We start from the raw sequence: 144,179 nt of genomic DNA, 5'->3' as shown, positions 1-144,179 counted from the left end.
GGGGCAGGACATCCAGCAACTCCCTGACCTCTGTCTTCTCTGTCCCTGGGGCCCAGAACAGAGTCAGCACTTAGACAGTGCCCCCTAAGGAGCACCAGCAACTGAAAGAGCCCCCCCCCCAGCAGCCTCCCAGGCCCCCTGACCCAGGGAAGGAAGGGGTCTCTGCAGAGCCCACGGCAGCACTGACCTTATGGGCTTGGTGGGGTCGGTCCGGGCAATCTTCTGCTCAAGAGGGATCTGCTCCCACTTGAAATGCAGGCTCCAGTCAAATCCTAAGGGACAGAGTGGGGTGAGGACGGAGCTCAGGGCAGAGCTGCTGCAGCCCTCAGTCTCCCTTGATCAGAGCCCAGCTCGCAGAGGGCCCTGGGCAATTCATGCAGTCATTCCTTCACTCAGAACGAGACGGGTCCCTGCCCTCATTGATCTACTGGGTAGGACAGAGACTACAAAAATAAATCAATAAAACAATCTGCTAGTCAAAGGTGAAAAGTGTTAAAAAGAAAAATAAAGAAAAGAGAGGTGTTTGTACTATTCTAGTAAGGGTAGTCAGGAAAGGCTCTCTAAAGAGGTTACATTTGACCTGAATGAAGGACTGATCCATGCAGATATCTGGGGAAATGGAATTCCAGGCTGGGGGAACAGCAAGTGCAAAGGCCCTGAGGTGATTTCCCAAAGGAGAAATGCCTGGCTCCCTTCAGAACTCCACTCAACTCCAAGATCTAAGTAATAGCTGTTTCCATTTTTTGGAAGTCCGGGCCCCAAAAAGGAAAACCACTCTGCCCACTAGCTCCTAGCAACAGATTCTCTAGTGCAGCCTGTCCAATAGAACTTTCTGCAATGATGGAAATGTTCTATATCTGTACTGACTGTCCAATATGGTAGGCACTAGCCACATGGGGTTATTGAGCACTTGAAATGTGGCTAGTACAAGTTAGGAAGTGAATTTGAATTTTATTTAATTGTAATTTAAATATAAATAGCCAAATATGGCTATTATATTGGACAGCACGGCTAAAAAGTCTAAACCAGAGCTGTCCAAAAGAAATATGATGCAAGGCAGAAATGCAAGCTACATATGTAAATTTTTCTAGTAGCCATATCAAAAAGAACATATGAAATTAATTTGAATATATTTTAATGCAAAATACCCAAAATGTTATTATTTCAACATGTAATCAATATAAAAAACTACTGATGAGATATTTTACATTCTTTCATAATAAGACTTTGAAACCTGGTGTGTATTTTCCACCTACGGCACATCCCAATCCAGGTTGGTCACATTTTAAGAGCTCAATAGCCGTATGCGGCCCATAGTTACTGCATTAGACAGCCCGGGTCCAGACCACCTGCAGGTGTATGTATCAGGAATTCATGCATGACACTGTCCCATCATGCCTTTCTGCCAGGACTGTGGGCATGGTCCCTGGGCTGGCAGCCTTTGGGAAGGATGTGTCAGGGCTTGTGCCTCGGAGGGGAAGACACAAGACTAGCTGGGCTCTGTCACTGATTGGGCCAGAGGGCTTTGTCCCCAACCCCAGAGCTTTCCGTTTTCTGGTGGTGTGAGACGCTCTGGCACAGCTGGGCAGAAGAGCACCAAACCAAGGCTTGAGACTGCCCTCCCCTGCCCCTTTCAAGTCTACAGCCCCTCCTCTGGGAGATGGACCCACCTCCACGAAGATCAGCAGATGCAGCAAGGTAGGCAAAGTTATCCAGACTGATGACATCGATGATGGGGCTCACCACACGGGTGTGGTCCTGGAGGGGAGGGAACGAGAGATGGTGTGAGGCCAAGGACTCTGAAGAAAGGCCCAGCTGCCTGGACTGTGGGCAGAAGTTCTCTCCGAGCCACGGGGCACTCAGCCCTTTCTGCAGGATGCGGCAAGTTCTTGGGAGCTGTCCTGCAGCCCCATAGCCAGGCTCCTGGAAGGTCCCACCTGGGTCCCATGGGCACAGTGCTCTCCCAGCCTCTTCCTTTCACATCGTGCTTAGCCCTGCTGGGATCGCACCTCCTCAGTGAAGCCCTGCCGGATTGCTACAGGCTGAGGATTTCTTCCTCTTTTAAGCTGCTCTCACAGTTACAGTCCAGACAATTCCTGGGGCTCTGAATCATATGCTGTCTGAGGTGGCTCTTCTGTTGCTGGTTTGAACTGTTGTTTTATTAATCGTCATCCACCTTTGTGCATGTTCGGGCTGAGTCTTCCCAACTGGACCGCCAGCAGCGTGAGGGCAGGGACTCCGCCATCCCTTCGCAACCTGGCTGTCACTCTTTCATGCCACATCCGCTTCAAGGTCAGACGCATTGCTCCCTTCACCCTCCTAGGCACAAATCCACCTCCAAAACATTGGTGGGTAATGTCAATTTTACTAAAGATTCGGGGGTGGGGTGGCTTATGTCATCCACGCTATGCAAAACTGTCAATGGCCATCAGCCCTCTCTTTCCTCTCCCTCCACAGAGGGACCCAGACCAGAGCCTCTTCTCTCCCCACACTCTGTGCTGACCCTCAAAATCCTCTTGTCTGCAACTTGGAGCCCTGCTCTGCCCCTCGGTTCACACCCCCTCTCAGGACCAGAGCAGGGGAGACCACCCATGGTTTCCCAGAGAGCTCTGTGGGGGCCTCACCTTTGCCTTTTTATACACTTTTTTGTTCTGAGATATAATTCACATTTTTATAGCAATTTCATCAGCCGTAACTGACATGCGATAAAATTCACCATTTTAAAGTGTACAAATTTGGCTTACAATATATTCACAAGACTGTGCACCCATCACCCCTATCTAATTCCAGAACATTTTCATCACCCCAACAAGAAACCCTGTACCTGTTAGCGGCCACTCCCCATCCTCTCTCCCTCCAGGCCCTGACAACCACTCATCTCCTTTCTGTTTCTATGGCTTTGTTTTATTCTGGACATCTCGTATCAGTGGAATCATAGGACACGTGGCCTTCTGTGACCGGCTTCTTTCACTTAGGGAAACGTTTTCATCCACATCGTTGCACGTTATCAGTACTCCATTCCTTTTTATGGCTGACTAGTACTTTGTTGTATGGCTATCTTGACAGACATCTGGGCTCTTTCCACATTTTGGCTATTCTGAATGATGCTGTCCCGAAAACTGCGGTGCAAGTTTTTGTGTGGCGTGTGTTTCCATTTCTCTTGGGTATATACCCAGCAGTGGAAGGGTCATCAGGTAACTCCGTGTTTAAGCTTTTGAGGAACTGCAGGACTGTTTTCCAAAGCGGCTGCCCCATGTTACATTCTCACCAGCCATGAGTGAAAAGGCTCCCACTTCACACCCTCACCAGCCCTTGTCACTCTCCATCCTTTGGTCACAGCCATCCTGTAGGTATCAAGTGGTATCTGACTGTGGTTTTGACTTGCATTTCCCTCAAGGCTTAAAAATGTTGAGGATCTTTTCCTGTGCTTGTTGGCCATTTGTGTATTTGCCTTGAAGAAATGTTCATCCAAATCCTTTGCCCATTTTTAAGTTGGGTTATTTGTCTTTTTATGGTTGATCCGTGATTACCTCATCCTTCCCTCCACCTGTCCTACCCTCCCCCTTCTAGTGAAATGCAGGCACGTGCTAGGGACCTCCTGTCCTCATCTGTCCTTGACAAGGACACACACTCCCTTCCTCCTTCTCAGGCTTCCCAGCCTTGACCCCAAGCTGCACCCCGCCCCTGCATAGGACCCGCCTCCCCCGGGAGCAAAACCTCACCACCATTCGTAGTAGGAGCTTTACAGCTCACCCAAGCTCACATCCACATGAATTCTCACAACAACCCCGTGAGACAAATACTACAGTTACCCCATTTTCAGAGGAGAAAGCTCATTAACATGATGTCACTCAGGTGGAAGCAGACCATTTAGGCTCCCACTCTGCCTATCCAACGTCAATGACTGTTCACGCGCCCTCATGCCAAGAACATGGTGGGCACATCCCAAGGGACAGAGCTCCCCCAGGGACAGAGGGACTCACCTCCTTGACCCGCTGCAGCATGGGCTGCAGCCACTCGGTGTTCACTTCACAGTGGCTGTCCAGAAAGGTGAGCACGGCAGCTGTGGCCACATCTGCCCCGCGAACGCGGGACCGGATCAACCCTGCCATGAGAGTGGACAGGGGTTGATACTGGGATGGGGCCAGTTTGCTTCCCCGCCATCCCGCAAAAGTCTCAGGGCTCTCAAGGCTTCCTCTGAGTTACTGTGATTGAGCTTTACTTTGTATTTGATTCTTTCCTCCCTCCCTCCCTCTCTTTTCTCTCATCCACTCAGCAACCATCATTACTCCAGGCTCATTCTCTGAGTGCTCTCTGTGTACCAGATACTCTTCTGGGCTCTGGGGACACACCGATGAACAGTCAGGTGTTAGTGAATGGAATGTGCATTCGAGTGTGTTTTGGTACCAAAAGAAAACCAGAAACCAAAACCCTTTCCTCCCTACCCCCCGGGATCTCTAAGCCGCCCCCTTCAGCTGCATCGTCATGTGTGACCTCGTGAGAGGTGACCTCGTGAGAATCTTCTAGACTAAGACAGTCTGGAGTTAGTATGCCAGACCCTTCACGTACCTTAAGCATGTTATTTAACCTCTCTGAGCCTGGGTTTTCTCATCTAAAAGACTCAGAGAGAAAATAATCCCCACCTGCTGGGGAGAGTGCCCGGTGTCTAGAAGGCCGACACTTCAGCTAGATTCTGCTCTGCTTCGACCCCCACCCCAAACAGTCTTGCTGATGGCTCACCAGCTGTCAAAGAATGGCCTCGCTTTTGGCAGCTCCTGGGGAGAGAGGAGGCCCAGCTGGGACTACTGAGAGAACAGCCACTGGTGTCCTGTGAGCTGTGGAGATGGAGGGGCCTCACTCTAAGAGCTCAGCATACAGTTGCTCCTTGGAGAGATTTCCCTGGCCATACCTCTGCCTGTACTCTGCCTCCATCCATCTGACTATACACCCATCTGTGCAAAAATCCATCTGTCCCATCCTTGCACTCCACCGGTAGGTAGCAAGTACTGAAGGTTTGTACCCATGTTGGGCAAATCCCAGGAAACATTATATTCCTGGGCCTAAAGGTACCTACAACCCAGTGCTTGGGAGAAATTTCATTTCTCTCTGGCCTCTTCCATGCCAGTGAGCAGGTCTCCTTGGTCTGACTGCTCTTTCTTAATTATGCCCCTCACATCTCTCTCTCTCTCTCTCTCAAACTTTCAGTGGCTCCCTACTACCTGCCTTATCAAGTCTAAATGCCTTTCTCTGGCTTCCAAGGTCTTCTGCCATCTACCCTCACCCCACCATTTCCCCTACTGACCAGACCCAGATTCTCCCAGGCAGGGAGGAGGAGAGGGAGGTTAAGGGCGGCCTCCCTCCTCCAGGTTGGAATTCTGGCTCCTCTACTCATCACCGTGGGCAAATTACTGAACCTCCCTGGGCCTCACTTTCCTTATATGCGAAGGGGGACGATGGGCTGTTAGGAAGAAGGAATGTGAGCACACGGGCAGAGTGGACGCCTGCTACAGGTGAGCCCTCAGGGAGAGGGCTGTTGGTATGACAGGTGCGCCTGTGCCGGGCCAGCCCTCGTGCCGAGTCCGCAAGCCTGGACTGCCCTGCTTGCTCCCTTCACCTGTTTCGCTGCGCCCTCGCCCAGGCAAGGCCTAGTCCCCCATCACGTCCCTCTCCTGGGGTCTGCCCCCACATCACCATGACCAGTCTGTGCCTGCGGTTGGTCCTGACTCCTTGGCCTTACAATAAGCTCTCCGAGGGCAGGGACCAAGTTTCATACTTGTTTTGTGCTTCCTAGAGTGCCATGTACAATCCTAGCTGCGTGGCTGATGCTCCGAAACACCTCTCGATTGGAAGTGAGGTGACATCTGCTTTATAATGCCCCAGGGCGCCTGGGTGGCTCGGTCAGTTAAGCATCTGCCTTCGGCTCAGGTCGTGATCCCAGCATCCTGGGATCGAGCCCTGCATCGGGCTCCCTGCTTGGCAGGGAGCCTGCTTCTCCCTCTCCCTCTGCCTCTGCCTGTCACTCCCCCTGCTTGCTCTTTCTCTCTCTCTCTGTCAAATAAATAACTCCACTTCTCAGAAGAGACAGCCCAGGCAGCCAGAAGTACAGCGACTTGCCTACAGTCATGCCGTGGCAGAGGCTGACCCGGGATAGCAGAAGGGTCTTTCCACACCCCTTGGTCCTGGCCACCAGGAATGCAGTAGGCGCATGCTGGCTTAGTGTGACATGGTGCCAAAAGGGAATGGGGAGGTGCAGAGGTCTAGACCAAAATAGGTCTGCAGTGGCACCCAGGATCCAAGAACTTACCTTCCCGCCGATCATTGCGCAGGCACTTGACCTTGGGGATCCTGGTCAGGAGCAGACAGTCTTCAGCTGAAGGTGAAGGAAAGGAAGCAAGCTCATTCAGATATGGGCGTCAGACCACAAGGGGTTTGGTCGCCCCTGGAACCGCCCAGAAGATGTCTCACAGTAGGTCCAGGGAAAGGGATGGGGGTGGGGAGGTACACAGGAGCATGGTCATCTCTAATGGCCAAAGGATTGCCCTGTGCCTCACTCCCAGGCCAGACTGAGGAATACTTATGGCATTGCCCCCAGGGGGCGCCAGAGAGCACCAGCAGGTCACACCGGGTAGCCAGGTCAACACCAGCGCGGCCACACTGAAGGGACAATCCTCAGCATTCGGCACTTGTAAGAACAAAGGATGCTGCTGATGTTGCTTCTGTTTTTAAAAAATGTCATCTCACTGGTGTCCCATCAAAACAACACCACTCTTCCCCCTTCCTTGGCACCTGGGAACAGAGTCAGGGAGGGCACCTAGAAGACTAAAGATCCGGTTGGGGCACCTGGGTGGCTCAGACGGTTGAGCGTCTGCCTTCGGCTCAGGTCATGATCCCGGGGTCCTGGGATCAGCCCCGCATCGGGCTCCCTGCTCCGCAGGGAACCTGCTTCTCCCTCTCCCTCAACTGTTCCCCCTGCTTGTGCTCTCTCACAGTCTCTCTGTCAAATAAATAAAATCTTAAAAAAAAAAAAAAAAGAAAAGATCCCAATTGAGGGGGAGGGGTCAGCCCGTGATATCCAGCACGGCCCTGGGAGCGCTTGCCTCCACGCTCTGGGGAAATGAGAGTTTGGAAGGGTGCGAATAACAAACAGGAGGTAGAAACTTACGATCTGAACTGAAGTCATCCACTAAGATGATCTCCTGGATCAGGCTGGCTGGAGTTCGGTTCAGGACACTGGAGTGATGGGGACATAGTGATGGAGACAGAGGAGCCTGGATTTAGGGGTCACCGTCCATTTACCTCTCCCTGCCCCAGGACTCCCCCACCACCCAGCTCAGGGGCCAGCACACTAGCCACGAGCAGCTCCTTGCAAAACTCCCGGGCCCTGATGAGTGGCTGAGGAGCAGTATCGTCCTCAGGCTCTTCCGAGGACCTGGCTGACCCTGCTGCCTGGACCTGCAGGCACCCGGGATCTGGGCCAGATGGGTTGTGGGAACTGCCCCAGTTTTGTTGTCAAGACAGGACCTGTAGCTGCTCTGACTGCTTAGGCTTAACAAGTTCTGCCAGGGCTGGGAGCGGTGGGTGGGTGGGTGGGGGTGCGGGGGGGAACGGGACACCACCCAGCTAGGCCCGGAACTGCCGGCCTGCTTTCCTTCCCACCATCCTTCCTCTTCCTCTGCTCCCTGGGAAAGGAACCCCAAGTTTCTTTAATCCCTGGAATACTCCAAATCCTATCCTCGTTAAAGAAATGGGGCAAGTAGGAGTTAAACTTGACCGCAGGGCCAAGTTAAGGAGGACAGAGGGGCATCTCCCTATGAATTGTTGGATGGCACCTACTGGGCTAACGGCCATCCACCTGAGGTTTCATGTCCATCCCTGACTCCCTTGGCTCCTGACCCTTGAATATCTGCCTTTGTCCTGGGGACTGGACCTTGTGTTTGTGCATCCCAATAACTAGATTGCTGGGGTCTCTCTGACCCTGATTCACCAGCTCCAGCTTCTCGGAAGGACAGGACTCCACCTCCCAGTGCCTGACCTCTTCACACCATCTGGCCCCGCACCCTGTCTCAATGTGCACTCCTGCCGGGGGCTTGGCAGATCTTCCCGAGGCCTCGGGGAGCAGCACCATTGAGGCGAGGGTCCTGAGATGGGGCTCACCTCTTCACAGTGCGCAGGAGGGTGGAGCGGGCCTCATTGTGGAAGGTAATGATGACGCTGGTGGCCGGCAGGTCCGCAGAGTAGGAAAGAGACGGGCAACTGCGAATGGAGCACAGGGGTCAGAGGGCAGCGTGGGAGCATCCTTAGGACAGGCTTGAGGCTTCTCTCTGTCCAGCCTGCTGCCCCCAGGAATACCTCTGTGGGACAGGGAAGGCAAGCCTGAAGCCAGGGGGCGGGGCTGCCCTCCAAGCCCGCACTCCACCCCACTCAGCCCATCCGGCCTGGAGCCCTAAGAGGGAAGCCACAGGTTGGGGCACTTTCCCCGGCCTGGTCATCTTTACTGAAGACCTAGAGCCCTCAGAACCCCCATCACTGAAGTGTTCAGAAGGGTTCTGACCATTGTGCCTGTGTGGGCACCGCTCCAGGCCCCGGGGACCCAGCCCTGGGCCAACAGACGGAGCTCCCTGCCTGCTGGAGAGACAAAATGGGGGAGACGGGGAGACCAGCCTCTGTTCAGCTACAGCTACAGCACCCTGTAGTTTCTTTCTCTTCTCCCGGCTCGCGACGTTTGGAGGATCTGGAGAGGAATCGCCCCTCTGCTATCGTCCTGTGACTCCCTCCCTCTCGCTGCCCAGCCTGGACAGCTGGCTGGTGGCCCGGGGCGGGGGAGCAGCCTGTCTCCTCTGGGGGCCCTGGCCTCCCCCTGGAGCACACAGAAGCCCCGAGAAGACCACGAGCAGTGCCTGCCACCCCGCTCCCTCCCCCTTCTCCGGCTCACACCACATTTTCAGCCATTGGCTTCCCCCTCCTCAGGAAAGGGAATTAAAACAATCCATTCCTGCCAGCCTCCATCCCTGTCGCTTCTGCTGGTGCTTTTATTCGTGCTCCTGGGGCCGGCGGGAAGGCAGCTGGTTTTCATGGCAATCTTCTTTATTACAATTGCTCTCTGACTATTCCAGCAGGGTCTGTTTTCTCATTCCAGCACTCACGCCCAGACAGCGTCTTACAGCCGGATTCCCAGGCCCATTTCCTGCCCTGCAGAGCAGATGGGGTCAGAAAGGCAGGAGTCCCACCAGCCTGGGACCCCCATGGGAGGAATCCTGAGAGGCTTTAGAATCATTCTCCCTGACAGGCGATGTAGGGAGTAGGAGGGGTGGAGGGGTAGGGAAATTCACCTTTGCCCCCCCCAAAAGCCAGGCTTCCCAAGTGCATCCTCCCAGAGGCATGCAGATTTGGGGGTGGGAGTGGGCTTGGCCTGCTGGGATGGGGGGGAGTGCTGGGAGAAGCAGCTGCCTCCTGGGTTCCCGGCCCCCCAGCACTGACCTCCAGGGACCCACGTCCTGACAGGGAACCCCAACCATCTGGTGCCCAGGAAGGAGAGAATCTGGATAGTGATGCCCATTCTCCACCTGAAAGTGGCCTACCTACCCATACCCCATCTGGAGGGTAGACTTGACCTCCCCCCAACCCGCCCCCTCCAACTCTCTCCACTCTGCATTTCTCTGGGATTTACAACCATGATGATGGCGATTTATCCGGCTCTCAGGAGCCAAGAGCCTTTGAAGAGGTTTGACCCAGGCCTGTGTTTCAGGTTTGGGGCTGGTGGGGTTTTCTTTGTGTTGCTAGTAGGTCTGTCTTGCCTGGTCTCTCTGTTCCCCTTGAGGGGGCTCCCCAGATTGAGGGCTGGACGAGGAGGTTCCAATCTACACACGCGCGCACACACACACACCCCGATCCACCTCAGGCTTCTGGGGGGGCTGGTAGCAACACGGGGGCAGGAAGGGAGGCTGGCCTCACCAAACCAGCCCTGCCTCACACTCGAAGAGTCTTGTTTTAAGACCTGTGTCTCCCCAAGAGAAACTCCTCCTTTAAGTTCTTCAGTGAGCACCTGAGAAGCTAGGAGGGGGGCTTAGTGGGAGTGAGGGCAGAGGTGATCCAGGCTAACCCCGGATCAGTTCAGAGATTTGGATCCATAGGACCTCTACGCCTTGGGGTCAAGGTTGGCCGTAGCCGGGGTTGCCAGGAAAGGTCTCCAAACAGAGTTGTGTGGACATAGCCTTGTAGGCCCCACAGTGCAGGTGGACTCCGCACCAGCATTGACTGAGAAAGAACTTGTGAGATCTGAGCTGGCCAGTGGACCTGTGGGGAGGCCTTTCCGAGTAGCAGGGTTATCGTCGTACTAGCAGTGCTGGGGTTCCAAGACAGTGAGGACAGTCTGGGGCTCCCCCGACTCCATGTCCATCTCCTCTTGACAGGCGGCCAAGCCCACCGGATTTCAGGCTCACCTCCATGAGTGACATGGAAAGTGCTAGAAGCATGTCCCTTTCTGCACCCTTATCTCGCACATACCTTTTGTGCTGTGGAGTAGCTGCTTCAGAAGGAAAAGCAATCTTGACCTGCATCATCCCCACCTACCCTTAGACCAGGACCAGCCTGGTGCTAGGAACACAGCTGGTCCAACACAGCCCATGTGGGTCCCTCAGAAACGCAAGCACATGGGTGAGTCTGCTCCAAGAGCCCCTCCTGCCCTGTCAGCACGGAGCACAGATGAAGCCCCCAGACCAGCCTGGGTTGGCAAGGAACCTTCCCTGGAGGAGAGGACATTGAGCGGAGTTGTGAAGGTACAGGTGGGGGGTGGGGTTCAGGAGGGGGAAACAGTGTGTGCATAGACAAGGGCGGGGGGACAGAAGGGCATAGGACTGCGGGAGCATTAAGTGCTAGGCAAAAAGGAACATTGGTTCAGGGCCAGGAGGGGTGGCTTGCACTTCAGGGTAAGGACCTCAGACTATTCCCATAGGTGAGGGCAGGAAGGGGGGACTGGAGGTGGCAACTATAATCCAGACAGGACACATCAAGGGCCTGAACCAAGGAGGGGGCATTGATGGCTTGCCCAAGGTCGGTCACTTATACCGAGTGCAGTCGGAGTGGGGATCATCATGGAAGGTGTCCTTGGTCCTGCTCTGGGGCCTCTCCCACCTAGCTCACTGGGAGAGCCAAGAGCAAGGCTGGGGAGCATTTCTGGGAACTGCTGAGGAAGCGGGGGCAGCGGGGCAGGAAGACGAGAATCCCTTGCACAGTGCGGGCAGGGTTGGTGGCCCCTCTTCACCTTAGCCACCATCAGCAGGCTCGCCCACCCCCTCTGGCCTCCCTGTGGTCCCCTGGCAGCCCCCTCTCACTGGGACTCCAGACTGAGGTGCTGAGGGGCCTCCCCGGCGCCCACTGAGTCTCCTTGGCCGTCTCAGGCCCTCCGGAGGTCAATGAAACAGAGGAGGCGAGAGAACAACTGAGGGTGAGGGTGTGAGGCTCTCAACAACCAGATGGAGTCTGAGGCGATCTTTCTCATTCCTTCCGTCCCGGGGACTGCTGACGGGGGCCGGCCCTGCCCTCCCCGGCGCCATGGATGCTGTACCTGTAATGGCGTGTGTCCCGGATGGCTCGGTCTGGGCTCAGCTTGTCACTCTCCAGCTGGTTGAAGGCATGCTGCCTGTAAGGGTCCTCTCCGGCCTTCAGCTGCTTGGCTGCCAGGTACGCCTTCTCATCGAAGCCTCTGGAGGGTGTTCCTGTCACCTGAGCCAAAGGTCAGCATCAGAGGGGTCGCAGGCGGGAGGATAAAGCCGCCACTGTGGGGTGAGCCCTGATCCCGCCGGCAGGAGCCAGCTGCCTCACCTCGTCCGTACTTCACCCCAACTCTGTGAGCAGGAGATCAGTACTTCCCCCCTTGTACAGATAAGGAAACCGAGGCTCAAGAAGTTAAAAAAACAGTACCCAAACTGCTCTTAAAAGATGAAGGCTTTTTTTTTTTTAAAGCCCAAGGTCAGAGCTAATGAGTCACAGTTTCTGGATTCAAACTGGTTGTTCTGACCCGGAAAGTCATTCTCTTGCCCAGTGCTCTTTGCTGGATTTGGAGAAGGTGACCCCCGAGATGAGGTGCCCTGAGGGGACCACCAGCCAAGCTGGAGGTCGCCAAGCAAGCTACAGTGTCCTAGGGATAAACTTGGGCCTGACCCTGGACTAGGCATGCAGTAAAACAGCCGGGGCTTGGATGAGCTGCTGTCCAGAGAACTACCTGTGAGGACAAGTAGGCCCTTCCAGGCTCGTGCCAGAGCTGCCAGAACACCCAAATGCAGACAACGGTGCCTCTTCTCGGGGACTGGCACTTGCTGCCGAGATAGCCCCACGTCAGAGCTCCTGGCTCACCGGAGGAGTGATGGATCACACAGGCCATGGCCCAGCCTCTCTCCTCTTAGCCACACCCCACTCTGTACTCCCAAAGTCCCCCCATGAAAGACCCTGGGGAAGGACACATCTGAGATGAATGGAGAGATAGATGGATCCTGACATCTCATTATTTGAACCAAACTGCTGGCTGGATGTTCCCCCAGAGTGCCTTGAGATATCATCAACGGTGAGCGCATCCTGACTGCAGCCCTCCCACCTGCCCAGCAGCCTGGGCTGGAGCTGTGGGCCCCCAGAGGCAGCGGGAAGGTGGGCGAGGATTATCCAGACACAGAACTCTGCATGAGGACTCCATCAAAGGCCTAGCCCCAGAGGGATGGTCCCTGGAAGGTAGTTGGACGTGGGGGAGAGGAGACCAAGGTGTTGGGTGATGCTGGGGGACATCCACAGTGGCCCGGGGCCTCCATGAAAGCCTAGCCCCGGACCTCGCCAGCAGGAATGCGGAAGGCTCCAGGGGGTGAGTATCTCCTTCAGGGATGCCACTCTGTCGGGTTCCAGCCTCCGGGTGCATCCTGTCCTAGGAGCCAGCCCCTGAGCTCCCTGAGGTCAGAGCTGGTGAGGGAGGTCTCCTCGTGTCCACCGGGCCCAGCTACACACAGATGCTCAGGATGGTGGCCACGGCTGCGGCGGCCACACTGTGATTGATATTCGGAGTTGGTGCCATGACAAGGGCTGGACAGATGTGGCAGAGCCCCCATGGGCTGGAAATACATTTCAGGAAAGACAGAAGGAGGGAAGGAAGGAGAGAGGGAGAGGGAGAGGAAGGCTGTTTTGACCTGAACCCTGGATTGCTAGAAGGACCCAAGCTGTCCATCTTGGAGAGTGAGCAGGAGAAGTTCTCTGTGTCCTTCCCACCTGGGAGAAGGACGGGCGCCAACTCTTCCCCCCCAATTCCTCCCAGCCCAGGTCAGAGAAATGGGAAGCAGCTTCTATTGATATCTGAGATAAAAGAAAAGAAAAACTGCAGAAGCTCCCAAAGGGAGAGTATGCCACTTAATTATCCTGCAAGCCAACTGTGGGAAATAACCGTGTTTATTTATTTAGGGCTTCTGGCCACTCTGTGGGCTCAGGAAACCTCTGAGTCCTCATCCCACACTCACCCATCACCCAAGAAACATGCATTGAGAGCAGTGCATCTACCAGGCACTGGGACACCCCTCTGCCAAGTTCCAAGGCCTATCTGATCATTCATTCAGTTGTTCAAGAATGCTTGAGTTCACTCACTCTTTCATCCAGTCACCCAGTCATTCCGCAGAGCTCCACAGAGCACTCCCTAGTGCCAGAGGGAAGGAATGCTCAGGAGACTCTTCCCCCATCTCCAGCCTGCAGGCTTCCTGCGCCTCAGGCAAAGCTTCCTCAGGGCTCTAGAGAATGTTGTGGAAGACCAAGGGCTCAGGCCAAGGTTCACTAGAGGAGTTCTGTTCACTAGCGAAGCTCACTAGGATGAGCTAGACATCCTCAAAGATGCTGTTCAGAAGCGTCTGCTGCTCCCTCCCGCAGACCATAGCCTCCGAGGGTGCTCCAGCTGTCCTCCAAGGCTAGACCCTTCACTTGTGAGCCACCTCGTGAAGAAGGGTGCTGTGGAGTCCCAGTCCCTGTTCCCTCCCTGGGGTCTTAGCCCTGCTTCCACGTTGACCCAGCATATCTGGGGCCTGGAGCCGAAACATCAGTTGGCCCCAAGTCAGCCAAGTGGAGGGGACACTAAGGAAGGGTAGGATGTGATCTCTGTAGGGCTTTAACTTCCTCTCTGCCCAGCGCCTCCCTGGCCTCACCCCGTCCCGACCCAGACATCTTCTACCTGGTATCTCACTAGTTCATATGCCTGCACCGCAGCTCATATTTCCTCACGGCTCTCGACCCCTCCTTTCCCGTTGGCCCTGTTCTTTGATCTTGAGACTTTCAGGCCTTCGAATGGCCCATCGGTACCGCTAACTCAACACCTCAAAACGAATTTGTCCCTGAAGACCACCACATGCTTCTCCTGCATGGCTGGTTGCAGAGGTGGGCAGTGCTGACCTCCTGGTCCTCCCAATAACACATGCAGGGGTCATCCGTGATGTCTTCCCCGATGCTCCTCAGCCTGACCGAGACCACGGCCCTGCATATCCACAGCGGTGTCCTACGGGCTCACCACTAGTGCTACATCAACAAATATTTCCTGCAAGTCTCGTACATGCAGGCACTGTGCAAGAGGCTGGGAAGATGGAAATAAGCAAAAGCAGTATGGACCCCAGAAGAGAAATCTAGGAACCCAGATCACCCCTCGCGGCTCCCCCATCCTATGCCAGACCTGGCCACGGAAGTTCAAGAAGAAACCCTCACCCTCAACCTCAGATCATGGGTAGCTGGAGACCTGGCCGTGGAAGCCCATCCCACCCCAAGCCTAGCTGGAACCGGAGTCCAGACAGGGTGCATGCGCCACAGACTGGGGACCAGTGAATGCTCTTCCCCTTCTGCCCTGTTTTCCCACCCACACCGCTTACTAAGCACACTGGCGAGGGGTAAATGCATCCTTTGGCTCGAGGCTGTAGGACCATGAGGAGCTATATCTGGATCAGCCTGGGAGATCTGAGATCCTGGGCTTGGAGCAGTAGGAGCCACACATGGGACTCGTACCGCTGCCCTTTCTGGAGGGGATGCGGGCACTTAGCTGCTTGTGGAATTCACAGATCACACGGCACCGACGTCTGTGCCTTACTTCTCTTTCTTTTCCACTAGATGGTGAGATCCCCACCTTCAGGCTCCCAGCACCCAGCACGTAGTAGGTACTGAGTGGATGTCTGCTGAATAAAGGAAGGAATGAATGGATGTCTGCTGAATAAAGGAATGAATGAGTGAATGAACGAATGAATGAATACCTAAATAATGTCCCTGCTCTCAACTTACCTATAATCAACAGGGGAGAAAACCACAGCTAACAAAAGGGAATGCTCTGACATATCACATGACCTTCTGTGGCTTTTGCTCTCCTGACAGAGCTCACAGTGGCCCAGGGCACTCTATGGGTGGGGGCCCAGTTACCTCATGGGCTCGGGTTCTGCTGTTGCCCCCTCCCTGGCTCTGTTCTGGCCACACTAGCCTCCTAGTGTTCCTTGAGCCTGCCGGCACCCTTCCCCTCAACCCCTCTGTTCCTTCTCCTTCCTGGAAGGCTCTTCCAGATGTCTGCATGGGTCCCTCCCTCACCCCTCTGCAAGGCTCTGCTCAAACCTCACTTGTGTGAGCCTTCTCTAACCGCACCCCCACCCCCCGCACCTATAACCCTATGACCCCACCCCCTCATTCCCTATCCTCCTGCCTTGTTCTAAATTTCCTTCTAGCTGATGGAAGTGTCATCTGATGTTCTTTCTATGTGTATTTTGCTTAGTTATTTTATCTTTCTGACTGCTTCTCCCCACAAGAATATAAGGGTCACTAGGGAAGGGATGGTCTGTTTTGTTTAATGCTGGATCCCAAAACCCGGAACAGTGCCTGTTGGTAGGATTCAAAATCAATGGCTAATGAATATGCGAGTGATGAGCTGTCATGACCCCACTCATCCCCTTCCCCTCCCACATATGCGTACTTGGCTAACACATTACTTGGAACTGAGGTGGACCAAGTTGGTGGCAGGGTAGTTTCTGCTTACCTTGGGGATTTCCTTCCCACTCATATCTCTTGGCAGGACTGTTAAACACTGTCCTCCTGTCCCATCAACGCCTTGATCACCTCCACAGGGGTGGGCACAAGGCCCAGGCTAGGCTGATCTATCATAGAGATTGGTGAAGCAATCATCATTTGACTCAATCTGGGCCAATCAGAATCCACTCTGAGAACTTTCTATAAGATGAGCTCTTTTTGTCATGTCCCATAAACCTGGGAGGCAAGTCCTCTTGCCTATTACATGGAGAAATTTTGTCTGGAGAATGAAGAAGAAACAATCAGAGCCAAGAGACAGAAAGAAAGAGCTATAGTGATATTATCTGGGGATCCCTGGAGCTAGTCATATCTGATCCCAATTCATCTTGGGTTTTTTTTGTATCTGTCTATCTATCTGCCTATCTACCTTCCTACCTACCTACCTGTCTTATCTACTACCTATCTGTCCTCTTTTTTTTTTTTGCTTAAACTAGTTTGAGTTGACTATCCTCTCTAATAACCCAAAATTCAGAGATGTCAGTCCTTCAGTCATTCCAGTGAATAGAAAACCACTCTCCAAAAGTAAGAAACAGAGGTGCCTGGGTGGCTCAGTCGGTTAAGAATCTGCCTTCGGCTCAGGTCATGATCCCAGGGTCCTAGGGTTGAGCCCCGCGTCGGGCTCCCTGCTCCGTGGAGTCTGCTTCTCCCTCTGCCTCTGCTGCTCCCCCTGCTTGTGCTCTCTCGCTCAAGTGCACGTGCTCTCTCTCAAATAAATAAATAAAAATCTTTTTAAAAAAGTAAGAAACAAAATCAAAAACAAACACCAAAAAACGAGCCACGAATGGAAATGACAGAGTTTGGTGGCAGTGGACCAGGCTGGTCCCTGGCATCTGGCCCAGTGACTTGAGCCTACAGTCAGGTAGGGCATTCGCTGCCTTCCCAGCAGGCAGGGCTGTGGTCAGGCTTGGGGATCGGGGCAGGGGTCCATCTGGACCACAACATAAGAGTCCCTTGAGTTGCCCTGACAAGGAAGGAGGGCCGGGAGATGGTGAGTGACAGCCTGCTGGGCCTCCCACAGCCCTCCAGCCTCCTCCAAGAGCTCTTGGCTGAGGGTTAGATGGTTAGAGGATGGTCTCCTCCCCGGTCTGTCCTTTGGGGAAATGCCCAATCCACCACTTCCACATCCAACAAGGTCAATCACATCTGAAATTGTTTAAACTGAAATAATGACTCTGCTCTATAAAACGGGAAGAATTATTTCTCATCTTAGAGAGTTGTATTTTCAGTCCATCACTTCAGTTAAACTTTGAATCTTGCCTGCCTGGCTTCAATTTTTTTTTTTTTCCTGCTAGATTTGCTTACTTCTCCCTGACTGCTAAATTTAGGAAGCAAACAGCAAAGGGGAAGGTTTGAAACAAGAAAGGAAAATATTTTCCACATCATTTTTTATCAAAAACAGTTCAACCCAAGTCCCCAAGCCCTGTAAACTTTCCTTTAAAACATACATGCACCTCTAAATTGTAGATTTAAACAACTCAAACTCCTTTTAAATAACTGCTGCCTAATTTCCTTTTACTGCCAGTAAAACAGGTACCTGCTGCGCTGGCCTTTCACTCAAGTTCAATGAAACTGCAAATTAAAAGGCCCTGGTCCTATTTTATGGATGGCTCCTGACTTTTTTCCTGAGTCTGCTCTAAACCCCAACCACCTGGTGAACAAAATGTGCTTCCCAACCACTCCCCACTCCCCTGGGAACAAAGTCTCATCTTATGCGGCATCCAAAGTTGAAAGACTGCCATTCTTCAGGAAGGCTGGGAAACAGAGCACATGATTCACCAGCTCTGAGTGCAAGGTGTCAGGTTCCACCTCTCCCGAATGAAAAGGCGGGTCCCACTGGGCCTCCCCGCAAGCCACTGGGTTCTGGGGAAGCAGCCAACCACGCCTGGCCTACCCGCGCTCCTATCCAACCAGACGAGACGCCGGGGGTGGCACAGGGCTGGGGACCTCAGCTTGGGTACAGGAAACCTCGCCTAGGGTATCAAGGGTCCCTCAGGGGCCTGCCCCAGACATGTCCCCAGTTCCCCTTTCACATGGCCTCCAAAACAGTTATGTAAGGGTTACCAGCCCGGCCTTTGAAATCTGGGGGGATAGAATGCAGGTGTTTACTGCTCTCTGGCCTTGGGAAGTCACTTACCCTTTCTGAGCATGCTTCTTCAGCTAGAAAATGGGGATTGTTGTGAGGATTAAAGGACACGATGTAAATAACATGCTTAGCACACTATCTGGCACATGAATTATTAATTATTAATTATTATTAGCTCGCCTGCCTTTTTACCAGTCGTTCTCCACCTTGGCTGCACATTAGAATCCGAAGAATTGGAATACTTTAAAAATCCTGATGTCCAGGCCCTACCCAAGACCGATTCAATCAGAATCTCTGGAGGTGGGAGACTAGTATCAGGAGTTCTTAAAGCTCTCCAGGTGTTCCAGTGCGCTAGCAAGGCTGAGCTGCCACTTTATATAGATGCAGGACAGTGAGCTGGGGAAATCACAGGACCAAGGACTAGAAGGGACCTTGGAGGCCATCTCCCCTGACCCCCTTCCCAAGGAGCCTCAGGGTGAGTCTGGGTTTTGGCCTCTGTACGGCTTCACCATCAGCAGAGCCAACTGGAACTCAGCTGGAGCCTTCGTTGTTACTATAGAAACCACCACCTTGCAACACATGCCCGCATGCCCTGGATGCTCTAGTTCAATTACATACCAAGGAGCACAGGGTAAGGGCCACCTGGGAAGCCCACCTTGGGCTTCTGGTTAGATTTGCCACCACAACCTGGTTTCCCCAGGGGCGCTGATGACCACACAGCTTTATGACACCAGTGGTCTCATCAAGAAAGAGGGGGAGTGCGTTCCCCAGATGGTCTCTGTTCAGGTTCAGGGAGATTTCAGGTCCAATCAAGCTCCCCAGGTCCCATTTTCCACACTTTGCTTGGCCCAGAGGTCATCCAGGGGCGGAGGGATTCTGAAGGCGGGCAAAGCTAGGGACGTGCGGTGGGATAGCTCAGTTTCCACCTGCGTATCAGCTTGAGCAGAGCATTCCTGGGTTTGCGAAGAGTACCAAACCCTGCCGTCCCCCCCGCCCCCGTCATAGCTGCTGCAGAGCGTAAGGAACAAGGAGGCCTCTCTTGCAGTAATGAGTGGATGCTGACTGCTCCCTGAGGGCCTGCTATGAGCTGGGTGCTATGCAAGCTGCTTATTTCCAGCTTCAAGTAGTCCTGCCACATGGGTGCTCCTCTGAGCCTGCTTTTACAGAGGTGGAAACTGAGGCCCAGGGAGACAAAATAACACGCCAAGGTCACAGAGCTGCTGAGTGGCTGGGCTGGGCCTGGAATTGAGGCTGTCTGGCTACAGGGCTTAAGCACAAAGCTTTCTCTGCATGTCTTCAGACTCCTCCTAGGCACAGATGGGCTTGGCCCTGCCTTCCAGTTCTGCGTCCCTCAGCTCCAAAACAAGCTGCCCTCTGGTGCCCAGAACACACCCAGGCCCTGACAAGTGCAGGCTGGAGGCTGCCTCCCCACTAGGCTCAGGGTTCAGAGCATCAGCTCATGGTTCAGAGGCAGACTTGCCCAGTGCTGTCATCTCTTGGCTTGGCATGGGCATGGAAACGCTTCTCTGTTTTGGTGAGAAAGGACGTGGAAAAAATGAAAAGAATAAGAGTTTGTATTAGACGAAAACAGCACATAACCAAACTTCCTTGGGTCAGTCCGGGCCCTCCTCGTTCTTCCCAGCCTGGCACGTCCTCAGGGTCCCGACGACCTGCAGCTGCAGTCACAGAAAAGGGGGACAAAGCCAATTCCTGTTCAGGTTCTTGTCTGCTTGAAGGTTCCAACCCCCCCAACAACATTGCCACGCTCTGCGGCCGAGAGAAAGGAAGTGAGCAGAAAGAACAGCCGAGACAGGGCCACCTCAGGGCTCCCCAGGCCCCCACGAACACCCTCCCAGCCCACATACGGTGCAGATCACACAGGTGTAATGTGTCAGTGTCATTCCCGGTGCTTCGTATTCAGTCTATTGAACTCGATATTAACTGGAAAAATAAAAGCAATTATGGGCCATGTACTACATAGAACACCTCCAGTACGACTATTTCAAGAGTGTCAGCAGCCTGGTAAGCGCTGTGAATTGTGCAAGACTGTTGACTCTCAGATCTGTACCTCTGAAACAAATAATGCAATATATGTTAAGAAAAAAAAAAAGAAGAAGAAGAAGAAGGTAGCGGGAGGGGAAGAATGAAGGGGGGGAAATCGGAGGGGTAGACGAACCATGAGAGACGATGGACTCTGAAAAACAAACAGGGTTCTAGAGGGGAGGGGGGTGGGAGGATGGGTTAGCCTGGTGGTGGGTATTGAGGAGGGCACGTTCTGCATGGAGTACTGGGTGTTATGCACAAACAATGAATCATGGAACACTTCATCTAAAACTAATGATGTAATGTATGGGGATTAACATAAGAATAAAAAAAAAGATAAAAGGAAAAAGATCAGGCTTGCCAGGGGTTAGACGCAAGGGAGGGATGAATAGGCAGAGCACAGAGGATTCTAGGACGGTGAAAATACTCTGCATAGTACTACAATGGTGGGTACCTGTCATTATAAATTAGTCAAAACCCATAGAATGTATAACACCAAGAGTGAACTCTAATTAATAAAAACTATGAACTTTGGATGATAAAAAAAAAGAGTGTCAGCAGCCTCCTGCCTCACCCACTGAGGATCCCAGCTGGGCCAGGACCAAATCCCAGCCGTTAGTACTCAGCAGGGGCTGACTGTGGCCTGGTGCCTCAGTTCATATCACTTTTTGCAACAAAGAGCCCAATTAATGTAGTGATCTGGCGCAGTACATTATTGGCACGGTAGGTCAAGTTTAGAAGTACATTACCTGTGCTTCATATATAATTAATATAATTAAACAATGAGGTTATACCCTCCAATAGAGACAGCATTCATTACAAAGGCAGACTTTTAAAATCAAATTAAGCAAAAAGAAAGAGGAGGGGAAGGGGAACAGGAAAAAAGGAGCCTGGTTCATGTGACTTTCTCCAAGGGGCACTGCAGCCCCGAGTACAACTTGTGTCCCCAGATTGGCACCTCCCCTGACAGCCCAGCATTTTACCTAGGTGCAATATGCAAAATGGCCATAAAAATCTGGAAATGGGGCTAATACTAAGATTTTCTTTTTAATGAACAGAGCCCTTTCGATTAATTCTTCTAGGGTATGCTAAAGATGCAGGGTTTTTTAAAAAAACTTTTTAAAGATTTTATTGATTTATTTGTCAGAGAGAGAGCACAAACAGGGGGAATTGCAGGCAGGGGAGAAGGAGGCTCCCCGCTGAGCAGGGAGCCCGATGATGCGGGACTCAATCCCAGGACCCTGGGATCATGACTTGAGCGGAAGGCAGGGGCTTAACCGACTGAGCCACCCAGGTGTCCCAGGATACAGTTTTATTCAAGCAGAAATCAGAGACACAAATCATCTGATCACGGCTGGGATCAATGGAAATATAGTGTCATGCATCTCATTCATTACAATTTTGCACCGTGCACCAAACCATACATTGTTAGTAAGTCACAATACAATGCCTATGTCATGCATTGCAATGTAACCTAAATAATAATATATATGTTTGTCCATGTTTTCCTTGATGACCACCCTGTAGTTAAACAGAACCTTAACAGGAAGTGCAGCTCATTCTTGAAAAAGACTCAGTGATACACAGATGTAAATCCTCCTTGACTTAATCTATAAATTTAGTGCAATACTGATCAAATAACAACTGTATTGGGAATGGTGGGGAGAGAGGAGGATTCAGCTGGAAGAATTTAAGCATGAGTGAACAATCAGGAAAAATCTGAAAAAAATTGAAGATAGGGAAATAAACCTACCAGATATTAAGACATATGAAGGACTGCAGACTTTATATAGCAAGATACTATTGGTATAAAGCCAAACAAATCAATAAAAGAAAACAGAGAGGTTAGAAATAGAACCAAGTACATATGGAGGGTTGGCACAAGATATAGTTGCATTTCAAATGGCAGGAGGAAGGGAGAGACATGCTATTCAGTGATTGATGTTAGGGAAAGTGACCAGACAATATGGAAACAAGTAAAGCTGAATTTATTTTTTAAACCAAAATCAATTTTAGGTGGCTCAAAATTTAAAATTAAAAAAGAAACTAGGGGTGCCTGGCTGGCTCAGTCAGTGGAACATGTGACTCTTGATCTCAGGGTTGTGAGTTTCAGTCCCACGGTGAGTGTAGAGATTACTTAAAAATAAAACATCTTTAAAAAAAAAAGTAAAATAAAATAAAAAAGAAACTAAAAAGTATACAGAAAAAATTACTTTTTGTTCTTGTTTTTTGCAATCTCAGATGTAAAATCCAAATGTCACCAAAAAATGTACATAAAGATTTAAAAATTTTATAAGGCTAAAAAAACCACAAAGTCAAGCTACAAACATTATGCTGGGAAAAAAATATTAGCCAAATATAGGCCAAAGAATTAATTCCTTCAATATGCAAAGAACTTTTATAAATCAATAAAAAAGAACCAATAATTCAAAAGAAATGTAGACAAAAAGGATATGAACAAGTAGTTCATAGAAATGTGAAATACAAATGACCAATAAGAAATGAAAGGGGTTGATGCCTGGGTGGCTCATTTGGTTGAGCCTCTGCCTTCAGCTCAGGTCATGATCCCAGGGTCCTGGGATCGAGTATCTCGTTGGACTCCCTGCTCAGTGGGAACGTGCTTCTCCCTCTGCCTGCTGCTCCCCCTGCTTGTACTCTCTCTCTCTTTGACAAATGAATAAATAAAATCTTAAAAAAAAAAAAAAAGAAAGAAAAGAGGGGCGTCTGAGTGGCTCAGTCGGTTGGGCATGGACTCTTGGTTTTGGCTCGGGTCATGATCTCATGGGTTATGGGACGGAGCCCGTCAGGCTCCCCACTTGGTGGGGAGTTGGCTTAAAGGATTCTCTCCCTTGGCCCCTCCCCTGCTGCATGTGCATGCCTACACGCTCACGCTCTCTCTCTCAATTTAAATGAATGAGTCTTTATTCTTGGATTTGCCAAATTAGTAAGAAATTGTATGTTATTTTAGTTTGCATTTAATAATCAATGAGGTTGAATATCTTTGATTTCTTCTTTTTAAAAGACTATTATATATAATGCTCAGTATTTTGAAAGTTTGAAGAAATAGAAGCCCTTATATGTTGATAGATTAGAAATTGGCATGACCAAACTGTCTGACAACATCATTTTATTCTTTTTTTTTTAAGATTTTATTTATTTATTTATTTATTTATTTATTTATTTATTTATTTATTTGAGAGAGAGAGAGAACATGGGCATGGGGAGGTGCAGAGCGGGAGGGAGAGACAGAATCTCTCAAGCAAACCCCACATGGAGCCCAAAGCGGGGGTGTGGAGCCCCACTCAGGCTCTATCTCATAACCCTGAGATCATGACCTGAGCTGAAACCAAGAGTCAGATACTCAACCAACTAAGCCACCCAGGCACTCTTGACAACATCATTTTAAATTCTACTTTTTGACTCAGTAGAAGTTCCATTTTTAGGTAAACATAAACTTGGTTTTCCTGAGACAGTCCCAGTATACACCTGTGTTCTCAGGAGCCCCTGTGAATTAGAATTTGTCTTAGTTCAGGTAAAAGACTATATGATCCCTAAATTATAGTTTATCCTTAGAGTAGAATTCTAAATAAATGTTAGAAAGAATAAGTTATGTATGTACATTGTGATTGATTTTGTATAAAGAGTTCATAAATGCATGCGTATGTAAATGTATAGATATATCTGGAAAAATACATGGCAAACTGGTATACAGTGGTCACCTCCAGAAAGTGGCACAGGAGTGGGCTGGAAGACTGAAGAATTTTACCTTTTCCTTTATACAAGCTTGGTTTTTTTTATAAATAAGTACTCTTTTACAATAAAATTCTTTTTTTAAAGATTTTATTTATTTGAGAGAGAGTACGCGCAAGAGTGGTGGGGAGGGACAGAGGAAGAAGGAGAAGCAGACACCCCCTGGGCAGGGAGCCTGACGTGGGACTCGATCCCAGGACCCTGGGATCATGACCTGAGCTGAAGGCAGTTGCTTAACCAACTGAGCCACTCAGGCACCCTACAATAAAATTCTTTACAAAAACCAGATTAACCGGAAGCACCTGGGTGACTCAGTCGTTGGGCGTCTGCCTTCAGCTCAGGTCATGATCTTAGGGTCCTGGAATCGAGTCCCACATCGGGATCCCTGCTCGGCGGGAAGCCTGCTTCTCCCTCTCCCACTCCCCCTGCTTGTGTTCCCTCTCTCTGTCAAAATAAATAAAATCTTTAAAAAAAAACAACAACCAGATGAACCTTAATTCTTCTCTACCTAAGATAAAAGAACTGAGTTAATTATTGTCATCATCAACATCATCATCTTCAGAATGTATTACAGATATAAATAAATAGATGAAAAGTAAGCCCTTCTTCACCTGAAACATTTGGGGGCAGAAGTACCAGCCAGGAACAGGTTAGTCCTGATGAAGAGGAGGGGAAGGGAAGTTGCAAGGGAAAAAGAATAATTTTCCCTCTACCTTTCTTAGGTCTTATCTGAGACTCCTATAATAAAAGACAGATAAAGTGTTCTGGGACCCAGTTTCAACGTGGCAGGGTTTTCCCCACACCACTAACAAGCAATTCTCAGACAGCAACTGGATGACCTACAGTTCAGCCCAATTCTGACACTGTCTACCTGGAGACGGCCTCAGATCCCACAGGTGGAGGACCCAGTCCCACAAGAGGTCCACCTCCTCACATGCCAGTCACAAGCCCAGGCTGTTACTTGTGCTTCTAACGAACTGGCTACAAAATCACGACCCCCTCCTGGGGTTCCATTACTCGGCTAGAGCCACCCAGAGCTTACTTACGGCTTATTACAAAGGCTACTGAAGGATACAAATCAACAACCAGATGAAGAGATACATAGGGCAAAATCCAAAACAAAGGAGTTTCTGTTCTGGTGGAGCTTGGGTGGCACGTGAAAGTGTTCTGGTTCCCCAACCAGGCAGCTCTCCAGCCTCCCTCCTTTTTGGCTTTTATGGAGGTGTCATATTACATAGACATGATTGATTAAATCATTGGCCATTGGCATTTGATTCAACCTTCAGCCTCTTCTCCCCTCCCCTCCCCGGAAATCAGGGCATGGGACTAAAAGGTCCTCTCCTCTATTCACAGTTCAAGGTATTCATTCCCCTGGCAACCAGTCCCCATCCAAAAGTCACCTCATTAACATAACTGAGGACACGAGACCCAACATTATAATAAAACATGCTCCCATTGCTCTTATCTCTCAGGAAATTCCAAGGGTTTAGGACCAAGAACAAAGATATATTTCTTATAAATCACAACAGATTGGGGCGCCTGGGTGGCTCAATCGTTAAGCGTCTGCCTTCGGCTCAGGTCATGATCCCAGGGTCCTGGGATCAAGCCCTACGTCAGGCTCCCTGCTCTGTGGGAAGCCTGCTTCTCCCTCTCCCTCTGCTTCTCCCCCTGCCTCTCCCACTACGTGTGCTCTCTTTCTGTATCTCAAATGAATAAATAAAATCTTCTAAAAAAAAATAAAATAAATCACAACAGTTTAACAAGAGAAAAAACAAACAGAAGTCTATTAACATGTATACAAGGAAGATACCCAGAGAAAAATGAATAACTCCCCAAGGAACTCAGAATTCAGGATTACACCATCTTAATAGGGAAAGAGGAGGAGGATGTAGACCTCTTAAGGGTGAGTAAATGGGTTTTAGGAAGATGAATTGGCCTTTAGAAGACTAGATGGGAGGTATGATGGTTTGTGACAGTTTGTCTGGGTGTGGTATTGACTTTTAGTCTTCTCTCCCGTGATAAGAGTCAACTTCCTTGGCCGCTGAAACTCACGGGAAGGGGATTTATGACCAGTGAGTTCCTTTTGGAGGATCTGTGTTTAGGCAGATGATGGGAGTTCAGAGAAAGCATCTCCCTGCATTTGCTGGTTTTCAAATGCCCACAGCTCAAAATAATCAATATACCAAAGTGGTATCTTTTGGGTGGCGTTTTCTGCTACCTTTCAAAGTGGAGGCTGGAGGGGAGCAGTATACGGTGGCTGAGCCCTCGAGTGTGTGTGTGGGTGTTATAGCAGGTGAATCCAACATCCAGGTAATGCTTGGAGGCCCAGATTGACGTCTCCTGATTTCTCCCCAAAGCGCAAGCCTAACAACCGAAAGTGGGGCTTAGGGGGAAGGCTAAGAAGGCGAGCCCAGGTCCAGGGCCATGACCTCATCTGGGCTCTAGGCACCGACCACAGAACACTCTGAAGGGGATGGTACTCAGACTTTCCCTTTACCATTTGTCCATTTTTAGCTTTTTTTTAAAAAAAACCTCTTGTAAAATGCCTTGTATGGAGTGTTTAGCTTAGTAACTTGGTTGAAAGGGGCGGGCGGGCCAAGGGGAGCTGAAAAGGGCTGTCAGTCAAGTCCCTCAGGCTAGCCCACAAGCCATTCTGCAGGCCTGAGGTACCCTCTGGGAACAGCATTTCCACAGCTGCAGAAAGGAGGTAATGATGCTTACCGCCCAGGGGTTTTGAGCGCATTAAATAAAATCATTGCACCCTGTCCACATCCACGGGAGGCCCTCTCTCAATGACTGCATAAAAGGAGGGGGTTTGAAACAGATGAGCAAAGGAGAAAAAAAGAGAGAGAGAGGCAAACCAAGAAACAGATTCTTAACTATAGAGAACAAAAAAACCCCGAGGGTTACCAGAGGGGAGGGGGTGGGGGATGGGGGAAATAGGGGGTGGGGATTAAGGAGTGCACTTGTCGTGATGAGCACTGGGTATTGTATGGAAATATTGGATCACTATATCGAAAACCAGAAACTAGTATAACCCTGTATGTTAACTAACTGGAATTTACTTAAAAACAAAGATTCAACAATTAAAAAACAAAAGGAGGGGGTTTGAGCAAGATGCTCTCTGAGGCCTCTCCATCTTGAACATGAAATGATCTGTAACAACATCCATTCACCCTATCGTTCTTCAATACGTATTTATTACACATCCTGGAACCCCTCTGAAGAACCAAGAGCTGCTTTCTTAATGACCTACTGCTGTTCTTGACACACAGTAGGTGCTCAGGGGATGTTTGTCCCATCAAGAGGGTGTGTACACGGTGCCCCAAAGATCCCAGCTACATGGGAACTGGAAGAGCGGTCAGCAGCTCTGGTCAAGTGTCATCAAAAGAGCACCTGCTTTCTCCTTGAGCTTTGGACAGGAGGTAAGAATACATAGGATCTCTAGAGTGGGGAAGCTGCAGGAAATGGGAGCCCCACCAGTGGCTCCCGCCAAGTGCATGAGCTGGGCAGATGGGCAGTCCAGGAGGGACAGAAATGTGTGGTTTAATTGCAGTTGAAGAGTCCTTTGTGGGGAATGACATTGTTGTGGGTTAATGGTGGATAATGCTTTTCTTCCTTGACTAATATCTTTGAATATTACATTAAATTGTTTTTAAGCCATCAGAATGGTTATTAAATTAGTACCCTTTTGGAAAACAGTCTGGCAGTACATTGCTAGTGCTATATCCTTTGGCACAAAGCCTTTTCTATTTTATTCTATCCATTATCTTCCACTAGCCATGGCAGGGTGCCAGGTGGGCCCCAAATCTCCCATATAACCAGAAGATTTAAATTTAACCTTTGGAAGGAGGGAGTAACTGGAGTAAATATGCCCTCTCATCTAGGATTCCTGTTTTAATCACACAATTAGTCATAGACAAATATTAGGCACAAAGATGTTCACAATGGTCTTATTTATAAGAATGAAAATTTGAAAACAATCTAAATGTCAACACTGGGGAAAAGAGTAAGTAAATTATGTTCCATCAATTGAAAAGAATATTTAGTAGTCATTTACAATAATTGTTATAGGCTGTGGGAAAATAAGTATGCTCTCATGCTTTATTAGAGGGAGTATAAACTGGTATAAATCTTCTAGAGGTAGGGGCCCCTGGGTGGCTCAGTTGTTAAGCGTCTGCCTTCGGCTCAGGTCGTGATCCCAGGATCCCAGGATCCTGGGCTCCCTGCTCAGCAGGAAGCCTGCTTCTCCCTCTCCCACTCCCCCTGCTTGTGTTCCCTCTCTTGCTGTGTCTCTCTCTGTCAAATAAATAAATAAAATCTTTAAATAAATCAAAAAAAAAATCTTCTAGAGGTAAACTTATCAGTACATATCAAGGGTCTGAAAATGATGTATACATAGGACTCAATTTTAGGAATCCCTCCTAAGGAAATTATTAAAGTGGGTTCCATTTATAATAGCAAAATATTGTAGAGGAAAAACCCCCTAGATTTCCAGTAGTAGGGAATTGGTTCAGTAAGTTATGGTATGGCCTTCAATAGAATACATTGCAATCACTTAAAAAGATGTAGAAATGGGGCGCCTGGGTGGCTCAGTTGGTTAAGCGACTGCCTTCGACTCAGGTCATGATCCTGGAGTCCCAGGATTGAGTCCCGCATCCGGCTCCCTGCTCGGCGAGGAGCCTGCTTCTCCCTCTAACCCTCCCCCCTCTCATGTACTCTCTCTCTCTCTCATTCTCGCTCTCTCAAATAAATAAATAAATCTTTAAAAAAAAATGTAGAAATGTATTTTTTTTTTAACATGGAAAGCTGTTCACCATACAAAGCAAAGTGAAGAAAAGCAGGCTACAAATTAATATGGGCGTCGCGACTCCATTTTGTTTATCTGGACGTTCTAATCTGTCTTAACGAATAATTATGACCTGTGAAATCAAGAAAAAATAGCGTTAACAATATTAGGTCTGAAAGCTCTGGAGCGGCCCAGAAAAATGCTGGCTCGGTAATGGGAGAAGAGGGGCAGGGTATAAATCCCACGTGCCAGGTGACTGCAGCTTTCTGAAAATGATGGAGCTTGACCAGAAAGGCATACTGAAAAATAGAAACAGTGGTTTGTTAGGAGGGGGAGATTATGGATGATTTTCTATCCTTTTGGTTATTACTATGTTTATGTAATGTTTATTTTTAAGTGGAAAAAACCTCCTTTGAGACTTTTTCCTCTGTGGCCTCTCCCCTCCTTAGAATAGTTGTCTTTATGGAATGCAAGGCTGCTTACTAAAAATAATGCCTTACAATGGGCCTAGTTCTGTACAGCTTACTTTTATTTCTCCCGGGCCAAGTCTGTCCTGGTGACCCCTTCCCCTTTTAGGGCCGGCACATCTCTACCCTATTTCTTATCAGCCCTGACCCCTGACTCGAAGCACCCAGATGTTGTTGGACTAACCAGCCCTTTCTAGCTATCCTGGACCCCAAGGATCAAACTTGCCAGCCTTGAAGCTGACTGTCTCAGGGTCTTGCCAGGGCAGAGCGACCACCTAACATGAATCATTAATAATGGACTGTTGCACATTTAACTCTTCCAGAAACAGGCGCTTGCATGCACAGCTCTTGAGGGTACCGTTTCCTTGGTGGAAAACAACATGGCACTGTATCAAAAGCCTTTAAAGTGTTTACCACCTTTTGGTCTAGCAATTCTGATTCTAGGGTGTTATAAAATAAGAAGTCTATGAAAATGTGGGTACAAAGATATACCACTCAGTATTTTTTATACTAGTACAACACTGGAAATAATCTAAATGTCCAACAACGGGAGCTTGGTTAGACAAACTATGGCACATCATAAGGTTGCCATGTAAAATACAGGATGCCCAGTTAAATGAGAATTTCAGATAAACAATGAATATTTTTTTTTAGTGTAAGTATGTCCCAAATATCGCATGGGATATGCTTATTCCAAAAAAGTACTCATTGTTTCTCTGAAATTGAAATTGGAATATGGTTATACTAAAAAATTATTCAGGGATGCCTGGGTGGCTTAGTTGGTTGGGCATCTGCCTTCGGCTCAGGTCATGATCCCAGGGCCCTGCTCTGGGATCCCACATGGGGCTTCCTGCTCGGCGGGGAGCCTGCTTCTCCCTCTGCCTGTTGTTCCCCCTGCTTGTGCTCTCTCTCTCTGACAAGTAAATAAATGAAATAAAAAAAAATTCAATGTTTATCTGAAATTCTAATTTACCTAGATGTCTTATATCTTTATTTGCTAAATCTGGCCAGGCTACACATCCATATGATAGACTACTACGTAGCCATTAAAACTCATTTTCAGACCAGTGGCTTTCAAACTGTTTCTTCTCTCCCTGTGCTTTAGCTAGAACCTCACATCTTTTATTTCATATTTTAGACTTCTGCGTAAGATTTGGTTTGAAAATAAGGGTTCCATTCCTTAAGAGAAGTTTGAAAAACATTGTTTTAGAAAACCAAGAACAGGTGACAGTGCTCACAAAATAATAAGTAGAAAAAGTCTTTTTAAAAAACAGTATGATTCTCCTTTTGCCTCGTTGCATCCGAGAGAGCAAGATGGGTCACCAGCCCTGTACCGGAGCCATCCGAGGAAATCTGGCCAGGTTCTCGTTGCTGCGGCGTCTGCTCAAACCGGCACGGTCTGATCCGGAAATACGGCCTCAATATGTGCCGCCAGTGTTCCCGTCAGTACGTGAAGGATATAGGCTTCATTAAGTTGGATTAAGTGAACTTCCTTGAATTGGTCATCCAAGATAACCTACCTTAACGGCAGATATCCAAGATACCTACTTTAATGCCAACTCATTGTACATAAAATAAAAATACTCCAATTATGAGTGCTTTAATGTGAAAAAAAAAAAACCCAGTATGATTCTAATTTTGCATATACACACGCGCATAATGGAGAGGGAGAGAAAGAGAATGAGAGACAGCGGACATTCTGGAATAATCCTTAAAAAAAAAAAAAGTGGGCGTCAGGATTGTAAGTGAATTTTAGAAGATTTCCAGAAGATTTTTTCAGATTTTCTACAATGAATTAAATGTATTTACATTTTGAAAAAAATTTTCTATTAGAAATATCTATCTTCTCAGATGACATTAATACTTTAATGTCGTTGAGCTTCTGTATTTGTGATTCTTAAATTTGGGAGTTATGAACCCTTTGGGGATCTAACGAAAGCTCTCTAATCCATTCTCAGAAGGCATATTCACACAAAATTTTGCATACAGTTTCCCCTCCCATCCCTTCTTGATAAGGCCCTTCCCTAGAGTTCTAGAATGCCGTTCCTTTACTCTGCTTGTTTATAAAGCTACTTACCCTGTCCTCATGGCAGGGGTTCTTTTGGGGGGGGGGAATCAGAGTGGTCACACATCTGTTCTGAGACCCCCTTAAAAGCTAAGGACTCTCCTCAGGGAAAAAAAGCCCACATGGTCCCACATGCTGCCGCAGGCGGCTTCAGATGTTCACAAACCCCCTGAGGTCCGTTCTCGGACTCTGGGTTCAGAACTCCTGGCGCAATCCCAAGCCTGTGGCACTCGCTCGAGCCCTGACTTGGCTAATTCCCTTTGGGGCCAAACTGGTTAAATATAGATTTTGGAAAAAAAAAAAGGGAGAGACAAAGCCAAGGATAGAATCTAGCCCAGCCCTCCCAGGGCACTGTCCCAAAGTGAGTACTTCCAGAGCAGTGAGGCAGGAGGGGCTGGGGCGGGGGGGGGGGGGGGGGGGGGGCTGCGATGCAGAGAAGAACTGCTGCTGGAAAGCACTGGAGTCAGCAGGGGATCCACAGACGGGAAGAAGAACCAGAAGGGAAAGGCAAAGTTGGCGCCTCTTCCTTGCGTGGCCTGTGCCTTTGGGGTGGCTGAAGGGGCAGGGAGGAGAGGGGTGTCAGCTCCACGTCTGCTGCCCACGCTCTTCAGTAGCTCTCTTAAGCAGCTGTATAGCGAACCAACCCGGATTCCACCCCAAGAACCAAGCAGAGGCCATGGACAAGGTGGGGAGACTGCTGGGAGCCTAGGAGGGCAGCCCCTGGCGGGCCGGGCAATCTGGCCCAAGCTCTTGAAATGATAAATACGCACGCGCTCCCATCTAGCAAACATGCCTTTGGCATCTCTTAAAAATGAAAAAACAGAACTTACCTACATACCTGAAAAGACAGGTACGGGGTACTTTTTGCAGTCTGTCAAGCAGCACAAAGTTCTCTCCAATCCATGATTGGTTTTAAACCAAAACATACTGACCAAACCCAAACCCGATGACCATAATGTGAATTTGTGTCTCTTTTCCAGGGGAAAACACAATACTCTGTAGAGGGGAAGTTCCAAGCTCAGGCTAAAGCTGCCTTTATCTTTTTCACTGTGCTCCTATGCGATCCAGGGATCTCAAGGCCAGGAAGGCCGGGGACAGCCCTGTCCAGTGGCGGGAGCGTGGGCTTCCCCACTCGTGCAAGACCCAGCGGACACCCTTCCAGTGGGAATACCCATCATCTTCTCTCTCTTTACTTTCATCTTGACAAAAAGATTTGCAAATTCCTCTGGAAGAACAAACATCTGAAAAGAGCCCTGACCTCTCCAATCCACCCCCTCCTCCCCAAAAAGAAAGCCAAAAACAATGGGAGAGACTTGCCTTGCCAGTTAGTAAATCTAATCGAAAACCTCTCTAATCAAAATGATATGGTGCTGGCTGAGGAAAAGACAAACAGGTCAGTGGAACAGAATATAATCTAGAAATAATATATACAAGAACTCAGTATATGACAAATCGGCATTCTAATTCAGTGAGGAAAAGATAGTCTGGCATAAATAGTGCTGGCATAACTGGCTATTCATATGGAAGAAAACAAAATTAGGCCCTCACGTCACAACAGATACGGAAACAAATTCCAGATGAATTTAAAATATACATATGATAAGAGACTCTTTATATAGAGAACAAACTGAAGGCTGATGAATGGGAGGTGGGCCAGGGAGTGGCAAGATGGGTGATGGGCATTAAGGAGGGAACTTGTTGGGGCTCCTGGGTGGCTCAGTCGGTGAAGCATCTGCCTTCCGCTCAGGTCATGATCTCAAGGTCCTGGGATCGAGCCCCTCCTCGGGCTCCCTGCTCGGTGGGGAGCCGTCTTCTCCCTCTGCCTCTGCCCCTTCCCCCTGCTTGTGCTCGCAGGTGCGTGCTCTCTCTCTCTCAAATAAATAAAATGTTAAAAAAAAGAAAAGGAGGACACTTGTTATGATGAGCACTGGGTGTTGTATGTAAGTGATGATTCACTAAATTCTACTCCTGAATCCAATTTTACCATATATGTTAACTAACTAGAATTTAAATAAAAACTTGAAGAAAAAGAATAAAATAAAATATACACATAAAAAATATATTGTAATAAAATTTAGTAGAATAACCGAACAGTGAGGAAGATCCTTAAGGAGGGCAGGAAGCCCATAAACAATTAAGGATAAAGTAGCTAGGCTGGGTTACACAAAAATCAAGAATTTTCCCATGGCAGGAGTACTATTAACAAATTCAACAGACAAATAATATCCTATTATATAATAAGTCAATATTTATACATTTGACAGATAAAAGGTTAATGCCTGAAATATGTTAAGAGCTCTGCCAAACTGATATGAAAAAGACAAACAGGGGCGCCTGGCTGGCTCAGTCAGTAGAGTGTGAGACTTCGCTCTCGCTCTCGGGTTCTTGAGTTTGAGCCCCATGCTGGGCCTAAGAGCTTATTCAAAAGAAAAAAAAAAAAGACAACCCAAATAATACATCGGCAAAGGACACGGACAATGCCTCAAGGAAGAAATGCAAATGAACATATGAAACTACTGAGAGGTAGAAAATCAAGGCAATAGAAGATGCCATCTTCATCTATCAGACGGGCAGACGAAAAGGAAGAGTACTGTCCAAGGTGATGAGACTGCAGGCAGGACAGACAGCAGAGATATTCCGTTCTATCACTCTGGGGAAAATAATTTGGCAACGTGTGTTTACATTTAAAACATACAGAGCTTTGGGACTGGGTGGCTCAGTCGGTTGAGCATCTGCCTTCAGCTCAGGTTATGATCCCAGGGTTCTGGAATCGAGTCCCGCATCGGGCTCCTTGCTCAGTGGGGAGCCTGCTTCTCCCTCTGTCTGCCTCTCTCTCTAAAATATAAATTAATTAAAAAAAAAACTTTAAAACATACAAATTTTTAATTAAAAAATTTTTTTTAATTTAATTAAAATTTTTGATTAAAAAAATAAAACACACCGAGCGGTAATCCCAGTTTGGGAGCTTTACACAACAGAAAGAAAAGCACGAGTGTGTAAAGGCCCACGTATGCATGTTTCTTCTAGCATTTTTATACTGGCAAAGGCTTGAAACACCTGAATGTCCATTAGCCGGGACCCATTATACAAACTGTTGTAAGGCCATTCTACAGAATGAGGTAGATCTAAGCACACTGTCCTGAGAGATGTCCCCAGTATTTTAAGGGGGAAAGCACACTGGCTGGATCATTTGTAAGGGTAAGATTCCATCTTCTGTGTAAAGAAAGAGCAGGGGAGAGAGCTAGCTATGTGTGTGTGTGTGCATTTCTGTGATCATAGGGAAAAGAAAATTACGTGGCAGGCTGTGAATGTTTAGCTCAGGTTGATGGTATTGGAGTGGGGTGGCCAGAAGGGGCAAGAGGAGAGTAAATGTCTCCTTTAAATAGCTCTGTATTAATGCATTTGCTAAAACAGGCATGTGTAGCTTTTGTGATTTATTCTTTATTTTTTTTTAAGATTTTATCTTATTTATTTGAGAGAGAGTGCATGAGAGAGCACGGGGTGGCGGGGGGAGGGAGAAGCAGACACCCTGCTGAGCAGGGAGCCCAGACGAAGGGTTCCAAACCAGGCTCCTGGGACCATGACCTGAGGCGAAGGCAGACGCTTAACTGACTGAATCACCCAGGCGCCCCATGCTTTTGTGATTTTTAAAAAATCTAATCATCTTTTTTAAAGAAAGAACATGGGCTTTTATTCCTGGTTCTGCCACTCATGAGTTGTCTGACCTGATGTCCTCTCTGTAAAATGGGGCCCATGCCTGCCCTGTGGCTCTTGATCCACTGAAGGGATCTGCCAAGCTCCAGTCCTTCCTGCGTTGTCTGGCTAGGCCAAGGTTAGGGGCACAGGCTGCAGCCCTAAAACCCAGCACTGCTAGCCGGCCTTCTCAGATACCGGCCAACCGATGTCCTTGGCCTCTGCCACTGGGCAGTCATTCCTTTCCTCCCCTGTCTGGGCAGGACCCCACTCTAGGGACTCCACACTGGGCCAGTGCCCCTCCTCCACCTCCAACTCCCACCATCCACTAAGAACCCAGTCTTCAGCCCTCCTTGTGGGGGCCCCACCCTGATGCCTAGCACTCCCACAGTCAGAAAGACCCAGGCTACCACATCTAAAGCCAGCCTACCCCATTCTCCCTCCAGCCTCAGGAAGGATGCTGTGAAAGTTCTGCAGATGCTTCATTGGCCATCTCCCAAACCTACATTCAAAGCCTCTCCAGCACACTTCGAACATCACCCCAGCTCTGAGTGGGCAAAAGCAAGAACGGTTTTCAGAGAGATCAGACTGTCGCCAAGCCACAACCGCGGCACCGACAGCAACGGTGAGGACAGCTTCCAGCCAGTCCTGACTCTGGCCAGGGCCTCTAGTTCTGGGTCTGCGTGCTTGTATGAGTGTGGGCACACTTGTGTGTATGCACGGGCCTACCTGTGGGTAGCATGGGGCTGCTTATGCATATGCATTGGGTACAAGCTTTCCTGCGGACATGGGCATGTTTGTGAGTATGGGGCTTCTGTATGTGTGGACACACACAGATATTTTAAAGATTACTTATTTATTTATTTGAGAGCAAGCAAGAGCGGAGGGAAGGGCAGAGGGAGAGGGAGAAGCAGACTCCCCACTAAGCGGGGACCGGATGCAGGGCTCCATCCCAGGACCTGAGCCAAAGGCAGATGCTTAACCGACTGAGCCACCCAGGCACCCCATGTATTTTAAATATAAAAGCTCTAGGGCGCCTGGGTGGCTCAGTTGGTTAAGCGACTGCCTTCGGCTCAGGTCATGATCCTGGAGTCCTGGGATCAAGTCCCACATCCGGCTCCCTGCCCAGCGGGGAGTCTGCTTCTCCCTCTGACCCTCCCCCCTCTCATGCTCTCTCTATCTCATTCTCTCTCTCAAATAAATAAATAAAATCTTAAAAAATAATAATAATAAAATAAATAAATATAAAAGCTCTTCAGAAAGGCAGAGGGGTTCATCCCCAAAGGTTAGAGATTTGCTTATTTGGGCATTGAACTTTTCTTTCATCCAGTTTCCGAACCATTTGTGACATATGGCAGTAAGATAGGAAATGTCCCTCCCTGAAGTCTGCACACTACATGCTGAAAGCAGCCACTAGGGGACTTGGGAAAAGAGGGGTCTGGCTCTCGGGGTGCTCATTCCTTCATCTTGCCTCTGGGGCTGCTTAAATTCTTTCATCAGCAGAGAATAGCTCTGTCAGATCCCAAAACACAGCAGCCTTGGTGTATTAGGAGCAGGTCGGGACAGAATCTGAGGGAGGCCCCTCTAGCAGCACCTTCCGCCACCCCCACCCCCAGCCAGCCCAGGGGGGTGTGAGTCATAGCACCTGGAGAAAAGGCAGGAAAGGAAGGAAGGATGGTGGGGGGTGAGAGGGAAGCAGAATCTGCTCACCTGCCCTCATTTCAGTCCCCACATCTACTAGATAAAGGGGTCAAGGATACGAGGTAATCCATCCAGGGAAGCACAAAGACATGGATAATCACAGTGCTTCTTCCTTTTATTCAAGTGTTTGGAAGATGGGACATTACTTTTCTATTAACCATGAAGCAGGTACAAACTTCTCATACATCTTTGAATGAAACAAGAGACTCCTGGCTCTGAGGCCCTGGCCCAGACCTCCGGAGGGACAAGTGTCCTCTCCTTGGCAGGGTGAAGGGCTCTGGGGACAGGCCTGAGGAGCCCTGCAGGGTGCATTCTGGGGTGCTGGTGGGGAGGGGAGTGCAGGGCCTCCGAGGAACCTGGCCCAAGAGTTTACTCCGCATGCTCTTTTGAGGCTCTTTTGAGTGCAACAGGAGGCCAGGGTTCTGGGAGGCGGCCAGACTGGGTCTGAGTCCCAGCTCCTCGTGGTGGGCGGCTGGATAACCTCACAAGCCTCAACCTCTGCACCTGTGAAATGGAGACAATGACAGAACCCCCCTCACAGAGGATCTACGCGAATTCAGTGAGCGAATTCCTGCAAAGCACAGTGCCCGGTGCTCCCCCGATCCCAGTGCTGTGGGCTAAAGCCTTTGCTATGACAGTCACAGGTCAGCTTGTCCCTCAGGACCAGAGTCCCTCACGCCCTTACAGGTACTCATCCCAAGGCACTCCCAATGAAGCCCGCAGGCAAGTCTCTGGCTCAGAGCCTGTTTCCCAGGAACCTGAGTCTGGGTGAGATCCCTCAGGGAGCATGTAAAGACTGAATGAACCAGAGGACCAAGCCCCGCGCCTGGGGCCCTCCAAAGCTTAAGGGTCAGGGAGGAGGAAGCCCCAGCACACAGAAGGGGAAGGACCCGCTGGGGAGTGTGGTCTCCCTGAAGCAGGAGAAGAGAGAGTGACTGACAGTGTCAAAGGCAGCTGATAGAAAAGAAAGAGGAGGACCAAGAATTAAGAACGGGATCTAGGGCGCCTGGGTGGCTCAGTCGGTTAAGCGACTGCCTTCGGCTCAGGTCATGATCCTGGAGTCCCGGGATCGAGTCCCGCATCGGGCTCCCTGCTCGGCGGGGAGTCTGCTTCTCCCTCTCCCACTCCCTGTTTGTGTTCCCTCTCTCGCTGTGTCTTTCTCTGTCAAATAAATAAAACCTTTAAAAAAAAAAAAAAAGAATGGGATCTAGTCACTTGGAGGTCATTGGTGACCTTGACAAGAGCATTTTAGAGGAATGGTGGGGACAAAAACCTGGCTGGAGTGGATCAGAAAGGAACGGAAGGAGAGAAGCCAGGCAGCAAGCGTGGACAAGTTTTTGCAAGAGTTTTGCTATTTGCACAGCAGCTCAGACCGAGAAACAGCTCACGGCTCCCCCCGGACCACGGGTCCCTAGGGGTGGACATCTGCCACCTCATTCTCAACCTCCCGCAGACTTTTTAATGCTTTGTCCAGATTTCCCAGCGGTTCTCAGGGGGAGGGTGCTCCCACACACCATAGCTAGAAGCAGAAGTGCAAGGCCTTGGCCTTGGGTGATGACTAGAGCTGAGTCTCAGGAACTCTGAGGACACAGGATGCACCACTGGGCTGGCACCTCCTCAGTCACATCCTGCGCACGGCCCAGTGCCACAGAAGACACCCAATAAGGTCTCTAGTAGATGCCCACTGGGCTCCCAAATTTGTAATGTTGTTGTTGGTTTTTTTTTTTCCAAATTTGGTTTATTAAATTGTCTTCTGCCACAAGGCCCACTTACGCACGACAGCTGTTGCCACGGCAACCAAGCAGCCAACCTGCTGTTCTAGTTAACAGCCAGGAGCCTCCCGCTGGCTCTGTGGCTTAGCAAACTCAGGGCAAGGTAGCCCCAAAGGTAGCCACAAAGAAAAGTGGTGGAAAGGCTGGAACACGGTGGGGGCACGTGGGAAATGAGAGAAGGGAACATGAAGTGCAGAGTTCAGTGCTTTTCCGATTGTTCCATAATTCTGCACCGACAGATTGGGGCTGGGGGAGCCATGCACTGGGACTGGTGCGGAGGGGTCTCCACATCTTGTGATGTAGGCTGCTTCTCCAGCAACCCATCCCCTGACCCTCCATTCCCTTCCTGCAAGCTAAAGGAGCAGAGAGGGGCAGAGACGTCCACGCCCCACCCAGCCGGGAGATCGGGTTCTGCCGAGACTCTTCCTGAGAGAGAAGCTGGTTTCTTTGAACCAGGTCTGAATGTCTTTCATCGGACGTATAGGTTAAGTCACCAGGGCTTTTGAAGTCACACAGATAAGAGTTCAAGCCGTGAAGTTCCTTCACTTGCTACCTGTTTAACGTTAGGGCAGTTTACTTAACCTCTCTGAGTCCCAGTTTCGGTAGCTGTAAAATGGGATGAGCATAGTACCAATGTCACCAAATTACTTCAAGGGTCAGTTGAGATTGAGTACATAGAGTGTGCAACAGCCAGCATGAGGCACCCAGCAAGCTCAGCGTGAGTGGGGAACATTAGCTTTGGTATTGCCATTGTTGTCCTAATGATGGTGATGATGTCAATTAGCAGCCCTAGAGGTTGAAGACCTGAGTGACAGACTTCAAGGGACTGAGAATGACAAAAGCAAACTTCAGCATAGTATATACATCAGGTACCATTTTTGTTTAAAAACAAATGTTAACCAAAATAAAATAAAATAAAAAGAAATGTTAACAATGATGGCACTATGTTATTTTTCTTGGTGGCTTTTATTTTTTCCAAGTTTTCTGAACTGAACAGGTATTACTTCCATAATTAGAAAAAACACTTTTTTAAAAGGTTAGAGATGAGCATTAAAAATGGGCTACAGACTAAAACCATCGAAGGGTGTACTTTAAGCAGGGAAATTATGTGGTATGTGAATTACACCACAACAGAGCTATTAACAAAAATGCTTTAAAAAATGACTCAAGATGGGGCACCTGGGTGGCTCAGTTGTTAAGCGTCTGCCTTCGGCTCAGGTCATGATCTCAGGGTCCTGGGATCGAGCCCCACATCGGGCTCCTTGCTCAGCGGGGAGTCTGCTTCTCCCTCTCCCTCTGCCTGCCACTCTGCCTACCTGTGCTCTCTCTGTCTCTGTCAAATAAATAAATAAAATCTTTAAAAAAAATAAAAAATAAAAAATGACTCAAGTTGTGCAGGTAATAACCCATTCAAAACTTCTGAACATAAAAATGTATAAAATAAAGCGAAATACTGAGAGAGAGAGAGAGAGAGAGAGAGAGAAAGAAAGAAAAAAGAAAGGAAGAAAGAAAGAAAGGGAAGAAAATGAGGCAAGAACTGAACTATTATGCAAAAGTTAAAATACAGGGAATCAAGTACTTGCATATATTGCTGGGGCGGCGGGGGGCGGTCAATTGGTACAACTGTCAACGGAGGACAAATCAATGAAAATCACAAATGCTACGAATGCGTATACTCTGACCCAGCAATTCCTTTTTAGGAAATTTATCCTACAGATATTCTGGGATAAGTGAGAAGTATGTACAAGTTTCTGAACCATGGCATTGCCTATAGAAGACTGGAAACAGCCCCGATGTCCATCAGTAGGTGACTGACTGAATAAGTTAAGGTACCTCCATACAATGGAATAATATGAAGCTGTAAAAATAAAAATAAAAGAATAAGGAAATTATCTTCTGATCTGAAAAGATTTCTAAGCTATGTTATTAAGTGAAAAAAAAATCAAGGTACAAAACAGTATAATGATATATGCTACCTTTTGTGTAAAAAGTGGGTAAAGACTGTATATTTATATTTTCTTATATATGCATTTTGGAAGAATACATGAAAATAACAGTCGTTGGAAGGCACTAGAGTGAAAACAGAGCAGATGGGGGATAGAAGTTTCCAGAGTGAAACTTTTCACTGTATGTCTTTTATACTCTTTGATCTTAGAATCTTATGAATATATTACCTATTCAAAAGTAAATGCGAATTCATATGCTTGAAGGGAGAAGTTAAAGAGTGAAATGATAGGATTTCTGGGTGGGGGTCTACATAAAACCACCGTGGCCGGTGCTGGTCTTGTGTTGAAGTTGGTTGACGGGTCTGTGTGCATCTCACTGCATGTTTGAAATTTTTCATAATAAATTAATAAAATTTAAAAGGTTTTCATACTAGTTAAAAGGTGGAAATAACCTAAATGTCCATCAACTAGTGAATGAGTAAACAAAATGTGGTCTATCCATATAATGGAATACTACTCATCAATAAAAAGGAACAAACTACTGATACAAACTGCAAAAGCATCACAGGAAGTGAAAGAAACCAGACACGTGACCCCTCATTGTATGATTCCATTTACATGCAATGCCGCAAAGAGGCAAATCCGCAGAGGCAAAGAGTAGATTAGTGGTTGCCTAGGTCCTTGTGTGGGGCTGGAAAGTGACTGCAAATAGGCAGGAGAGATTTTGGGGGGATCATAGAAATGTTCTAAACTTGATTATGGTAATGGCTGTACAACTATAAATTTAGTAAAAGTCATTGAAATATACACTTAAAATGAGTGCATTTTATGGTATGTAAATTACACCTCAGTACCTCAGTAAAGTGGGTTTTGGGGTTTGTTGTTTTTTCTTTTTTTTTAAGATTTTATTTTTAAGCAGTCTCTACACCCACTGTGGGGCTCAAACTCACAAGCCCAAGATCAAGAGTCACACGCTCCAATGACTGAGCCAGCCAGACGCCCCAGTAAAGTGATTTTTTTTTTTTAAGGAAAGGAACTGGGGCCACTAAGAGGTGGTAGTAGTTAAGAGCATGGGTCCTGGCATTAGACTCATTGGATTAAAATGTCCACTGTCCCAGTGTAGCTGGGCAAGCTACTTGCCTTCCCCTGTTCTCATCTGTAAAATGGTCTGCAGTAACTAAGGCTTAATAGAATGCCAGGCACTAGTGGTTCCAAGTACTTTACATTTTTTTTAAAGATTTTATTCATTTATTTGTCAGAGAGAGAGAGAACACAAGCATCAGGCAGAGGGAGAAGCAGGCTCCCCACTGAGCAAGGAGCCCGATGCAGGACTCGATCCCAGGACCCCAGGATCATGACCTGAGCCAAAGGCAGACGCTTAACCCACTGAGCCACCCAGGCATCCCAGTACTTTACATCATTAACCCGTTTAAGCCTCACAACTCTCCTGTGGGGGTCATTTTACAAATGAGGAAATGGGGCACAGAGTGGTCAAGTGACTTGCCCATGGTTGCACAGGTCAGATGACTAGCAAGCAGCAGAGCAGGTAGCCTGATTTTAAGGAACAAGTGCTTAACCACGTACTGCACTCACAATAACACCACCTAACTCAGATTAGTATGAGAACAAAATAAAAATAATTAACACAAAATGCTTGATATACATTAAGTACTCAATAACTGCTAGCCAAGGAAGAAACCACTATCTAACTGACTCAAATAGGCTTGGGGTTTTCCAGTTATATTCTGAAATGTTTATGGAGTAAACAGACAAACCTGTTTAAGAAATAGTCTGTCTGGGGACGCCTGGGTGGCTCAGTCGTTAAGCATCTATCTGCCTTCCGCTCAGGTCATGATCCCAGGGTCCTGGGATCGAGCCCCGCATCGGGCTCCCTGCTCAGCAGGAAGCCTGCTTCTCCCTCTCCCACTCCCCCTGCTTGTGTTCCTTCTCTCTCTGTGTCTCTCTCTCTGTCAAATAAATAAATAAAATCTTTAAAAAAAAAGAAAGAAAGAAATTGTCTGGGGACATGTGGGTGGCTAAGTCGGTTAAGCATCTGCCTTCGGCTCAGGTCAGGGTCCTGGGATCGAGTCCCGCGTTGGGTTCCCTGCTCAGCGGCAAGTCTGCTTCTTCCTCTCTCTGCCTCTCTCCCTGCTCATACTCTCTCTCTTCTCTCAAATAAGCAACATAAATTAAAAAAGAAAACACAAAAAACCTTAAAAATAAAAAAGAAATAGTCTGTCTGAAAGGAAGAAGCTAAACCCTACAGAGCAGCCATGAAGAAATCCTTTCTCTACCTGGTTTAGACATGGAGCGAGGAGTCAGTGCAATCCCTAATGCGTACTTCAGTGCCTGTGTTTCTTCGCAAGACAGTATGCTGGCAAGTTCAGAGCCAAGACTTTGGGGCAAGACAGAACGGGGTGGTTTGACCCTGCCTCCTCTACTGATTTGGCCATCCGACCAGTGACAAGATACTTAACTTCTGTTAAGTCTCAGTTTCCTCATCTGTAGAATGGGTTAGAAAAGAAAAGTACCAGCTTGGAGGTTGTGAGGACTACAATATGTGTAGAGTGGGCAGCACAGGTTCCCAGCATGGACATAAGGCTTAACGAATGGAGGCGATGTCTTCTATTTAAATTTCTTGTCACCTACAGATCTACTTCTCATTGCAGATTGTTAAGAAAGCATTGCTCTTTGCAGCGGAAGATGAACCAAGCACTTAGGCAAACATTGCTCCCAGCGCTGTGATCCGACTCTCCAGATTGGGTCAAGGCCGCCCAGTGGGCCAACCCTGTCTTCACGCCGGAGGAAGGAAGAGAACTGCCCCCACTGTCCCCAGGGCCATCTGCCAGCTTCCCCTCAGGGTGCCTGCCCACCGAACGGGGGAGGGGAAGCCAGCGTCACTAGAGTAAAGAGCAAAGGATGAGGGACTTGAAGTAGCTCTGTGAGTTTGGGAAAGGAATGTTGTATGGGTAGGATGGAATCATTCTCCACCTCCCAGAGAGGAGAGAGAGCGTGGCTGGGTCGAGACGGGGGAAGGAGAGTGGCAGGGTTGGGGCCACGAGACATCGAAGGGTGTGGAGGGAGCCCCACCTTGGTGTCTTCGGGGATAAAGGAGGAGCCGTCAGATATGCTCCCCCGGGCTCTGGGATGGTGCTCCCACTCCCTACCCTGCCTGCCTTGGCTTCCGTCTCCTCTCCCAGAGGAGCAGGGCCCAGCACAGGCGATGCCATTATGCAGCTGATCTGATTCACCGTTTCTTGTCTGTTCCAGCACAGAGGTCATGACGGAAAATGAAGAGGTGATCAGGCACACAGGCGAAGAGCACTAACTTAAGAAGGGGACAACCTGGTGGGGAGCCCCAGCTCTGTCACTTACTAGCCGTGTAGCCTTGGGCGATTTACTTCACCTCTCTGTTCCCCAGTACCTACCCCACAGGGATGCTGGGAGAAGAAAATGAAATGGTGGGTGTAAAATGCTCAGCACGGTGCCCGGCACTGAGTTAATGCTCCACAAACAGCAGGTGTTATAAAGCTAGTGATGAGGCTGAGAGCACGCCATCCACAGGTCCCCTTTCCCGTCCCAGGTTCCTGTCTGAAAGAGGGACCCAGCAGGACGCCTCCCGGTCTATGCCTAGGTGGGACACCCACATCGCTCCCTAGATAGCCATGCCTGCGGCATCACATCTATTAGGGGACTTGGGGCACCCACTACAGTAACGACTGCCGGTTCCTTATGCTTTTATGACACTCGACAGTTTGTAAAGCAATGTCAAGTGCACGATCTCATTTGATAAGCCTCTGTATTACCATGATAGCCATTTTACACATTGGAAAATGGAGAAATTCAAGAGGGGCTCCACAGCTGGTGAAGAGAGCCTGAAACCCAGTGCATCAAGCTCCTGTTCCACATCCTTCTGGGCCTTCCTGGCAGACGGGAGGGTTTGACTTGGCCTGTCACCCTCGCTCTCCTGCCTAAGCTTCTGGGCCCAGCAGTCAGCAAACACAGGCCTGGTGGGCCAGAGTCAAGGTCTGGGCCTGGTGTATGTCTGTGGAAGGAGTGGCCCCTCCCACTGCCTTGGCCATAAAGAACAGGACAAGTGGGACAGACCCTAGTCCCACCAGGCTGTCTCTGCACCAACCCAGCTGTCTGTGCTACCTGGTCTACCTGGACCCCCCAGTGTCCTGATGTGAGAAGTCAGAGTTGAGTCCCCCCCAAGAGACTATGGACAAACCTCAAACATTTCTATGTAAAATTTGAAGATATTAAGTATAACCAAAAAAAAAGACCAGCCCTTGCAAAAAGAATCTCCTTTATCCCTTAACCTTAAGATAAAGACCACTGAAGCTGAGAATTTAAACATGAAAAGAGGGTTAGTGAGCCCCCGGTGGGTCTGGAAGACCTCCAACCCCCTCTCCTGCCCTTGGGCCACAGTCCCCACCTCCTCTGAGAATCACAGGTGTCCAGGGAGCTCCATGTGTCCTGAAAGCTCTGGGGAGGCTTTCCAGGTGACGTTTGCTTCCTCTGGCACCATTTATCTGTCATTGATAGTGGAACTGGAATGGAGGGTCTGGGCATTTCATTCTTTCCAGAGAGGGCTGAAATCGCATTTTCATCCTCCACCGTCATTTTCAAGGGCTGGTGATTTTCTGAGACCATTACCGTTTGGGCTGTGATTTTGTTCCCAGCACAGAGGTGGAACGTACAGGGAATTTTCCTCAGCAGGTCTGAGTGCTGGAAGGTGCTCTCAGGAGTCATATTCTTAATGTGAATCTTTTAATCACTTTCCACCATAGCATCTTGTGGTCAATAAGAACCTCACCATGTTTATAACCTTCTTATTTGCTTCTGTCCGTTTTAAAATCATCAACAGTAAAACCAAAGGGCAAAGCCCACGCCGATGTTTTTGTCTTAACTCCTCTGGGGAGGCACCAAAGCCAGATGATTGTGGATGGAGTCCGTGCCTGGAGAGCGGTTCCCAGCTCAGGCAGCTGGGGTTCCTTGCTGATGTCCTGGGACAGTTTTCTCTTCCCCCGCCTTCCTGTTTGCCTGTAAGACCATCGAGATGTTGGTTTCCAGAAGCAAAGTGTCCTTCTCCTGGGAGGACTGAATGCAGTACACCAACCGCCTCCCAGGAACCTTGCAAAGATCAAACGAGATGGTGTGGACCAAAGTGCAAACCTGAGAGCACCTACAAGCAGGGGTTCTGATGACAGAGATGCACATATGGGTGCGCAACAGTAATTAGCACTGTGGCACTGTCTTTCGCTTTTAAGAATCGTACATATTAGATCATTGACGCTGACCAACAAAGCATATGGTCATATTAAGTTAATTAAAGAAAATAGCTCAGAACAATTTCTACACTAGGCATGGAAGGCAGTCTTTGTTTTGGGAAGCCAGATCCCATTTCACCTTTTGAAGAACACCCTGGTTTCCTTTTCTTTTTTTAAAAGATTTTTTTATTTATTCATTTGAGAGAGACAGAGAGAGCAAGCAAGAGCATGGAGGGGTGGGTGGAGGGAGAGGGAGAAGCAGATTCTCCACTGAGCAGGGAGCCCAATGTGGGGCTCAGTCCGAGGACCCCGGATTAAAACCTGAGCCGAAGGCAGATGCCTAACCGACTGAGCCACCCTGGCACCCCTTAAAGTGCACCCTGGTTTCCTTTTAAGGAATTGCCTCTTGTCTCTGAGGGCAACCTCACTGGAAGGGCAAATCCAAGGGTCTTCTCCCCCACCCCCTCCAACATGACCATGGAAGCCAAAGGGGTCCTTGTTGGCTCCTTTGGAGGCAACCCACTTCTTCCTGCCAAAGGGTAAACACAGGACAGAAGCTGGGCAGCAAGAACTTGTAGTCAGCCTTCCAGCAAAGTGAAGCCTTCAGGGGTTTGGACCACCTGACGTGGCTGGTTCCCAACCTTCCAGATATCCTAGCAATACATGCCCCATGACTCGTTTTCATGCTAACTTACCACCAGAGACTCCAAAATGGCACTCCCATCAAAGCGATGACTTACACACAGGCTCAGCCACTTTCAGCCTCTCCAAGGCCTCCGCCCCTTGGCATCCCTCAGAGGCCCCAAAGGAAAAGCAACTAATGATCTCTGTCCACTGGCCAGGAAAAAAGTCCATGTCAACATCAGACCCAAACAGGAGCCTGGGCCACACATGCACTCTCTCATTCTCTAGCTGCTGACTTTTCCAGACCCTGGGTTGAGTTTTTAAGTTTCTGATGCTTTAGAGACTATTTTCCAATCCATAGCGTTCTGGGTTGATGGAAACCTAGTGGAAACTTCTGGTCCTCGAGGATGTACCCTGTGAAAGGCCCATGAATCTCATCATGTCCGAGTGAGTCCTAGTAAGGTCTGGATCCACAAGGCCCTGGGCCAGCCTAGGAGTTCCCTCAAAGCAGGAGTAATGGAGGCAGGGCCACTGGCCCTGCAGGGCCTTGGGGACACTCTGGTGCTGGGGTTTTTGGCAGGAGGGCTGCGGTCCCGAGGGCCTGACACGTCGGTGCGGGGCAGGTTTGGTAGCATCTCTGCTGAATTCATTCACCAGCAATTGCATCAGAGGTTTCTTCACAGCGGGCTGTCAACCCGTTCCAGCTGCCTTCTGGTTTGCCCTAATGCAGAGCAACTGTCCTGTGGCTTTCTAGAGAGGCAGCATGGTGTCATGGGAAGAGCTGTGGCCAGAGGCCGGGACGCCTGGAGGCCTGGAGGCCTGGATCCCAGCCCTCGGCTCCCCGTCTACTGGAACAAACTGTGTGACTTTCAACAAGGGACCCTCTCTCCTCCTGTAAATCGGACCACTAGGTGGCCCTCCCGGTCATTTCCTCAGGCCCTCCTGGCTCTTCTTCCAGTCCCTGCTGGAAAGCTGGGCACCCGGACTTGAGAGAGGCGGTGACAGATAGTTTTGCTAGTTTGCTTTGGACTTGCGAGGCCATTGATTCCAAGGAACATTTTGGTTTCTTAGCACCACGGTCTTTCAGGACTGGAGATTTCAGGGACCATTCAGAGCTCCGGGTACCATAGAGGGCTCTCTCTGAATCCTCAGAATTAATCACTCACTACCCAGACGAGGACCAAGTGGAGAATTTTCCACTGGATTGGGGCCCCACAGTCAGGACTTTTGGGTAGCACATCTCACTCAGAGGTACTTGCATCGTTTCTACACTGTGGCTTTGCCTCAGATCTGAGCACAGGAGGCCGTGTGATCCAGGAGAAAGAACTGTGGAGGCAGGAGAGGGGGGATCTGGGTTGGCTCAGCTGCCCAGCAGACTGCTGTTTGCCTTTCGGCAAGTCATTAAACCTCTCTGCATCATTTTCTTAACAGCAAAAATGAAAGAATTGGACTTGACTTTGTTTATTTATTATGTATTCCCTGTAGCATTAGAATTGGGAAGGCAAAAACCCCAGAGTCGCTGAAGGGAGGGAGTGTGGAGCCCTCCCCCTCCCAGTGAGGGACCCCAGGCCACCAGAGCAGCTGTAATTGCTATACTGAATTTCTACCCACACCGAAAAGGAAGCACCATGTGCTGCTTCGTCCTCACTGTTTGCTAAAAGAAAGCGTACCCATCAGTCAGGAGAGAGATGCTTCTTTCCTGCACTGAATTCTACGATGCACGCATCCCTACATGTAGCCAGTAAACATTTACAGAGCATCTGGGAGAGGCCCACCGTGCTGAGCCTGCAAAAGCAACCAGACCCGAGGCCCTGGTGACAGGGGTTTTATCTCAGGGCCTCTCACGCCGTGGAAATACACCAATGATGCCAATAGCGACTACAAGAGTCGCTCACTGTAGAAGTCAGAGTGTGGCGCAGGGCTGCAATTCCACAGAGACCATCCAACCGCGAGCAAGGTCCCAAATCGCCTCCACGTGTGCCCCTTTCCAATGACCTGGCTGGATGCGGGCCTGGTCTGGAAAACCAGGAGCGGTGGGTGACTCACACATATCCTAGAGACTCTCTCAATTATTCATCAACTCATCTCAGCTTTTGATGCGAGTGAGATACTGCTCAAGCAATGCTGGGCCTTCTGTAGCTGGCCTGGGGCACTGGTGTCCTGGAGGAGGGGCACACTGTGTTGGGATGACAGACAGAGCCTGCCTGCTCACACGCCTTTTCTTTTTCTATTAAACCTTTCACGTTGTCTCATAAACATTTTTGAATGTACTGAAAAGCTTAAAGAATTATAGAGTGAACACCCATGTACCCACCACCTGGATTCTACCATTAGCATTTTGCTGCATTTGCCTCATCATAGATCCATCCTCCTAGCCATCCTTTCATCTGTCAATCGGCCCATCTTCATGGTTTGGTGTATTCAGAGGAAGCTGCAGACCTCAGTGTATTTCACCCCTAAATACTCCCAGCATGCACGTCATTAACTAGAGGTCAAAATTCGTTTAACGCTGGGTGTGAGTGGACGTAAATTGCACAGATCTTAAGAATATCTTCAAATGAATTTCGATAAATGCATACACCTGTGTAATCCAAATCTCTACCAAGAAATAGAATATCAATATCGCTCCAGAGAGTTCCCTCGTCCACCCCTTTTTAAAGGACTCTGCTCTTCTCTCCACCCCATCCCCAGACCCCCTCCTGCCTTAGTCTGTGACTCTGAACACTCTGATGCAGCCATTTGCCCAGGGTGGGCACTTGACCCAAAGGCAGCCCATCTATCGGTTCACTAGTGACTTTTAACCTCTGTGGCCTAGCTTAGCAGGACGAGCTGGGCCAATGAGAGTCTGTCTCAGGAAGCCTGAAAGTGAGGCTGCCCTGGCTGGGCCAAGACACTGAGCTAGGGGCAGATGTGGGGCTGGAGTCACCGGGGTCACGAGCCACATGCCAGCAGAAGTACATAGAAGCAAGGGCTAGTGAGGAACGCAGGGTGTGTACCCAGGAGAGACAGCGGCCCTGTGTGAGGGACGACATGGTCCCTAAGGGAGGGACAAGAGGGAGAACCCCAGTGTCCTTCAGGTGTCCGGAGTCTGAGGGAACCTGGAGGGGTCTTTCCATGCAAGGACAGCAGCACCCCCGAAAGAGAAATACACCCGATGGTACCTACGACAGTTTGTTTTGGAAAAGAGGGATTTTTCTTACATGACAGCCATCCTATTTCTGTGTGGGATGGGCTCTAGATATGACCTAATGTCCCTGGAAAATGAGAGCCACAATAAAGGACATCAGCATAACAAATGGTAATAAGGCCAAGTTCAGTACTACACGTCTCAATGCATGATCTCGGCTGATCCTCACAGCAGTCTTCTCCAGAGAGAGGCAATTTGCTTTCATTGTTCCCATTTTGCAGCTGGAGAAACAGACACAGCACGGAGACAGAATTTGCCCAAGCTCGCCACGCTCAGGAATCGCCAGTGCCCACGTCTGGCTGGAAGAGCAGCTCTGAGCAGGGAGGCGCCAGCGTCCGGTGCGGGCGGGGGCAAGCTTAATGCTCTGGAACACTGGTCACGAGGGAGCAGCCCACTGGAAAGTTAACGACACACATTTACAGGCACCTACACGGCAGGCCCTGCTCAGTGGTACAGACGTGCAGGCCACACCGCCTCTCCTCGGGCGGGCGGCGCAGTCCAGGGGAGCTGTGCGATGGAGAGCGGTCAAGTGCACACGAGCAGGATCGCTTCCAGGAATGGAAGTGTGGAAGGCAGGAAAATGGGTCAAGGGCTGCAGACGGCTGGAGAGAGGAGCCTGCCACGGTCAGCTTGGGAGCGAGGGCTGGCCCAAGGCAGGACAGCTTGAGGCGACCGTGGAAAGACAGGGGGGCAGCATGGCTGGGGCACAGTGAGCAGAGGCAACGAAAGGGATCAGTAAAGTGGGGGTCTCGAACCAGGCCTGCCTGACCGTGTGCTCCCATGCACAGTGCTGTGTCCAGTGGGCAGTGTGCCGGGAACCACACAGAATTCATCTCTGGAAGACAAGGGCGGTCTTGGGTTCCAAGCCCCTCTGAAGGATGTAAAACCTCACCGCGCAGCTTGAGCCGTCTACACGTAAAGAAAGAAGAATCAGCTCGTGCAGACATAATCTTTGTCAATTCCAACATCTCTCAGGGGTCCTTTGGGGCAAATCCCAACACCTAACCTATGCAAAGTAAGAGTGCTAGCACTTGGTCCTTGAAGAGCCCTGTGCATGCCAGCACTCAGCAGCAGGAAGTCATTTCAGAAGGAGTATTCTTTTTCTAATGACCATCCTAGTGGCTTGGGGTGTAGATAGGCTCGGCTCCTACCCAGCACCCCTACACCTGGGCAGAGCACTGTGTCTGGAGTGAAGGGGGACTGTATTGGGGTCCCCAGGCCTGAGAAATATCAGGTCTCAGAAACACCACAGGCCAGTGTCCTGGGAGAAGAGAGAGTGATGTCATTGTTCTTAAGCAAGCCCCAGCTCCCTCGGGGTCACGAGAACATTCGGAGCCCGGGAGGCTGGAGCGCTGGTCTGGCGTCTTGACCACACAGCCAGAGGAGAGGGATTTCCACCGCCGGAGCTCACAGAACTCTGGGGAGCCAGGAGGGCAGACAAGCAGGGCGCTGGGGTCCACTGGCTTGGGAACTGCCCGTTTCCTCACGTCCTTTTCCCCACCCCGCTCCCGCTCCAGGGATCCAAGCGGGCGCCTCCCGTGCAGCCTCCCAAACCTGACCAGGTCTGGAGCTGAGATGGGTTTCCTTCTCCTTCGATACGTGTGTGGTCAGGAGCCCAGACGCCTGCTTCTTACCCTAGCACCGTGACTGATCGGCTGAACACATCAAGCAAGTCACTCCCTCTCAGGGCCTCAGTTGCTCCCTCTGGGCCGGTGGAGATGGGGACAGTCCCTGGCTCGCAGAGTTAAATCTGAGAACGTGGGTCCAGGTCTTCCAGGCCTGGTGCACCGTAGGCGCCCTGTAGGCTCACTCATCAGCAGACTCCGTGAGTGCTCCCCCTATACCCCGTGTACCAGGCACTGCAGAGGTCACGTACAAATGCTGACCCTGTTCCTGGTGTGCCAGGAACAGCTAAAGAAAAGCAATCCATGGCATGCAGCAGCCCTGGCGCTCGCGGAGTGCTGTGGGCATGTTGCCAACACTCCCCGTTTTTATTTGTCACGAGCTGCCCAAGCGGAGATTCCCTCCTCAACTCGGGGTGACCGAAATTGGACCTGACTGCCCCTTTCTTTTCCTAAGAATCACGACTGTCACTGGCAACTTTTGCAACTGATTGCTCTGAAGCTTGGGGGCTCCCTAAGGGCTGTGTCCTCAGCTTCTGTCCCCAGGGGAGGGAAGCGGGGAGTAGGGAGGATGAGGCTTCTCCCAGGACTGACGAGAGCCAGACCTTCTCACACAGTAGGTGCAGCCTGGAGATAAAGAGTCTTTGGCCCTGGGGTTCCAGTGTGTTCTGGCCCCTCTCCCCCACCTCCAGCTGTGGGGCCTTGGGCGAGTAACTCAACCTCTAGCAGCCTCATCCAGGCAACCAGTGTTCAGTGACCACTCACGAGGGGCAGGCACTGTGCTGGGTGCCTCAGCAGACTTACCGGGTAAAAATGATAAGAATAGGAAAACAGTATGGTAGTTCCTCAAAATATTAAAAATGGAATTACCATATGATCTAGTAATGCCATTTCAGGGAATATACCCCCCAAGAATTGAAAGCAGGGTCTCAGACCTTTATACACCCATGTTCATAGCTGCATTATTCACAACAGTCAAAAGGTAGAAATAACCCAAGTGTCTATCCATGAATGAACGGATAAGCAAAATGTGGTATATGCATATGATGAAATATTATTCAGCCTCAAAAGGGCAGGAAATTCGGACACGGGCTACAACACGGATGACCCTTGAGGACAGGATGCTCAGTGAAATACGCCAGTCACGAAAAGACAAGTACTGTATGATTCCACTTACACGAGGCACCTAAAATCGGCACATTCATAGAGAAGAAGGTAGAATGGTAGGGAAGGAGAAGTCAGGGAGTTTGTGTTTCATGCGGACAGAGTTTGAGTTCGGGATGATGGAAAAGTTCTGGAGAGGGACGGTGGTGATTGTTGCACAACCATGTGGGTGTTACTGCTACTTAATGACACCATAGACCCTTAAAAATAGTTAATACGGTAAAGTTCATGTTATGTATATTATGCCACGATTAAAAATAAGAAAATAGGAAGAAAAAGAAGATATCAACAGTAGGCATCCATGTCACCATTATCTGTTACACAGGGAAGGAGGCGCCCCTGGGAGTGTGAGCAGACCGCTGCAGGCTGGCCTTCCTGTGGTCAGTGTGACTTCAGAACAAACAGATATGGGGCTCAGGGCAGAATCCCAGTATCCCAGTGTCTCTCCGCCGTCACCCAGGCTCATTCTTGGCCCGGTCCTCCTCCCATTCCAGACTACGACCTTACTAACAGAATGACTTGGAACTGGGCTTCCCACGCTGCGTGCTGGCTCAGGCCGCACCTGATGTCCCTTTCGCTTCGTGTGTAACCAGCATGTGCCCAGATAAAAGACTCAGCCCACATTATCACCCCTCGGTGTACGAGGCAAAGATTTCACTGAACCCAGCACATGCCCTGCAGTTGCACCACCTTCCCCACCCCGGTGGGCTCCCTGACACTCCCAAGCAGCTTGAGGGCAGGAACTTACTCACCCTGGCATCCTCGCTTCTAGTTTAGCGCTTGTCACATGCTGGACGACAAATGTTTTCTGAGAGGAGATATGTACATGATGCTTATTGCGCACACCAACCCTGGATGCTGTTCTGAGAGGTTTATAAGCCTCACTTACCATGATGACTCCAGAAGGGAAACACTATTGCTATCCGGGGCCAGAGCAGGGGAAGGCAGCGAGGCACTCACGTGGGGTGCGAAATGTAAGGGGACACCAAACAAACTCAGGAAGCAAGATAGATATATTTTTTTAAAGATTTTATTGGGGGGGGCGCCTGGATGGCTCAGTTGGTTAAACACCCTACTCTTGATCTCAGCTCAGATCTTGCCATCAGGGTTGTGAGTTCAAGTCCCACATTGGGGGACTAGTCCCACCCAGTGTGGAGCCTATTAAAAAAAAAAATTGTAAAGACTTTTTTTCTTTTAAGTAAGCTCTACACCCAATGTGGAGCTCGAACTCACAACCCCGAGATCAAGAGTCACATGCTCTACTAACTGAGCCAGCCAGGTGCCCCAAGATAGATATTTTATTTTATTTATTTATTTTTTTTTTTAAAGATTTTATTTATTTATTTGAGAGAGAGAATGAGAGAGCACATGAGAGGGGGGAGGGTCAGAGGGAGAAGCAGACCCCCTGCTGAGCAAGGAGCCCAATATGGGACTCGATCCCGGGACTCTAGGATCATGACCTGAGCCAAAGGCAGTCGCTTAACCAACTGAGCCACCCAGGCGCCCCCAAGATAGATATTTTAAAGAAATATTTTTAAAAATCAAAATTATAGCAAAATATCCAGAGTGAGCAAAAACTAACATTTGAAATACAGACAGATCTGGCCCTGACTTACACCACACACCCCACTCACCTCTCCCTAATCCCAGCCCTATCCGATTCTGTCTTTGGTAGAATGTTTGATATTTTGTTCAACAATTCTATTGCCAGGATTTTATCTAAGGAATTAATTGAGGTGATGTGTAAAGGTGCACCTACAAAGATGTTCATTGTTGTGTTATTTATAAAAATGAAAAACTGGAAAACATATTTGGTTGAACCATTTGAAACTGCCAATAGTTGACCATTTTTGACCTAAAAACAACAATTTCATATTATCCAATCTAACCTAATCTCCAGTGTCCATGAACTGTGATTATATAATCTATGGAATATTCACCCAATGAAAATCTAGGCAGCCATTAAAAAATATCTGGAAGAAGACTATGACAGAGAAAGCATTCATGATAGAGTGTTAAATGAAAAAAAAAAAAAACTAGTTACAAAACAGTATAAAATATATGGTTTCATTTTTTTTAAAGATTTAATTTATTTATTTGGGAGAGAGAGACAGAGAGCGACAGAGAGCACAAGCGGGGGAGAAGGAGGGAGAAGCAGGCTGAGGACGTGGGGCTCGATCCCAGGATCCCGAGACCATGATCTGAACGGAAGGTACATGCTTAACCGACTGAGCCACCCCAGCGCCCCATACAATTTCATTTTCAAAAATCCACCAAAAAGTATCTGGATTGATTATTCAACAAAATGTTAATAATGGTAAACCCAATGGTGGGATTTAGTGTGATTTTCATCTCCTTCTCAATTTCCTGTCTTTTGTGTATTAAACATGTACTATGTCTAAACGGAGAAAAAAGAACAATAAAGAAAAACCTCATACCTTTGATCTATCGCAAGACTTTGTCATCCCCTCACCCCTGACAGAAGTGAAGAGACACCCATTTTTACTATTCGTGTCCTTTCACAGATGGAACTCCCTGGCTCTCAGTTTTCCTTGCCTGGGCTCCTGGCACCCTTCTGCCTGACTCTTCTTTTCCTCCAGCCCCTGCACCCCCAACACTTGGGACTTTGTTGGAGGGAGGGCTCTCTCTACCACCACTACCTTCAATGTCAGCGCCTCCTTGGCCAATCTTCAGGTACAGAAGACGCGCCTGAGCACCGAGAACTGAGAATCCAGAACGGCTTTGCTGTCCTCCAGGCAAGTGAAAACAGTGTTGCGTGGGTGACAGGCTCTCTGGGGGGCTGGGGGGCAGGAATCTTGCCTCAATCCTCCACTAGCCTCCTTCTCCATCTTAATGCAGCTGAGACCCAGCAACCTTGGGGCACCAGCCCTTTCTTTCCTTTCCTTTTAAAATGTTTTTAGACTTAAGGGTTTTTGGTTTTTTTTTAATTCCAAAAAGTACAAAGACTAGGAATCACCTGCACAACTACCAGAATTAACAACTTATTAACCTTTTGTCAGATTGGCTTCAAGTCTCTCTTTTCAAAAAAACAACCGAAATAAAATGTTGCAAATAAAATCTAACTCCCTGTTGGTCCCGACCTCCTCCGTCTCTCTCCAGGAACACTCACTGCTCTTAGTGCGCTGTTTCTCCTCTTTGGTCCATTGTTACACTTTGAGATATATATGCACACATACACACCTACATGCGGGAACAACAGCACAACTGTATTAGTCGAATTTGCATAGAAGTATCAAAGAAAATCATCTGCAATCCCCCCTCTAATATCGTGTGGGGTTTTTGGTTTTGTTTTGTTTTTTAGAGGGAGAGAGAGTGCATGCCCCGGGTGGGAAGGGCAGAGGGAGAGGGAGAATCTTAAGCAGGTTCCGACACGGGGCTCGATCCCACCACCCCAAGATCATGACCTGAGCCGAAATCAAGAATCAGACGCTTAACGAACTGAGCCACCCAGGCGCCCTTAACATCATGTTTTTAAGCTCCATTTGTGCAGATATATATTAATCTAGTTCATTTATTTTACTGCTGCCAGCTATTCCCTCCCAGGTGGGTGGGCCTGATCCCTCTGCATGCAAATCTCTAGGGCTCAGGTAATGCCAAGGCTTCCTTGACCTCAGAATTCTGTTAATTTGGAGAGTCTAAGCCAAGTGCGGGGACTCTCCCCAGCTCATCCCTTTTGATCCATACAATCCTCCAAACCTTGCCCCAGCCCCTTGATATTCCCCCACACACACACCACCCCCAGCTCTGGCAGGTGCCGAGATCACCAGGGCCTGTTCCCCTCCCTAGTCTGGCCTGTGAATATCTCTTGGCTTCTCAGGTTCCTCATCCTGACTTTGAGAAATAGGAATTAAGATCCTTCACAAAGTCTATTTTCCCTAGTAAGCCGTACCATCATGAGGGAGGCATCCCAGGGATGTTGTGCGTCTCCCCAGGCTTTGGTGCCAGGCAACCCCGGGGGAATCCAGGCTCTGTTGGCAGGTAACCAGCCCTGTCTGTAAAATGGAGGTAGTGATACTCAGGCCACAAGCCTGCTATCATGGATGAAGGGAAAAGTATATGAAACCCAGCTGGTAGGCTTCTGGCACATACCAGGCAGTCAGAAAGTGCTTCTGCCCTCACCCTTCCCCTGTCTCTTCTCCAACCAGCAGCCACAGAGCTCTCTCAAAATGGGAGTCAGGTCACATCACGCCTTTGCTTACGTGACTTCCCAGGTTAGGTCAAGAAGTCTTTGCAGTATCCACCTTGGTCTCCTGGATTGCTTGCTACGGGGGCAGCCAGCCACCCCACCATGGAAACACTCAAGCAGCCATGTGGAGAGACCCACGTGGAGAAGGACCGAGGCCCCCAGCCAACAGCCAGCACCAGCTGGCCAGCCACGCGAGAGAGCCACCCTCGGCTCCTTCGGATGACTGCAGCCCCAGCTGACATCTAGCTACGAACGACCTCACGAGAAACCCGGGGCCAAGCCACTCCCAGATACCTGACCCACAAAGACAATACGAGAGAATAAATGATTAGCGTTGCTTTCAGCCATTCAGTTTTAGGGTGATTTGTTACACAGCATTAAATAAGTCAAACGAGTTAACAGACGATGACAATTTATATTGTCGTTACTAACTTGTATGCCAACGGTGTAGCGTGGCACTCACTGTGCCCGAGGCATGATTCCAAACACCTCACGGGGATTAACTCATTTAATCTTCACGGCGAGCATCTGCAATGGGGACTGCTGGGATCTCCATTCTACATATAGGGAAACTGAGGCACAGCATGTTTAAATAAGTTGCAGTAAGTGGCAGAGCTGGAACACGGCTCCAGGGGCTGTGCCCCTGGCCACTCTCGTTCTTCCTCCTGAACCAAGCCATAACCAGAAATGTAGCACCAAGAAGCAGGAAATGCTCTAAAGTTCACAGAGCCTACTTTTAAGGGACGGAAGATGGGGAGAAAAAGGAAAAGAACCAAGCCTCTTCTCTTCTCCCAGCCCCTCCAGGTGTCTACCTTTGTCCTTGGGTTTCAGCTCTGTCTCTATGCTGCCGGTAGACTGGGCCCAGACCAGAGCCAACTCGCCTCTCCCAAGTCAGTGAATAAGGTCGCTAAAAGTCCGCACAGTGTTTTAAAGCTCTCGTCACCTCTCCTTGGATAGGGTTCTGATCCGTTGAGATGACCAACTTCCCCTCTGCACATCTAACTCAGTGCAAGCCTCATCCCTGCTTCTTCAGAGTGGCCAACTTCTTTTTTTTTTTTTTTTAAGATTTATTTATTTATTTATTCACGAGAGACAGAGAGAGAGAGAGAGGCAGAGGGAGAAGCAGGCTCCCAAGGAGCAGGGAGCCCGATGCGGGACTCGATCCCAGGACCCTGGGATCATGACCTGAGCCGAAGGCAGACGCTTAACCATCTGAGCCACCCAGGCGCCCCAGAGTGGCCAACTTCTAAAAACATGTCAGGTCTTTAGAGTGGGGGGGAAAGTCTCAAAGAAGACAACTGCATCAGGGCAGGATCAGGATACACAAAGCACGTGTTCTACGGTCCCAGTCCATGCCCTTTACAGACATGGCTAATCAATTGCCTCTTTCCCACGCAGTCCGGATGCAGCCTCAGCAGCCTTCTCCCCACGGGGCGGCAGGCGGCCACTTCCATAGGTTCTGGGCTGGTAGTAGACCCAAGACCTATTTACCATTCCGGCTCTAACAGGATAAAGACGAAACACCAAAAGCAACAGACTGGAACTAATCCCTCTACTTTCCAAGGAAGTAAAAGGCTCCCTGCCTCCACAGCTCCGACCCCTCCTACCCAAAACCCATTTTCAGCACAGCAAGAGCTTAGAAGAGATTTTGAAAAGAGAAGAGGCTGCAAGAAAACATTGACCTTGGTTTTAATGACGGTATGAGGACGAAGGCCCATGCTGGGAGGTGTCCCGGGGCCCATAGATGATGGTGCCTTAGGAACCAATGACTCCGCAGCGGCTGGACCGGAAAGGACTTACCCCGAAGTCAAGGTAAACTGGGAATGCAGTCACATTCTTTACTTTACATAAAACCTGCTGACAACCTCCTAGCACATTAGAGGGGGCTCATGAACACATGTAAGGACCAGCGCAGCCCAAAGAAACAGAATGCTAGCCCCACAGAGAATTTACAAATTTCTAGTAGCCACATTAAAAAAGTAAAAAGAACCAGGTAAAAATAATGTTAATAATATATTTTATTTAGCCCAATACATCCAAATATTATCATTTCAAAATGTAGTCAGTATTTTAAAAATCTTTTCTTGTACTAAGTCTTTGAAATCAGTGTATGTTACATTTACAGTGCATTTCTTTTCTTTCTTTTTTTTAAGAGTTTATTTATTTATTTGACAGAGATAGAGAGCACAAGTAGGCAGAACGGCAGGCAGAGGGAGAGGGAGAAGCAGGCTCTCTGCTGAGTGGGGAGCCCGACATGGGGCTCGATCCCAGGACCCTGGGTTCATGTCCTGAGCCAAAGGCAGACGCTTAACCGACTGAGCCACCCAGGTGCCCCACATTTACGGCACATTTCAACTGAGACACTAAATTTTCACCAGAAATACTTGATCCATATTGAGATTTCATAAAATTTACAGTTGAAAATGTAGATTCCACATACTTCACTTCTTCTAAACACTCCTAAAAGTTGACCAATAATTGAAATGAGTGTCTCCTTTTCAATTTAAATTAAATAAAATTAAAAGCTCAGTTCCCCCTGTCACACTAGCCACACATCAAGCACTCAGTAGCCACACGTGGCTGGCGGCCACATAGTGGTCAGTGCACATCTGGACCACGCAGGGCTCTGGCTACCCAGGGGCAGGTGCCGTCCTCCACCAGAGCCCCTGTGACCATGCTCAGGGCACCTATGGCCTGGCTCTGCAGAACATTCTTGTTCAGGCCTGTCACCTCATAACCAGTGTCACTGTCTGACCGGGCCCAGGCCCTTTCTAACTCTCTCTGTGTGGCTTGCCCTCAGTTTTGCCCCCGCTCAGCCCTTCAGATCTCCCAGGCTCCAAGCACTGCAGTCCTCCTGCAAGCCCACGCCCACCTGGCTCCCAACCCCCCCCCCCACCCCCAGGTGTGGTTCAGAGACCCTGCTTGCCTGGAAGGGCTGAGCAGGTGATGCTGCATTCGGTGCTGCACAAAAAAACAGGGGTTGGCTATCTTGGGGTGCACCAGGGACAAGCCACTTTCTTCCCATGTTTTGGGAGAAGACCCTTGCCATTTTCATGCCCCCACAAGGGGGCCCCAAGGCTGTAACAGAACATTACCCTGGGCAGTCTCTGCTTTCTACCTGGCAAATTCCTTTTGGCTTATGGCTCCGAACAGCCCTCCATCACCTTTCCTGGTCCCTGCAGTGTGTGAGCTCTGTCCCTCGGTTCCCTTGCTCCCTCTGGCCTCGGGGCTCTGGCTCAATCCTACCACTTGACTCCTTCAAGGCATCACCACCACCTCAGACATCACTTATCGATCCCATGTTCTTTCTTCCTGAGCCTCAGGCAGGGCTCCACCCCAAACCCTGGGATAATGCCCCCAACCTCTCCTACTCCCCTCAGTCTCTTCCCGTCCCAGCCCCCCAGGGAGGAATTTCACATGGAGGGGAAAAGATGGCTTCTAAGCAAAGAATCCGGTCACAGACGCGTGAGGCACCAGAAGCTATCCCCCCACCAAAACCGACTGCAGCCTTGGCAACTTGTCAACAGGGGTCCCCTCTGGCTATGGCCTCCCCAGGCCAGACCCCCTTGAAATGAAAGACCTTGGAATGTCAGAAGTACTCCCCAACAGTTGGTTGAAAGAAGCTAAAAGCCAGCGCGGCTGGGAGAAGATAAAGGGATGAAAATCTGAACTCTGACGATCAGCCTCGAAAAGGGCATGACTGACGGCGGTCTGGAATTGAGTGTGTGTGACCTGAAGCACAAAGTGAGAGCGCTGGCTGCTTCCAGGGGACACATGAAGCCTTATCATACCAGTCACCGGGCCCTGGGAAAGCCACCTGAACATCAGTGGACACAGTCTCAGACAGGGCCCGGGCAGAGCCATCTGGCTCCTGAAAGTAGCCCCTTTCTTCCACTGCCTGCCTGATAAAAAACTGTGTGGGTTCCTTGATCCTGCCAGGCCTCAGGTGTCCACCTCCACGTCTGAGGGAAGGCCCCGGATGCTTCCGCCTTTGGGGGAAGGTACAGAGGGGGTACAGAGGGGGAACCTGCTTGTACAGAAGGACAAGACTTCCAAGTTTCTGCATTGCCAGAAAGCATCCTTTCCAGAGTCCCAAATGCACCTGAGGAGAACGCAATGAACCGGACGGACGAGGAAACAAAGGAGGACTTGATCAGGTACCACCATATGGAGGAATTCTCCTTCCCACACAGAACTCTCCCTCCTGAGACAGAGCCCTCCCCCACCCTGCGTCACTCCAGCATTTCAACAAGGGCCCCATTATCTTTTGTTTTTTAAATCTCTTCAGGCACCAGCACCCTCCATTCCCCCTCACCAGCAGAGAGAGAGAGAGAGAGAGAGGCAACACACACAAGTACCTCATTGATCTCACATTAAAAGGAAATGAAGTGTTCTAGCCATAGAATATTTTTCAAATAACTTAGGTTTACCTCTTTAAGAATCAACACTCCCCATTATATTTGATCATATTTCTGGAAAATTTTCTCAATGGAATGAGAGTCCACTGACGTACCCAGCCCGTACACTTTGTGTAATTTATCACTTCCTGATGACTCAGGGACATGTTTCTGAGCCTCTTTACCACAGCCTATGGGCCTAACGATCCAGACTTCCACCTTGGGCCACTTTTACCCTTGCTGAGCTACCCTGGCCAAGCGCGCCGGGCACACACCCTGCAGAGATTGTGCCCTGGGCCTGGGTCGTCTGGAACACTCTCCCGCTAGATGCATGTATGGTTCTCTCTTTCCATTCATGACACAGCTCAAACACCATCTTGTCTGGGAGGCCTCTCCTGGCCATCTTTCTCTCATCTCTCTGTCCCCTTTTGTGACTTTATTTTATTTCCATGATATCTGCCAGCACCCCCCCCCCCTTATGCATTGTATATTTATCTGTTTATGGTCTGTCTCTCCCACTAGGATGCAAGCTCCTCAAGAGCAGGGCTTTTTACCCATTCTGTTATCTCCAGAGCCTGGAGCAGTCATGACACATAGTAAGTGCTCAGTAAATAATTGTCAAGAGAAGGAATCAATGATGCCACTCACTTCTGACCAGTGTGGGCTTGTTCGGGAAGAGGGGGCTTGCTCCAACCTCCTATGGCCTTTCCTGGTTGGTCCTCTGCTGTCAACTGATGCTTCTCAGGAGACCAGCAGCTCCTAGCAATTCTCTCATCTCGCTTCTCCTAATCGGCTGGATTCATAGCCCAGGAAAAGCTAAAGGTTGCCGGGAGACGGCCAACCTCCTGATCTCCTTAAACTGATTTTTACGATGTTCATTTCCAGGCTGTGGCCTAAGGACAATTGCACACCTGTCTTCTGAGTCAAGTCCAAGGGTGCAGGACTATTAATTCTCTACTCAGGGGTCTTTGTAGTTCTCAGCTTGTTGAGATGTCTGCAGTTCACCCATAGACACTCCTACATGTGAGTGTGTGAGCATTCCCCAGACACACAAACACCCTAGGCTTCTAGTTCAGCAGAGGGGAGCTGCAGAGCTCCATCAGACAGGAAGAGAATGGGGAGGGAGTAGGTCCAGTTTTGTTTTTCGTTTTTTTAAAGATTTTATTATTTATTTGACAGAGAGAGACACAGCGAGAGAGGGGACACAAGCAGGGGCAGAGGGAGAGGGAGAAGCAGGCTTCCCGCTGAGCAGGGAGCCCGATGCGGGGCTCGATCCCAGGACCCTGGGATCATGACCTGAGCCGAAGGCAGACGCTTAACAACTGAGCCACCCAGGCGCCCGGGAGTAGGTCCAGTTTATTCCTTATGAGAATTTGAAGGTTTCACGCTCTTCTGCACACGAATGGTCTGGCTCTTTGTACACCTCACCCTCTGGCCTTATTCTCCTTCATCTAGGCACTATCAGACCTTGAGCCTTGGCTTGGGGCCACCTCACTTCTGCAGATGCATGTCAACAAAATCAAAGATGGTTTGAGTTGGGAGGCGCCTCGGAGATCCTACAGTTCAACCCTCATCTGACAGATGAGGAGACTAAGGCTCAGAGAGGGGAGGTGACTCACCTAAGAAAACGTCGCCCCTTGGGGGCAAGGCTGAGCCTAGAAGTGGGTCACTTGGTTTTCATTCCACATCATCTCTCCATCCCCTCACACCTTCATCCCCAGAGGCCACCATCTGTTTCCATCCCAGGCCACACTGTTCTGCCTGGTCCTGGCCCTGCGAGGGCCCATAATGGCAGGTCTGACACTCTGAGCGTGTCGAGAGATGTCACCCACCTCTGAGCCCTGAGACAATGTTGTTCCTGATGTACACCAAGCCACACCTCACTTCTTGGAATGGCAGGAAAGAGGCACTGGGGCCCTCAAGCTACACTTGAAGCTCTTCCTAATGGGTCCAGAAGAGTAGAAAGGCTCTACCTGGGGCAGACTTGCCTCCATGTCTCCCCAAATGTGGCCTTGTCTTGTCTAGGGAGTATAATCGAAAAGGGTTCTTCCATTTGCCACCTCAGTTTAAAATACTCCAGCCTGCCACTCCTGCCTATTCTGATATGTTCACAAAAGTCCTCCAGGTGGTCACGCTGTCTCCAGCCAGATACTCTTCTAGGGTGTAGCTGAAATGCAGGGTGTGGAGGAGACAGGCAGGCCTGGGCTTCAGTCGGGCAGGAAAGCTTTGTGGGCCTCGTTCTGAGGAGCAGGAAAGACACTCAAGACGTTTGCTATTTTGTGGCCTTGCCTCGGACCAGCCTTGGCCCCCACTGCCTCCCTGCTCCTGGCTCCAAAGGAACAGGGAGGGGACAGCACAGCAGCCGTATGGGTCTTTCAGTCATCCTCCTCCCTGGCCTGGCCTCCATGTGCTCAGCCAGCCTTGCTCCCCAGGGCACCAGGTCTCTTGTGGTGCAAGAATTGGGCCCTATTTCAAACCCCATTACAGAGCTGCCTGACGTCTTAGGAGACATGTGGGACAAAAAGCCTTTCCTCACCCCCTCGCAAGTGCTGCTGGAAGGAAGCGCTGACCTACTGACAGGGGTGTGAAGAGAAACCCTCGTCAGCCATTGGCCTATTCCAATGACGGACGGTTCAGTGACCAAGTTTTCCTTCTCTCTCCCTGCAACTTCTACCATCTGGCCCCAGTTCTATTCTTTCACGCCCTATGGAATAAGTCACATAAATAAGTCTCTTGCCTTTTCTGTTGGCTCAATGCTAATAAGCACTGATGGGAGATTCAGAAGTGTGAGACGTGGTTAAGAAGTTTACTTTCATTGAGGAGTCAAGAGTGATTTTATTCAGTCACTGAATACTTTTTAAAATAATTATCCCAATGGGCCTTATCATTATAATGTTAATAGACGTTTATTATAAAAAAGGTTGAGGAGCACCTGGGTGGTACAGTCAGTTAAAGCACCCGACTCTTGGTTTTGGCTCAGGTCTGATCTTAGGGTCGTAGGATCGAGCCTCACATCGGGGTCTGCGTTCAGTGTGGAGTCTGCTTGAGTTTCTCTCTCCCTCTCCCTTTGCTCCCTACAGTGCTCTCTCTCTCTCTCTCAAATAAATAAATAAATCTTAAAAAAAAAATGTTGAGGGGTACCTGGGTGGCTCAGTCAGTTAAGACTCTTGATCTTGGCTCAGTCTCGATCTCATGGTCTTGAGTTCGAGCCCCACCCTGGGCGTGGAGCCTACTTAAAAAAAAAAATGTTTTAAAAGCCAAAAGATGGAAAGGGGGACTATTCATAATCCTACTTTCCTACTGCTAACATTTTGTTCTAAATGTTTTTGCATTTCTTCCCCCACCAAATGTTTATGGAGTAAACACAAAGCAAGGTGCTGATCTAGGTGCTCCAGGAAAGACAAACTGGTGCATCAGACTTGGGTCTTGCCCTAAAGATGCTTCAGGGGACAGAAGACATAGCATGGGCCTCAGAGGCAGAAATATCTCGTTTTAAAGGCACTTCCTACTTGCCTGATCATGGATAAGTAAGCCTCAGTTTACTCATATGTTAACTGGACCTGATGATGACACCTACCTTGCTAGGTTGTTGAGGGGAATCAGAGAGGTTAAAGTTTGTGAGACATCTACCATCAAAGTTGCCAATGAATGTAGCCTCCATAAATATCTGACAGGGGTAATGGCCATTACAGAGGCCAGACAAGCACAGATCAAAGAGCACAAATGTCCGTGTACAGAAGACACACGAAGGCCCTGCAGACCGTTTCCAGAGCCATTGCACCGTTGGCAAGTGCACCCAGCAAACTGTCTGATTCAGCTGCGCGGGTGTGATCATCACTGACTCCGGTCTGAGATGCTCCTCTCCGAAACCCTGGGTTTCCGGTCTAGTTAGCCTCCTTGTGTCTTTGCCCCCAGGTCCCAGGGAAGGTGTTTCGGGTCTCCTCCAGAAGCAGCCAGGGGCTAAATCTTCAATCTGCTAACTGTAATGAACTGCTCAGATACACGCTCCCCTCTGACCCCAGGGCGGTTCCCTCCGCTGCGGCAAGACGGCTTCCTGGGCAGTTCAGCCGGCCTCTCCTGCGCCCCTCCACGTCTCCTGAAATGGCATTTCCAGGCCCGAGGGCTTCCTCTGCTCGCAGAGCTGATAAACTCGACTTCCAGAGATGCAAGCAGCCAGTGGCGGGAACTGCTGCTCCTACACCGAAGTATGGGGCCCATCGGAAGAGTGAGCTGCACCCTAGAATCCTGGGACCTCGGGCCTCAGGCTCCCAGGGAGGTGACTTTTGGGCTCTCAGGCCCTTACCAGTCTTGGTGCCTCTGTGCTGTCCCCAAGTCCTCCGGTCAAGTCGCAACATGACCCAGGCTGGGACGCCAGTGACGGGAGACCAGGCGCTTCCCAATCTGAGCATCTTGGCAAGGGGAACTGCGGGTGTTCGCGAATCCTCCCCATGCTCGCTCTTGTGTGTGGCGCCAAGACAAATGAACTATAAAATCATTTTCTGTCCTTTAGGCAAACTCTATTCCCACAGTTCCTAAATGCACACATTATAAATAAAATATAAACCCATCCCGATCTGACTGAAGCCTCTGCTCTCAGGGAACGGCACAGAAAAGCCGTCAGTCACCTGTGTCCCCCTGCTGCTAGGTAAACAGGGATCCCTTAGAGGCCTCGGGGGTCACTGCAGGACCTTCTCCTGACAGAGGCCTGCCCCTCCACAAGCAATAAACCTCACAACACCCTTCAGGAAAATTCCCTTAAAGCCATTTATTTGCTTCTAGAAATGAAGTTCTCATCAGCTTGTCTAAGGATCAACAAACCTTACAAATCATTTAATCCCAATTTGACATAAAATAACCAAGGTCCAGAGATATAAATATTTTGTCCATGGTCATCACCAGTATTCCAATTGGAGGATAAGAAAACTCCAGTTCAGGGCGCCTGGGTGGCTCAGTCGTTAAGCGTCTGCCTTCGGCTCAGGTCATGATCCCGGGGTCCTGGGATTGAGCCCCATGTCGGGTTCCCTGCCTGACGGGGAGTCTGCTTCTCCCTCTCCCCCTGCTTGAACTTGCCTGCTCTCTCTCCCTCTCTCTCTCAAATAAATACATGAAATCTTGAAAAAAAAAAGAAAAGAAAAAAGAAAACTCCAGTTTAAGAAAACTCATGCCTAAGACTTTCACGGTTCCAAACAGGAAATGTTGCAAATGAGTACCCCTATCCTGAAAATATTCATAATGGACAGTCTTTTAAAAATATGTCTGCAAAGTGAAATTCCGTGTAACACCTTAGCATCCCACCCATGCCTCTTAGAGAACTAGCATATGGAGAACCTGGGTGCCAAACCAATCACAAATGTTCTTCCCTACTGCGAGGTCTGAAGACTGAAGGCCGGCCGTGTCTGCGCGGCCGCCTGCTTCAGCTGCTGACCGGACCCAGCATGCGTCAATGTAGATTCAAGTGGATTTCCCCAAATCCACTGCCTTGCCCCAAAAATACAGCATGGAAAAATCACAAACCCTGCCACATCATAAGCAGCCGTTTAGGGATGGAGTCAGTATCTCCCTATAGTTTTACACATTCCGTAACCAATTTTTCACATCAAAATTTGTGACACATGGGCTGACAGCAGGACAGAATATTAAAAATCAGGACCTCCCTGAGAAATCCGGGCCATACGGTTGCTATGCCGACACCCCACAATGCCAAACAGCGCCTCCAAGGTCTAGAAGCAACTTGGCTGGCTTCGAACAGCCCAGACATTGTGAAGGCAGAGCTGCCCCCCTGGCCCAGGCTGTTAGGCAGACCCTCCCTTTCCCAGCTCTGTTCTCTGATTCCCCAGGGGAGTGATGATGACGCCTGTCTGAATTTTCTCAGCCTCTGTCAGCAGGGCTGGCCACATCATTCCCTAAGAATTTGAAAACCCACATGCAGTGTCCTGGCCCAACTAGACAGAGACATGTTTTGGAATGGCAAGACCAGTGAGAGGTTCACCACAGCGTTCTGGGAGAAAGCAATCCTCAGCTGCACCTGCCCCTTTTAGGCTGGACATAGGGTCCGACTCTCGGAGAAGATGAACATGCATTCCCCTATCTCTTTGGTTACAGTCAGGTTGGAGGCAGGAACAAAGTACTGGGGGGAGGGGGGTATGAAGCTTGTCTGCTCCCAGAGCCAGGCAGAAGTCCTACTTCATTCGCCTAACAAGTACTTATTAAGTCTTGCTGTGTGCATCAATATGGAGATGTAAGAAGCTTCCAGCATAGTTCCTGCGTGACAGCGTGTATGACTAAGAATCCTCCTGAAGTGAAATACCTTGGAAGGTAGGAAGACAATGCAAGCCTGTGTCCAGGGAGGTGTGTGACTGGGGACCAATGCCTATGGAACAGACACCCAGGGCTAAAACTGAAGAACAGAGAGGGAGCTGGCCGTGCCCCTAGGTGGCCAGAGAACAGTCTGCGGCTCACTCCCCGGAACTCCCACTCTCCCTCTCTTCCTGCACCTCCACTCCCTGGCTCCCGGGATCTTCCTGATATTCCTGCACACTTTAAACTTAGCTTCCAGTTCACAGCCCTGCTCCAATCTGCAGCAAGTCGAACCCCATGGGAACAAGGAGAGGGCCAGAGGATGTTCACTGGCACCCCCTCATGATCTCCAATTTCCACCCCTCAAAACAAGTGCCACGTGCCTCCCCCAGAGCCCACCCCACCATTCCAGGGCTCTCGGTCTGAGCTGCCTTCCCAGCAGATCTCAGAGGGCAAGGAGAAGTGAGGATAGGTTCAAGAGCAAGGTCAGGATTGGGAAGGACAGACAACTGTGAGGAGACCCAACCTGGGCTCTGCTCCAATCGGCAGTTTCCCTGAGCTCTCTTCCTTTCCATTCCTCTCTCCCCTCCATCCTCCCCTCCTCCTCCCCTTCCAGCTCAGACCCTCCACCCCGCACGTCACCAGAGCAAAGGACAGAATATCTGGCCAGCCTGCCTCTCCCGGCACTCCAAGCCCACCTACCCTGAGACCAGGGCTGGCCCTCGCAGGATGTAAGAACGGGCTGCTCTCAGATGGGCCCACGCCTGCGCAAGCTCCCTGCCGGTCTGGGGCCACTACTGACTGGTTCGGCCAGTTCCCACTCCAATCTGTCAGTCTGCCCAGATCCCAATACCCTGGGGTCTTTACACTGGAGGCTTTATCCTCATCAGCCTTTCCATCCAAACATCCTCAAGTGCTTTGGGAACAGTTCCTAGTGGCAGGGACCCTCAGCTCAGAAGGGAACACTCCACCTAATGAGGCTCACCCACAGAGTTCAACCAGACAGGAATCTGGGAATTGGGAGAGGGAGGCTGGGGAAAACCCATAAACCCCAAGGTCTCCTCAGGCAAGGCTAGGAAATATGGTTCCTCTGCAGGGGTTTTTTACCTTCTTGGGCGGGGCAGGGCGGGGGGGGGGGGGGGGGGATTGACAAGACACGGCATCTGGGGCAGGTTGGGAATCTGAGAACACTTCCACACCGACAGCCGCCTCCTCCATATTCCTGGGGCTCAGTTGCCTTTGCAGAAATACCCCAGATTCTACTCCACACAAGCCTTCGCCCTCCTGAACCCGCACCTCCCTCCCGGAGGAGCTCCACACTCTTCCCTCCCCAGGCCCAGATCTTTCCCATCGGAATGGCCACCCTGCTCTACTCTCCCACCCTCAGCCCCCACACTTTGCTCTCCCTCCTCCTGGTCCTCTTCTGGTCAAGCCGCCCCAGCCCAGCAGCTTGTCCCGAGGGTCGCCCAAGGCTCTCGCCCGCCACCGGCCCCGCCCGACCGCGCCTCTCCGCCGGTCCCAGAGCCGCCCGCCTCAACAGGTGCCCCTGCCACACAGGGCTGTCACACGGGGCCCGGGCGGAGGCGGCGACAGCAACGCCCCCTGCAGGGCGGCGGGGGCTCCGCACGCCCAAGCCCAAGTCCCCGGAGAGCCTAGGGCCCCGGCAGCGCCGCGGAGGCCCCCGCCGTGCTCCGCCACCTTTGTCTCCCCGCGGAGCTGACCTCGAGAGAGGGAATCTCCCAGCCCTAGCGCACACACTGCCAGCTCGCCCGTCATGAGGGACCCTCGTGTTGGGGTGAAGGGCGCATACGGGAAGAGACCTTTCCCGGACCCAGAGAATGCCGCGGGTGTTAGTGGGGGAGTCCTCCGTGCCAGAGAAGCAAGTTCAAGTTGATCCGGGCCGAAAAGGGGGCGCAAAGCCGGGCGCAGCCCCGAGCGACCCTGCCTTACCCAGCGCCCCCACCCCACGTCCTTTGCCCCCCGGAGACTAGAGAAGGGGTGCGCACCGCCACCTACGCGCTCAGCCGCGCGAGGTTCCCACTGCCGGCACGCTGCGCGCACGGTGCAGCCTCCTTCCTGGGGCGGGCGAGGTGCGGGCAGCCCCCGGCCCCCGACCCCCGGCCCCCGGCTCCGGCGGCGCAGTGCTGAGAGAGCCACGTTCCCAGTCGCGCGCGCACGCCGGGCCCACCAAACTTGCAGCACTTTCTCCCAGCCCCCACCCTCTGTCACCCTCCCTCCATCCTTGCGCCCTGGCCCTGCTGGCCCGACAGAGGTTGCCATAACAACGGACAGGAATGCTCCAACATATACAAAGCCGGAAGGGCGCGGCGGGCACGCAGCCCCCGGCCCCGCGCCCTCTGCAGCCGCGCGGGGCGAAGGACGCGCGCCGCGGCTCCCCGGCCGGCCGCCCGGCGCGCAGGGCGTACTCACAATGAGCGGGATGGTGCGGTCCTCGCGGAGCTGCTCTGGCCTCCCGCCGGCCCTCTGCGCGCCCCGGCCGCCGGAGGATGCTGCGTGGGCTCGGTTGTCCTGCCATAAGTAGTAGAAAGTGCCCAGGATCCAGGCAACGGTCAGGATGGCGATGGCATTGGCGCGGATCCTCCTCATGGTGGGCGGGCGGGCGCCCCGAGTGGGGGCCCGGGCCGGCTTGCTCTCGGGGCCGGGGTGGGGGCGCTCGCAGCCCCAGCTGTTTGTTTTCGCTCGCGCCTGGCTGCTCAGTCCTGCAGAGCAGAAAAGGGAGAGAGGTGGGGGGTGGGGGGTGATAGGGAGAGACAGGAGCGCGGAGCGATCCTCACGGTCCTAATGCCCTTCAGCCCCGAGCGCGCGCGTCCCCCGGGCGCCCATTCATTCGCGCGCAGAGCCTGCCCCGCGCTCCGGCCACCGCCGGCCGCCTGGGCCGCTGCGCACCGGGAGAGGAGCACGGCCGGTGCGAAGCGGCGCGGGAGCAAGGCCCCGCGAGCCAGACGCCCGCGGTGGAATGGCGACGGGCCAGAGCCAGCCTCCGCTCCCACCGCTCAGCGCCCGAACGCCCGGTGGCTGCCCCCGCGCGGCCCTGGTCGGTCCCGCCTACTTCCACACCCCCCCACCGCTCCCGGCCCGAGCGGCCCTGAGTCACCGGCTGGAGATGCGCGACCCCGACCCGGGCCCGCGCCGCGAAGCTGCAGTTCTGGGCTGCGCTCGGAACTGCGCTCTGGCGCGGGGTTTAAGGTGTGTTCTGCGAGGCCTCGGGAAGGGACGGCTGGGCGAGAGGAGAGTCTGGAGTTTGCACGGGAATCCTCCGCAGCCTAGGATTCCGAGCCGCCCGAGGGCCCGCCCGGAGGAGGGATTGGAAGCTGGTGCACTTGACATTTGAAGAGAGCGGAGTGGGTGCGACTCTGCTTCACCGCCAGGGAAAGAATGGGGATACAACTACCCCACATCTTCCATTGGCCTGGGGCTCCCAGCTTTCAGGAGGCTTCCCTCCAGACCTTTCATTTCCCCTGAACAACCATGAGGTATTATCACCGCTATTTGTCAGGGAGAAAGGAGACCAGAGAGGCTGGAAGATTGGCCCGAGGCCACACGACTAATTAGTGGGCAGAGCCCAGTCTAGAAGCCATCTCTCCGTTTGCCCTTTCCACAAAGTGCAAAACACGGTGGTGTGAGACACGGACGCAGAAATCACTGCCCCAGCCCCGGAGGCATTGAGACTTCTGTGTGAACTGCTCGTGTTCAGAGCAGAAGGCAAGGTGGGCTAAATGAGTTCTAGAAGAGCAGCAGTGTCGGGCCCAGAGCAGACTCACAGCGAGTAGATGTTACATAAACTAAGCTGGGATCACAGAGGAAGAAATAATGTATTGCAAGGTAGTCTTAGAGAAGACTTCTCACAGAAGGTGGATAAACCTTTGAATAAATTCTTAAGAGGCAGGACAGGGCAAGGTATTAGATGCATGAATAACCAGAGCAAAGGTCCAGAGGATGGCAGTGCTTGATGTGTTCCAGAAAAGAGAGCTGCCTGGTATTGCTGGGGCCCAGGATGCTGGAAAGGACTTGGGAGTTGACTTTGGGCAGGCTGGGCCCTGGAATGCCAGGGGCAGAGTTGGCGGGGAGTTTGCTTCTTGCTGGTGCTGGTGCTCCTGGACCCTGGCTCTCACGGAGGGTCCCGGCCCACATAATGTCCCCGACTCCAAATGAAGCTGCCTCAGGAATCAGGCAAAGGTGAGGTCACAGCTCATGCCTTCCCCAGCCACCCCCATCAGTGACCCCCATCAGCACCCTGTTTCTCCAACATGCAGGACTGAACCATGCGTGTAATAGATGCTCATTCCGTTTCTGTTGGAATGAGGTAAAATGAAGAAAGAAAAGCCTAACGAGTTTTTGCTGCAGAAAGATCATCGTTGCCACTGCAGTACCCTCTTCCTCACTCAGAACACAAACCGCGAGGACATGTCGGCAAGTCCAGAAATGGCCCCACCGAGAATAGGACCCTGGAAAGAGAGTGTACAAAGAGGGTCTCACAGAGGGTAGCAGGGAATCCACGGCCTAAGCCAGGTGGCAGTCAGGAACAACAGGAGATGGGTGTGGAGATGCCACTGGCCCAGGAGCCGTGGGCCAGCCTTGCTCTCCTGGGGTCTCTTGCCTGGGGGGTTTAATTAGACTGCCATAGAGGCCAGGATTCATTTCCAGAGATAGAGAAAACCACTGTCAAGCCATAGCCTGGTTTCCGCAGGAATCATGGCACTGACCAGCGGTCATGTCCTCTGGGGGAAGCCAGGAAAACCTTGCTGCTTAAGAGTCAGGCCCCACAGGCATTTCCAAACAACAAGAAAATGTGATGGGGGGCGCCTGGGTTGGCTCAGTCGTTAAGCGTCTGCCTTCGGCTCAGGTCATGATCCCGGGGCTCTGGGGTCGAGCCCCGCATCGGGCTCCCTCTTCAGCGGGAAGCCTGCTTCTCCCTCTCCCACTCCACCTGCTTGTGTTCCCTCTCTTGCTGTGTCTCTCTCTCAAATAAATAAATGGAATCTTTAAAAAAAAATGTAAAGGAACTGCCCTCCTGTGCCCCACTTTCACATAGGCTCTCAGGTCAGCGAAGTGGAAAGACTTGGGGAATGGCCCTCTGTTGCCACGGGCTCCTTCCGTCAGCCCACCCTGGCCTATGCATGTCTAGCTGCCTCTGGTCTTGAGAAAACCAGGTAAGAGGACATGGGATCCAAAGACATTACATCAACCCCCTAGTGAGAAGCTTCAAACTCACCCTAGGCATGGGGAATGAAGCTGGAAATCAAAATCAGGCTGATGGGGTCTCTGATGGCTCGAGAAGGAGAGCTGTACGAGGAGAGGGAGGGAAGGAGGAGCTGGAATTTGGCAGGATTTTTGCATGTCTCACCTCTTACTCCCCAGGGGTCAGTGGTGAAGATGCTATGCCTCTGTACCAATTGTCACTCCCTGGTAGCTCTGTCTGGAACAGAAGGCTGTCTGCCCCCACCCATGCACCCCCATGCCACCACCACGAGAAAAACCCATAGGGACATAGCCTCTCTGGGTGATGTTTGACTTCACAGCCAGCCCTCCCTTAGATGGACACAGTAAAATTCCCCCCACTCCCCCGAGAGCAGGGGTGGAGGGGTGCAGGTAAGGAGGCCGGTTATTACCATGCTCATTTGGCCGACGGAAATTTGACGTAGGCAGAGGTTAAGTGATGGGCCTCAAGTAACAGGCACGTTGGAAGAGCCAGGAACTTGGGGCTGCCGCCTCAGCTACAGCCCATGGGCTTTCTTCCAGATTTGAATCCTGAATAGGTGTAGGGCTGAGGCTCAGCCCTCCCTGAGATGGATTTCAGTGTTCAGAGATGACAGTGAGCATTGTATCCTCTCTGGTCCTAGGAATGGAGTCCAGCGGAACCAGAGAATCAAAGCGACACCTAAGAGACTTGGTGTTGCCCAGCATTCACTGAACACGAGCAGTAATAATAGCTGTAGTTCACTGGGTACCCAGCAGGTGCCAGCAGCCGAGCCGGCTCCTCACATCTGTGATCTCTGAAGCACCACAGCCCCCGCAGACCCGGACCTGGGGAAACTGGGTGGGCGGGCGACGAGAGCCATACAGCAGGGAAGAGGTGGGGCTGGATTTGAGTCTGTTCCCCACGCCAGTGTCTGGGTGCCAGGACAGGGCTTCTGAGCACACTGGGCGGTCTGCAGGGTGGTCAGAAGTTCTGTGTGCAGGGACCTCAGCTCCCCACTGGGGCCTCCATTTTCTCCTCTGGAAGAGGAGGGATTCAGGGAGATGACCTCCAAGGTCCCTCCAACTGTGCCCTTTTGGACTGCTGGTTCCTTGGGCATTTTCTTCCAAAATGTGGCATTGCTCTCCGCATGGGCCTTCTCTATTAAAGCTGTCGAAGCCAGCACTCAGGTCAGCTGGGCAAAGCCATGTGCCCTGGGTGCTCCCAGAGGCCCCAGGGAACTCTCTGCCCCTGTGCATTTGATGTGGGGGTGGATAACAGAAGGGAGGAAGGCTGTATAGTTCGGGTGAGACCCTGGCTCTGGAGTGGGACCACCTGTATTCAAATGCTGGTTCTGTCCCGTATTAGGAGAGTGGCTTGGGCAAACTCTTACCCTCAGTTGCCTCAACTGTAAGGGGTATTGACAGCCCTTAACTTGCAGCACTGTTGGGAAAGGTAGGAAATAAAGCATGTAAACCCCGGGGCTGGTAAGCCGCCCAGGCCCCCACCCCATGTCGCCCCTCGTACAGGTATTGCCGCTGGCTTCCGGGGGAGGGGCTTTCAAAAGGCCTGCCCCGGGCACATGTGGGGGATTGCTCACCAGGGCTGCGAAGGAGGACAGAGCTCGGACCGGCCCAACAAGGATGACTGTCCTGCCCCACCGGGGGATGGCTGCCTGTCTCTTTAGAGCCTGTGCTCAGCAGCCTGGAGGGGGCAGAGGCAGCGTGCGGGGCCCCAGCTGCTGCTGGGTGTCCATTCTTGCCAGCATACCCATCACCCTTGAGACTACGTCAGCTTAGACGCCTCTTGCCCAGCCTGCAGCTGCAGCAGGGACCCGGACGGTGGGTGAGGGGGACTGGTTAGACCGCCGTGTCGGCTCTAAGCAGAAAAGGAGGCAGACATGGTGAACAGAACGTATGTTACCAGGCAACAGGCACTGTGCCAAAGCAAGATCTCCGAATACTCACCATGACCCTGTGAGGAAGGGGGTGACCCTCTCCCTTGCCCAGACGAAGAGACTGGTGCCCGCAGAGGTCCTCCAGCCATCAGTGGCACGTACCATCCCCACTGCCAGCACTGAAGGCACCACGGTACCTAAGGGAACGTTATTTCTAAGCCAAGTTTCTTATAAACCATCAAGGAGAGGACCTGGCTCTTTGAAAGGAGCTCCAAGAGTCTTATCAGTCCTAGATCTCCTATTTGGCTTTTCAGATTGGTTTCTGCCACTGGGGTGTAAACCCCATGAGGCCAGGAGCTCCCCGTGGTCTCCCCAGCACTTAGAACAGCGCTTGGCATGTAGCCGCACATAGTACGTGCTCAGTAAGCACTTGTTGCTGGCAGGAAGGGAAGGAAGAGGAGTGGGTAGCTGTGTGGAACATTGGTGCAGGACTGGAGCCCAGAGAAAGCGAGTGCCTCGTCTGGGGTCAGTGTGGGCCAGTGGGTGGGGAGCAACTCAGGTTCCCCAACAGTGCTTCCTCAGGAGCACTGCCTCCCTCCCTGCAACCCCAGGACCAGGGGCCAAATGCTGCTGCCCCAGGATGGCAGGGTGGAGGGTGGGGGGCGGAAAGGTCCTCTGTGGTCCCACCAGAATCTGGGAGGAGTGACCCTGGTTCTGGAGGATAACTGCAGGAACTACGAATATTATTACTGGTCATGAGATGAGTCAGCTGTTGCATTTGGGAATAAGAAGATTGCAGAGGCTGAGGGTTAATTAGAAATGTGTCAAATGCTTTTTCTTAACAGTAAGGAATTTCTACAAAGGACAAATGCATAAACGAAGCCAGCTGGTCAGCAGAATTGGTCCCAGAGGCAGAGCCCTCCGCGAGGCCTCCCTGACCTCCCCATCTCTCGGGTGCTCTCCTTCATCCCTTCCCCCACTCCACAGCCTCTGTGGAGATGAGTGGCAAAGGTCCTCAGAGCCGGACAGATGGCCCAAAAGGCCAGGGCAGGGCTTGCCACATGCCCGTCTCTCACCCTTGAATGGGAGTTCCTCTGAGCAGGGCCTGGCCGCTTTCTTTTGTCACCGGTTCTAGCACAGTCTCTGGCCATTGAGGGAGCACTCCCTGGATGTTTGTGCGATGGGTGAATGAGTAGATAAATACCTAGGGGGGGGCGCCTGGGTGGCTCAGTTGGTTGAGCGACTGCCTTTGGCTCAGGTCATGATCCTGGAGTCCCGGGATCGAGTCCCGCATCGGGCTCCCTGCTCGGCAGGGGGTCTGCTTCTCCCTCTGACCCTCCCCCCTCTCATGTGCTCTCTCTCTAATAAATAAATAAAATCTTTAAAAAAAAAAAATACCTAGGGGGGAGGGCTGTTGCTACTCCCCATTCTGTCCCATGAAAATACCACAGGCCTGCTTACCCGTGGGGTGGTATGCCCATCCCTTTCTTTCCTTCTCGAGTGTCTACCACACCAGGCAATTCCAGGTTCCAGGGACACGAAAGTGAACAAAACCTGATCACAGCTTCTGAGGAGCCCAGTAACTGATCATGGGGAAATACACATCAATTGTCACAAGAGGATATAATGGAACTCTCTAGAAGCACAAAGGGTGCTTCTTCAAGTAAGAAGTCACCTGAGAGCTGAATCTTAAAGGGCAGGCAAGTAGGCAAGAGTGGAAGGGTGTTCTGGGAAGAGGAGGAGGCAAACAGAGGACACTAGGATGTGGAAGTGTGTGGGAACACAGGAAATGGTGAGGGGCTTGGGGGTAGGGGGTGCTGATGGCAACAGGGTAGAGACGTAGGCACTGACCGGTTAACAGATGTCTTCTCTGCCTTTCTAGGACGTTTGGACTTACTCTGGTAAGCCATGGAGAACCATCTAAGATTTTAAACCAGGGAGTGACATGATTAGTTATAAATTTTAGTGAGGCGGGGATCACAAGGATACCGCGATCATCCAAGCAAGCAGTACTGTGGGCCTGGGTTAGGGCAGAAACTCTGGAGGAGAGAGAGAGGGCAGACTCAAAGGATTTGGTGATCAGTTGGAAGTGGGGTTAGAGAAAGGAATGAAGAATAGCATGCAAATTTCTTGTGTAGGAGACAAGTGCTTTGGTGTAAGGTAATCAACTATTAACGGGAAACGCAGATGGAGGAACAGATTTGGGAGGCATGTTCAACCGAACTGGAGCTCTCTGTGGTCTGTCCCGAAAGGCGGCTGTAAATCCAGGTCTGGTGCTTAGAAAGAGGAGTGGAAGGAACCGGTCAGGTAGACATGAGAAAACCAGAAGCACAATTGGGGCAAATGTGTTGCTGGATGGCTGCCCATGCGCCCAGCACCTAGGCATAGGAGAGAACCACGTGCATCAGAGATTAGGACTTCTGGATCCCTTGAGTGAAAACGAAGCCACAGAGAACTGGTGGTTTTTTCCGCCTCCATCAGATGCCCTGTCTCAAGGCCCCGGACCCAAGCTCTTGGGAAATCTCATTTCTTTATCAAGGACCTTGTCACCTGGTACATATTAGGATGGACCCCTAGACTTAGGGCTGGAGCAAAATTTGGCTGAGAAAGAGATTACACAGTAAGACCGGAGAGAATCTGAAATGCAAAGAGACCGCTGGCCCTGGTCCTGCCTCTCCTTTTGTCTAACTGGGCCTGTAGTTGATACCTCCATTTTCCCTGACAAACTTGGAGGTGGAAATTAAGGGAATGTTCCTCGGATTGGTACATATTTTGAAGCTCTCAGCAAGGCTGAAAATATCCATCGATATATTTTGAAGTGTAATTTCCACTCCCTTACCAGCCAAAATAATTGAACAGGAAGAAAAAGCTGTTAATGCAGGGAGGCGTGTAACATCAGATCCACATTGCCTGGAAATTTACCAGTTCAAAGCAATTGAGGGTTTTTACTGCCAGTGTTTACAGTCATACATGTGCCCTCTCACTGAAGCCATCAAAAGGCCCATCAATCTGGCTTGGACACTGAAATCGTTCACAGTGTGTGGAGCGAACGTCAAAGCAGAGAGAATTTTTCAAAATTATCCTGCCGGTTTGTCAGCATATAAATCGTGGGGTGTTACCTCCCGGGAGGCGGTGTAAAGAGCTGGGGTCGTTGGTGCTCCTGGATCCCGTGGTGGCAGAGCTCCACGGTGGCATGGCCAGGCACTCCCTCCTTGCACCCTTGGCATCTCTGACCTGGGGTCCATGCACAGGTTGTCCTCCTACTCAAGTCTGGGCGGGCATTTCTCCCTCTGGCCCAACAAAAACGCCTGCGTCTGCCTCCAGTCCAGGAACCCCAGGTCCAAGGGGTGCGGGTTCCTCAGTAGAGGAGTGACGTCATGCTGCCTCTTACAGCCTCTGCCCAGCTCAGCAGGAGAGACAGACAGTAGACTTTGCCGACTTTCATCTTCTGTCGCGGCCAGTGCCTGTGTGTGTGTGTGTGTGTGCACGCGCATGTGTGCTATTTTTCAATTAGAATGTGACTTCAGGTTTTTCCTGGAAATTACCGATTTCCTTCCCCATGTTTGTATCCAATGGAGGAAATTTTTAAACCCGTGCCAATCATCTGTCTTTCATTCCAGGATCCCTATCTTTCCAAAGGCCACTACCTAAAAAGTGCCATTACCTCACGTGGGGACCCTGGAAAAGTCACTTTCTGGGCCTCTTTCTTGTGTTTGAAATGAAGGCTTTGTTACAAGGGACTCGGAAGGTCCTTTCCAGTGCTAGCATTTTAAGACTCTAGTTAGTTATTTTAAACCGTTCCTGCCCCAGCAAGAATTATTGGCAATAAACCGAGATACAGTTTTCTTTATTATCATTTAGTCCCTCCACACACATTACATACATACATATATATTCGAACAATTTAAAATATTCCATTGGGTCAAGAATCTAAAAACTTCTGGATTACAGCAGACCTAAAAAGGAGAAGTAAGAATGTACAAGAAATTGGTACATCCAGGATGCCTGAGGAAGGGAACTTGAGAACAGAAGTGGGAGACTTTTCATCATACATTCTTTTGTATCTTTTGATTTCTTTGCCATATGCATTTATTACCTCTTCAGTTTAAACATTTTTTAAACAAGAGAAGAGTTTTCCTTTCTCTTTCTTCAACCACGAGCCTCTCTGCAGCTCACTTCCTGGGGGCAGAGGAGACCACGATAGGGCTGGCGTCATGGCTGGAAGCCACCCCTCAGCCCAGGCCCTGCCCAAGACCAGTCCCAGCCCTCCAGCCGGCGTGGCCAACAGCCCTGCTCCCCCCGTGTACGTGGAGGGTTCTGTGGGTGGGCACCACTGCGGGCTGCCTTTGCCACGGGCACTCTGGCTGAGCTGTCGAACTGCTATAGGGACTCCATTCTAGGCGTTCCAAAAAGGGGCTAGCTCTCCCGGCTCCAGCAGCCTGTGGGCAAAGGGGCCCAAGAGTCCAGGAAATGGGGAAGTACACGCATCTAGCTTTAAACTCTCCAGATCTTGCCATTCCCTTTCAAAGACAGACTGCTTTTTGTTTTGTTTTCTGTTGCTAATATAACATGAGGGCAGGAACATGAAAGGAAAAAGAACAAAAGGACCAGAGATGCATGGGGAGAAGGGGTCTTTAAGGCTCCCTTTTCTCTCCCCCTGGCCCACTGGCCTCTGCTTGGCAGAGCTGGGCTGCGGTATCTCTGGCAGGCCCTGCTGCCCCGTTTTTCTCCCCTAGTGTGGCTCCTGCTCAGCTTTCCCTTGTGACATCTAGCTGCCACCCGGCCTTCTTCTACCTCCTTTTCTGATTATCCCCTTCGATGGGTGCTGGCCGTCCCTTCTGTGTCCCCTACTTCCTTCCACCCCCCCACCCCCGACTTACCTACTTCACTGCCACACTGCCCAGCGACAGCCGCATCTCTGAGGCCCCCACCCAGACTGGCGCGGTCACATGCCCCACAACTGGGATAGGCTCCTCCGCCATCCGCTCGAAATCCCTGTACCCGACTTCTTTCCAGGGCCAACAAAGCCCAGGTGAGGGCGGGTCGTCCCCCAGCAGGCTACGGGAAGGTGCGGGCGAGAGGACAATTTGAGAAGCCGTGGCAGTCAGACAAGGAGCAGCAGATGGAGACACGCACTTGACAGAGTGGACACGAGAGATGGAAAGATACACAGTATGAGGAAAAACAGCTTCAGGGCAAGAAAGAGCAGAGAGCGAAAACCCATGAAAGTGTAGTAAGTACTAAAACCAGAAAGGCCCGAAGAGAAACCGTCCGGGGAGCAGCAAGCAGACGCCTGACACCAGCACAGTCGGGTCAGGGAACAGGAGCAGGAAGCCATGGCGCAACAGAAACCTCTCAGGAAGGGTCATTCACCTCCCAAGCTGTGGGCTTCTTGGCTGCGGCGAGCAGAGTCTATCTAAAACACAAGCAAGCATTTTACCTCCGTCTGTTTTCTGTCTAGAAAAGCCTGGAGCCAAAGGCTTAGGGAACCATGCCAGCATTAGGACCCTGCGCAGACGACAGAGCTGAGACCACGAGATCCTTGCCCCCTCTGGGAATCAGCCTCCCCTCCCCTGGTACAAGCTGCCCGGCCACTAACCTCACAGCGTATTGATCCAAGTCCCAAAGGCTGCTTGTGTTATCCACTTCCACTGGGAAAGTCTCGACGACTTCCTTCACTCTGTCTTCAAGCTTGTCAGAAAGCAGATGCTGCTCAAATGTGACGGCAGTGCTAAAAGGGATGCTCACAGGGAGCTCCCTGACCAGGGGGAGTATTCTCAGTGATGACTGAAGAGGCCTTGGGTGATCGGATAACAGCAAGACAAAGAGGAGAGCACCAAAGGACAGGAGAGATAAAATGGCCCCAGGGAAACCATATGGGACTTGAATTGGAAAACACAAACAGCCTCCCTCCTTTCCCTGGACTGTGTATCTTTGGGAAACTCTAATCTGGGGAAGACCTGACTCCTCATCCACCTGCCACAAAGGAGTACAAAATAAGGCTGGGAGCTAAAAGTGGCTGAGGACAGCCATCCATCCATCACGCTTTGGTTTCTGACTGAGAGGGCTGGGAATGAGAGGGCTTCCTTCCCTGGCTCTGGAGCCTGTAAATTGTGTAAAATACTGTGCCAGGCTGAATATAAGTCCTCTGCGCTGCATGACATTTATATTCTTGAAAAACATAGTGTATAAATCAAATCAAATTTTGCCTGCCAGAGAAGTTGGCCTTTCAAAATAAATTTGAGGTCAATCCTATGTTTAAAGAGAAGAATGGCTTGTGAAGGTGAAAATTCATCCCAGTTCATGTCTGTAACTTTGGAGTTCTGAATGTCTGATTTGGGTGGCTGTGGGGGTGGGGGTGGGACTGTCTAGAGATCCATCTATGGTTTACTTGTGGATTGCAATTCAGCATCACTTTAAAACAAAAAATTTAGTCAGATAGGTATGTTGCAGAAGCCCCTGCTAAAGAAATATGAATTTTTAAAAATTGATTATGGAAAATTTCAAATATGTATTTTAAAAGTAGCAAGCCTAATATAAAAAACCCAACTCCAGCTATCATCAACTCCTGGCCAATCCTGTGAGAAACATGGACTTTTGAACCAGATGACAGATACAGAGAATGAACTTCATAGGACAGGACAAACAGGATTAGTGGTACTGAGGCTGTAAGTCCAAGTTTCTGCATAAATGCCTTAGACCAGAGCCTGGAGTATAAAGAGAAAGGCTGAGAAACATTCTTTTTTTTTTTTTTTTTAAGATTTTATTTATTTGACCTAGAGAGACACAGCGAGAAAGGGAAGACAGCAGGGGGAGTGGGAGAGGGAGAAGCAGGCTTCCTGCGGAGCAGGGAGCCCGATGCGGGGCTCGATCCCAGGACCCCGGGATCATGACCTGAGCCGAAGGCAGACGCTTAACGACCGAGCCACCCAGGCGCCCCTGAGAAACATATTCTTGGTTAACAACCAAAGAAAGCTGGGACTTAAAAACAAAACCCCTCTTCCCCCCAGCTCCAGGCTGAATAACGCCCAAGTAACAGTAACAGTGTTACCTTCAAGGAGGGAAAGGACTGGGGAGGGATGGGGGCGGGGGGAGGGATTCCCTTTTCATTACACATTAAAAATTTTTTTTTGGGAATTTGTGCACACATTACCTATTTTCAAAAGTAACTTGTAAGAAACAAATATCATGAAGTTTTGCAGTAACCACATCTACTAGATACGACAAAAGAGCAAACTGGATTTGCTGTCTTATAGTAATCTGCTCAGGTAGATGAATGTACAACCTTCTGATCCAAAGCCGTACATCATCAGATGTTTCATGTAATATAAGAAACCCCAGCCCCAACTGGACTCAGAGCCGTGGGTCGCAGCAGTCCTAGAACCTGAGGGGCTGGTGTCCACACTGAGCCCAAAGCCCTAGGTAGGAGCCTGATCGGGACTCACACATCATGCCCTACCTGCTCATCAGCACCCAGGTCCACATAGAAGTGGGCCCCACCCCAGTGGGTGATGAGCACTCAGCTCCAGAGCTGATAGAGTATCTGGGGGCCTCAAAGAGAAGTGTCTTGGGAAACAAAACTTTTTTGAGTACTTCATCAGTGGCCCTCCCCGTATGGTCCTGGACAAGATGGAACATGTGCTGAGCATGACAGAGGTGGGCCAGATGCTGGTGTGGTGCTTGCACAACGACTGACTCTCTCACACTTAGGAGCAGACGGGGCACCCCTTTTTTGTATGATTCCCAATCCTGAGCATCTGTTCACTCACTGTCCAGCCTCTCTCTTCCCAAATCGTCATTTTCCTTTGCCCAACACCACTGGGCAGTGAATGGCCTTTTCTGAAACCTGCCTCAGCCAGTGGGAGAGGGCAGGGCCCTTGCCTTGGGGCTTCTAGTTGCCCCTCCAGTTTCAGGCCTGGCAAAGGGCCTTAGAGGAGGTCATGATCTGTGGGCAGGCTGAGGGGCCCACAAGAGCTAGGCTGTCCTTGGCCAGGAGCTGGGAGACCCCAAGGAGCACAGTCCCAGGATTGGGTGGGAGGGTCCTGCATAGCTAGTCCAAGCCAATAAAGGGCTGTGATGAGTGGTTGCTCAAAAAAAAAAAAAGAAAGAAAGAAAGAAAGAAACCCCAGCCCTGAATGGCTACATGGGGCATACAATTTGTCAAAATTCACACGCAGTACTCTTAAGATTTGTACTTTATTGTATGTTCATTTTGCTGTTCTTCAATAAAGTATTATTAACAACAACAAAAATCCTAGCCCTTGTAAACAAATGAGTCAAAGAATCGCCACTTGGGGGTTTATTGGGTTGGTAGTTCAGAGAAAACTGTTGTTTTGAGAAGACAACACAATGTAGACTTTCTGCAAAAATTTGCTCTTTGGAAACCATCACTACAGCATGTGTTTTTGGTTAAGCATTCCACGGCTGAAACGCAACTCTATGCTGAGATGCCGAGAGGATGAGGCAAAATCTTGGCCAAGGTCAAGCTCTGCTGATGGTCTGAGACGGGGACGGCAGCCAACTGCTCTGCATTTGTATGACATTTAAAAAAGAAAAACTAACCCCAAGCCATCTCTGTCCCTTTTTGGAGCCAACATTAGTCCTGCTCATTGTATCCAAGAACTCAGAGGAAGCCGCATGTATGTGGCTACATCTCAGGCCTACCAAACCTCCAGGGCCCATACATACATCCTTTGATTAAAAAAAAATAAGCTAGCTTGCTGGGACTCTAGTTGGCTCTATGGGATATGATGAAAGATGTCAGAATTTTAGATGAAGTTAGGGTTCATCTATCAGAGGGCAGAGAAATACACTTAGCCTCCCTTTTGGCTATCCGGTTACTTTTTTTTGAACTACAGCAACAAAATGACCCTGATTTGGCAGAAAATGGGGGCTCGTGTCTACATCTGGGTGATTATTATAAAAAGTGCTGCAAGTTTAGTATATTGGGTCTAAATCTGTGCTAAACAAAGAAAAGCCAATATACCAACACCCTCTTTGGGACTGAAACTAAGCACAAGGATGAACTGGGAAATGTATTTTCTGTCAGGTCATAGGGAACAGATATATAAACAGAGCAATGCCTTTTGGCAGCTTATAAAATATAAACTACATTTTGCACATGTCTGTCTTACTGATGGCCAAAGGTAAAAGGGACAAAGTCCAAGGCCAGTCAGGGTTATACAAGATGCAGGCCCCAGAAACTTCCCAGTCTCCCTGTGAGTTGATCATGTCTTAGGACTTATGGATGGATAACAACATGCTAACACTGGATCCCTCAAAAAGGCAGTCATGACAACATAAAAAAAGAGAATATTTTTAACTTACTGGTTTAGTGTTTTCCTTGTAAAGTACCTAATTCTATTCAGTCCTCTATAGTATAGTCTTAATTTCTCCTATCCTTAAAATGAGAAACACTCACTCCTTTTTTCTCAAAATCTTCCCATCTATAATACTTGGCAAACTTGCCTCATTTCCATTCTGTGCTTATCCCTTATTAAACCTTACAGAACTAGCAATGCGGTTGAAGATAAACATTTCTCTTCTTTCTTTGTTGTTAAGTAGTGAACTAAGTAGGAATGTGAGTTCCCTAAGGCCACACACAGCACACCTCTGGTGAGAACTGTATTTTGACCCCAGGTGGAACACCAGGTGGAGGAAGCAGGCTTCTCTCTCTAGTCAGTGAGGCCAGGAGGACATAGTATGGCATCCTGCTTCCCTCATTTCCCCCCTTTCCGTGCACAGTCTCCATTCCCAGAGCCGGGGGCAGGATGAGGGTGTTCAGCGAAGCAGAAGGTACACAACTCCCAAGGGAAAGCGCCACATAAGAAACAGTGGGATGTATTGCAGAATGCTACAGCTAGGAGGGTCCTTACAGCACATCTAATCTCGACTTCTAACTTTATTGGTAAAGAAAGCAGCCCAGAAAAGTTAAGTGATTAGTCCAAAGATACACAGCTAATGGCCAGAACCAAAACCTAGGTCACCAGCCTGTTTCTCTGACCCTCCAACACACGACAGAACTGAGTACAGGGAAAAGCAAAATAGAAAGCGAAGTCCATGGGCTACCCCCATCAACCCATGAACCAAATAAACATACCTCTTTTAAAACTACCCATGTCTTAATCTCCCATTTCTTTTCAGCTGTTAGCTTACTAAGCTCAAATGTTTGGTTCTTATACAGGACTTAATGGATACCCTGGTGGCCTGAACAGTCAGAATCCCAACTCTGCCCCAGCATGTTGAAGCCTGAAAAGGGAGATCTTTGGGAAGCAGGAGTAGAATATAAGTAGGCTCTCCAACTCAGGAATATTCTGGACCACACATCATGCTTATAATAATGCTGACTCCAAACTCAGCAGCTTTTGGAGCTTATGCAGGCAGAAAGGCAACAGACTACCCACTTAGCGAGAGGAAAATGCAAGAATTAATAACAAGTAAGGAAGCTAAAAGGAGGGCAAATGCTTTGGGTTCAGTCTGGAAGGTAGGAAATTATCTCCATTCAGAGCAGAAAATGACCTTTTAAGGCAGTGTATACTATATTTGAAGAGGATACCACCCAGGATTCTTGAACTAGGTCCTTGGACATTCCCTATTCCTATGCAAAGGAAGTTAGTTCCTGATTATCCCCCAAATGATTACCCATTTGGTTCAGTTACCCACAGTGTCTAGGGACCTCCAACAAGGTGGGCCACAGACAGACCTGGTTAGATGGAAATAATAGTCTAATGTACTTCCCACCTTCCCAAATCACATGCCGGCACTAGGGCAAGGGCCTCGGTGCCTCAAGCAAAGGGGGGTGACTAACGCATCTCCTAGCAGGTTGGTAGGCTAGGTCATTTGAACAAGTAAGCTACCTGGCTGCCTGTAAGCCCTGCACCATCACCTGACGCGAAACTGCTCCAGGGCTGGGGACAGGCAGAAGGTATAAGACTTCAGCATGAGGAGGTAACTTGGTGAATAGCTAATGTATATCGCTGAATTCCAAAGCAAATGTATTCTGGGGACCATGTATTACATTTACGTTATTCAGATCAAGAGTTCATTGTAACAAGGTCATTCTTACACCCTCTTTCAGCTTATCTCACCCAAGAAAATGGATTCCCACTGAATTCCTGAAGGATCAGGTACTCCAAAAATGGCCACTGAGCAACAGAAAAGACAAAAGATCAGAAAGAAGGACCCTTTTAAAATATGTAATAATTAGTAAACTAGCAAACCAAGAAACTGTCTTCTTTAAAAGTAAAAAGTGATACCTCTCATGACGATGAGACATGATGAAGAAAAAAAAAGGAGGAAAGGATAAATGAATGAATGAAAAACTCAAGAGAGGTAAGGTAAACTGAGAATTTAGATTATAGTCAAAAGTTAGGGCCCCACACTAACAGGTAGAAGAGGAAGCTGAACAAAAGCTCTTTCTGCCTGCTGGGTTCTTAAGAGTCTAAAATGAGGGATTAAAATGGCTTTATTTCAACAGAACACATTTGTCATCTGATCTCCATCCGTGACATGGATAAGAATAAGTAACTTACGGCTGCACTCTTAAAGAGCAACAAATCCCTGAATAGTGTGCCTTGTTCACTTTAGGATAGCAAATCACTGATTGCTTGTGTATCGTACACACAAAAAAGATCTGTCTGTAACTTTTATTTCACGTTTTTATTTTAAAATAAACAGTGTTTCCAAAAAACATTGACTACAAGGGGAAATGAGTCAATAAAGGATGGGAGACAAAGGGGAAGCAGAGAGAAGACTCTACTCCTAGAAACACAATGACGTGGGCACATTCAGCGAGGCCCTTGCCATGACCCTGTCCTCTCACTACTGCTCACATGGAGGCTCAGCAAATGTACTGGGATACGAGCTTAAGGGTTAGAGAGAACCGTTGCCTTGAAATAAAAGGTGGTATCAATTGATACTCACTCCAGCAATGTGAGACCCCTCCGCCCCATCCAACTTCTAGGATTCTATCCTAAGTAAATTATCAAAGATACAGTCAAAGATTTATATAAAAGACAGTTCATCACAGCACCACTGACATTAACAAAGGATCTGAAACAACCAGAATTTTCAACAGTGTGGGAATGGACACCTAAAATATGGCAGAGCCACTAGAAATCTACTTTCAAAGATTAGGGGCACAGGAAATTAATTACTTGTGGTGTGGTACCATGTTAAGTGAGGAGGAAAAAATAGGATGCCAACCTGTATTTATATATGACTCTGAATTTTATTTGTATTTTATGCATTTTTAAATAGTGAAAGGAAATTCATGGACATACCAGCAAAGTTAGCTCTTTTCTAAACAGAGGGAAGATGGATGGTTTTTATTCCTTCTTTAGACTCGTTTCTAATGAACATACATTGCTTTTCTTTTTTTTTTTCCTATCGGCAAAACACAATAATTAGCTCTTTTATAATATGCCTTCCCTAAAATATCTCATTTGAGGTCACCATTGTCAGTCTTGAGGAAAGGGTGCTAAAGGCTGACTCAGAGAAAGTCAAATCTACACAGTAACTTCTGAGAAGGGTGAGAAATCTCATGTGCCAGTCTAGCTTCTTTCTCTACGGTGGCTGCTGGCTCTGTTACTGGGCCTTGCAGGAAGCTCTGTTGGGGAATCCATTCCTTCTTCCCACAGTAACCCACTGCACCTTTACATAAGCTCGTACGTGCTTCTCCCCTCTTAGCATGAGGATCACGGGGAAAGAGAATGAAAGCACCCTACTCCCTGTTTCAGAGGAAGTTTTCTTGTAACCCTATCCAAATGACCCAAAATCAGCTACACAGATTTGGAAATATAAGTCACCAGTTATGTTCAGGAACCATATATAAAAGCCCTATTTCTCAAGAATGAATATAAAACAAAATCTGTGAGTGCCACCTTGTGGCAAGCCTGACTACTCTAACGACCACCCTTCAGTCTCCAAGGTTCACCCCTGGACTCCAGAGCATGGGGTCCAGTCACTGAGGCACACGCCCACAATAACCTACCCCACTGAACATATGGTCCCTAAGGCGGCTGGTACTATTCATTTTCAAGGATCTCTAAGTTTAGGGCCCAGAAATGCCTGTTTGAGGACAAGAGGGAATGAAGGGGCGTAAGAACAAAATGCACCTTCGTTTCCGGACCATTCGCTGATGGGCTGAAGCTGCGCTGTGCATGGTATGTCTGCACGCACGTCACGCCACTGCCACACGGCAGGGACCTGAGGGATGACTATCTCCTCCCCCAAGAACAGTTACTGATTTTATAAAGCTGTGAAGAAAAAAGTGTTACATTTACAATCAGTGAACTTTGTGCTTAGAAGAAGTTTTATTTATCAGTGTTAGAGCAAACCATCACCAACTTGGGCACAATTTCAAAACAGCTCCTGTTGGATTCTGGCCATAAAATTGTTTGTTAGCCATCTTGTAAAAAAGCTCTCCTCATACTTGAGAAAAAATACTAATCACTAATAACTTGCTTTCATGCTCAAAGTGGTGGCTTCACATAAAGAGATGAAACATCACCGTTTTGAACATCTAAATATATGAATTAATCTCAGAGTCCCAGGCATGAGAGCAGGTGGAGAAATCCTCACAATGCAATCTAACCAAAGGACTCCAAGAGACAATGAAGTGTTGAAACCAGGTCAGTATTACAAATCTGAAGGAACACAGAACCCGGAAGGGACCTGACACTGATTCTGAAAGAAGAGAATCTTCCTCTCAGAAAGGGATTCAGCTAAAAACCCTGCACTTCTGGACAGGAGGATTGCAACGAACAGACAATGAAAGGGAACGCGGAGCAAATATCAAAGTTTTCTTGAGAGATGGTGCTTGTACTTCTCTCGGCCCCACCCAGTTAGAAGGCCTATTTCCAGAAAAGGATTTCCTCCAGTGTTAGGGTGGAAGCATATGGCAGGAAGTCGCTGCTTTGGTCCTGGACGTGTAAAGGGGGACATTCTCAAGTATGGAAATAAACTGAAGTGACCTAGATGGGATGGATCTCAACCAGGTGAGTTGTGGGAGAGCATGAAGCCAAGGAATTTACAATTATGAGCTTGAACCGGGAAAATGAATCTGACTCCTTGTTCACCTCTCCAACCTCTGCAAGTAAGTTTTCTCCCGTCCTCACCCAATGGGATTAAAATACTTGGCTGCCCCTGTTTGAGAAAAACCAACATACTGGGCAGGGAAGAAATGTATTAAAAACCTGAGCACCTTGACAAGTCACCTCAGGGGAGAATCCTTCATTTGCTGTCTGCACAGGGAAAGCAAAAGAAGGAAAGCAAAATAAAGGCCAAGGCCCTTTTGTCCACGAAAATAAAATAAGAGGGAGGCAAAAAGAATTCTCACCCTGCCCAACTAAAATCCACAACCATACGCTCCCCTTGGAGCAACAGCCTGGCTCCACCAGAAGCATCCTGGGATCTGCGTGGGTTAGCATTCCACGCTGTGACACTGGGCTCTGACAATCAATGACACGGGAAGAGGTGACTTTCCCGCCTTGGCTCAGCTTCCTGGCCGTCCTCACCTGGGAAGAGAGCGGCTGTCACGACAGCTTGATGGGAAGGTCTTCCCCGTATCTCCGCAGCAGCTTCTGATGGTTGTGGTCCACGGACCACTGCTGGGGCAGGTGCCTGGGCTGCATGGAGTCCAGGAAGTGCTGACGCCAGCGGCTCTCCAGCTGCATGAGGGAGCGCAGCCCGCCCCGGCTGTGGCACCGCACCACCCTCAGCCCGTGGGGGACGTAGTTTTCGTTGGAAATCCTGGCAAGACACAAAGTACAGGGGTCTGAGGGGGGCAAGCACGGCATGGTGGCACAGATGGCTCTAAATGCTACGGGCCACGGGGCTTCCACAGGGCAGATGAGGAGGTGGCTAGACTTCTAAAGGGTTGATTACATTAATGCTTAAAAAATATATATATTTTATTTATTTACTTGAGAGAGAGAGAGAGAGCACGGGCAGGAGGGGGGAGGGGCAGAGGGAGAAGCGGACTCCCCGCTGAGCAGGGGCTCGCTCCCAGGACCCTGAGACTATGACCTGAGCCGAAGGCAGACGCTTAACGGACTGAGCCACCCAGGCGCCCCCTACTTTGTTTTTAAAGCATCTTTCCTACATCTGCCTTTTTAAAGAAGTAGTTTGGACATACTGCACACAGTCCAACAGAAAGGTGTTTGGGGATTCTGAGCTGTATTTGTGGGAAGGCCGCTGCAGGCTGCTCAGCCCCCACTCCAGGGGCCATACTGTCTGGCTGACAATGAGTGAAGAATGTCATTGGTCTTTTATTTCCTCCAGGGTTACTCAGGTTCCAGCCCGCCCTTCTTTTAAGGTATTCATTCTCAACCATACTTAGTACCTATATGGGGCTGTTACATCACCCCACATGTTCCAATGTCTCAAACACTGGAACACTTACACGTAAAATGCAAGGTGGGACATTTCTTTAGTGCCTCCTTCCTCCCAGAAAGAATGCCAAGCCGGCCGGCACAGGCAGTCCAGTCAGTGGTATGGTGATAGCATTCTGTGGTGACAGACGGGAGCTCCACCCGTGGTGAGCACAGCACATCACGTGGACTTGGTGGATCCCTGTTGTACACCTGAAACTAATGTAACATTCTGTGACTGTGTCAACGACGCTTCAATTTAAAAAAAATATAAATAAAAAAAGATGGGGGCGCCTGGCTGGCTCAGTCAGTAGAACATGCGACTCTTCATCATACAGTCATGAGTTCGAGCCCCACGTTGGGCCTCGAGATTACTTAAAAAAAAAAATTCAACAAATAAAAATCTTGGGGCGCCTGGCTGGCTCAGTCAGTGGAGCATGCAGCTCTTGATCTTGGGGTTGTGAGTTCAAGCCCCATGTTGGGTGCAGAGATTACTCAAAATTACAGTCTTTAAAAAAAAATAAAAAAGAATGCCAAACCACATCCATGAGAGACATGTTTTGGTCCTATGAAATAGTCAGTTGTGCAGCCGGTGCTGTTCAATGGAAGATGAATCCCTGCCTTCTTCCTAACTAAGCAGAGAGACCTTAAAAAGTGCTCTGATGCCCTGCCAACAGTGTTTTCACCTCCTGTGAGTAACGACTACTTTTCTTGAGGAAGCCCCTACCCTATGGACTCAGTTCCCCTCCTTGCATCCATACCCCACTCTCAGTTCCTCCCTCTCAATACCCTCTCCCCATTCTAGCAGTGCTAGTGCCCTCTCGGGATCTGCAGCCACTTCACTGCTTAGCTCCCAAGTGTGCCACTAATGTGCCTAGCTCCCCCCAAACAGCTACTCTTCTCGGCCCCAGACATCCAAGTCCAGCATCCCTCTATCCAAGTCAGCAAGGCGATTGGTTAGAAAGGCCTGTGGCTGAAAGGGGAAAGTTTAGTTGTTTTAGCAAATACATCTGGGAATTGGCCAAAGGAACCAGTCTCATTAATTTTTCATCAGACCTTCGCAAGTTACTTAACTTTAACCTCAGGGTAGCGAACATAAAACTTGGAAAATAACATCTATTCTACAACCTCGTAAAATAGTTATAAGGATAAAACTCATTGATGATGTTTTTTTAACTTCAAAATATTTAAAAAATGCAAGACATAATGCTAGCAGTTACCAGTAAGAAATCTAAATCCTATTTCATAGGGTTGTTAGAAGAACCAGTTAAGGTAATTTATAGAAAGTTTATTAGCTTGGTTAAGTAGATGAGGATATCTATAACTATTTGTTTGATAAATGTTTGCCGCTACCTTTAAGGTTTTTGGGTCTTGAAACTGTACAGGCCACCAGCATCACTCTCACAGTTTTGTGAACTTATCAGGCCCTAGTACTACTGGAAAAGTGATCATGGGAAGTGAAACTAGAGCAGGTGGCCCAGTCTCTTTCACTCAGCCGTGTACCCATTCATTTCTCAGGACCATCGGCTTCTCATTGAGGAACACTGAATTAAGTCACGAGTTCAACTCTGTGCTCATGGGGAAGGAGAGAAAGCAAAGAAGGAAGGAAAAAGGAGAAAAATCATATGAACGGTAAGAGCAATTCTGGCCAATATTCTATTCGGTGGGCCAGGACCCTGAGTGCAGGTGAGACAGCGAACATGAATCCAATCATTGGTCTCAGTTCCCACAGACCTGGGTAAGATAAGACACAAAGCCACATATGTCATACTCATGAGCAACTTCAGAGACTCGAGGGTATTTTTTGAGTATTATTTTCATCTCCTGTGCTGACTTTAGGATTTACTTCTGCATAGAATGTCTAAGGCACAGCTCCACTGCATTTGAACTCATCTGCTAATCATGAAAACGACTGGACGTAGATGTCCCTAAAGGGTCAAGGACAGAAGGCAAGTCTCCTATGGAAAGGAAATTCTCAAACAGATTCTTCTCTCCCAGCCCTATGGTATTTTAAGGTCTTTTAAGACACTCAATGGGAGAAGAGAGGCTATGCTCTGCACCTAAATGGCTAATGCCCTACCCCCTTCCTGGCAAGCACCCTCACTAAGTAGTCAGGGTTAATGCCACTGCGTTATTCCTCAATCCTTTCTCAGACCAGAACTGTCCACTGTACCTTGTCTCCAGGCTGGCAGCCTCCTGAAGCATCTCATCCGTGACTGTGTCTGTGTTGTAAAACTCTCTGAGTGCTTGCAAAAGCTCCTCCTTTCGATGAGCAGGCAGGCTCTCTGCGTTGAGCAGGGCCCTGGCCCCAGAGCGTACCTGCCGGCGCTCGGGGTCTTCCAGCAGGCGCAGACCCTCCTCGGAGCCAATGGGGGCCTGGAACTCCCTGGCCAGCTGCTGCTTCAGGTGGTTGTCATAGTAGTTAGAGATGGCGTGGCAGGAGGTGCAGAGCAGAAGCACATCGTGCGAGTTGTGGTCCTTCATCTCAATGGGGAAGTGCTTCCGGTACTCATGCGGAATCACGTTCTTCCTGCCAAGCCCACCCAGAAGGCAGTGCTCGTTAGCAAAGGACACAGAACACAGGTGGAGCTAGAAGGCAGGCCACTGGGATTCTCATCTGGGCCTACACAGGACTGAGAAGCCTTGGGCACCACAACCCAAGAGAGATTACATAAAGGCAATACTGCCTCTTCCACTCTCGGCCTACCTACCTAGCTGTGCCTTAGTTTCCCCTCTCCGAGGAGCCAGTTCATACCACCTGCTAGCAAGAGTCAGCGGAGGGCCAAGGCAGGGGAAGGCTAATAACAACTGTGCTCCCAGAAGGAAAAGTATCAGAGAATTAAAAAAAAATTCTAATGACCTTTAACATCTGGAAGATAACTCTCTCAAAGCATGTAGCGGGTCCCTCTACTCCTGAAATTTTGGAAGCCTGGTGACCTAAAAAAAGCAAATTTCCTCATCTGAGGAACCCCTTACTCAGACTATGTCCGTGGCTCATCAAGGCCCATCGTTCTTTTCTAAGGAGAACTGAGCTCTCAGGAAAAACTCTTGGCATTCACAACTATTTGTTTCACTTTGTAAGAGGAGAGCAGGAAAGTGAGTTACTCCACTGAAGCCAGGGAGTAGAGCCAAAGTGTGCCTTCAGGTCTCCGAATACAGGCATACCTCATTTTACCGCACTTTGCAGATATTGCATTTTTTACAAATTGAAAGTCTGTGGCAACTCTGCATCAAGCAAGTCTATTGGCCCCGTTTTTTTTTCCAACAGCATTTGTTCACTTTGTGTCTCTGTGTCACATTTTGATAATTCTCCCAACATTTCAAACTTTTTCATTATTACTATATTTGTTATGCTGATCTGTGATCACTATCCTAGGTGTCACTATAGTAATTGTTTTGGGAGGCCATGAACCACGCCCACATAAGACCGCGCACTCAATAGATAAATGTGTGTGTTCTGACTGCCTCACCAACCGGCCATTCCTGTGTCGCTCTCCCTTTCCTCGGGCCTCCTTACTCCTTGAGATGCAATGATATTGATATCAGGCCAGTTAATAACCTACTACAATGACCTCTAAGTGTTCAGGTGAAAAGAAGAGAGGCATGTCTCCCACTTTAAATCAAAAGCTAGAAATGATTACATTTAGTGAGGAAGGCAGGTCGAAAGCCAAGACAGACCAAAAGCTAGGCCTCCTGCTGCAGTTAGCTAAGTTGTGACTGCACAGGAGAAGTCCTTGAAGGCAATTAAAAGTGCTGCTCCAGTGAACACATAAATGCTATGCAAACCAAACAGTCTTACTGCTGACATGGAGAAAGGTTAGTGGTCTGGACAGAAGACCAAACCAGCCATTCGGTTATCTTAAGCCAAAGCCTAATCCAGAGCAAGGCCCTAACTCTCTTCAATTCTGTGAAGGCTGAAACAGGTGAGGAAGCTGCAGAAGAAAAGTCTGAAGCTAGCTGAGTTGGTTCATGAAGTTTAAGGGAAGAAACCATCTCCCTAAACATCAAAGTACAAGATGAAGCCCCAAGGGCTGATGTAGAAGCTGCAGTGAGTTATGCAGAAGATCTAGCTAAGATCATTAACGAAGGTGGCTACACTTAACAGCAGATTTTCACTGTGGATGAAACAGCCTTCGACTGCAAGAAGATGCCATCTAGGATTTTCATAGCTAAAGAGGAGAAGTCAATGCCTGGCTTCAAAACTTCAAAAGCCAGGCTGACTCTCTTATTTGGGACTAATGCAGCTGGTGACTTTCAGTGGAAGCCAATGCTCATGGACCATTCCAAAAATCCCAGAGCCCTTCAGAATTATGCTAAATCTACTCTGCCTGTGCTCTCTAAATGGAACGACAAAGCCTGGATGAGAGCATATCTGTTTACCACATGGTTTACTGAATATTTTAATCCCACTGTTGGGACTACTAGGCAGGAAAAAAAACACACAAAATTCCTTTTAAAATATTACTGCTGGGGGTGCCTGGGTGGCTCAGTCAGCTGAGGGTCTACCTTTGGCTCAGGTCATGATCCCAGGGTCCTGGGACTGAGCCCCACATCAGGCTCCCTCCTCAGTGGAGAGTCTGCTTGTCCCTCTCCCTGTGTCCCTCAGCCCCCGCTCATGCTTCTGTGCTCTTTCTCAAATAAATAAAAATAAAATCTTTAAAAAATAAAATATTACTGCTCATTGATAGTGTAACTGGTCACCCAAGAACTCTGATAGATATACGAGATTAATGTTCTTTTCAGGTCTGCTAACACGACATCTATTCTGCAGCCTGTGGATCAAGCAGTAATTTTGATTTTTAAGTCTTATTATTTAAGAAATACATTTCATAAGGCTATAGCTACCATAAATAGAGATTCCTCTAATGGATCTGGGCAAAGTAAACTGAAAACCTTCCGGAAAGGATTCACCATTCTAGACGCCATGAAGAACATTCATGATTCATGGGAAGAGGTCAAAATACCAACATTAATTAACAGGAGTCTCTAGCCCTCATGGATGACTTTGAGGGGTTTAAGACTTTGGTGGAGGAAGTAACTGCAGATGTGGTGGGAAACAGCAAGAGAATCGGAATTAGAAGTGGAGCCTGAAGATGGGACTGAATTGCAGCCATTGTTTTATCTCATGATAAAACTTAAAAGGATGAGGAGTTGCTTCTTGTTGAATGAGCAAAGAAAGAGGTTTCTTGAGATGGGATCTACTCCTGGTGAAGAGGCTGTGAAGCTTGTTGAAATGACAACAATGGATTTAAAATACTACATAAACTTAGTTGACTAGGCCATGGTAAAATTTGAGAGGACTAACTCCATTTTGGAAGAAGTTCTGCTATGGGTGAAATGCTATCAAACAACATCACATGCTACAGAGTAATCATTCATGAAGAGTTAATCGACTGCAGCAAACTTCACTGTTGTCTTATTTTAAGAAACTGCCACAGCCACCACCCTGATCAGTCAGCAACTGTCAACATCATGGCAATAACCTCCCCCAGAAAAAAGATTACGGCTCACTAAAAGCTCAGATGTGGTGAGCATTTTTTAGCAATAGAGTATTTTTATTCATTAATTATTTATTTTTAAAGTAATCTCTACACCCAACATGTGGCTCGAATTCATGACCCCAAGAATCAAGAGTCACATCCTCTACTGGCTGAGCCAGACAGGTGCTCCAGCAATAAAGGTTTTTGTTTTGTGTTTTATATAGAGAGAGTGAGCAGGGGGGGAGGGGCAGAAGGAGATGGAGAGAGAGAAGCTCAAGCAGGCTCCACACTCAGCACAGAACCTGACGCAGGGCTGGATCTCACGACCTTGAGATCATGACTTGAGCCAAAATCAAGAGTCGGATGCTTAACCAATTGAGCCAGCCAGGCACCCCAGCAATAAAGTATTTTTAAATGAAAGTATATACATTGCGGGGCGCCTGGGTGGCTCAGTCGTTAAGCGTCTGCCTTCGGCTCAGGTCATGATCCCAGGGTCCTGGGATCGAGCCCCGCATCGGGCTCCCTGCTCAGCGGGAAGCCTGCTTCTCCCTCTCCCACACCCCCTGCTTGTGTTCCCTCTCTCGCCATGTCTCTGTCAAATAAATAAATAAAATCTTAAAAAAAAAAAAAAAAGAAAGTATATACATTTGTTTTTTTAGATATAACATTACTGCATAACTAACAATCTACAGTATAGTGTAAACGTAATTTTTAAATGACTGGGAAAACCAGAAAATTCATTTGACTCACATTGGTTTTTTTAAGATTTTATTTATTTATTTATTTATTCAGAAAGAGACAGGGTGTGAGTGGGGGTGGGTAGGAGCAGAGGGAGAGAGAGAATCTTAAGCAGGCTCCATGCCCAGCATGGACCCCAATGTGGCTTGATCTCATGACCCTAAGATCATGTCCTGAGCTGAAATCAAGAGTTGGCCATTTAACTGACTGAGCCACCCAGGCACCCCTAAAGATTTTATTTTTAAGTAATCTCAACATCCAACGTGGGCCTCGAACTTACAACCCCAAGATCAAGAATCGCACGCCCCACCAACTAAGCCGGCCAGGCACCCCTGACTCACTCACTTTATTGCGGTATTTGCTTTATGATGGTGTGCTGGGAACAGACCTGCAATACCTCTGAGATATGCCTAGGTATGCCTGCACTCCATGAACAGTATCAAGGCTCAGAAAGTTGTGAGCCACTCATGGGAAGATTATAAGGACACAAAGAGAAAGGCAGCTTCTGAAGGAAATGGGTCCCCAGTCTTTTATGAGCAAAGGGGAACCACTCTCTTTATGGCAAACTTACTAAGAAGAGTACTGCATTCTTAAAACCAAGAACAGGGCTCAGGATAGGCAGGAGAGCACGACAGCAGGACCACACAGAGGGGAGAAGTTCTCAGGAAAACTGGGATGACCCCTACAGACAAGTCTCAGCCAAAGTTGGCAGATTCAACCAAGACCTGAGAGCTCCACATGTGGCTACAAAGGCAGTTTCCATCAGAGGCAGAGTCTGGGCGGCCCAACCCCACACTCACCGAATGTATGAGTCTTTCTTGCCACAGACTACACACAGGTTCTCTTTAACCATCAAGTAATAGTCTCCTGGAGATTCGGGTCTTCCTGCAGGTTCAAACTGTAGCTTGACCACAAAAGGCTCCTCACTCACCAGCTCTTAGAGAAAAGATAAGAGGTCAGTGTTTGCCCACCTGTCCCTCAGGAAAGAAGCCCCACCTGAAATGTTCTCTGCAGTGTCCTGGCAGAGATCATGATTTCTTGCTTCTGAATAGCCACGTCCCACTTGTGTCAAGGTCGTTCTGCCTTCTTCTATCCCTCCCTGTCCCTTGTCTCTCTCTCCACTCCTGCCAGTACCCACGTGCACCTAAATGTAGATGAAACAGGACAGGTAAGTCTCACACCTCCAATGCCTTTGTCCAGGTACCACTGAGCTTTCCTTCGGTCACAAGTGCAGAGGGGCTGTCCATCAGGAGCATGGAGGAAGCAGTTATCATAAAGGGGTGATTTTCTGCAGGGAAAGGAGAGATTAATCTAAAACTGGAAGCTAGCTCTGGGCCAAGGTATCCGTTGCCTCCCATGTTGTCTTTTTTTTTTTTTTAAGATTTTATTTATTTATTTGGCAGAGAGAGATTGAGAAAGAGCACACAAGCAGGGAGAGTAGCAGAGGGAGACGGAGAAGTAGGCTCTCTGCTGAGCAGGGAGCCCAATGCGGGGCTCGATCCCACATGACGTGAGCCGAAGGCAGACGCTTAACTGACAGCCACCCAGTCGCCCCTCCCATGTTGTCTTCTGAGTGACTCCAGCTATTCTCAACACTAGGGTCAAACATTATATTTATGGGAAAAAACAAATAGGGCAAAAAAAAAAATCATGTCTGTTTCTCCAACTGCATGGGCTAGGAACTAAAAATGAATTCATGTATCTAGTTCTTGTATTTATGGAACAAGGAGTGAGTTGGGTAGTATATACACACAGCTCTGATGTGAAAGCGAACAGGAGCAAAGCACTAAGAAAACTGCTCTACAGAGTAATCATTGGGTTAAACAAAGTCAATCAAAATTAAAGAACTTCAAGCTAAAGTAATGAGGGCCACATGGGTTTATTTCTGGCTCATACGCAATACTTGCTTCAATTTAATCATCCAATTCCTAAAGGCACTCTGCTACGGGGACCAAACTTCCACTCCAAAGTACTTATTAGTCATCTTTTTGCAACAGAGGCATAAGTCGTACAGAAAAACTCTCACTGGTTAGAGAATGATACTGGCTTAGAGCTGGATGCCTTTCTAAATAATCAAATACCAAATGAGCAGGAAATCAGATGATGCATTTCTCCTGAAATGTATGAGGAAAATTCATGTTATTCATTTTCGCAGCTATCCTGAGCAAGCAAGGAGTAATAATTATACCCTCATTTATAACTAGAGAAGTTACAAGGCTCAGGTCATATCAGGATCAGTGACAAAGCTAGGGTAAGCTCTCCTTATATCCACTCAATTCTAAAAATTACAAAGTAAAAGAAGGGGAAAAGGAGGAAAATACACAAATAGATCAAAGGATAGCTCCAAATGTCCTTGAAGGAAAGGAAAAAATAAAATTAACCTCTGGGGGAAAAAAATTTAACCCCTGGAGCACCTGCTACCCTACCACACAACCTTCTCCCCAGACCCAAGATGAAGCATCATGCCTTTTGCTGGAGGCTGGGCCTCTGAGCCTCTCTACCAGACAGAGAACAACTCAGTTACCTGGCCGAATAGCCCACCCCCAGGGGCTTTCTTTTATGCTTTCTGGGATCTCTCCCTTGGTGGTTGCCTGCCATCATTCCATCTGTCTTAGACTTCTTATGTCTTGGCTTCTGCTGAGCTTCTGCTGCTTCCCCATTAACCTCTTCCCCAAGTCGGCTGAATCCTTTGCTTCGGAATGGGATGTCTACCACATCCTGGCAATTTTCCAAGACTTTTCTCCAGCCCATGTGGTCATCGTTTTCATCTAGAGTTGAATTCCTAGAGAAAGGGTATCCAAGAAGACGGAGAAAGAGAGCCACTGAAATCTGGGCATCCCTGGCAGCATAAATCACCTGAAGAGAAAAGTCAGAGATCAGTGGAATCTGGAAGGCAAACCAGAAAGTGCAATTTCCAAGTCAATCACAAAGATGCAGACAACTTTCAGGATTCTAATTCAAGATGTACAATACCCTAAGCACCATGTACTTCTTTTTTTTTTTTTTTTAAAGATTTTATTTATTCATTTGACAGAGAGAGACACAGCAAGAGAGGGAACACAAGCAGGGAGAGTGGGAGGGGGAGAAGCAGGCCTCCCGCGGAGCAGGGAGCCCCATGCAGGGCTCGATCCCAGGACCCCGGGATCACGACCCGAGCCGAAGGCAGACGCTCAACGACTGAGCCACCAAGGTGCCCCGTGCACCATGTACTTCTTAAAAGCCTTTTATGATGAACTATTTCACACTATACAAAAGTAAACTGAATAGTATAATCAATCTTCATGTTTCTTGTCTATGTTAAAATAATGACTTACTCTGAATACTCAAAAATCCTAACCTATATAAACCCAGTGAAGTTTCTTTCTATCTGTTACCAAACCTGATAGACAGATTTTTCTCAAGTTTGGGTGAGTGTAGTCACCACAAGTTTGACAACTAGTACATGAAATTCACTTTGGAGGTGGCCATGATCTAGAACACCTGAAAACAAGATTTACTGAGAGGGCTGTGTGACTTTCAATCAGAAACAACCTGCCATTAAGATGTGGAAAACAAGCATGGGTTTCAAGCATGGGCCTCAAATCAAAAGTCACAAGGGCTCATTTCTGGAATTTATTTATTTAATAATGGTAAGCCACCCTCCCAAGCCACTGGTGATGGAAAAGCTGGTCATAAATAAAAGTAGCCAAAACTATCATTAATAGCTTTTCCCAACAAAGGAAGTAAAGACTTTAAAATTCCTTTAATTTATCTGTAGTAACCAAGCCTGGTAAGTAATACTATTAGGAAGGATTTTTTATGCTTTTTAGAATAGAATAGGTTTGGATAAAATCTTCCTAGACTCAACAATCTATACATCTACCAGCAGGTTGTCTCCCACAGGAAAAGTGTGCTTGAATGTTAAGAGTTTAAAGTGCTTTTTAGGGGCGCCTGGGTGGTTCAGTTGGTTAAATGTCTGCCTTCAGCTCAGGTCGTGATCCCCGGGTCCTGGGATCGAGCCCTGTGTCAGGCTCCCTGCTCAGTGGGGAGTCTGCTTCTCCTTCTCCCTCTGCCCCTCCTCCCACTCATTCTCTCTCTCACTCTCTCTCAAATAAATAAATAAAATCTTTAAAAAAAAATAAAGTGCTTTTTAACAAACTGTTAAGGAAACCAAGGCACTTTCAACAGATACTGTTGAGACAACTGGATGACCACATGTAAAAGAATAAAATTGGACCCCTACCTCACATCACACACAAAAATTAACTCAAAATGGATCATAAACATAAATGTAAGAGCTAAAACCTAAGACTTGTAAAGGAAAACATCGCAGTAAATGTTCATGACCTTGGAGTAGGCAATGATTTCTTGGATACAACACCAAAAGCATAAGTGATAAGCAAAAAAATATATTAACTGGGCATCATCAAAATTAAAACCCTTTTTGCTTCAAATGGTGACCTCAACCAAGTAAGTGAAAAGACCACCTGAAGAATGGGAGGAAATATTTACACATTATATATCTAATAAGGGACTAGTATCCAAAATATATAAAGAACTCTTAAAAGTCAACAATATAAAAACAACTCAATTAAAATACGAGCAAAGGATTTGAATAGATGCCTCTCCAAAGAAAATATACAAATAGCCAACAAGCACATGAAAAGATGTTCAGCATCATTAGCCACCAGGGAAATGTAAATCAAAACCACAATGAAATACCATTTCATACCTACTGGTATGGCTCTAATCAAAAAGATAGACAGTAACAAGTGTTGGTGAGGATGTGGAAAATTGGAACCTTCATACTTTGCCGGTAAGAATATAAAATGGTACAGCTACTCTGCAAACAGTCTGGCAGTTCCTTAAACAATTAAACATAAAGTTTATGACCCAGCAATTCCACTCCTAGGTATATACCCAAGATAAGTAAAAACATATGACATATGTCCACACAAAATTTTATACACAAATATTCATAGTGGCATTCTTCATAACAGCCAAAAAATGAAAGCCATCCAAATCTCTACCAACTGATGAATGGATAAACAAAATGTAGTATAACCATATAATGGAGTATTGCATAGCAATAAGAAGAAATTAAGTCCCAATAAATGTTATAACATGAATGAACCACAAAAACATGCAAAATTAAGAAGCCAATCACAAAAGACCATATATTGTATGATTCCATTTATATGAAATGTCCAAAATAGACAAATGTATAAAGACAAAAAGGTAGATTAGTGGTTGCCTAGTGTTAGGGTGTTGTGGGGGGGATGGAATGTGACTGTAGGATGGGAAGTGACTGCTAATCAGTATGGAGTTTCTTTTTGGGGTAATAAAAATGTTCTAAAATTAGATAGTGGTGATGGTTGCACAACTCTATAAAAATACTAAAATCCACTGATTTTTACACTTTATTATTTTTTTTAAGTAGGCTCCATGTCCAACATGGGGCTTGAACTCACAACCCTGAGATTATGAGTCACATGCTCTACAGAATGGGCCAGCCAGGTGCCCCAATTTGTATACTTTAAATGCCTGAATTATATTGTATGTAAGTGATACTGCAATAAAACTGTTAAAAAAAGAAAGAAAGGAACCAAGGCACAAAGTGACTTACTTAGGGTCACAGAAAGTCAGAAATAGCTGCAGAAAACAAATTCAGATAATTTGACTCCCAAACTCTCTCACAGGATAATGTTAACCTGAAGATATCAGCTAAATCTTTCCAATAACAACATTTTGGAAGGAAGAACAAGAGAAGGCTAAAATCTAGGCCTACGGGGGCGGTAAGCCAAAAATCCAAGAATCAAGTTAATTTGAGCCACAGAGAATGGCAAAGCATTAGGAATGGGAAGCACCAGGTATCTGTGAAAGTAAGTACAAGTAGGGGTGAAAACAAGAAGATAAGGTGAAAGCCTTCATAAAGAACACTTAGAACCCTAGACCTTCTCCTTTATACCACAGGGCTGGCAATAACTCCTTCTCTAACCCCCCAAAAAGTAAAAGTTTAAGTCATATAATGGCTAACTCACAGAGGATCTGGATCTAATAACACCAGGCCTGGCATGGCGGGGCAAAGTGTCACCTGAGAAAGGGACTATGGGAAAGTGTACATATGGATTGGTGAAACTACCAATACCTTTCCCCACTCAGCAACCAGAATATAAGCAAAGGGGCTTATACCTCTTAGGCAGAAAACTAGAAGATTCATCTCTGGAGAAACTGAGTAGCCTGAGAAAAAAGAGTTTCAGTTACTGACATGTGACTATGATCTATAGGTACTGATAATAAAGCCCACTGGTCCAAAAGCCCTGGCTATATTTGCTATGTTCTCAATCCATTTCTTAAAATTCAAATTTAAATATCATTTTCTGTATCTTCTAAAATCTCATTAAGCTTTATGTTTATAATTAGAACAAAATATTGAAATAAAGAATGAACAGGGGCGCCTAGATGGCTCAGTAGGAAGAGCGTGCAACCCTTGATCTTGGGATTGCGAGTTCGAGTCGCATGTGGGTGTAGAGGTTACTAAAGAAAATAAATAAACTTAAAAAATTTTTAAAAAAAGAATGAATAAGAGTCTTTGGAAATTCTGAATTCTCACAATAATAAGGATCACAAATTTGGCTTCAAATTTGGTAGCAATTAACTTCTCCTCCCCAACTTTTTATTTTAAAAGTTTTCAAACCTACAGAAAAGTTAAAAGAATAATAATGCCAACTGACATTCACAACTGTCAATACTTGCTTTATCTCTTTATAATATGGACACCACACACTTTTTTGTACCTGAACACATTTCAAAATTAAGTTGCAGCTATTATGATACTTCATCTCTAAATGCATCAGCATGTACTTCTTAAGAACAAGGACATTCTTCTACATGACCTCACCATTACCACACCCAAGAACTTTAAAAGTGACAAAGTACAATAATACACAGTTCTACTGGAATGTCTTCAATTGTTCCAAACATGTCTTTTCAGATGGTGCAAGATTCTGGATTTTTAGTAAGCTTATAGAATTGCATAGCCCATCACCACAATCAATATTAAAACACTTCCACCACCTCAAAAAGAAACCTTATTCCCTTTAGCAGTCATCCTCTACTTCTTTCAGCCCTAGGCAACCATTAATTTCTGTTGTCTCTACAGATTTATATATTCTGAACATTTCATAAAAATAGAATCTGATATGATATTTTACAACTAGCTTCTTTCACTTAGCATAATGTTTTCAAGATGCATCCATGTTGTACCATGTGTCCTTTTTATTTCTGAATAATATTCCATTATAAGGCTATACCACATTTTACTTATTCATTCAACAGTTGATGGACCCAATCAACAAATAAGGAACTCAGAGGAAAATGAAGCAATACAGGAAGAAGAAAACCTCAGAAATCTTTAATACTCTAAGATAACAGAAGATACTGTATCTATTACACAAAAACAAAGTAATTTTAAAAGTGAATATTCAGAGGAGACCAAGAATCTCTTGTCACTTAAAATTATGACAGGAATAATTAAAAATTCAATAGAAATGTTAGAAGATAAACTTAAGGAAATTTCCCAGAAGGTAAAACAAAACATATAGAGATAGAAAAATCAGGGAGAAAATATTTTTCCTAGGAAATCAGAGGATCAATTCAAGGGGGTCCAATATCCAAATAATATGAGTTCTAGAGAAAAAAGGGAGGGAAATTTTCAAAGAAATATTATGAGAATAATAATCTGAACTAAAAGACATGAGCTTCCAGATTGAAAGGGCCCACTGGCTTCTAATACTAAAATGAAAAATAGCCCACACTAACGTATATCATCTTGAATTTTAGGAACTAAGAATAGGGGCGCCTGGGTGGCTCAGTCGTTAAGTGTCTGCCTTCAGCTCAGGTCATGATCCCAGGGTCCTGGGATTGAGCCCTGCATCGGGCTCCCTGCTCGGTGGGGAGCCTGCTTCTCCCTCTCCCACTCCCCCTACTTGTGTTCCCTCTCTTGCTGTGTCTCTCTCTGTCAAATAAATAAATAAAATCTTTAAAAAAAGAAAGAACTAAGAATAAAATGAAGATTCTCCAGAAAGGAAAACAAGTGACATGCTCAGTATCAATACTGGAAGCTCTAAGACAGGGAACATTACCTTTGAAATTCTGAAGGAAAATGATTTTCACCCTAAACTGCTGTACTCAGTGAAAGTATCAGTTCATAGACAGTGAAGCCAATATCTTTTCAGACATGTAGGGTATCATAAATTAATTTCCTATGCTCCCTTTCTGAATGTACTCCAAGAAAAGGAAGGGAAAAGACATGGAATTTGAAAGACAGAGGATCTACTCCAGAAGAAAGGTGAAGGGACTCCCTAGGCTGAGGGTAAATGCAGATTCCAGGGTCAGAGATGGGCAGCAGGGCTCTTGGAAAGAAGCAGGATGACAAAGGGTTCTGTCTGGAAGGGACAGCTCCAAGGGAAAACAAAAGGCGTAAGTCACCTCATGTGTCAGAACCGGCCAAGAAAAGATGTAGGGTTCCATTAAAGAGTCCAGGCTTGAAACAGTTAATAGGTATATAGAAAACAAAGCAAACAAAAGTACAAATTATTACTCCTAGGAAAACAAAAAGTTGTATAAAAAAAAAACTTAACTGTAGCTTACTATGTGGCTCAGCTAAAATAATATCAATATAAGTAGATATTAATCTGATAAAAATGATGATTTAGCTATACTGGGAAGATGGGGAAGGGAAAAAGTATTTGGGGACAGAGGAGTTACAAGAATATTAAATCATGTCTTCCACTGTAAGAAGTCGAAAGATAATTTAAAAAATAAGAAAGAGTAATATATGCATGTAATTTAAATATATAATGGTAATTACCAGGAAGAAATGAAATTGGTTGCCACTGAGTGGGAGGAAGACACTGTTTCTTACAATGTCTTATAACACTTTGGTTTTCTAATTATGCATTTGTATTCATAATTAAACAATTACATTTTCTGAAATACCTGGCATATAGTAAATGCTCAAAATATAAAACACAGTAGGGACTCTTACTGTTACTTAAGTACCATTTACAAACCAGTTATCTTCAGTGAGTCTCTTTTCAAGTATTTCCCCCCAATACTTATATTTGAAGATTACAATTACAAGAACTATACTTCATAAGCAATGGCTCTTCCATTCTTCAACTACTCTGATAAGAAGTACCTGGTCCTCAGTAAGATTCTCAGCATCCCAGTTGCTACAACGAAGCAGAAGGGACTTGTCAAGTGGAAAGTTCAAAACCGTCTCAGCAAGTGATTTCAGGCTGAGCCCATTACAGAGCAAATTGTTTCTATAAGAAATAAGTAAGTGATGTATCAAAAATGGGCAAAAGAAGAACAGGCAAATCAAAAAAGACATTTAAACGGCCAATACACAGATGGCAGACACTTAAACTCACTAGACATCAAACGAAATAAAATGAAAATTATAAATAATTTATCTATAAGATTGCAAAGATTTAAAAAAAATAACTATCTACTATTGGTGGAGCATGAAGAATCAGTCTAATCTAAAATTCGTGAACAGGGCGCCTGGGTGGCTCAGTTGGTTAAGCGACTGTCTTCGGCTCAGGTCATGATCCTGGAGTCCCGGGATCGAGTCCCGCATCGGGCTCCCTGCTCGGCGGGGAGCCTGCTTCTCCCTCTGACCCTCCCCCCTCTCATGTGCTCTCTGTCTCTCTCATTCTCTCTGTCTCAAATAAATAAATAAATAAATAATCTTAAAATTCGTGAACAGTCCATTTTTATAAGCTTTATTGAAAATAGTTTAACAATAAAGAGCTTTCAAAATTTTGAACATGAAAATTCTCTGATTCAAGAATTCCACTTCTAGGAATTTATCCTAAGGACAAATGCACATAAAATGATCTTCACTGCAGTACCATTTATAGGAGCAAAGAATTAGAAACAACCTAAATGCCCATCAACAAAAGGCTGGTTAAATATTTATGCAATTAAATTCCATACAGCTATTAAAAATAAGGATGTGGATGGGGCACCTGGGTGGCTGAGTCGGTTAAGCATCTGACTCTTGGTTTTGGCTCAGGTCATGATCTCCTGGGTCCTGGGATGGAGTCCCACACCTCTGCTGCCCTGCTGGGCTCCATGTTCAGCCAGCAGTCCACTTAATGATTCTCTCCCTCTGCCCCTGCCCCCTACTCATATGAATGCTCCCTCTTTTGCTCTCTAAAATAAATAAATAAATCTTAAAAAAAAAATAAGGATGTGGATCTATATTGATGTGAAAAGATGTCCATGACATATTAGTTAAGTAAAAAGAGACTGTGGGAGAAAACATATGTTGTGGTCCCTTTATGTTAATATATATACCACATTCCAGATGTATGTGTATGAGTCTAGTTATGAGAGAGACAAAGCACAAAGAGATAACTAGAAAGATATCAATCACATGTTAGTGATATTATCTCTGGGTATGGGATTTGTGGTGATTATCTATCTTTATATGTTTCTACATTTGCATTGGCTAGTATTCATGTAATTACTTTTCAAATTTGAAAACTGAAGGTACAAAAGACAACAACCTTTCTGCCCTTCAAACACTTTCTGATTAAAATACCTGCAGGGTGGCGGAAAAAATTAATTTGTCCAAGGTTCAGAGATTCCAAACAAGAAATAAATGTGAAATTAAGAACACATTGGTCTACACAAGTGGAGCTGACTTCCTGGCTACCAAGTGAGAGACTAGAAGTTTTAGAACAGGAAGCTTAGAGGTGGGGGTTCACATCAGGGTTACTGCAAGCAGGACTCCCTCAGGTACTGTAGGAAATGAAATCATTATAATGATGAAGAAAAGGAAGTCTTTCCCTACAAAAACCAGCAGTAATTGATGGATTTCATTACCCCCAAAAGGCAGTACTGACTAAAAAGTAAAAACAGGTCCAGACATACTGAGGGAAAAATACATAATGTCTTGGTTCAATTAATGAAAATTAAGGCTTTGGGAGACAAAAAACTCTCTTCTGTTTTGTTGGAAATTATAAAAGTAATGAATGCTTATTATTAAAAGTTCAGACAACAGGAAAGCATCACAGGTGAAAAGTAAATGTCTATCGCCCCATACTTCCACTCCTAAGGAATAATGACTCCTAACAGTAGGCTGTGGCCCCTCCAGACCTTTTCTTTTTTTTTTTTTTAATTTAATTTAATTTTATTGTGTTATGTTAGTCACCATACAGTACATCATTTGCTTTTTGTTTTTTGTTTTTGAAGATTTTATTTATTTATTTGACAGAGAGAGACACAGCGAGAGAGGGAACACAAGCAGGGGGAGCAGGAGAGGGAGAAGCAGGCCTCCCGCCAAGCAGGGAACCCGATGCGGGGCTGGAGCCCGATGCGGGGCTGGAGCCCGATGCGGGGCTCAATCCCAGGACACTGGGATCACGGCCTGAGCCGAAGGCAGACGCTTAACGACTGAGCCACCCAGGCGCCCCAACATCATTGGTTTTTGATGTAGTGTTCCATGATTCACTGTCTTCGTATAACACCCAGTGCTCCATGCAGTACATGCCCTCCTTAATACCCATCACCGGGCTAACCCATCCCCCCACCCCCCTCTCCAGACCTTTTCTATGCACAAATAGATAAACTAATGGTTAAGCGGAGGAGGAGATTACATGTTTTTGGTATCTGTTCTGGTTTTTGCTCTGCAATGTGCTGTATTACTTAATAGATCAGATACTTCCATTCATGATAAGTATAAATGTACTTATTTCATTCTTTTTTTTTTTTTTTAAGATTTTATTTATTTATTTGACAGAGACAGACACAGCGAGAGAAGGAACACAAGTAGGGGAAGTGGGAGAGGGAGAAACAGGCTTCCCGCCGAGCAGGGAGCCCAATGTGGGGCTCAATCCCAGGACCCCAGGATCATGACCTGAGCCAAAGGCAGACGCTTAATGACTGAGCCACCCAGGCACCCCTATTTCATTCTTTTTAATAGCTGTATAATTTTTCAAGCACGGCTATTCTTTAATTCTTGAAATCATTACCCCCGTTGAAGGACAGTACTTAATTTTTAAGCTACTTGATTCCATTTAGGTCACTAGTCTTTTTTTAAATGTCATATTTGGAAAGGTTGCACGTTTCTTGAGAATTAATTAAAAACAAGATGCCATCTTTGCCGTTTCAATTCAACAGGAAAGATTCCAAAGTCATATACAACAATCTCTATAATAAATTACCTCTGGTTAACATATAACACAAAATATAAAGAGTAAGAAGAAAAGCATTACCAAAAAATGTGCTCCTCCCAACGTCAACTGAAAGTAACAACTACTTATGGCAAACGTCAGGAGCAACCTACAGCTAATAGAGCGAAGTATAATCTTTGCACTATAATGTCAAATCTCTTAAACTATAATGGCTAAAGCTTCTAATTTTACTACTAAAGTGTTCAACAATAAAATAATAATAATTTTTAAAATGTTTTTAAAAATCTCATTAAACACGGAAAGGCCGAATAAATACTTCATTCTTATTTCTAGAGAAGTTCATGGTAATATTCAGCTTTGGCCAAATTCTTATTTTGATGCGTGGTCATTCTGCACTTAGTGAAATGGAGAATTCATGCACCTCTCATTTCTATCTATTCATGGAGAGGACTGTAATTGCACAGAAGAGATTTGGAAGGACGCACTGATCGATGAGGGCTCTGAGGGAGGTAGTGACAATGACAACAATGACGAGGACATTAATAAGAGCCAAACACAGCAGTATACCGCACTGTCTCTGGGTGACACACTCTTTCCAAGTTCTTCACGCAGTTTAACTCTTGCAATCCTCACACCAATCCTGGGAGGCGGGAACCTAATTATTGCTGCAGATTAGGGAAGTGAGGGACAGCCACCGCACAGCCCACTCCAGGGTCAACTCTTAGCTCCTACACCCACCGCCTCTAACAGAGGAGAGTGACAGCGGACACCTCTGGGGAGGTGGTGCCCAGTGGGGGAGTGGGGGGGGAGGCCTGGTGAGAGGTGCCTGTTGGGGTGACACTCCAAATACTTTCACAGATTTAAATTTTTCTTACAGTAAATATGTCAATGTATTTCTTGAATACGCTTGATAATTTACAAGCGTTGTATTTACATAAGACAAACTACTAAGCTAAAATAAAATTCCATTTTATACTAAAAAATGGTAAGAAGAGATTTTTTTTAAGTTTTTTGTGGTTTTTTTTTTAAAGATTTTATTTATTTATCTGACAGCGAGAGAGAGCAAGTAGGCAGAGAGACAGGCAGAGGGAGAGGGAGAAGCAGGCTGACCGCTGAGCAGGGAGCCCGATGCGGGGCTCGATCCCAGGACCTTGGGATCACGACCTGAGCCGAAGGCAGACGCTTAACCGGCGGAGCCACCCAGGCGCCCCAGGATCATGACCTGAGCCGAAGGCAGACACTTAACCGGCTGAGCTACCCAGGCGCCCTGGTAAGAAGAGATTTTAATCAGGCCTTCTCTTAGTTTATCAAATCCTCTGAACTTTTAATGTCAGTGTCATTTGAGGTAGGGAGAGAGGCTACCTCACTCCACATTATTAAGATGAGGACACACACACACACACACACACACAGGCACACATGACAAGGTCATTGCCACTCCCTGAAAAACAAGTTAGAATAGAATTTCCGTAAGAATAGAATTCCAAGGAAAAGGGAAATCTCTCTTTCTCCCAGTAACTTTCTCCCACTACTTTTGGCCTAAAGCAGGGTTTGCAGACTCAAATGTTTATCAGGAGGAGTTGGGGTTACAGTGGATGGGAGAGGTGGGGACTCTGGCGATTGAACAGAGCATGGGCATCTAAAGACACATACCTCTCCCCAGCAATTGTTACCATCTAGAACCCCTGACTTTGCTTAGTCAAATCATCTGATTTTTCAGATGCCCCAAATACAGACTTTTACATCAAATCTTCTGGATTTAAACTAAAAATTCCCAAAAATATCATATGGGGAGCGGTGCCTGGGTGAAGCGTCTGCCTTCAGCTCAGGTCATGATCCCAGAGTCCTGGGATGGAGCCCCACCTCGGGCTCCCTGCTCCGCGGGAAGCCTGCTTCTCCCTCTCCCACTCCCCCTGCTTGTGTTCCCTTTCTCACTACCTCTCTGTCAAATAAATAAAAATAAAATCTTTAAAAATATATATATATCATATGGGGAAAAAATAAATAAAAGCAAAAGCAAAATGTGAAGCCCTAATTTAGCCAGTGGTGCCATCAGTTTACAACCTGTAGCTTATGGAGACACCTTATCGATGTTTCATCTAAGAAGACCAATCCTAGGTAACTAAAGTTTTCTCAGAAGCTGGAATATTTCCTCACAAATTTATATGCATCTCAGAAGCCTCTAGGCTTCTAAAAAATTTTGGATGCTTCCTTACTGTTCTCAGTACTCCACAAATCTTGCTAAGATATTTGCCCCACAGCTCCAGGAACCCCAGCATTCATACAACCCTACCTCTGCCTCATGGCTAGGTACCGGAGGTCCAGGCACCCCTTAACCACGAGGCCGTAGTCCTGCAGAAGCTTGCTGGCATCTTCTGAACATCCTACTCCAACTTTTAAAATAGTGCCATCTGCCAGAATGTCCAACAAAGTTTTTGGTAGTGTTTTTCCTCCACAGATCAGCTTTGGCAAGCGAACTAAGACACAGAAGCCACTTGGGGAGGCCATTTGAAGGAGTGACAGAGGGCTGGCTTTGCCTTCCGAATTCACCTGCAACAGAGGAAAATAGGGAAACAGGTCATGCCCTACCACAGCACCAAGTACAACATGAAACTGGCAAAAAAGTCTAAGAGGGACATCCTTAACTTCCCAAAGGAAGCGGCTGACCAAATTTTGGTTCAAATAGAAGGATGAGCCTATGCTAACAAATGCAATGGACTCTGAAGCAGCAACCTAAACAAATGTGAGCCTGAAATGTGAGCAGTCCAGAAAGAGTGACACAGAGGAGAGCTGGCTGAGTCATGTGAAATGTGCTGGTTTTAAAAGTCTAAGTGAAGGGGCGCCTGGGTGGCTCAGTCGTTAAGCGTCTGCCTTCGGCTCAGGTCACGATCCCAGGGTCCTGGGATCGAGCCCCGCATCGGGCTCCCTGCTCGGCAGGAAGCCTGCTTCTCCCTCTCCCACTCCCCCTGCTGTGTTCCTTCTCTCGCTTTGTCTCTCTCTGTCAAATAAATAAATAAAATTCTTTTAAAAAATTTAAAAAATTTAAAAATAAAAGTCTAAGTGAAAAAAGGCTAAGGAGTAGAGTGCCAAATGATAAATACACACTTTTCATTATCCAGACTCTCAAACATGCGCGCTAGGAATGCTACTCATTTACCATGTCGTTACTGCCTCAAGATCCAATATTTGACAACAGGTAGAAAATACAGTACTATAAGTAAGTGGTACCTGCCAATAAAATAAATCCTGGTAGCACAAAATGCTTTCTCAGCATTTTATGATCACAAATGGTGTTCACTAAGGAAAAAAAAGGTATATTGAGCATAAGCTAGGATCCTTATATCTTGAGAAGAAAATCACTTCATATATTAACTGATTTAGTTTTAGGGCGCTTGGGTGGCTCAGTTGGTTAAGCATCTTCAGCTCAGGTCATGATGCCAGGGTCCTGAGATCAAGTCCCACATGGGGCTCCCTGCTCAGTGGGGAGCCTGCTTCTCCCTCTCCTCCCTGATCGTGCTCTCTCTCGCTATCTCTGTCGCTATCTCTCTCTCAAACTGACTTAATCTTTTTGAGGTAACAGGTAAGTTGGAGAAAAAAGCTGAAAGCTAAGAAATTATTCCCAGAAAAATTTACTTGCAAAGTTCACATTAATGAAAGATCCTCTAAAGCTATCCCACGGAACCCAAGTTAAACATCCAAGAAATCCCAATCCTCATTTTTCGGGAGAAGAAATTTAGGACCTACATGTGAAGCAGTTTGCCTACACATGCAGGCATAATGACAAAGTGAGGACTAGGACCAAAATTCCCTGATCTAGGGCGCCTGGGTGGCTCAGTTGGTTGAGCAGCTGCCTTCGGCTCAGGTCATGATCCCGGAGTCCTGGGATTGAGTCCCACATTGGGTTCCTGGCTCAGCGGGGAGCCTGCTTCTCCCTCTGACCCTCTCCCCTCTCATGCTGTTTCTCTGTCTCTCTCTCTTTCTCTCAAATAAATAAATAAATAAAATCTTTAAAAAAAAAAAAAATCCCTGATCTAGAAGGGCAGTTCTCAACCGAGATTCATTTGCACCCCTTCCACTACCCCAGGGAATATGGCAACATCTATAGAAATTTTTGGTTGTCACAAGTTGGGGGATGGGGTGCACAAGTATCTAACTGGTAGAGGTCAGACTGCCAATAAACATCCTACAACGTACGGGATAGCCGCTCACAACGAATCACCTGCCCCAGCTATTTACAGTGGGGAACCCCACTCTGGGCAGTGTGGTGCTCTCACTACCACGGATCATCATGCCAGGCCCTGTGCCACGCGCCACTGTGGCTATAAACTTACGCAAGAGATGGAATGTGACTCAGGGATTACGGCCTTATTGGTAGAGTACAATACACACAAGCTCACACCATCAGAAATGACACGGTAAATACCAAAGGAGTGGTTCAAACAAAGTGTTACAAGTAACCTGAGGTAGGATATTTCATAGCTGAGATGACCAAAACCACAGAGAGGAGATAGTCACAGAGCTGCTGTTAGAAACAAAACTCAGAGAGCCCTCGTCTTTGACTTCTACTTTACGAACTCATAAAAAAATGTCTGGGACATACATATATATATAAATATGTATTTATATATTATAAACATGTAGTACTATTTGTAGTACTATGTTAACATGTTAGAGACATTATTAAACATACACAAAAGTAAAAACTTTTAATGAATGATGCCATCAAAAATCATAGACAAAATTTCTAACACTTTTTCCGTATTTCAGTGATTCACTTAGACAGCGATGATTTAGAATCTCCTTTCTGAGGGCCAGTGGATCATCCATTTTGGCTTCAGGAAGTCTAGAGCTGATAAAACTTTCTGGAAAAGACCACAATTCTTTAAATGACCCCACGATGGCAGCAGAGAGTAAAGAATGATTTGGGACCATCTTCTGGGCTTTGAACAGATTAATGAGCAACCTTAGTCTATAGAGTTTATGGTATCAGTTAAATTTAGACCATGTCTTTGAGATACAAATGAGCTTGTCCTTTTCAAGTGACAGAATAAAGGCTTAATAAGCCTGGCAAGTAATAATAAGAGGATGAGAAAAAAAAAATAGGAGGATGGAAAGAGAACAGGAGACAAATCAGAGATGCTGAGAGAAGCCAGAGCACCTAAGTCCTTAAGTACAGATAAGTAATTAAGACACGTCGGTTTTATGCAAAGCAATGAAAGGGTTTTAAGCAGAGGACTGACATGGTCTGACTTTCATTTTTAAAAGTTCACTCTGGTTACTAAATGGAGGAGGGATTGTAGGTGCACAGGGGTCCAAGCAGGGAGGACAGTCAGGAAGGTTCTACACAGGTCCAGATGAGAGTCACGTGAGGCTTGGGCTAGGGAGGAAGCAGAGAAGATGTAGAGAACTAGATGGAAGCTATGTCTGTTTTGGAGATAGCACTAGGTACTATTACTAGAAAGGGGTTAATGGTAAGGAAATGGAAATAGACCTCCAGTAGGCCTGAAGCCTGGGCCTGCAGAACAATGCTCTTCGGAAAATAACCTTCACTTCATTCAATCTTTGTTGCACCAGTTATTTGCACCTGTTGATCAAGGATATCTGTAGCCAGAGACTCTAGAAAATATCAGGCAGGAGACAGGGGCCAGAAAGATATTTAACACCTCCATCCCCACCTTCCCAAGAGAAAGGCATGTTTTACCTTCTAAACACAGCAGAAACCTCATTTTGTACAAGTGATTTATGCATAATTGTACATTACCATGGGTAATTCAGCGGGGTCTGGAAACCCATACCTCTACCTCTATCTGGTAGCATGCTGTGTTATTTCCTGTTTCTGCAACTACTTCTCTGAATTTCTATATATTTTGCCATTGAAGAAACCCAGCATTCCATAACCGCCTGTTGGTGTCTTTTTTTTTTCCTTTTTCTTTTTTTCTTTTAAGATTTTGTTTAGTTATTTGAGAGAGAGAGGGAGAGAGAGAGTACCAGCGGGTAGGGACAGAGAGAGAGGGAGAAGTAGGCTCCCCGCCGAGCAGGGAGCCCCACATGGGGCTCAATCCCAGGATCCTGGAATCATGACCTGAGCCGAAGGCAGACGCTTAACTGAGGCACCCAGGTGCCCATGTGTCTGACTTTAAATCTTATCATTTCTGTTAGTTAGCCCTTTGGGGGTTGGATGTTTCCCTGATGTTCATCTTAAAGGTGGAGAAGACTAAGGATAATACAGATTTAGGAAGAAAACTCAAGAGTTCTTTTAGGAACGTGTTAAGTTTGAGATGACTATTAGACACTGAAGGGAAGACATCAAGTAGGTAGGTGGATCTAAAAGGCTGGAGTTCTAATTTTGAGAGTCATCAGCGTATCAATGATATTTAAAGCTATAAAACAGATGAGCTCACTTAAGAGAAGAATGTAGATAGAGAACATAAATTCGTGGTCCATGGACACATCTGCTGATCCACAGACACATTTAATATTATTGTTTTAGTCTCCACGTATTTAAAAACCTGCACCAAAATTTAAAAATGAGTGAAGTTCACATGTTTAAAAAATTTATATTCCAAGTTTCTCTGAAAGAACTGGACAACCTGGCAACACTGGGCTTGACCTATATGGCAGCTTCCTCATTTTTTTAAGGCATGAATTCTTTAATTCACCATAATGTCTTCTCAACACTGAAGCCTGCCACCCTCCCCACCACCCCAACCACCACCACCCCTCCCCACCCCTGCTTGAGATCATGACCTGAGCCAAAGTGGGACCCTTAAACTAACTGAGCCTCCCAGGCACCCCACCACTGTTTTTCTAATAGAAAGAAATATTTCTCAGGATCCATGTCTCTATTAAAGCTAGGAAAATAAAAGATCATAGAGGCCTTGTATTTAAAGAAAAAAGGGAGGGAGCATATTTCTTTATGAAGTTTAAGAATATCTCTATATGCTCAAAAAATGCAAACAATCACTCCACATCTTCATTTACATTTCCCATCTGGAACTTGTAGGCATGAGTTTGCAATCCCTGGGGTAGACAGAGAAGAGACCAAGCCTGAGCCACCTCAGTATTTAGATGTGAAGTAAAAGAGAGATCAGAAGACAAAAAAGAGTAAAGAACAGTATGATAGAAGGCAGGAGAGTGTGAAGACATGAAAACCAAGAAGAATGTCTTATGTAGGAACTATGCAGATGCTTTTGAGAGCTAGAATAGCACGAGTCCACATAAGTGTCTGCTGGATTGAAAACAAGAAAGCCATCAACTTGATCAATTCCAGTAGGGTAGTCTAGTAGGTCAGATTAAAGTAGTTTGAAGAACTAATAGAGAATAGCAAATTATACCCAATCAAGTAGAAGAAAAAAATGAGAGAGCAGATACCAGTGAAATAGAACACACACATACAATAACGAAGATCAACAAAGTGAGTAGTTGGTTTTCTGAAAAGACTAATAAAATTGATAAGCCCATAGAAGGAGTAATCCAGAAAAAGAGAGAAGCACAAATAAGTGATGTCAAGAATGAAAAGGGAGGACGCCTGGGTGGCTCGGTCAGTTAAGCGCCTGCCTTCAGCTCAGGTCATGATCTCAGGATCCTGGGATCAAGTCCTGCATCAGGCTCCCTGCTCAGCGGGGAGCCTGCTTCTCCCTCCACTCATGTGCTCTCTCTCTCTCATATTAAAAAAAAAAAAGGGTGGTGCCTGGGTGGCTCAGTCGTTAAGCATCTGCCTTCGGCTCAGGTCATGTTCCCAGGGTCCTGGGATCGAGCCCCATGTCCGGTTCCCTGCTCCACAGGGAGCCTGCTTCCCCCTCTCCCTTTGCCTCTCCCCCTGCTTGTGCTCTTTCTTGCTATCTCTGTCACTATCTGTCTCTAGCAAATAAATAAATAAAATCTTTAAAAAAAAAAAAAAACAAGTATATGCCCATAATTTTAAAATTTGAAAGCAGCTTTCGATGAAAAATATAATTTACCAAAACAGACATGAAGATGGGGTGCCTGGCTGGTTCAGTCAGAATAGCATGCCACTCGTGATCTCAGGGTCAGGAGTTCAAGCTCCATGCTGGGTGTAGAGATTACTTACTTATAACTAAATAAAAAAAAAATTTTTTTTTAAAAGGCATGAAGAAATAGAAAATCTGACTAACTCCAAAACTATTAAAGAAATGATATCCATAATTCAAATACTTCCCTAAAAAACCAAAAACAAAAAAACTCCAGATGGCTTCCCCAGCAGATTCTAGTCAAATATTTAAGAAAAAAAGAATGGCAATCTTATACAAACTCTTCCAGAGAATGCAAAAATAAGGAAAGCCTTAACTTTTTCTATGAGACCAGCATGACTTCTTATCAAAATCAGACAGGGTCATTTCTAGAAAAAAAAAATTACAAGCCAGTATCACTCATGAACATAGTTGTAAAACAAAAAATCCGGAACGCCTGGGTGGCTCAGTCGTTAAGTGTCTGCCTTCGGCTCAGGTCATGATCCCAGGGTCCTGGGATCAAGCCCCGCATCGGGCTCCCTGCTCCGCGGGAAGCCTGATTCTCCCTCTCCCATTCCCCCTGCTTGTGTTCCCTCTCTCGCTGTATCTCTGTCAAATAAATATATATAAAAAAATAAATAAAACAAAAAATCCTCTAAAAAGCATTAGCAAAATGAATTCAACAATGTATAAAAAGAATAAGACATCATGACCAAGTTGAATTTACTCCAGAAATTAAAAAGTCAATGTATTTCACCATTACCACAGAATAAAGAAGAAAAACTTCATAGTCAGCTCAAGACACAGAAAAGGGCGCCTGGGTAGCTCAGTTGGTTATGCATCAGACTCTTGATTTCAGCTCAGGTCACGATCTCAGGGTTGTGAAATCGAGCCCTGCATCAGGCTCTGCACTGAGCAGGTAGCCTGCTTGAGGATTCTCTCTCTCCCTCTGCCCCTTCCCCCTTAAAAAATTGTTTAAAAAAAATAATAAAAAAAAGAAATGCAGAAAAAGCACTTGATAAAATTCAACAATTATTCATAATAATAATAATTTTAAAAACCCTCCTAACAAACAAAGAATAGAATGCAATGTATTTAGGGGCCCCTGGGTGGCTCAGTTGTTAAGCGTCTGCCTTCGGCTCAGGTCATGATCCCAGGGTCCTGGGATCGAGCCCCACATTGGGCTCCCTGCTCAGCAGGGAACCTGCTTCTCCCTCTCTCACTCCCCTTGCTTGTGTTCCTTCTCTCACTTTGTCTCTCTGTCAAATAAATAAATAAAATCTTTAACAACAACAACAACAAATCTTTAACAACAACAAAAAAAGAATGCGATGTATTTAATCTGGTAAAGAGATCTATAAACAAACCTATGGCAGATATCATATTCAATATGAAAATGTTGAAAGCTGTCATTGTGAGATAGGCAATGAGTCAAGGATACCTACTATCACCACTTCTACTAAGCACGACACTGTGATCCTAGTCACTATGGTAAGATAGGAAAAGAAACAAAAAGTGTAAGGACTGGAAAGAAATAAAATCATCATTTCTCAAATGATGTAACAGTGTACACAGAAATCCAAAGAATCTACAAGTGAGTAATTTGAATTAATGAGTTTAGTAAGGTTCCTTAACAAAAGAGAAATATATAAAAATCAACTGCATTTCTTTATACCAGAAACACAAAAAATTTTAAAGATTTCATTTATAATAGAATTTTTTTTTTAAAGATTTTATTTATTTATTTGACAGAGAGAGACACAATGAGAGAGGGAACACAAACAGGGGGAGTGGGAGAAGGAGAAGCAGGCTTCCCTCTGAGCAGGGAGCCCGATGCAGGGCTCGATCCCAGGACCCTGGGATCATGACCTGAGCCGAAGGCAGACACTTAACGACTGAGCCACCCAGGTGCCCCTACAATAGAATTTTTTAAATCACAGAAAACTATAAATAGATTTTTAGGAGAAATTAAAGATCTAAATAAATATTCTTAGATTAGAAAACTCAATATTATAAAAAGTTACTCCCCACAAACTGATCTATTGATGCAATACAATTTCAATCAAAATATAAAAAAAAAAATTCTGTAGAACCTGAAAAGCAAAAATAAATAAATAAGGAAATGTAAAGGACCAAGACTAAGATATTCTGGAAAAAGAACAAGATGGCAAGAACTGCTGTCCCAGATATCAAGAGTCATCATAAAACAATAGTAACTAAGATAGTTTGTAATCATAGGTGCAAGAATAGAAAAACAGACTACTAGAGAGCCCAGAAACGGATTTTATATACAGACACTTGTTTTGTGGTAAAGTGGCATTGCTGAGCAGTGAAGAAAGGTTTATCTTCTCAATTCATGGTACTAGAACAACTGGATATCCATATGGGGAAAAAATGAAACTTGACTCTAACACACACACACACACACACACACACACACACACGCATGCACGGACACACATCAATTTCAGGTGAACTGTAAATCTAAATGTGCAAGGTTAAAACCACAAAACTCCAAGAAAATAATACAGAAGAATATCTTTATGACTAAGAGTAGGACAAGACTTCTTATATACCATATAGAGCTTCTGATTATCAAAAGAGAACATTAAAAGAATGTAAAGATGGGGTCGCCTGCAGCAAAGGAAACAGTCAACAAAACCAAAAGACAACCGACAGAATGGGAGAAGATATTTGTAAATGACATATAAGATAAAGGGCTAGTATCCAAAATCTATAAAGAACTTATCAAACTCAACACCCAAGGAACAAATAATCCAGTCAAGAAATGGGCAGAAGACATAAACAGGCATTTCTGCAAAGAAGACATCCAAATGGCCAAGAGACACATGAAAAAATGCTCCACATCACTCGACATCAGGGAAATACAAATCAAAACCACAATGAGATACCACCTCACACCAGTCAGAATGGCTAAAATTAACAAGTCAGGAAACGACAGATGTTGGCAAGGATGCGGAGAAAGGGGAACCCTCCTACACTGTTGGTGGGAATGCAAGCTGGTGCAGCCACTCTGGAAAACAGGATGGAGGTTCCTCAAAAAGTTGAAAATAGAGCTACCCTACCACCCAGCAATTGCACTACTGGGTATTTACCCCAAAGATACAAATGTAGTAATCCGAAGGGGCAGGTGCACCCCAATGTTTATAGCAGCAATGTCCACAATAGCCAAACTATGGAAAGAACCTAGATGTCCATTAACAGATGAATGGATAAAGAAGATGTGGTATATATATATATATATATATATACACACACACACACACACACACACACAATGGAATACTATGCAGCCATCAAAAAATGAAATCTTGCCATTTGCAATGATGTGGATGGAACTAGAGGGTATTATGCTAAGCAAAATAAGTCAATCAGAGAAAGACAATTATCATATGATCTCACTGATATGAGGAATTTGAGAAGCAAGACAGAAGATCATATGGGAAGGGAGGGAAAAATGATACAAGATGAAACCAGAGAGGGAGACAAACCAGAGACTCTTAACCTCAGGAAACAAACTGAGGGCTGCTGGAGTGGAGGGGGGTGGGAGAGATGGGGAGGCTGGGTGATGGACATTAGGAAGGGTATGTGCTGTGATGAGTGCTGTGAATTGTGTAAGACTGATAAAATCACAAGACCTGTACCCCTGAAAAAATAATACATTATATGTTAATAAGATGGGGTGCTTGGCTGGCTCAGTCAGTAGAGCATGCAACTCTTGATCTTGGGGTTGTGAGTTTGAGCCCCATGTTGGGTGTAGAGATTACCTAAAAATAAAATCTTAAAAAAAAAATAATGTAAAGGCAATTCACAGAATGGGAGCAAACATTTAAGGAATACATTTAACTCACAAAGGATTCATAGCCAGAATATATAAAGAAATCCTATAAATCAGTAAGAAAAAGACAATTCAAAGACTTTAAGGGGCAAGACACTTGAACAGGTACTCCATAAAAGAAGATATCTAAAAGATCCAGAAAATGTAAAAAGGTGCTCAATCAAAAAATAAAATAAATAAAAACTTTTTAGCACAATGAAGGAAACAATCAACAAAACTAAAAGGCAACCGAGAAGATATCTGCAAGTGACATATCTGAAAAAGGGTTAGTATCTGAAATATATAAAGAACTTCTAAAACTCAACACCCAAAAAATGAATAATCCAATTAAAAAATGGGCAGAAGACATGAATAGATATTCTTCCAAAGAAGACATCCAGATGGCCAATAGACACATGAAAAGATGATCAACATCACTCATCATCAGGGAAATGCAAATCAAAACTACAATGAGATACCACCTCACACCTGTCAGAATGGCTAATATCAACAACACCAGAAACGAGGTGTTGGTGAGGATGTGGAGAAAGGGGAACCCTCTTGCACTGTGGATGGGAATACAAACTGGTGTAGCCATTCTGGAATACAGTATGGAGGTTCCTCAAAAAGTTAAAAACAGAACTACCCTATGATCCAGCAATTACAATACTCAAAGAATACAAAAATACTAATCCAAAGGGATACATGCAGTCCAATGTTTAAGCAGCATTATCTACAATAACCAAATTATGGAAACAGCCCAAGGGTCCAATGACTGATGAATGGATAAAGAAGATGTGGTATATATACACAGAGGAATATTACTCAGCCATAAAAAAGAACAAAGTCTTGCCATTTCCAACAATATTGATGGAGCTAAGCAAAATAAGTCAGTCAGAGAAAGACAAATAGCATATGATTTCACTCATATGTGTAGTTTAAGAAACAACACAAAGGGGGAAAGAAAAAGAGAGAGAGAGGCAAACCAAGAAATAGACTCTTAACTATACAGAATCAAATGGTTACCAGGGAGGTAGGTTGGGGATGGGTTAAACAGGTGATAAGTATTAACAAGTGCCCTTGTTGTGATGAGCATCGGTGTTGCATGGAACTGTTAAATCACTGTATTATATTCCTAAAACTAGTATTACACTGTATGTTAACTAACTGGAGTTTAAATAAAAACTCCAAAAAAAATTTTTTTAATGCAAAATGGTATAATTAAGTAAATATATTGGATTTAAAAAAACCTTTTTATTTATTTATTTTTTTTTTTAAAGATTTTTATTTATTTATTTGACAGAGAGACAGCAAGAGAGGGAACACAAGCAGGGGGGGTGAGGGAGGGGGAGAAGCAGGCTTCCTGCTGAGCAGAGAGCCTGATGCAGGGCTCGATCCCAGGACCCTGGGATCATGACCTGAGCCGAAGGCAGACGCTTAACGCCTGAGCCACCCAGGCGCCCCCCCAAAAAAATCTTTTTAAAAAGAGGCTTAACCTCACTAGTAATCAGGAATGTGAAAATTAAAACCATAATGAAATATTACTACACACCCATGGGAATGGTTAATATTTAAAAATCTGACAGTACTAAAAAATAAATTAAATTAAAAATAAATAAAAATCTGACAATACCAAAGGTTGACAAGATATATGACAAAGATAATTTTCATATAGTCTTGGTAAATCAGTAGAACCACTTCTGAAAACAACTGGAACAATGGTTACACTCATACAATACTGATTGGAGGATACATTAGTGAAAACCACCTTGGCAAACAACTTGGCATTATCCATATAGGTTAAACATATACACAATTCCACAATCCAGGACTCCACTCATAGATACATATGCCCAATAATAATGAGTGCATTTGTTCACTGCAACATTCTTTGTAAGTGCTCCCAATCACAAAACCCAAATATCCATCAATATTAGAATAGATGAATAAATTGTGATATTTTCATACAATAGATTACTATATGGCAAAGAATCACAGTCACACACACCATAGGCAAATCTCACAAACATAATGTTGAGCAAAAGAAGACAGATACAGAAGAATACATACTTGACCATTTCATATATATTAAATTTAAAAAGCAGGCATATCCAAATTATAGTGCTTAGGGATACATGCTTGAGTAATAAAAGTATAAAGAAAAACAAGAATGTGAATACTATGAAATCAGGATAATGATAACCCTTGGGGGATAACGATTACAAGGGGTCATAAGGGGAGCTCCTGGGGTATTAGCAATCTTCTATTTCCTGACCTAGTTTCTAGTTACGCAGCTGTTCTGTTCAGATAAATCATTTAGCTATTTTTGTTTCAGGCACTTTTCTTGATATGTTTTATTTCACAAAAAAAGGTTAAGAAAAAAAGACCTAAGGGGCAAGTTAAACAGATGAACTAAATAAAGAAAAAAGGGGACTGTAAAAGAGACCTAAAGAAACTGTGCAGAATGAATCCAGAGGGATGACAATTATGTTAACTATAAAGGAGAGAGATGCCTGGGTGGCTCAGTCATTAAGCGTCTGCCTTTGGCTCAGGTCATGATCCCAGGGTCCTGGGATCGAGCCCCACATTGGGCTCCCTGCTCAGCAGGGAGTCTGCTTCTCCCTCTCCCTCTGCTCCTCCCCCTGCTTGTACCCTCTCACTCTCTCTCTCTCAAATAAATAAATAAAATCTTTAAAATTATAGGGGGGTATATATATATATATATGCTATCCTACATGTCTGGTAATGTAGGATATATTGTAAGAGATTACCAGACATGTAGGATAGCATAAAAAGTTGAGAATACAGCTGATCAAATTCCAGCAAGAAAGAAGGAACACGATGAGGAAGATGAGAAGGAAAAGGAGGAGGAAAGGGGGGAAGAGGAGGAGAAGAACAAACAAGGTAAAGATAATATTCAAAGAGAATTTAAAAATTCAAAGAAGATACCAATCCTCATTTCCAGCTCTCTCTCTGAATCCCAAGCTGGAAATACAGAGAGAATACCTAGCCTCATCACAGTGAATCTTTAGAACCACAAACTCAAAGTGAAGATCTTAGAAGGAGCTACAGAAAGTTAGATTACTATGAGGAATCAACATTTAGACTGACAGTTAACAGCAACAATGGAAGCCAGAAGACAATGGAATACTGTCTTGAGAATGATGATTAATTGCCAAGCTAGAGTTTTCTATCCAGTGAAAGTATCTTTTCAGATCAAGAGTAAAATACAGACACTTTCCAAACAATAACAATGACAATAAGTTTAATGAGCCCTCAAGAAATAAACTTCTAGGGGCTTCTGGGAGGCTTGCTCGATTGAGTGACTGACTCTTGATTTTGGCTCAGGTCATGATCTCAAGGTCGTGAGATGGAGCCCCATAATGGGGCATGGAGACATGCTGGGTGTGGAGCCTGCTTAAGATTCTCTCTCTCCCTGTCCCTCTGCACCACCCTCCAAATGGCTCTCAAGCTCTCTCTCTCTCTCCCTCAAAAAAAGAAAGGATGGAAGGAAGGAAGGAAGGAAGGAAGGAAGGAAGGAAGGAAGGAAGGAAGGAAGGAAGGAAGAAAAACAAACTTCTAAAGGATAACCTTGAAGAAAATTATCCCAAAAGGAAGGTCTGAGAGATAAAGGGAAAATGAGCAGATAAAAAGGTAAACGCTTCAGTAAATCCAAACACTCACTGTGTTCAAAGGAGCAAAAACCATAGCTAAACAAACACAAAAAGTGGGGACGCCTGGGTGGCTCAGTCGGTTAAGCGTCTGCCTTCGGCTCAGGTCATGATCCCAGGGTCCTGGGATGGAGCCCCGAGTCAGGCTCCCAGCTCAGCAGGGAGCCTGCTTCTCCCTCTGCCTGCTTCCCCCTGCTTGTGCTCTCTCTCTCTCTCTCTGACCAATAAAATAAATAAAAATCTAAAAAAAAAACAAAAAGTGAATAAAAGAGGAAGGGAAATAGAAATGGAAGAATGGAGGGGCGCCTGGGTGGGGCAGTTGGTTAAGTGTCCAACTCTTGAGTTCAGCTCAGGTCATGATCTCAGGTTTGTGAGATGGAGCATCAGGCTCTGCGCTAAGTGCAGAGTCGGCTTGGGATTCTCTCTCTCCCTCTCCCTTTGCCCCTCCCCCATCTCTAAAAAAAGAAAGAAAGAAATGGAAGAATGGAGAGAACAAGGAATGAATGATTTTCTTCCTAAAGCTTTTCTGCAGCCATAATCAGGGAAATGCAATCACACCTGAAGGAGATGTGGCCTCCAGCAGGCATTCAATACTCACCCAAAACCAAAATAAAGTAGGTTTGGGATTACTTGCCACTTTAACTTATCCATGCCATGGATAACTTTAACTTATCCAACTATCCATGATAGTAATTAAAGAATTACTATCACTAACTATTCACTTCAAACTACCCTGTTGCTGCACTGATACTTCATTTAATTAGAAAATCAAGGTGTTTGGCAAAAGTGAATTTTCCTCGTCTACTAAAGCTCACTATTTAGCAATGGCTTCTTCTATTATTGTTGGTATAAATATTTCTAAAATGATATAATTTCTTATATAGAATACACCAAAAGTATCCAATCCTTTCCTGACTGCCCAAGGTCATTGGCAGAAACAACTACTATTATTGCTGATACAATGAAATAGCCTCCAATACCCAAGGTATGAGGTCTTGTGTGACTACTAAGCCTTGCCCACGCTGCCACGTGTACCCTTGATCATCACTGCCCTGGCATCTGCTAGGCCTCCCACCCTGCTCTGACCTGATTTTGTGGCAGCTTTTCTGCTTAGAGCCTCTTCTGATTCCAGGTCCTGGCTCTAGGCCATATCCTAAATATCCAGAAGAAATACATCAGAGAATCTTGGCAAGGCATTCTACTGAATTAGTAACAAATGATAACTATGATTTATTTATACTTTTATAATATCTTCTGTTTCAAGGAGATTAAAGTTCACTCTGTGAATCAGGATGACAGAGGAATAGATGCACCATATGATCCTCATCCCAACTATGTAACAACTCACCCAAAGGAAGACCTATGAGAAAAAACCAGATGTCAGGTGCCTGGGTGGCTCAGGTGGTTAACTGCCTGACTCTTGATTTAGGCTCAGGTTGTGATCTCAGGGTTGTGAGAATGAGCCCGTGTCGGGCTTTGGTGTACTTGGCATGGAGTCTGCTTGGGATCTCCTTCTCCCTCTCTCTCCGCCCCTCCCCCCACTCGTGAGCTCTCTAAATAAATAAAATCAAGGAAAGAAAGAAAGAGAGAGAATGAAAGAAAAAAAGAAAGAAAGAAAGAGAAAGAAGGAAAGAAAGAAAGAAAGATTGATTAACCAGATGGTTAAGAAAGCCCTGGGCTCAAGTGGTTACCTTTTTATGCCTCCTTTCCTAGCTGTAAAGTGAAGGTAACAATAGTATCTTCCTACAATGGATTACTGTGGAAATTAAATGAGATAATGGAAACAAAACAGCAAAGTACCTGGCTGAGGGTAATTAGTATTTCAAATTTTAACTGTTACCTCTTTAAATGCTACTTTGTGTAATAATTCCCATTTAAGTAGACTTCCTTAACTATCTTCTCCATGGCATCCTTACGAAAATACTATTAAAAATATTAATAGTAGCTAATACTTAATGAGCATTGACTATATGTGAAAATCATGCTAACCCCTTTATAGGGCTTGTCTATTTGAATCCTTTGAAAAGTCCTGGGAGGGAGATACCATTACATCCCTGTGGAACACAAGTTCACTGAGACTCTGAGAGGATAAGTAGCTCGTCCAAGTTCAAAGAATAAGTGGTCAAAATGGAGCTTGTACAGGTACGTCTCACTCTAGAACCCATGATTATAAGCACACCCCTATCCTGAGAAGAGAAGCAGCTTCTCCTTCTGCTAAATTCTATTTGTGAGCTAGCTGAGAACAAGCTAATTCTCCTTTAATCTTATCCTCTACTTGACCATTCAAGTTACCTAGTTAGAAAAGCAGCAAAGATTTACACGTTTTGTTTTTGCTTTTTAACTTACCCACTCACAGTCAATTCCAAGTACTGGAAAATCTTCTAACTCACTCCTAAGCAAGGGCTCAATGTGGTCCCACTCGGCCTCCTGAGACACAGTCACCACCTTTGCTCCGAGGATCCTCTCCTCCCATGAGGCTCCGGGGGCCCTGGAGCGCAGCCGGACCTCTTCTGGAGGAGGCAGCTCCCTCCCGCCTGGTGCTTGCTGCTGCGGATGCTGCAGATGCTGCGGATGCTGCGGATGCTGCGGATGCTGCGGATGCTGCAGATGCTGCGGATGCTGCAGATGCTGCGGATGCTGCCACCGCTGCCCTCTGTCCGGGCTCGCTTTACTCCGCCGCCGCCGGATGCCTTTCCACAGGACAAACCCCCCCACGGCCACACCGACGAGGGTGGTCACTGTCAAAGCCATTAAGTATCTAGACATCTTCAACTTTTTCTGCTGTTTAGGAAAGCATATCGCTAATCCCACAATCTGCAAAACAAGTGGCAACAATGTATTTACATACAGAATTTAAACCTAGATGGAAACATGTTTTCCCCTAAAAAGTGCTCCACTTATAATCTATGTATCCACAAACTAAAACAAAATGCTACAGATTTCCACATGGAAAGAGCGGTATTTCTTTTTCTCACTTTTGTACCTTCTGTATTCCACCTCCACCTTCATTCTCACCCAAGGAAAGCCCCCTGCCCTCTACCAGCTGCCCAGCGGTCACTTAATCATATAACAACAGGGAGTCTGAACATAGACACACTTGTACAGAATTTGAAAAATCAGAATTAATTATAAAATTATTAACTAATTAATTAATTAAAATCCTACTGCCCTTAGGTGACTACTGTGATCAGTTTGATGTTCTATTATTTTATACAATTAAAAAAAATAAGAATGGCAGATGGCTTTAGTCAGGGAAACCCCACACAATAGTCTCTCTTCCATTTTTCTCATCACACGTGGTTTTCTCCATCTATCTTTTGTTTTCCTATTTTTGACAGAGAAATGGATATGTAGTACTATTTCTGTACTATTTAAATGACAACAGAAAATGTGTAACAATAAAGGGTAAGTGGCCCTTGGCCTCAGTCACGGAAAGAAATCATGGGACAGACTTCATTCAGCACAAGGTGATTGATCCTGTTTGGGAAGCAGGCCCAGTATAGTCAGATAACTCCATTACTCAAGAGAAGTCAGTTATCTAAATTTTATGGGAAATGTCACTATTTTTAAGTGTCAGCAACAAATTTACAGTTTTTAAAACATTGTACCAGCCAAACAAAAACACTCTGGGCTCTGTGCCACCTATCTGTGGGCTCTGGCCTAAAATCTCTAATGCCCAAAGACACAGTGATCTGCTAGACCCTGCCTATGCTTCTCTATGGCTGAGAGTTTACCACTGAATGTGTACTATTTTAATCATTTTTCAAAGTTTCGGTAACAGTTATTTTTTAAATAACTTAATATTTACAACAACGCTGGGCTATCATCATACCTACAGAAATATTTGGCATTGGAGATGAAAAATGAAATCACAACACTGCTAATGAAAACAATAAAATGGCTGTGCTGTTTTAAAAAGATTTACTTTATTGCTGAAACTGTGCTAAGTACTCATGTATACTTTCTCCAGTACTTTTACTTAAGGCTTAATGAGATTAAAGAATTTGCACAAATTTCTAGTTAAAATATTCTGAGAAGATGTTTAAAAAAAAACCCTCCCTTTCTCACTGGAAACAATACAAAATGCCGGAGAAGACATTAAAAAGATAAAAGTATAATACAGAGTTAAATTCAAAAAGAGGAAAGGGAAATCATCAGGTGCCAGAAATGGAAGTAGGTGGGAGAGATAGCTGGGCAGAGACCAGAACTCATACCAGCCCATGACCAGAAGTCTAGGCCACAAGGCCAGGGTACAGCTGGGACCCTGGAGAGTGCTACCTTATCCATGAACAGGAACTGAAAGTACTCACCCACCACGGTGCAGGCAAGCCACCTGCCCAAGGCTGAGAGTATGAACAGAGCTCCTCATAGGAAGACAGTCCCTCAACCCTGCACTATGAAGCAGTACAGGGGCCAAGTTCACATTATCCTCACAAAAGAAAACCCTAAGCCAAGAACCTAAAACTAAAATGGTTAGAATTGGTGCATTCTGTTGGAGTGTGTGTATGTGTCTGTTTCTAACACACAGGAAACACGTAGGACTTCCACAGAAGATCAGTCTCTAGCAGAGCAATCATAAATGAATAAAAACAAAACAAAAATCAAAAAACCCTAGAGCCAATAAAAAACAGTTCACAGAAGAACCAAACAAAAATATCCATATCTGAGATCTGAAAGGAACTTTAAAATAACAACACTCGAGGAAATTAAGGAAAATAAAAGCTAAAACATGAACAGCAGACAACAAAAAGTAGAAATTCTAGACACGAAAGATATTTGTTAAAATTTTTTAAAAGTTCAATAATCGGGCGCCTGGGTGGCTCAGTCGGTTAAGCGACTGCCTTCAGCTCAGGTCATGATCCCGGAGTCCTGGGATCGAGTCCCACATCAGGCTCCCGGCTCAGCGGGGAGCCTGCTTCTCCCTCTGACCCTATCCCCTCTCATGCTGTTTCTCTCTCTCTCTCTCTCAAATAAATAAATAAATAAAATCTTTAAAAAATAAAAAAATAAAAAAAATAAAAGTTCAATAATCAATAGACAGGTTAAATAGTAGATCAGACAGAGAGAGAGAGTTAGGGACTTGAAGATAAATCTGAGGAACTCACTCAGAATGTAGCACAGAAAGATGTAGAAAACATAGCAGAGACATGAAGGATAGATCGAGAAACTCAACATCCATGTAGTGAAGAGTTGGAAGACGGAGGTCATCAGATTTAGTACAGTTCTCTGAGTCCCAAGTTGGATAAATTAAATCTATCCACAAAAAAACTTAAGAATGTTCGTAACAGCTTTATTCATAAGACTAAAGATACATGTATGAATCTTAAATTATATTAGGCTGAGTGAAAGAAGCCAGATACAAAAGAGATACTGTATGGTTCTATTTACATAAAGTTCTAGAATAACTAAAATTAATCTATAGTAGAAAAATATCTGGGGCGCCTGGGTGGCTCAGTTGGTTGAGCGACTGCCTTCGGCTCAGGTCATGATCCTGGAGTCCCTGGATCGAGTCCCGCATCGGGCTCCCTGCTCGGCAGGGAGTCTGCTTCTCCCTCTGACCCTCCTCCCTCTCATGCTCTCTGTCTCTCATTGTCTCTCTTGCAAATAAATAAAAAATCTTAAAAAAAAAGAAAAGAAAAAGAAAAATATCTGAACAGTAGTTGCCTTGGGGTGGGGGTAGGGGGTTACAGGGAAGAGATTTAAGCTGAGCACTGAGTATCAAAAAAAGAGCCGGTCACGAAAAATTCTAGGGAAGAGCATTTCAGGCAAGAGGGAACTTTCTAGAATTGCATGTAACATTCCAAGTCTTGATGGAAGCTTGGGTTACACAGGTACACACATTTGTCAAAATTCAGCAATATTAAAAAAAAAATTCAGCAATATTTCTGATGTTTTCCCAGTGGCCTGACTGATGAATAACTGCTGGTTCATTCACTGTCTATCTTTCCCACTAGCTTGTAAACTCCATGAAAACAGCAACCTTACCTGGCTCCTTCAACACTACATATATCCCCAGGAACTAGCACAGAGCTCATAATAATAAATACTCATTGAATGAATAAAACTCAATTCAAGGTGTTATATTTTATGATAAATGTCTCTACTTTAATCATCCAATTACAAAAATCTGTTTATTCCAATGAAAAAAGCATTTTTCCCCTTACTGAGCCTTGATGCTAAAAAGAAACAGCATGATTCGACGCTGGGCCAGAAGTGAGAAAAATCAAATTTTGCATTACAAACTGAAAGTTTGTGTCCCTCTAAAATTCATATGTTGAAATCCTATCCCCCAATGTGATGGTATTAGGAGGTGGAGCCTCTGGAAGGTGAGTAGGGTTAGGTGAAGTCATGAGGGTGGAGCCCCGAGGAATGGGATTAGTGCCCTTATAAAAGCTTGCCTCCCTGATCTGTCATGTGAGCATACAATGAGAAGTGAGCAGTTCGCCTTGTGAAAGAGGGCTCTCACCAGGACCTACCCATGCTGGCACCTTGCTCCTGGACTTTCAGCCTCCAGAACTGGGAGAAATACGTTTCTGTTTTTTATGATCCACCCAGTCTGTGGTATTCTACTTTAGCAGCCCCAAGAGACTAAGATACCTCTCTAAGGGCTTGCTCTGGGATCCAAAGCTTTCAGGGCCTTACCACCTTCCATGACTGAAAACAATCTGCCATTTTAATTTATTTTTTTAAATTGTACATAGTAGGGGCACCTGGGTGGCTCAGTCAGTTAAGCGTCTACCTTCAGCTCAGGTCATGATCTCGGGGTCCTGGGATGAGCCCCGTGTCAGGCTCCCTGCTCAGCGGGGAGTCTGCTTCTCCCTCTCCCTCTGCCGCTCCCCCTGCTTGTGTGCACACACTCTCTCTCAAATGAATAAATAAAATCTTTTAAAAAAATAAAATAAAGTTGTACCAGTAATTGAATATCAAACTGACAACAGTGATTACCTAATGGTAGTAGGATTATAATTTTGATTTTTCAAATTCTGTGCAAGTATGTGTATCTCTTGATAATTAGAGAAGTACTCGTTATTTTAAACTGATGTTTTTTACAGATAGGCAATGTAAATATCACACTTAAGACATGATTATATTCCTGAAATAAATCACATTTGGATGAATTAAACAAATATGTTAAGCTGTTCAGGGAGCAGCCTAAGGTAGAGGATAAGGACAAGGGCCCTAGAGTCAAATACCCTGGGTTCAAATCCAGCCCCTGCCACTTGCTAGCTATATAACTTGGGCAATTCACTGAACTTCTCTAAGTCTCTGTTTCCTCACTGGTAAAATGGGAAAGATAGTACCTACACCCCGTGGGACTCCTGTGAAACTTTTTTTTTTTTTTTTACTCCTGTGAAACTTAAAAGTAAGGTGATCAATACACCTGATTTAGCATACTGGCTAGCACATCAGGGTTCCATAAATGTCAGTTCTTACTGCTATTGGGCTCTATAAACCACAGAACTCCTATTAAAGGAAAACAAAGAATCACAGAGTGAAAATTCAGGAGCCAAATTCAGCTCCTGCACAAGTTAAGAATCCTTTCTGTGGTAATCCTGACAGATCATGACCTGGTCTCTATCTGAACACTTCTAGGAACAGAGTTCATCACCTTAAGAGGGAGTTTTTATTGAAAAGTCCTTGCATTCTGCAAAAGTTCCCTACTTAGACATTGTTCTCTTTTTAGGTTTTTTTTAGGGTGAGAAGAACAAAGGGAGAGAATTTTAAGCAGGCTCCACAACCAGCATGGAGCCGAATGTGGGGCTCGATCTCACAATCCTGAGATCATGACTTGAGCCGAAATCAAGAGTTGGGCACTTAACTGACTGAGCCACCCTGTTGCCCCAGAAATCGCTCTCTTTGATGTCTTTGATGTTCAGTCTGGCCCCTGAAATGACAACAGTGTTCCTTCCTGAGAGCCTGTGAGATATGTAGAGGCAGCTTTTATAGTTTCTCTTAGAACATTCGTCTCAATCCAAGCAGCCTTCCTGTGACCTGGGAGGGTCACCATTGTGGCCGGGTCCTTCTGAACACCTCCAAGTTTGTCAATGTAGCTCTTAAAATGTGGCACCCAAGTCGGTATTCAATACTTGAGACAGGGTCCAATTGGTGTGGACGACACTGGTATTACTACTTCCTAGTATCTGGACCCTAGGCTTTATTAATGCTGTATGAAATGACCTGTTTTTGAGTAGAAGAACCCCAATGGTGGGTCATATAAAGCTTGTGGTCAACTGAAATTCACTGATACCAACTCGAGTCCCCCATTTTATATAATTATAATTTATATTTTGCACTTAAATCCAAAGCTTTACATTTCTTTCTTTTAAATTTCGTCTTGTTTCAGCCAAATGTTTCATCCTTTGAGACCAATCTGCATCTTGATTATGCATTCCCTCTCAACTTAGAAATCATTTTGCAGAGATAAGCAAATTTTTGTTTTCAAAGAAAATAACATCTTCTCACATGTGTTTTAATTCATTTTTTACATTTATTTTTGCATTTCATACTATCTCCATATTTCATAACATTAAAATAAGGTGACATTAAAATAGAAAAGGCTTAAAAAATAAAATATTATTGATTTGCTTCCAGTGAGAAGGGCTCCCTCAGATACGGAGTTCCCAAGCATATGGTAAGGTTCCTGACTTACTCTTTGTCACGTGTGGCCCCTGTAAGAGAAAGGCCTCACAGGGAACCTGGAGGAGCAAGCAGGGTACCTCCACATGAGGGAATGCTTGGCAACATTTAAAAAACATATTAATTCATTTTCACATGGAGAGGTTTTGTGTGGGTGTCTTTTCAGCCAAAGGGTTCGTCCAGCAAACATGAACGTAGCACTTTCAATAAGCCAGATGTGGTGTCAGACTCTGGGTAAAAAGGGTTAAAAGGCACAATCTGCCCTCAAAAATGTAGGATTCAGGAAAGGAGAAATACCTGTAGTGAACAGGTTGCAGGACTGGGGGAGAACACAGCACGGCCCGGGACTGACAAAGAGGAAGGAGCGCGGGCACCGCTAACGGGAATGCTCGGGAGAGAGGGCAAGGGACGCTGCCGCTGGGGTCAAAACCTGAGCGTGAGCCGTCCAGGTGTGCAGGCACCGAGGAGAAGGGCACACCAGGAAGAGGGAACAGCACGTACAGGATACAAAAGGCAGGAAGCACCACAGTAGAGGTGAAAAAGTTCAAGCAAATTTAACATGTACTCTAAGTGTAAAATACAGAATTTTGCAGACTTACTATGAAAAAATGTAAAAGTATCTTACTGATAATTTCCATAATGATTTTTAAGGAGGACCTTTTTTATTTTAGTAAAATATACAAAACGCAAAATTTACCATTTAACCATTTTTAAGTGTATGATTCGGTGGCATTAACTACATTCACAATATTGTACATCATCGCCACTATTCATTTCCAGAACTTCCTCATCACACACAAACTCTGGACATGTTAAACAGTAACTTCCCATCCCATCCCGTGCAATCCTTGGTAACTCCTATTACACTTTCTGTTTATATGAATTCCACATTGCTTTTTTCCATCTATGTTGAAATAATATTTGGATATACTGGGTTAAAAAAAAAAACATGTTATTAAAATTAAGTTTACCGGGGCCCCTGGGTGGCTCAGTCGTTAAGCGCCTGCCTTCGGCTCAGGTCATGATCCCAGGGTCCTGGGATCAAGCCCTGCATCAGGCTCCCTGCTCTGCGGGAAGCCTGCTTCTCCCTCTCCCATTCCCCCTGCTTGTGTTCCCTCTCTCACTGTGTCTCTGTCAAATAAATAAATAAAATCTTTAAAAATAAATAAAATTCAGTTTACCTTATTTCTTTACATACAGACATATATATATATAATTATATTAAAGATTTATTTACTTATTTTGGAGAGGGAGTAGAGGCAAAGGAAGAGAGAGAACCTCAAGCAAACTCCCCACTGAGTGCAGAGCCTAACATGGGGCTTGATCTCACAACCCTGAGATCATGACCTGAGCCGAAATCAAGAGTTGGACGCTTAACGCTCAATCAAGAGTTGGATAACCAACTGAGCCACTCACATGCCCCTCTCTTTAGATTCTTAATGTGGCTACTAGAAAACTGTATTTATGGGGCTCACATTATATTTCCATAGGACAGTGCTGTGCTAGAGCATAATGTGCATACAAGAAAACAGAGACAGATGGTACTGGAATGAGCAGATCCAGAGCGAGTCGTGAGGGGCCTTAAAGTACTTTACAAGATAAAACCTTATAGGTAATGGACAGCCAATAATAGACTTACGAAGGAAGTGCCAGGCTCAGACTCAGATTTCAAAAAACACCATGGCGGCTGTGTGGGTGCTAGACTGGAGGAGAGCAAGGCAAGAGACAGGAAGACCTGATGGAAGACTCACATAGTAGAGCCTGGAAGGGAGGAAGATCCAAATCAGGGCAGAAGAAGGCAGAATGAAAAAGAATCATGAGGCAGGTGGGTGGGGCGGGGGAGGTCACCTGGCTGGCTTGGTCACTAGAGCATGTGACTCTTGGGATCATGAGATGCCAACTTTGGGTGTAGCTCTTACGTTAAAAAAAGAAAAAGAAAAAAAGAACCATGATTCCTAACAGAATGACCACATTGGAATCACCTGGGTAAGTAAATAAGTCATAACTTTTACAACTTATCATTTTGAAAGTTTGATGAATATGTAAAATCAATAGCTTTCCAAAACCATTATAAAAATATGAAGAAAAACCCACTCATAATAGCAACATACACTTTTTTAAAACCACACACGAAACAACCACATACACACACACACACCTACGTATAAACTCAACAAGAAATGTGCAAGACTGATATGAAGAAAAATAGAAAACTTCACTGAAGACACAGAAGCCTGGAAGAGCAGAGAGATATTACCGCAGCTGTCAAATACAGAGCACACAGCATGTGCCACATTATATGCAATCATTTACACATTACTCACTCAATCCTTTCAACAACCTTCTTCAAAAGGTACTATAATTACTCTATTTTTTAATAAAGAGATTGTTTTACAAATATAGTCAAAATAACATATAAATGTAATGCAAACTTAATTTTAAAAAACTTTTTAAAAAATGAACTGACCATCAAGAGAGGGAAAAGACAACCCCAGGATAGGAGAAAATATTTGCAAAGCATATATCTGCTAAGAGCATGTATGTAGAATATATAAAGAACTCTTACAATTCAATATAAAAAAGACAAGCCGGTTAAAAACAGGCAAGGATCTGAATAGACATTTCTTCAAAGAAGATATACATATGGCCAATAAGCACTGAAAAGCTAGTAGGGAAATACAAATCAAAATGACAATGAGATACCACTTCACACCTACTAGGATGGCTCTAATGAAAAAAACAGATAATAAGTGCTAGCAATAATATGGAGAAATTAGAACTCTCACACACTGCTGGTGGGAATGTAAAATGGTGCGGCTGCTTTGAAAAACACTGGCAGTTCCTCAAATGATTAAACATAGGGTTGCCATATGACCCAGCAATTCCACTGCTAAGTATATACCCAAGAGGAATGAAAACATATGTCCAAACAAAAGTTCACAGCCGCATTATTCATAAATAGCCAAAAAGTGGAAACAATGTATATGTCCTTCAGCTGACAAGTGGATACATAAAATGTACCATATCCATAAGGTTATGGGTTGAACTGTGTCCTCAAAAAAGATATGTTGAAGTCCTAACCCCCAGTACTTGCGAATGTGACCTTATTGAAACTTAGGCCTTTGCACACATAATCAAGTTAAAATGAGGTCATACTGAACTAGTGTGGGCCTTTAATCCAATAGAAATGGTGTCCTTCCATGAAGGGGAGAAGAGACACAGAAACAGGCTCCTACAGAGAGAATTATCACGTAAAGACAGACCCTCAGGGAAGAAGGCCATGTGAAGACAGAGGCAGAGGTTAGAGTTTCGGCAGCTGCAAGCCAAGGAATGCCAAGGATTGCCAGCAACCACCAAAAGCTAAGAAGAGGCAAGAAAGGATTCTCCCCTAGAGCCATCAGAGACAGCAAAGCCCTGCTGACACCTTGATTTTGGACTTCATAGCCTCCAGAACTGTGAGAGAATACATTTCTGTTATTTTAAGCCACCCAGTTTGTGTTACTTTGTTACTGTAGCCCTAGGAAACAAATACAACATAGGATGGAATTCTGTTCAGCCACAAAAACAGAGGAGTACTGATACATTCTACAACATGGATGAAACTTAAAAACATTATGCTGAGTGAAAGAAGCCTGTCACAAAATATCACAAATTGTATGATTCCATTTATATAAAATATTCAGATCTATAAAGGCAGAAAGATTGCTAGCCTAGGGCTCTGGTACTGGGGAATGGGATGGGGAATGACTGCTAATTGGCATGGGTTTCTTTTTGGAGTGATGAAAATGTTCTAAAATTAGATTGTGGTGATGGCTGCACGACTGTGAATACACTAAAAAACCACTGAATTGTACACTTTAAACAATGAGTTATGTAAATTACATCTAGATAAAGCCACTTAAAAAAACTATTTGACAAGCTAATTCTAAAAATCTGGAAAAGAAATTCTAAGATTAGCCCCCATAGTTTTTTTAAATGAGTATGTGAGCTGATAAAGTATACAATTTTCAATAAAGTAATGACAGTAATAATCATAAGTGAGTATCCTACTAAATATCAAAATAGAACATATATTTAACATCAGATATTGTGGTATTGGTCCAGCAAAACCGAAAATTAGGTCACAGAATAGAACAGTCCAGAAACTGACTCTGTGTGAGAAAGTAGTAAATGATAAATGTGGCAATTCAGATTAATGCGTCATGAATGCATTTAATATTCAGAGTGACACTGTTGGGAAAACAGTAACTATGCACACACCATTCACTCACACACACACATCCAGAGGAATTAAAGAAAAACTCAAACATGTAAGAATTTTTAGGAGAAAGGATAGTCATAAGAGAAAACCGTGTTGTGCCTTAGGGTATAACAGTGTTCTTCAACATCAGCACTACTGACTTTTTACTCCAGAAAAATTCTTTGTTGTGGAGGGCTTTCCAATGCGTTCTAGGATATTTAGCAGCATCCCTGGTTTCCACCCAGTAGATGCCCATCATTCTACAACCCCAGTTAGACAACCAAAAAATGTGTCCTCACATTACCAAATAGCCCCTGGAAGGCAAAATATCTCCCACTGGAGAACCACTCTGGTAGGGAATGACGGCCACAAAATACAGAATACACAGAATAAAAAACTGATACATTTAAATGTAAAAGTTAAAACTATGGTTTGACAAGGACGCCATGTAGTTGAAAGACAAGCATTAACTTTAAAAAAGCACTATGTTGGGAATAAATACTTAAAACAAAAATGACAAAAAATTAATATCCAGAATACATAAAAAAACTACTATATATTTAAAAGCAGTCCAATTAAAAGGAGACATTTCTCAAAAGAGGAAATACAAACAGCCAACAATCATGACAAGATGCCCAATCTCACTAGTAACTAGGGAAATACAAATTAAAACACCAATCAGAATCATTTTTCACCCATCAGATTGGCAAAAATGAAAAAGATGAATAGCATCAAATGTTTAAAAGAGCTAGGGAAATAGACATTATTATACACTGTTGGTGGGCAGTTTGCCATTACCTGTCCACACCCTCCCACCCAGCAATTCAATCTGCAGGTTTGAAATGTCCACATGGGCACACAGACACATGTGGGAGGATGTTTTCCGCCACACTGTGTCTAACTGTAAGCAATCTATGGAATCTCGCGTACTATGAAAACTTAATATACCATGGAATTTACAGAGCAAGTAGAAAGAATAAGGTCAATCTCTACATACATATGGACAAAGAAAATGTTCCAAGACCCACTTTTAAGTATAAAAGTCAAGTTGCTGAATAGGTACAATATACCATATTTGTATAATATGTATTAGTAAAAGTTTAACACGAAATCTTACATCTTACATACATGTAACTTATGTGAATACTTGTCAATAAATGCAAAGAAAGAGAAATAGAAAAACACATCCCAAACTGGTAACAGTTCTGACTTTAGGTCTAAGAGATTAAAGAAGATGGAGATGGAGAGAGATCAAAGAGGATCCATTTTGTTTAAATTTCTTATAAAAGGCTGTATGCATGAACTACAACTAAAATAAATATAAAAGATGGGGCGCCTGGGTGGCTCAGTGAGTTAAGCGGCTGCCTACAGCTCAAGTCATGACTCCAGGGTCCTGGGATTGAGCCCGCATCAGGCTCCCTCCTCAGCGGGGAGTCAGCTTCTCCTTCCCCGTCTGTTGTTCCCCCTGCTTCTCTCCTTCTCTCTCAAATAAATACATAAATTTTAAAAATTAAATATAAAAGAATACATTTTTAGAACGAGCTCAACGTGACCAAAACGAATCATTATTTTCCCCTATTAAGCCGCTTTTCTCCCACACTTCCTAATTCTGATAATTAACAAAATATTCCCATGCAGGTCCTTCTATCCATGTAATACAACTAAAAAAATACGGTATGGGGCGCCTGGCTGGCTCAGTCGGTGCAGCGTGCGACTCTTGATCTTGGGGTTGTGAGGTGGAGCCGCACGCTGGGTGCAGAGATCACTTAAAAATAAATTTTTTTTAAATCTTCTTAAAAACGGTATAAATAATGTAGTGTTTTCAAGGAGTGGGTATCTAAGAGAGTTCGCGTCCGATCCGTGCATCAAAGGCTTAGAAAGGGCTGGGTCTGCTTCTATGCTAACGAGCAAGTATCAATTTTGTAGGCCTCACTAGGGTTGCGGAAAGACAAACCTGCTCCCTGCAAGGCCCAGAGCAGCGGATGTGGTCTGGGAGGGAAAGGGTGGTACCACGGGGGGCGGGGGCAGGTCCCCACGAGGGGAGGGGAGGGAACCGTAACGGCGGCCGAGGCAGCACGCAGCGCCCAAGGAGTTGCCAGGTGCTGGGGGCGGTGCCTTCTTTTGAGCTGACTGGGTCTAGAAGCCATGAAGGTTTGGTAGGCGCTCCTCGAGAGAGACGGAGGGGCCCGCGGGGGCGGCCGGGGGAAGCATGGTGGGCCGCGGCCGGGGCGAGAGCCCTCACCGCACACGTGGGTGCTAAACCGCCGCGGAGGAGGGGAAGAAGGGCTGGGCCAAGTCGCTCGGGGACGGCGGGGTCCCCGCCATATGTCGCCCCCGCACACGGTGACATCTGTGCCTCTCCTCAATCCGCACTGAAAACCCCTTCCTTCCCTCGCACAAGGCGGGTGAAAGGTCCCGCGGTCCCTTATTTTCCCTTACCTGCGACCCCGGACCTAACCCGAACACCTGCGGCACTTCACGCTGAGGAACGGGAACCCTCCTCGGCCACCTGCGCGCACCTACCCGGATCCACTAGGACGGAAACCACTTCCGGTCCTGCGACCGGCTAGGAGGACGGAAACCCGGGTGGGGTATACAAATGGGCGACGCCATGTTGTACGGAAGCTGCTGGGGCAGCTGTTCCTTCCCCAGTTTCTCCACTGCTGAACAAAGGATCTGTTAAAATTGGAAAGGCTTAGCATCTCTTCAGAAAAGGGGTGTTTTTGTTTCTGGGGTGGTATTTTTTTATTTGTTTTGGTTTGGGCTTTAACAGAAGCAGCTCTGGAACCCTCGCAAATGTAATATGGAACATCTAATTGTTATTACGAATTAGCTCAAGTAATGTTACTCTACAGCACTAATTATCTTAACTGTTAAATGATAAAGGTAAATAGGAGAGACACTGTTTAAGTAATGTATTCCTGATTAGCAGTGCATTTTATACTATTGCCATTATAATAATTATGCCATCTTTTATAACAATAACCACAATACCTTATGTTTATATTTAAAATCATTCATTCAACTAGTCTTTATCAGCAACTATTATATATGAAGAGGCTAATGTGTGCTATGTATTGTTTCCCTGTCATAAAAAGTGTAACAGAAGGAGAAATGAGATGAGCATAAAGAATATAAGGTATAATAATAGCTGCCATTTGTTCACTATGTACACACAGTGTGCTAGGAAATTGTTTTACGTATTTTATCTCATTTAATCCTCAAAACAACCTCCTGAAGCGGTACTATTATTAGTGACATTTTACATAAAATGGAGAAAGGTTAAATAAATTTCTCAAGGTAGTAGCAAGTAAGCATTGGAGCTGGGAATCAAACCTCAGTATATCTTCTTGCGAAGTTTGTTGCCCTCATTCTCTGTATTATATTGCCTCCTGTACAGGAAAAAAGGTTCTAAGTTCCATTAGGTAAGTACCCATAAGGGAGAAACTTATGGCAGATGTAGAGGATTAACCCCCTGTATTTTAATCGCTCCATCCTGAAACACCTAAAAAAAAAAAAAAAAAGAGGAAAGAGGAAATGCAAATTAGAACCACAATGAGATGCCATTCCATTCCAACCAGAAAGGCTAAGATGAAAAAGATAGAAAACACCAAGTATTGACAAGGTTGTGGAGCAACCAGAACTCTCATATGCTGCTGAGGGAATGTAAATTGGTACAATCACTTTGTTAAACTGTTTGGCAATATCAATAAAGCTGAATGTATGTAGAGCCTTTGTCCCAACAGTTTCACTCCAAGGTATATGCCCAACAGAAATGTGTACATATGTTCACTGAAAGGACAAACATAAAAAAAGCCCATACCTATAATTGGCAATAGCCCTAAACTGGAAACTACCCAAATATCTATGCTATTAGAAGTCAATGTGGAGTAATGACTCTGGAAGAGAACATGGGGAGGCTCATGAAGTGCTGATAATGTTCTATTAATCTGAGTGCTGGTTTACATATGTATGCAGGTTGCATATTTGTGGACACTTTCCTGAATGCATATATACTTAAATGAAACTTTTTTTTTTAATGAAAGTAAAGGAGTGAAAAGTTTATAAACCCAAAGAAGAAAAAGAATAGGAATGGAGATACCAGCAGACAAACAAATCTCGGTGTAATTTTATAAGATAGAAATTTGATTAGAATGACAGAATATTGACATTTGAGGGATCCCCATTGAGGAGGAACAGAATACATGGTACAAACATATGCCACTTTGGCATGTGGATTATTCTGAGCTAAAGGCAATTAAGACCCAGCATATTTAAGAAAAAGTTTTACCTCTCCCTTAACTACCTAAAAGAATTTAGAATGGGGGTCTGGCACAGAAAAAGAGCTATTACCAGAGATAACTTTTAAGAACTTTTAATGTATAGCAGGGCAAATATCTAATTACCAAATATCTGCTTTCTTGTCCTGTGAATTCCCCTCCTCCCAATTGAAGCCCCAGGCCCCTATCCTATTCTTGAGCTTAGAATAGCATATAAGCCTCAATTGCCAGGCTTGTCCTTGGGTCTCATTCTTATAGGGCTCTCATATGTAAATAATTAAATTTGTTTTCTCCTGTTCATCTGTCTTATGTCAATTAATAGACCAGCCACAAAAATCTAGAAGGGTAGAGGAAAAATATTTTCTCCCCTACACCATAATAAACTGTCTGGGTCCATAAGCAATCACCCTAAATTAAAGATCCAATCCAACAAGCCCCATCTGTGCATAAAGGATTCCCAGTCAGCTTTTTAGTACCTCACTCTTTGTCTTAGTCTATTTAGGTGCTTGTAATAAAATACCATTGAGTAGGTGGCTTATAAACAACAAAAATTGATTTCTCATAGTTTTGGAGGCTGGAAAGTCCATGATCAAGGTGCTGGCAGATTTACTGTCTGGTGAGTGCCTGCTATCTACTTTATAGACCACTGTCTTTTTGTTGTGCCCTCACGTGGCCAAGGGATAAGGAGCTCTCATGGGCCTCTTTTATAAGGCATTAATCTCATTCATGAGGGTCCACTCACATGACCTAATCACCTCCCAAAGCCCCCGCCTCCTGATACCAATATACTGGAGGTTAGTTTTCAACATATGAATTTTGAGAAGAGACAAAACATTCAGTCAATAACACCTACATAGGTAATGATATCCAAGAATCACTAACCATCACAGGAATATCTCCAACACCATTAATTAACATTTTCTTTTTTTTTTTTTAAGAGCGAGAGCATGTGCACGAGGGGGAAGGGGTCGAGGGAGAGGGAGAGAAAGAATCTTAAACAGGCTCCACACTCAGTACAGAGCCCAATATAGGGCTCAATCTCACACCCCTGAGATCATGACCTAAGTTGAAATCAAGAGTCATGCTTAACCAACTGAACCACCCAGGCACCCCATGATTTTCTAAGGAATGGATATAGAACTCTGCACCCAGCATTTTGAGAACACAAATACTTTAAAAACTTACAAGGAAGATTTAAGAAAATTAATTTTGATTTAGGTCATTGAGCAACTTTCTACAAATTGCAAAAAAAATGCTATCACACAGATCTCATTCTCTGGTCATATTACAATTGAGTTAGAAGTCAATAATAAAATGATTATTTTTAAAACTATATTTAGAGATTTAAAAAACATTTTTTTTAAAAAATATTTTATTTATTTATTTATTTGAAAGCGAGACAGAGAAAGCACAAGCAGGGGGAAGGAGCAGAAGGAGAGGGACAAGCAAACTCCCCACTCAGTGGGGAGCCTGACACAGGCCTCAATCTCAGGACCCTGAGATCATGACCTGAGCTGAAGGCAGATCCTTAACTGACTGAGCCACTCAGGTGCTTCTGGAGATTTAAAAAACATCTTAATAACAGAAAAGTCAAAGAAGAAATCCCAATGCAAAGTTATAATATTTGATTTGAGAAGTAATACAAGATTTGAGAGGTAATATAAGATTTGAGAGGTAATAAAAATACTATATATGAAAGTTTATAGGACACAGGTAAAGTAATAACCTTATATGCATTTACAGTAGAAAATAAGACTAAAAATTAAATATATAAGTGATTATCCTAATACATTAGAAGAAACAAAAATCCAAAACAGTAGAAGGAAGAAGATAAAGATAAAGAAGATAAAGATTAATAAAATAGAAAAATATATAATACAGATGACCAAAAAACTAAAGTTAGGTCTTTGAAAGGACTAATAAAGAAAACAAGTTTCTGTGAAATTGATATAGATAAAAGAGAAGTAGCAACAAATAAATAATATTAGGACTAAAAAAGGGGGATATAACAAAATAAGCAAAAATTTAAAAAACTAAAAAATATGATGAAAAACATTATGCCAAAAAAAAAAAAAAAGGCTAGACAAGAGAATGAAAAGACACACCAGATTGAGAGGAAATATCTGCACTTATCTAATAAAGGACTATTATGCAGAATATATAAGGAACTTTTGAAACTCAACACTCAATTAAGAAGTGAGCAAAAAATGTGGAGAGACATCTCACTGAAGAAGATACAGGCTATCCAAATAAGCATATGAAAAGATGTTCAGGGATGCCTGGATGGCTCAGTCAGTTAAGAGGCTGCCTTCGGCTCAGATCATGATCTCAGGGTCCTGGGATAGAGTCCCGCATTGGGCTCCTTGCTCAGCAGGGAACCTGTTTCTCTCTCTACCTACTGCTCTCCCTGCTTGTGCGCCCTCTCTCTCACAAATAAATAAAAATCTATTTTTAAAAAAGCCTACACACAAATGTTATAGAAGCTTTAGTCATAAATTGAAAGCAACCAAAGTGTTCTTCAATAGGTGAATGTATAATCAAACTGTGGCACATCCATATGATGGGATATTATTCAGCAATAGGAAGAAATGAGCTATCAAACCATAAAAAGACATAGAGAAATCTTAAATGCATATTGCTAAGTGAAAGAAGCCATTCTGAGAAGGGTACAAACTGTATGTTTCCAACTACATGATATTCAGGAAAAGGCAACAGTAAAAAGATCAGTGGGGCACCTGGGTGGCTCAGTCGGTTAAGTCTCTAACTCTTGGTTTTGGCTCAGGTCAGGATCAGGTTGTGGGATCGAGCCCTGCATCAAGCTCTGTGCTGAGCACTGAGCGTGGAGGAGCCTGTTTGAGATTTTCTCTCTCCCTCTCCCTCTGCCCCTACACCCACGCTTCGTGTGCACACTCTCTCTCTCTGAGAGAGAAAGAAAGAAAGAAAAGAAAGAAAGAAAAAGAAAGAAAGAAAGAAAGAAAGAAAGAAAGAAAGAAAGAAAGAAAGAAAGAAAGAAAGAAAGAAAGAAAGAACGAGAAAGAAAGATCAGTGCTTGCCCAGGATTCCTGGGGAGGAAAGGACAGGTGCATAGATGGAGCACAGAGGATTTTTTAGGGCAGTGAACATATTCTGTATGATACTGTAATGGTGGATGCATGACATTATGCATGTGACAAAACCCATAGAATTGTGCAACACAAAGAGAAAACCCTAAAATAAACAATGCCCTTTAGTTGGTAATAATGTATCAATAATGGTTCATCAATTGTAACAAATGTACCACACCAGTGCAAGATTTAATAGTAGGGAAAATCCTATGTGTGTGTGTGTGTGTTGGGGTGGAGGAAGTAGTATATGGGAACTCTCTTTACTTTCTGTTCAAATTTCCTGTAAACCTAAAACTGCTCTAGAATTAAAATCAATTCATTTTAAAATATTATACCATGAACTGCTTGATTTGTCTAAAAATGCTTTATTCATTTATTCATTGATTTTGAGGACACCTTAATGTCAAACACTGGGATGTCATA

General features: G+C 46.3%; 2 protein-coding genes and 1 pseudogene across 6 annotated transcripts in view; 1 reads left to right on the top strand and 2 right to left on the bottom strand.

The window, feature by feature from the left end:
* GALNT16 (polypeptide N-acetylgalactosaminyltransferase 16) overlaps positions 1-70,213 on the bottom strand; it is a 98,875-nt gene extending 28,662 nt beyond the window's left edge. The window contains exons 1-8 of the mRNA XM_045901084.3: positions 69,576-70,213; positions 11,564-11,721; positions 8,155-8,253; positions 7,163-7,230; positions 6,305-6,370; positions 3,984-4,105; positions 1,671-1,758; positions 188-272 (exon numbers count right to left, since the gene is read on the bottom strand). Coding sequence (XP_045757040.1) covers positions 188-272; positions 1,671-1,758; positions 3,984-4,105; positions 6,305-6,370; positions 7,163-7,230; positions 8,155-8,253; positions 11,564-11,721; positions 69,576-69,752 — 863 coding nt within the window. The 5' untranslated portion in view covers positions 69,753-70,213. The remainder of the gene's footprint in view (positions 1-187; positions 273-1,670; positions 1,759-3,983; positions 4,106-6,304; positions 6,371-7,162; positions 7,231-8,154; positions 8,254-11,563; positions 11,722-69,575) is intronic.
* A 10,354-nt stretch (positions 70,214-80,567) lies between these two features.
* EXD2 (exonuclease 3'-5' domain containing 2) lies at positions 80,568-138,948 on the bottom strand. Of its 5 annotated transcripts, none has more exons than XM_064571239.1 (10): positions 138,812-138,948; positions 125,842-126,309; positions 110,310-110,566; positions 105,010-105,136; positions 98,353-98,684; positions 97,010-97,116; positions 96,629-96,764; positions 91,784-92,140; positions 88,756-88,990; positions 80,568-87,495 (listed from the first exon to the last, which is right to left on the bottom strand). In XM_064571239.1, exons 2-9 carry the CDS (start codon positions 126,259-126,261, stop codon positions 88,774-88,776), a joined length of 1,953 nt encoding a protein of 650 aa, XP_064427309.1. In that variant the 5' UTR covers positions 126,262-126,309; positions 138,812-138,948; the 3' UTR covers positions 80,568-87,495; positions 88,756-88,773. The 5 variants fall into 5 exon arrangements, with proteins under 5 accessions (XP_064427309.1, XP_045757036.1, XP_045757039.1 ...); XM_064571240.1 differs by lacking the exon at positions 80,568-87,495 and adding an exon at positions 89,643-89,829 and having other exon boundaries at positions 88,852-88,990; XM_045901081.3 differs by lacking the exon at positions 80,568-87,495 and adding an exon at positions 89,643-89,823 and having other exon boundaries at positions 88,852-88,990.
* LOC123861723 (GTP cyclohydrolase 1 feedback regulatory protein-like) lies at positions 81,690-81,934 on the top strand (annotated as a pseudogene).
* Positions 138,949-144,179: the final 5,231 nt, after the last annotated feature.

This window comes from Mirounga angustirostris, unplaced genomic scaffold, assembly GCF_029215605.1.
Source record: "Mirounga angustirostris isolate CCGP_5_RB_7025 unplaced genomic scaffold, mMirAng1.0.hap1 SCAF_9, whole genome shotgun sequence".
Classification (NCBI taxonomy): Eukaryota; Metazoa; Chordata; class Mammalia; order Carnivora; family Phocidae; genus Mirounga; species Mirounga angustirostris.
This window is presented reverse-complemented; position numbering and strand designations above follow the sequence as displayed.

Bases quoted from the DNA above. Each gene is read 5' to 3' on its own strand.
- EXD2 (XM_045901080.3), bottom strand. From the start codon at position 126,261: ATGTCTAGATACTTAATGGCTTTGACAGTGACCACCCTCGTCGGTGTG. The intron at 110,567-125,841 runs GTAAGTTAAAAA...CCTCTGTTGCAG, and splicing joins TTGGAATTGACTGTGAGTGG to GTGAATTCGGAAGGCAAAGC. The intron at 88,991-91,783 runs GTACAGTGGACA...GTGTCTTGCCAG, and splicing joins GCTGCCAGCCTGGAGACAAG to GATTTCCAACGAAAACTACG.